General features: G+C 36.7%; 1 protein-coding gene across 2 annotated transcripts; it reads right to left on the bottom strand.

The window, feature by feature from the left end:
* Window positions 1-27,557: 27,557 nt before the first annotated feature.
* Window positions 27,558-105,549, bottom strand: LOC131152726 (photosystem II stability/assembly factor HCF136, chloroplastic). Of its 2 annotated transcripts, none has more exons than XM_058104560.1 (9): window positions 104,911-105,549; window positions 97,205-97,440; window positions 84,482-84,612; window positions 83,611-83,743; window positions 65,973-66,095; window positions 63,595-63,669; window positions 29,408-29,523; window positions 28,243-28,327; window positions 27,558-27,830 (listed from the first exon to the last, which is right to left on the bottom strand). In XM_058104560.1, the coding sequence occupies exons 1-8, from the start codon at window positions 105,281-105,283 to the stop codon at window positions 28,261-28,263; spliced, it is 1,254 nt and encodes a 417-aa protein (XP_057960543.1). In that variant the 5' UTR covers window positions 105,284-105,549; the 3' UTR covers window positions 27,558-27,830; window positions 28,243-28,260. The 2 variants fall into 2 exon arrangements, with proteins under 2 accessions (XP_057960543.1, XP_057960542.1); XM_058104559.1 differs by having other exon boundaries at window positions 65,973-66,083; window positions 104,911-105,370.
* Between the last annotated feature and the right edge of the window lie 38,630 nt (window positions 105,550-144,179).

The following is a 144,179-nucleotide window of genomic DNA, read 5'->3' as shown; positions in this document are numbered from 1 at the left end:
ATCATACTAGAGTCTATACAAATTAGGATATACATCCTCATAATACAAAACATACCCCAGGTGTCTACAAAAACCATCCTGACAACCTGGTTACAAAAACCCATACCTAGTAGGTAATAGCAGTAGCTACGATACCCTTGCTCCCAGATGCTAGGATGCTACTTACGGCTACTTGAGGGACCTGAAAAACATTGTACATACATTCGGGATGAGACACCTCTCAGTAAGGAAGAAAGCAGGTTATAACAGTGTGTGGCATACCAGTGTTATTTTACATACTTCATAACACTATAAAAGATATGATACAGTTGAAACATTTCCATACAGTTCAATACAGTTCCAGTATTTTCACAAAAACCATTCCAATACATATGATACTCAAAACATACGATTAGTGTCGTCACACTAGTTTGCAACTACACAAGGTCACCTCGTCTCACAGCGATTACATTGCTACATACGCAACTATACTATGACGATCGAGGCCCAATAGTGATTACTTTGCTCCATACGCACTACACAAGGTCACCTAGTCTCACATCGATTACATTGCTACATACGCAACTACAATGTGACGACTCAGGCCCAATAGTGATTACATTGCTACATATGCAACTACACAAGTCACCTAGTCTTACAGCGATTACATTACTACACACCCAACTACGAAGCGACGACCTAGGCCCACAGTGATTACATTGCCACATACGCAACTACACGAGGTCACCTAGTCTCACCACGATTACATTGCCACATGCACAACTACAACGATGACTCAGGCCCACAGTGATTACATTGCTACATATGGTGTAGAATACACCCTTCGGTGACTAGCTGGAACATACTGGTGATATTTCACACCTCGGATATAGAGCCGGCCATTCTCGCCCATGGTAGTTAACTGATACATGGCTGTTTTACAAATCCCTGGAATCATTTTGGAACTCACGCTCCTATACATTTCAGCGTACAATAATTAGCCGCCACATAGCTGTTTTACAAATACTTAGAACAAATACATACATCCATACATACCACACTTATTTGGTTTACAGCAAATCATATCATTTACAATTTCAAGTATACAGTTTATGCAAATATGGATTACGGTCACCTTAATAATACAATTTTAGCATAACCAACAGTTTTCCAAACAAAGTAGAGATGATACTCGAAATCCCCAATTTCTCCTGAAAACTGTAACCCGAAAATCCCACATTTTTACCCGATAGATTTCCCCAAATAAGTAGCCAAAACATACATATGATCGTAGCCTATAAGCTTACCGATCTTGATTTCAAAAATGGACTGATATAAACTGAATCCCCTTACCTTAACCCGAATTCCAACTACGAACTCTACGGTCCCCAAAACTATGAACCGAGACTCCAAAACCTACAAACCACAGTACAGTATAGGCTTACAATCCGTACTACTACACAAATACTGAATCAAAAATGAAAATGAACCTTACCTCGATTTTAACCCTAAACTAGAAATCGCTCAAAACGAGATTCCAATTCGCTAGAAGCGTAGAGAATCCTTCACTGATCCTTGCAGTAACTTTGGATTTGCGATTCCGATGACAAACGGTGAGGCAATCGAGGAGAGAGAGAGAGAGCTTCAAATCCTAGAGAGAGAGAGAGAGAGGAAAACCATAACTTAGCCAAGAAGAAACTACAAATATCCTTTTAAAGACCTTTGACTCGGGGGATTTCGTCGATGAATTGGTGTTTCTCGTCGACGAAGTCTTTACGGATTTCGTCGACAAGACGAAAATTTCATCGACGAATCCTGATATTTCCAACTTCCGCCTCTCGGCTTTTCCTCGTCGACGAACCTCTGAATTTCATCGACGAGAAGCCTTCTACCTTCGTCGATGAATTATGACCTCGTCGACGAATTTTGCAAAATTTCATTTTTTTTACCCCTCTTTTACATAATAAACCCACATCTCACAGTTTGGGTTCTTACAATCTCCCCTCCTTACAAAAATTTCGTCCTCGAAATTTGCAATCTCTCATTACAAACACATTCATATTACTACATACATATTCACTTTGAAGCGAAACCAAACTGTCACGATACATACATACCTACTCTAGAGAATACGACGGCCATTTATACACAACCCCGTTACGATACATACATATATACTCTAGAGAATATGGCGGCCATTTATACGCAGCCCCGTTACGATACATACATACATATTCTAGAGAATACGACGGCCATTTATACACAGCCCCATTATGATACATACATACATACTCTAGAGAATACGACGACCATTTATACACAGCCCCATTATGATACATACGTACATTCCCTCACTTATGGCAGAGGAATACCATGGTTACATACATACATGACCTCGGGAGCTTACAATACAAAAGGACTCTCCCAAAGACTAACCTCCAAATACAATACAATAACAGAGGATTAGATACATACATACATACTCATATTACCCTGCTATCCAAGTATTACTTAAAACAACTGTGGATACTTCCGGCGTATTTTCGTTTCCAGTTCCCAAGAAGCTTCCTCAACCTCGTGGTTTCGCCACAATACCTTTACTAACGGTATTTCTTTAGTACGAAGCTTCTGAACTTTACTGTCCAGAACCTGAACAGGTATCTCATCATACGCTAAAGTATCCTCAATTTCCAACTCATCATAATTGATGACATGAGATGGATCCAACACGTACCTTCTCAGCATGGATACGTGAAACACATCGTGGACCCTCGAGAGTACTGAAGGTAATGCAACTCTATAGGCTACCGGACCCACTCGCTCAAGTACCTTGAATGGTCCGATATACCTCGGGCTCAACTTGCCCTTCCTCCCAAATCTCATCACCCCTTTCATTGGAGCGATACGTAGAAATACCTTACCGCCCACCTCGAACTCTAACTCATGGCGGCGAACATATGTGTAACTTTTTTGCTGACTCTGAGCTGATCTAATCCTCTCCCGGATCAAACCCACATTCTCAGACGCTTGCTAGTTTAGGTCCTAAAACCTGACGTTCATCGACCTCATCCCAATACAAAGGAGATTGACACCTCCGACCATATAAAGCCTCGAACGGTGCCATCCCTATACTAGCCTGGAAGCTTTTATTATAGGCAAACTCCACTAGTGGCAGAAACTAAATCCAACTACCACCGAAGATCTGTATCGTCCTCTCCGACTGTCCATCAGTCTGGGGGTGGAACGCTGTACTGAAAGTAAGCTTCGTCCCTAATGCTTCCTGCAAACTCTTCCAAAATCGAGAAGTAAACCTCGGATCTCGATCTGAAACAATGGACACTGGAACTTCGTGCATTCTCATTATCTCATGCACATATAGGTCTGCCAGTCTACTCAAAGGGTAGCTAACCTTCATAGGTACAAAGTGAGCAGATTTCGTCAACTTGTCCACAATTACCCAGATAGCATTCTGCCCGTGAAGTGCTGATGGCAATCCAGTGACAAAGTCCATGGAAATATGCTCCCATTTCCATACCGGAATAGGCAATGGTTGCAACGACCCTACCGGCCTCTAATGTTCAGCTTTCACCTGCTGACACGTCAGACAATGCTCCAAAAATCAGGCAATATCTCTCTCTTCATACCACTCCACCAGAAAGACTCGCGCAAATCCCGATACATCTTTGTACTACCCGGATGTACCGTATACAGAGAATGATGCGCTTCCTCCAAAACTTTCCTTCTGATCTCATCGTCGCTTGGAACACACAACCTAGTCCCAAATCTCAACACACCTTTGTTAGAGATGTTAAAATCCGCAGCTAAACCCTGTTGCACTTTCTTTACAATCTCAGCTAACTCCGCATCACTAGCTTGCGCAGCTTTAATACGCTCAAACAAGGTCAGTTGGATTACCAAGCTAGAAATGAAAGCCTGATGATCACTAGAGACCAACTCCACGCCAAGGCTTTCCAGATCCCGTCTGATATGATGTTGAGTTACAACTGCAGTTATTGCTGCATGTTTTGACTTCCGACTTAACGCATCTGCTACCACATTAGCCTTTTCCGAGTGATAACTGATCATGCAATCATAGTCCTTAATCAACTCTAGCCACCGCCTCTGCCTCATATTCAGCTCCTTCTGCGTGAAAAAGTACCTGAGGCTTTTTTGGTCAGTGAAAATCTCACACTGAACACCGTACAGGTAGTGTTGTCAGATCTTTAGGGCATAAACTATAGCAGCCAATTCCAGATCATGCGTAGGGTAATTCTTCTCACACTCCTTAAGTTGGCGAGAAGCATAAGCTACCACCTTACCCTGTTGCATAAGCACACATCCAAAACCTTTCAAAGACGCGTCACTATAAATCACGAAACCCCCATTCCCCGAAGGAATGGTCAATACTGGAGTAGTAACCAGCCGATGCTTCAACTCAAGAAAGCACTGCTTGCAATCACTAGGCCAGTCAAACTTCACTCCCTTATTAGTCAATCGTGTCAGAGGTCCAGACAATTTAGAGAAACCCTTCACGAACTGACGATAGTAACTCGCCAGTCCCAAAAAACTCCGAACCTCATGCACACTCTTCGGTCTAACCCAGTCAACCACAACTTCAATCTTACTAGGATCAACCGAGATACCACCCTCAGACACCACATGGCCTAAGAACGCGACCTGATTCAACCAGAACTCACACTTTTTCAGCTTAGCATACAACTTCTTCTCTCGCAACCTCTGTAGCACCAACCTCAAATGGTTTCCATGCTCTTTCGGACACCTCGAGTATATGAGAATGTCATCGATGAACACCACTACAAACTGATCCAAGTACTCATGAAACACCTTGTTCATCAGATCCATAAATACTATCGGCGCATTGGTCAACCCAAACGACATAACTAAGAACTCATACTGGCCGTATCTGGTTCGGAAAGCAGTCTTCGCTACATCATCCGCTTTAATCCTCACCTGATGATATCCTGACCGTAAATCGATCTTTGAAAATACCTGAGTTCCCTCAAACTGGTAAAAAAGATCATCTATACAAGGTAAAGGATAGCGATTCTTCACCGTCACTTTGTTGATCTCATGGTAGTCAATACACATACGCATCGACCCGTCCTTCTTCTTCACAAATAATACTGGAGCTCCCCAAGGCGAAACACTAGGTCGAATGAATCCCCTATCCAGTAATTCCTGCAATTGCTCCTTCAACTCCTAAAGTTCTGTTAGAGCAATCCGGTACGGAGCTTTAGAGATCGGTACCTTACCAGGCAGCAACTCTATCACAAACTCCACCTCACGATCCAGAGGTAAACCGAGTAAATCCTCAAGAAACACATCCGGGAACTCGCTGACCACCTGAATGTCCTTGAGTCTCAACTTATCCCTCGATGGTTCCTTCATACAAGTTAGGTACCCCTGACATCTGTCCAAGAGTAGCCTCCTTGCCTGTAGTGCCGATAGAATCTGTGGCGTCAAATGCACACATGATCCCACAAACTCATACTCCTGCTCCCCAGGAGGTCTGAACACCACTACCTTCTTATGACAATCAATCACTGCATAGCTGGAAAACAACCAATCCATCCCTAGTATGATGTCGAAACCCAACATGTCGTATACTATAAGATTCGCCGGTAGCAGTCTCTCTTGAATCACAACTGGGCAGTTTCCTAACATCTTACTACAGATCGTTATACTCCTGGTCGACGTAGCCACAACCAAACATTCATCCAAAAGTTGGGTCTCAACCCCACACAACTTCACAAAACTAGCAGATATGAACGAATGAGTTACCCCCGAATCAAATAAAACAACAGCTCTATTCGAAAGCAATAACATGGTACCTGTCACCACGTTCCTAGTGTGTTCTGTATCTGCTGGAGTAAGTAAATATACTCTCACCGGAGCCATGGTTGCCTGGTGGTTCCCTCGAGGCATATGATTACTCCCACGATTCTGGCTCTGTGCAGGCATAATCCTCCTCGGTTCCTAACAGCTCTTAGTCATGTGGCCTGACTTGCCACAGTTGTAGCAAACACTCCAGAATGGCTGACATTCGTCATTATGCCATTTATGGCATTTGACGCATGGTACGGAGCTGTAATTCTTCTTTTTCTTCCACTGACTCTGCCGATGCCCACTCTGAGGACTAGAAAATACTGGCCTCTTCCCCTGAACCTGCACTACCTCATCTCCTCGAAGGTCGGTCTCAACTATGGTGGCTTTATCCACCAGGACAGAGAACTCACGGATCTGCAGCATCCCCACAAGACGGTGGATGTCTTTCCTCAAACCCCTCTCAAACCTCCGAGACTTCTCGTGCTCATTCGGAACCAAGTACGGTGCAAATCGAGATAGCTCGATAAATCTGGCAGCATACCTCTACACCGTCATAGTTCCTTGTGTCAGGGCCGAAAACTCATCAGACTTCACATCTCGAGTGGAGACCAAAAAGCATCTCTAGAAAAATACCTCTTTAAAACGGCCCCACGTCATACGAGATGGACCAGCTCTCTGCTTCTCAAGCAGACTCACTGCCATCCACCATCGCCCTGCCTCCCTAGTCAGTTGGAAGGTAGCGTACAAGACCTTCTACTTCTCAATGCAGTGGAGGACTTCCAAAATCCTCTCGGTCTTCTCGACCCAGTCCTCCGCCACTATCGGATTAGGTCCTCCCGTAAATGTTGGAGGGTGCATGCATGTGAACCTCTCGATGGTACACCCCGCATCAATAGGAGAGCTTTCACGTCTCCTAAAACTCTACCCAATCTCTCATATCACCTGTCTCGCCAAACCACGAGACACAGAATGAGACTCATCGCTTGCCATCTCCTCGGAGCCACTCTCCAAGTTATTATCCTTGGGCTCTATTCTGAAAACAGAATAGGAATCGGTTAGAATTCCTATATCGTACGCAGTTAACACAATCATAGGCCTAATCATGTCAACTATTACTCTCACGGGTCTAAGCCTGTCCCGTCACACCGACATGAATCCATCAATGGTCTGCCCTGCCTTTACTGAAATCATCATTCCAGAAAAAACACGGAATACCGCCGACACATTCTGATCTAGTAACAGCACAACCCTCGACCAACACTACCCATTTCCTACATCCTATACTCTGGTATGTACACATCAATACTCCTAACCAAGTCTACAAGACCTAACAACCTAGTAGGCTCTGATACCAAGCTGTCACGCCTCGAACCCGGAAATGGAACCCGAGGGTGAATTTGAGTAACCTAACCTGTCTCTGTATCAATTCAAACGTACATGATACAATACAAAAAGAGGGTTCGACCTCGTGGGGTAACGGATGCCCACTTACATACACATAACCATCTATACTCATCTAAAGTACGTATTGGAATATGGTTTTTTATACAATAACAGTATCATATAAGAGTCTATACAAGCTAGGATATACATCCCCATAATACAAAACATACTCCAGGTGTCTACAAAAACCATCCCGACAACCTGGTTACAAAAACCTGTACCTAGTAGGTACTAGCAGTAGCTACGACACCCTTGCTCTTAGATGCTAGGATGCTACTTACGGCTACTTGAGGGACCTGAAAAACATTGTACGTACATTTAGGATGAGACACCTCTCAGTAAGGAAGAAAGCAGGTTATATTAGTGTGTGGCATACCAGTGTTATTTTACATACTTCATAACACTATAAAAGATACGATACAGTTGAAACATTTCCATACAGTTTCTTACATATACATACAGTTTCAGTATTTTCACAAAAACCATTCCAGTACATATGATACCCAAAACATATGGTCAGTGTCGTCACACTAGTTCGCAACAACACAAGGTTACCTCATCTCACAGTGATTACATTGCTACATATGCAACTACGCTGCGACGACCGAGGCCCAGTAGTGATTACATTGCTCCATACGCAACGACACAAGGTTACCTAGTCTCACATCGATTATATTGCTACATACGCAACTACAATGCGACGACTCAGGCTCAATAGTGATTACATTGCTACATATACAACTACACAAGGTCACCTAGTCTCACAGCGATTACATTGCTATACACGCAACTACAAAGCGACGACCTAGGCCCACAGTGATTACATTGCCACATACGCAACTACACAAGGTCACCTAGTCTCACCATGATTACATTGCCACAAGCACAACTACGCTGCGACGACTCAGGCCCACAGTGATTACATTGCTACATATGGTGTAGAATACACCCTTCGGTGACCAGCCGGAACATACTGGTGATATTTCACACCCCGGATATTGAGCCGGCCACTCTCGCCCATGGTAGTTAACCGATACATGACTGTTTTACAAATCCCTGGAATCATTTTGGAACTCATGCCCCTATACATTTCAGTGTATGGTAATTAGCCACCACATAGCTGTTTTACAAATACCTGGAACAAATACATACATCCATACATACCACACTTATTTGGTTTACGGCAAATCATATCATTTACAATTTCAAGTATACAGTTTATGCAAATATGGATTACGGTCACCTCAATAATACAGTTTTAGCATAACCAACAGTTTTCCAAACAAAGTAGAGATGATACATGAAATCCCCAATTTCTCCCGAAAACTGTAACCTGAAAATCCTACATTTTTACCCGATAGATTTCCCCAAATAAGTAGCCAAAACATACATACGATCATAGCCTATAAGCTTACCAATCTTGATTTCGAAAATGGACTGATATAAACTGAATCCCCTTACCTTAACCCGAATTCCAACTACGAACTCTACGGTCCCCAAAACTACAAACCGAGACTCCAAAACCTACAAACCATAGTACAGTACAGGCTTACAATCCGTACAACTACACAAATACTGAATCAAAAATGAAAACCGAACCTTACCTCGATTTTAGCCCGAAACTCGAAATTGCTCAAAATGAGATCCCGATCCACTAGAAGCATAGAGAATCCTTCACTGATCCTTGCAGTAACTTTGGATTTGCGATTCCGGCGAGAAACGGTGAGGCAATCAAGGAGAGAGAGAGAGAGAGAGAGAGAGAGAGAGAGAGAGAGGAAAACCATAACTTAGCCAAGAAGAAACTACAAATATCCTTTTAAAGACCTTTGACCTGGGGGATTTCGTCGATGAATTGGTGTTTCTCGTCGACGAAGTCTTCAGGGATTTCGTCGACAAGACGGAAATTTTGTCGACGAATCCTGATATTTCCAACTTCTGCCTCTCGGCTTTTCCTCGTCGACGAACCTCTGAATTTCGTCAACGAGAAGCCTTCTACCTTCGTCGACGAATTATGACCTCGTTGACGAATTCTGAAGAATTCCATTTTTTTTACCCCTCTTTTACATAATAAACAACATCTCATGGTTTGGGTTCTTACAAAAAGTAAAACATAGTTCAATATTTTTTGTTGGTCCGAGTGTAGAGTCTAGAGGGGGGGTGAATGAACTTTTTCACGTATTTTCACTTTTCTCTACAAAATAAAATTCTTGACAAGATACAAGCAATTATATCACAATATATAAAATGTAAATCATGCACAAGACACAAATTTAAGAGTATAGAGAAGAGAAAGTTCAAAATCGGTATTTTAACGTGGTTCAGCACCAAGCCTACGTCCACGCCTTGAGACCAACTCAAAGATTCAACAATCCACTGTAAAACTCCTTCACCAGTGGAGAAGTCTTACACTAAGGGAACTATTAGACCGTCCCAGCCCCAAGAGTATATGCAATCGAGTCCAAAGGGGGGGGCGTGAATGGACTCTTTTGCTGATATAAAAAATTCTCTACAAAATAAAACTCTTAGCAAGATTCAAGCACTTAAATCACAATATATGAAATTTAAATCATACACAATACAAATAATAAAGAGTATAGGGAGAGAAGATCAAAATCGGTATTTTTACGTGGTTCGGCACCAAGCCTACATCCATGCCTTAGCACCAAGCCAAGGATTCCATAATCCACTATGAATACTCCTTCAGCGGCGGAGTAAGACTTACAACTCGAGAACAAATCCCTACCGCGCTCACCAAGAGCCTTCACCAAACGGCTCACCAAGAACTTTATAACTTGGTTTATAAAGAACCTTTGGAAGAAGATGATTAAATACAAATGATGCTCCTTTAATTTGAGCTAATAATAAATACAAAACAAACTTCACACTTAATCTCTCAAGGATTGAATCAAACACAATATAGAGAGTACGAGAGATTGAACACTTTGAAATGAATAACTAGAATGCAAGAGTGCCTAGGCTTTGGATTCAAAGAAATCTTTCACTAAATGTTTGTATAAATCATCAACACCATGCTAAACAAGTCTATGGACTTATATATATAGCCAAAAAGCCTTACTAGTCATTAACTAACTGTTGGGAGCAACTCCCAAATAAAACTAGTCGTTTTCTAGCCGTTGTGACGTTGGGCATGAGACCACTCATTGATGAGTCCCCCGCACTCGTGGACTAGTCACTTGGGTCGGAAACTCGCGTTGGCTATTGGTTTTACTCGTCGACTAGTGTCAACTAGTCACTCTTTGACGAATCCCCTATTCTCGTCGATGAGTGTCCTAAATTAGAAAAAGTCATCCAAAAAAGAGTTGTGAAATTTTTTCTTAGATTTCAAGGGACACTAAAATCGTCCTTTTTAGACTTTTCTAGCAAAGGTTATGCCCAAAATATCAAAAGGTGCTTAGGAAATTTGATAAGTGCATAACTGAGATTTTAAACCCAACCAAAAAGCCTTTTATTCACTTAAAACATTCTTGGACAAAAGTATATAAAATATATAAAGTCTAATGAATATTAAAACTTGTCCAAGTGAGTTTTCACTTAAATATAAGATATCTTGATTTATGAAAACATCTTTGAAAGATCATTTGATATCTTATATGCTTAGAATGTCCTTTATAAAAAGTATTTGACTTCTTTGAAGCTTTAGGACATTAACCATGCTTTGATAAGACCGAGACCAAGTATGAAGATGTTCAAAATACCAAGATATTGAAAACTTGTCCCTTTTGAAAACATATTTTCAGTTTCGAATTCTTTTGACAAACTCTTTAATTTTAACTTTGAAAACTATGAATTGAGTTTGTGACTTTTAGTACAATCCTATAAACTCAAGTGTCCTAGCATGCATGCATTAGCTCAACTCTTGCTCAAAAATCATGCAAAAAACACACCCACAATAGTTACAACATAGACTACCTCAAACACTCTCCAAGTACATATAAGACTACATTAAGCTTCCTTTGGTCATGCTTGGGTCCTTCTGAGTACGTGTCCATTTGATATTTCCTTCTTAACGTCTACTCGGTTCAATCTTTCCCTTCGATCCAGTACTTCATATACGAGTACCTATACTAAATATGATCTGCAAAAATAGGAAAACACTAGGAACAATATATAGGTTAATATCATCAAAACACTTTAAACAATGATGATGTAGCCACAAAGGCTAACATTCTCCCATTTTTTATGATGTCTAACCTATTACTAATTTACTTAATCTTTGCATTCGTATTTATACTTACTATGACTTGATATGCAAAGATAAGCTAACCTAGAACCACTAATGGGTTGTTATCATTAAAACAAGACAATTAAGCTTACGTAACCTCTAAGGCTAACATTATCCCCTTTTTTATGATGGCAAACCATTGGTACTCTCCTATAGGGTATATTTTAAAGCTCCCCCTCAATTTATGCATATTCTTAGATAAAACTAACATTTGCTCCCCCTTACTATATGCATATAAGGTAAAAATGTCTAACTATATTTTTCATATCTATCAGAGCTTTAAACATGCATACTATAAAATAGAAAGTTCATGTAAGATAAAACAAATAAGCGATTAGAACTTTCATATTATCTTTGAATTAGCACATGCATTCTACCCCACATGCATTTTCCATGCATTTCACTTCTCCCCCTCACATAACAACACACAACATTCTCTTAACAAAAAGGACACCAAACTATCATCTCCCCCTTTGAGCATCATCAAAGAGAGGCAAAAATTCATTTTACCAAAAAATGATTTCTCCAGCTTAATCTAAGATATCATGGTGGTGAGGTGAGTGTGTGCTAGATACATATGCCAAAAAAATTTTTTTTTTTGCTAAACCATAACACTTGAAAAACCAAGAATGCCTTTCTTGCAAGAACTTGAATGATGATTTTTATGAATCCATATGATGTAGATCAATTTTTCAATGCAAATTTTCCATAAGTTGTTTTGATTAGATTTCATTAAAGCTCAAGTTAATGTATGAGATATGTTTTGCAATGCTTTTAAGAAATCTACTATATATCCAAGTAAGAGCATATATCATCAAAACACATCATAGCATGCTTTTGAAAAGAGAAAAAAAATCAAAACCTTAGAAATTCACAAGAGAAAACAAGGTTTTTCCAATTACCAAGCATGGAGCACATGCTATTTCATCCCATAAAGAATTAGCAAATATTTCAAAAGGAGGTTAACCAATATTTAAGATAAAAACAATTAAAGCATTGTATTCGTTTTAATCAAATGAACTCATCAATGTTGGAATGATTAAAAAAAATTTCTAGCAAAATGACTTAAACAAATTAAGATGCAAAATCTGGAATTCTCACATTTTGAGCTCTTTCTACAAAAAAAAGAAAAAGAAAAAAAGAAGTGTTTTTAATTTAACACAACATAAATTCTCTGGGTCAACACTTATTCTATTTCACCTAGGTTTCTACCTAAATCCTATTTCCTAATCCTAGGTCCTAGGGAAGCAGTTCGAGGAATTCATGTGATTCCTTTTGGTACCCATTCCTCCTTGGGAACCAAGGGGTTGGTTTTCTTTACAACCCATTCCATTTTTCTTTCTTTGCTTCTAGCGCCTCTAAATGGGCAAAAATATCTAATATGACCATTTCTTTCACAATATAGACAAATCATGTTTTCATGTGAGGGTCTTGACTTAATTGCATTATTTTTGCTTGTTGAGGTATAATGATGTGATTTATAAGAGGTTTTGAAATTCTTTTTCTAAGAATCATTTTCTTAGTTCCCAAAGACTTTTTGGAGTTTTCTTTCCCTCTTATGGCTATACCATGATTTTCATTTTTCTTTTTCAATATAGCATTTTCCTTCAAAACATTTTCAACTTGATTTCTCAAATTTTTCACCTCATCTTGAAAATATCCATGGCCTTTTTGAGCCTTTTCTAAAAAATCCTCATTTTCCTTTTTAAGAGAAATATTTTCCTCTTTTAAGGTGGAATAAAGGCAAGTTTCTTTTCCTTTCCATTTTGACAATTTATCTTCCAAGCCTTTGATTTTGACTTCTAAAGTTCATTTTCTTCTTTCAATGAAGACTTCCTTAGTTTAACCATAACAAGTTCTTTCTCGACACTTTTGTTTCTTCTTTTTGCTAAAACTAATTCATCATACAATTTAACACAAGTTTATGCTATTTCATCACAAGAAGGAGTATCATCATCATCTTCCAAACTTGTTCCTTCTTCTTCATGTTCGTTGGCCATGAAGCATTGATGTGCTTATTTCTAATTTTTGCTTATTTATTTATTCTTAAAGTGTAGTTTATCTACAAGGAATTTCCTTAAGTCTCTTACGAGTGATTCATATCATCCTTACTATTTATGCTATTAAACTCACACTCTTTCTTTTTCATTTCCATTTCATCATCTAGTACATGAGTGTCCTCAGTAACCAATACATACGCGTTTGTAACTCATGGCTGCCCTGAGGATATTCTCCACGCCATGCTTCACCCCATGGTCGAGGTCATGCTGCTCTGAGGATACTCTCTACGCCATGTTTCCCCCCATGGTCGAGGTTGTGTAGCCCGAAGGCTGGATCTAACCGCAGTTGGCCTACCCGATTAGATCAAAATAAACAATCCATATACTCGTCCATAGTATGAATGACCTGCCTCTCCCTGGTCCGGACTCCAAGGGGAAAAACTACTATTCTCACTGACTCATTTGACTACCACGCCACATTCTCCACGAGATCATGTGGTTGCACTTATCATTCGCTAGCAACAGTACCGTGCTTTCTATCACAAATCCTCCATCAAGGTTCTCTTTTCCACATTTACATCATTCATATTTTAGTATTCATATTGCGGCATTCACATTTTCATATTCTTATTTCAGTATTCACATTGCAGTATTCTCATTGCAATATTCACATTCCCAGTATTCACATTTTAATATTCACATTGTAGAATTCTCATTACAATTTTCACATTTCCAATATTCACATTTCAACTCTCACATTACAGTAATCACATTTTCATATTCATATTCTAGTATTCACATTTCAACTTTCACATTCCCATAGTCACATTTTCATTATTCATATCTCATCTCATAATGTTATATATCAAATTTCATATATTTCAGCATTTCTCAATAAAACAGTTCTGTATTTCATTTTCAACTTTTCCATGTTTCCAATCTCATAACATCCCAGTTTAGTATATAAAAAATAACTAGTTCCCATTATCTTCATTTCTGCATAATGCCTTTCAATAAATATATATCATAGACTTATTATTCTCGGTGCAAAACACACCCAATTTCAAACGTATTCCAGAACAAATCATATGCCACACAAATTTTATCCGATATTCATATAATAATAATTTCAAATAAAATACCATACTCACATTGTCACATATTAATTCAACCAATAATTATCGAAATAATTGTTATAATTTATTCCCCTTACCTAACTTATTGAGAGGTCCACTAACACCCTTTATGCTCCTCCGTGTTTTCAGATCAAAAGCTTGAAATTGCATTAACCCCAAATCAAACAACTCGACCTCTAGAATATTATCATTTAATATTCCCTAGGCCCTAATTATTCCAATTTAACATTAAAACTCTAAAATATCCCCACTTACCTTGGTTTTGGAAGGGTTCCCTGGAACCCCAAATTGAAAATTTGCTCCACTTAAGTTGTAGACAATTCTCCCACGAACCTCGTGGTGGCTCCAGATCATCAAATCGAGCTACGGTCGGAGCGAAATGGTAGAGAGAAAAAGGGGGGGGGGGGGAGAGAGAGAGAGAGAGAGAGAGAGAGAGAGAGAGACATTTTTATGCTTTAATTAAAAAATGCTCGCGAGACTTCCTTAATACCCTCACTGCAGAGAAAACCGTCGACGGTTTTCTGTACCTCTCACAAAACCATCGACTGTTTGGGCTTTAACCCGCCCCTTTTTACTGTTTTACCAGTTACTGGTTCGTGATAAAAACCGTCGACGGTTTGGTCTTCACCAAACTGAATTTCCTCCTTTTTCAATTATGTTTATTATTATATTTTCTCGGGTCTATACAATGTTGGCATCAATCAAGTCTTGCACTCTGTGTTTAAGTGCTAAACAAGAATTCATGGCATAGCCAGGTGCATTCATGTGATATTCACATGATACATTTGGGTTGTGGAATCTTAAGTTTTGCCCCAGTTTCATTGGCATACTAATAGGTGATACAGATAAAATAGAGGTATTTGGAAATGTTGTGAATTTTTTTCTACGTCAAGGATTGGCATTATTTTGATTGGAGTTTAGGTGAGTTTGAGGTGTTTGCAAGTTGATTAGCAATTGGTTGGGTGGTATCGGTGCAGATGGCTTGGGTGTTTTGATTTTTTGCTTGTCCTTAAGATATTGCATTGACTTCACCTTCCTTTCTTCTCCTTCTTTATGAATATTTTCTTTGTAGTAACTTGTTCAATCGTCTTCGATATGGTGTGGTCAATTAACTTGCCTAATTTTAACCCACTTTTGATTCTTTCAACAATCACGACCACTATAGCAAAGTTAGATAAGCTTTGGGGAATATCATAGTACATGCCATTTAATGTTCCAATGAAGGTACTCACCATATCCATGTCAGATAATGGAGAGTTTATTTGTGTTGCGGTCTCTCTCCATTTCCATGCATTGTTTTGAAAGTCAAAACATTTCTTCTCCATATTTTGCACACTTATGCGACAATTGCCGCATTAGCATTAAAATGGTATTGCGTCAAGAATAAATTAGTCAAATCCCTCATATTTTTTGCTTTGCTTTTATCCAAAGAAGTGTACAACTTCAAAGCAGGTCCGTTAAAACTCTCACAAAAGATATGCAATACTAATTCCTAATTCTTTGCATAAGGTGTCATCTTTCTTGCATACATTTGTAGTTGTATCTTAGGACAACCCATGTCGTTGCATTTATTGAAGTTTGGAATTTTGAATTTTTCTAGAGGCACCACATCATTAAAGAGACATAAATATTCAAAAACACCAACTCCTCCATCCTGACTTCCTTGGATGGATCTCAGTTGTTCTTCAATGTAAGCCATACAATCCTTATATCCTTCTAACTTATTGTTCACCTCCTTCTTTTCCTTATTTGTCTTTACTGACTCAATATTGGTTCCTTGCCTAGTTATACTAATGAAAATTGGTTCATGTGGAATTGGTTGAGTAGGTAGGTTCAGTTTCATCAACAAGGGGTGTCTTTCCTGTGATGAGCTAGACTAGGTCTACTGCAGAATTTTCTAATGCCTTAATTCTTTTGCCCATTGGAGATTCTTCTTGTTGGCTTGCTTCTGGTGTTTATATGCTTTGCGATTGATCTCTTATGATGATAGGGTCATGGGTTGATTCATATATTTTTATTTCTTTATGGAATTTTGATAAACCTTGTGAATATATGACATAATTTAGGCAAACGCAAAGAGAAAGAAAATACTACTCAAGGCATATAACACACAAAATCAAACTTCATTTTGGGTGCAACATGTCAAGTGAATCCCTATTTTGGTGAGAGACAAATATCATTCTTTATTCCACTAAAAATTCAACTACAATCATTCAATTGAGGGGAGAAAGTTAGTCTTTTCCTCTTCATATACATCACTAGCCCTCTTGAAGAAAGCTAACACTCAAGTCAAAACATCATATGTAACATCCCGGAAAATAATATGAATTGGAGTAATTCTAAAAAAAAATTAATTATTAATTAATTAATTAAGTATTATTAAATTTGACTTATTAAATAAATAATATATAAAAAATATTTAATAATAATATAATAATATATATTATTTATATAGGAAGTGAATCTTCCTGAGGAAGATTTCTTCCTCAGGAAATCAACAAAAGCCAGAGACGCCACTCTCACTCCTCCACGGCCACCTCTCTCTCTCTCTCTCTCTCTAAAATTTCTCGGCGAATATTCGGCTAATCATAAAATGAAAGGTACCGTTCGATTCCTAACTTCGCCACTGACATTCTTATTGGAGCGAATTTGATGTAGAAGCAGCTCAGGTACCACTCCTGGGGTAAGGTAATCTTTTCCTATTTTCTCAATTTCTCCTTAAATCTGTCACTAAATCGATGATCGGACACTACCACGGGGTCCTAGTCTCGATCGTCATCATTTTGGCCTGAGTAAATTTTCAATTTGGGTTTCCTAGGCACCACTCCAAAGCGAGAGTGAGATTTGAGGAATTAAGTAAATTGGTTATATTTGAGAGTATAATTATTTATTTAGAATTTATGGGCCTAGGAAATGTTAAAATAGTATTTTATTTAGGATTGATTTAATGGAACTAGAATTTTTTATTCAGGGTTTAAGTGAGCCCCGCAGGTATCTTTTCGAAATCCCTGTTGACGTAGTTCAAGAAATTAGGTAAGGGGGAATATATATTAGACTAGCTTTTTATGAATTAATTAGAAAATGAAATATGTTTTGAATATACGTGTATATGCTTTTGTATGAGTTTAAAATGCCAACCGTTTAAATTATGTTTTTTGAGCCTAGGGCTATTTATTTATATACGTATATGTGAAAATGAACTGATGTAAGTGAATGATATTTTCAGGATAACAATGTAAAAAGGAAAGGTATATTTTTAGTATATAAATGTTAAATGTAGGTTGTCTTATTTTACATGATATATATATGAATTTTACTGCTAAATAGTGTGGCATGAGTAAAATATAATTATGTACGGAATTATGTTATATGTATGAGATGCAGGATACACAGGAAATGAACTGAGTATGAAAATGATATAATGATATATGAAATATGCTGCATGTAAGTGTTAATGCAACCATGGAAACAAAAACAATTGAAAGATGTTGGGACTAACACAAAAACAGCTAAAAGATGTTAGGTAGCAAATTAGAGCATTTCTATGTGAACTATCATAAAAACAGTTGAAAGATGCTAAGACTAACACAAAAACAACTAAAAGATGCTGGGACTAACACATAAACAACTTAAAGATGTTGAGACTAATACAAAAACAGCTGAAAGATGTTGGGATTAATACAAAAACAGCTGAAAGATGTTGGGTCTAACACAAAAATAGCTAAAATGTGCTGGGTAGCATATTAACGCATTTCTATGTGGACTAACATAAAAACAGTTGAAAGATACTGGGACTAACACAAAAATAGCTGAAAGATGCTGGGACTAATACAAAAACAACAGAAAGATGCTGGAATTAATACAAAAACAACTAAAAGATGATGGGACTAACACAAAAATAGCTGAAAGATGCTGGGTAGTAGATTAGTGCATTTCTATTTGGACTAACACAAAAATAACTAAAAGATACTAGGACTAACACAAAAATAGTTGAAAGATGTTGGGTATATTATGGAATGAAATAGAAATGAAATGTGAAATGTGAACGATGTGAAATGGGAAAGAGCCATGTAAAGTGAAATGTTATGAAATGTCAAAGCTGAGAACATGAACAGATGAGAATTACAGAATAATGACAGACAAAATAATGTATTATGTTAGTATCATTACTTATGCTTGTAGAATATGTTACGTTTAGGCTAGCAAACTCTTCGCCTGAGGGCTTGCTAAGAAAGGCGAGTGCCCTAGTTAGTATTAGGTGTACGTAGCAGTAGGCTGCATAATGTACTAGGGTAGAGAAAAACTACTTGTATGGGCGAGTAGATTTCCCTATTCTCGGGAGCCTTCGCTGGTAAACCTTTGGATGAACTGTGTGAGTACGAGATTACTTCTTCACTTAAGGGCTTACTGAGTAAGGTGAGTGCCCTGGTATGCTTCAATTGTGACCTTTAGGTTGCCTAAAGTATCAGAGTAGAGAGGTGCTACTTGTATGAGCGAGTAATCACCTCTATCCTTAGATTATTCTCGTGGGTAAAATACCTTGCATGTGATTTATTAGGTTCAGAAATGAGTTCAGAAAATATGTTAAAGATCTGCAAATGTTGAATATTATGTTGATTATAATCTCATGTTAGCCACACGCTGATTTAATATATTGTTTTTTCCCTTACTGAGATGTGTCCCACCCGAATACAAATTCATCTTTTTTAGGACCTCCACGTGATCGAGCTTAAAGAGCTCGGGGCTGTTGTAGTATTTCTGAGTTAGAAAGAGAGGGTATAAGCTTGATGATATTTCGGAGCTATATTAAGTTTTTATGTTTTATGTTTTAAGTTTTCTGAGTTATGAATGAATGTTGGAGATATGTATATATATATATATGTAGATGCAAGTTTATGGATGGATTATTTGGGATGTTATAGTTAGAAACTCTGGTATTTTATTGTTGGAGGATTTTATTTATGTTTTCTGCTGCATAAATGATAATAGAATGTCAAGTAAATGAATGGATGATGTGGCACTTAGGTCCCACTAGGCAGGTTCGAGGCACCACAGAGCACGGTATATTCAGGTATAACGCATTGGACCGGGTTTTCAGGTTCGGGGTGTTACATCATGAGTCTCCAAGGATTTAGTTGGAATCATCCTATCCAACGTTCTTTTGACCAAGGGGTAGAGCTTCTTAGCTAACTTTTTGACTTGCTGTATGATGGGGTTTAAGTCATGAATTCTTTCCTTCATAGCATGGTAGACTAGAATAACAATATGAAGTTTGTCGAATGACTCTTCCTCGTATGCCAAAAATTGGCATAGTTTATTTTCCTTGTACATGATAATCCATTATAACTCTTGCATATGGATATTTTGAGCTATTATCTCTTCACTTTGTCTATAAATCTTTATTGTTGTTTCCCATAGCTTGTTCCCTTAGTTGTGATTCATATCTAAAAGCCAAAAAATCAGTTTTTCTGAGTCTTCTATCTTGGATTCTTTCTTTATAAGCTTAGCTTTCTCTACTTCCCATTGGGTCTTATGCCTTTTCAACTCTTGGTTCTCTTCAATTAGTTCATCCACCTCAGCTTGAAGCTTCCTTTTGGTCATCTTGTACTTCATTTTCTTTGTTGTAGCTGTCTTCCAATCTCTTTCTAGTCCTTTAGCTAATCCATCTAGCTCGAAGACTTAAGCCTATAGAGCATCCCCTCTTTCACTTTGCCTATAAATGTCTGCCCTTCTTCAGCTTCCCTCCTTAGCATGTCAAACATCTTTCTCCTTGATTCTTTGAGTCGATTCATCTTTCCTTTCTATTCTTGATGGTAGTGTTATTGCCTTACCCAAAATTCCTCATAATAATCTTCAAGCTTATTAGGGTGAAGCATACGCTTATTCAGTTCCATGGCACATGGAACCTTATCACCTTTTTTCCTACATTTCTACCGTGTTGGGTAGCCAAAATAGGTATGAATGGTGGTTCCTTACTTTTGTAGAACTTTAAGACTTAACCAAGCCTTCTTTGATAGTTCAATAAAAAGGATGGCGATGCTCTCTGGTACCAACAATGAAATTGGTGAAGTACCACGAACTTGGGTATGTACTAGAAATGCTTGAACTAGTGTAGTGCTAAGGCCAAAGCTAATGCATCCCCTTGCTTCAAATAGTGATACCCAAGACATGTCTCCACATTAGAGTAGCATAGATTGAACGTGCATTCATTTTGCCAACCATCTAATGGTATTCCCTTCTAAGATTTCAAAAACTACAACTAGGTCCACCTTCTAATGACTGGCTACACAATCCAATAATGGGTTCCTTTCCCCTATGAAAGCACTTTGTAAGAGATAGGGAGCCACATAGCCAAAGAATCAAGTGTACAGTAGATGTGTGCAATAAAGTAAATCTCTTTTACCTTTCTCCTGGTAGAAGTTAAGTGATGTGAGTGTTTTGGCAATGATGACGGGAACCAGTGCTTGCCCCTTGTGCTCCATATCTACAAGGACCATGGTAGCTCCATGATCAATAATATGAGTAGCTAAAAGACATAAAACTAACCCATAGACCAACAAAGTTAACAACTACAGTATGAACTTCGCATCTGAGTCATCTAAATGATCTCTGAAAATCTTCTCAATATCATTCCAATGTCATCCTTTAATTTCACCCTTTTTTGTGTCTTTCCTTCTAAACCCTCAATGTTACCTCCCATAGCTCATATTAGAGTGTGAACTGGGTTGGTGTTTGGGCCAAACATGAAAACTTTGTCATGTGCAGTCTTAAAAACTTGAAACAATTCTTCATACTACTCAATAAGGGGGACCATGTTAGTCCATCCAAATTTTAAGCAATGATAAATAAAGACCCAATGTCCTCAATGTTGAATCATAAAGTCTAATACTTTCAAATCCACATCCACCTTGAGGACATCCATGATACAATCATAAGACAAATTGAAACTTCGTTGGTCTTCCATTGATAGACAATCCCAACAACCTAGGATTCCGGCCACATCTCATTTCTTCACCTACAAGTTCATTTTATATATTAATGTACTTTAAAAGTATCGTGGAATGACATTTTTTTCAACTATATGTTCCTTTTCAAAATGGCATGCCTCTTCTATTATATTGATTGGTCTCACCGACATGTTGTATACCTATGCAATTCAATTCTATGATAAAAAATAAAGCAAGAAAATGGTATAACATGTTAACATGCACTTAGGGACCACATGTAACGATCCCAAAAATAATATACATGCAAGTGTAAAAAAAATAATTAATTAATTAAACTAAATTAATTAATTATTAATTAAATAATATATTATAATATTATAATATTATAATATATATATATATATATATATATATGAGATTGGTTCCTAAAGCTTCAGGCCCCCCCCGGAAATCTCTCTCTCTCTCTCTCTCTCTCTCTCTCTCTCTCTCAATTTCACTTCCATTTCTTGGCCAAATTGAAGAACAAATATCATTCCCGGGTCCCAGATATGCTCTTCAAAGATTTAACTGGGGAGATTTTGTCTTTTGCACACCATAGGCACCACTCTAGGGTTAGGGTAAATTGACTAAATTATGTCAGATTCTTGTTTTAAAAATCTGACTAGATAAATTTGAGTATATGATTATGGGGATATTATGTCAGTTTTTATTTTAAAATTTAGCTGATTAAATTTGAGTATATGATTATAGGGATATTATGTCAATTTTTATTTTAAAATTTAACTGATTAAATTTGAGCATACGATTGTGGGGATATTATGTCAGCTTTGATTTAAATATATTTGAGTTAATTTATATTGCGGGGATTTGATCACATTTAGGGTTTTTCAAAATATATTGGGGGATTAAATTTAAATGTGGGGAGTTGATTATACCCGCATTTTTTTTATTTAAATCTACCAAATATATAAAATTTCACAGGCAAGCTATGGAATTTTAATTATTATATAAATTGTATGGCATGAGTTATTTTATTGCATAATTGAGAAAATTTGGAATTTTATGGTATTATATTTTTTACGTGATTTATGGCAAATAGTGAGACAATTTTATTGCAAACTGTTTGTTGAGAAAATGATGAATTTATGATACTGTTTTATTGCATAAATTACAATTATATGTTTTGAGAACCTTGATGGGCCAGATGGGGTGGATGCTTGGTACCGTAACTACGGAGGTATATTAGTGCAGTCACACTGCTGTGGAAGTGTTGGCGGTAGATAGTCAGTTTGGCATGACTAGGGTTGTACTCACCTGTTTCCGGACCAGGATGTTGTAGGCAAACTGATCTTACAAACATAAACTTTTGACTTAGCTTTGGTCGGCCAACCAATGCTAAGTCCAGTCTTTAGACCGCACAACCCTTTATGGGAGTTAAACATGACATGCATCGACCAAAAGTTTTTCTTTTATACATACTTGTGTATTTATATGATTGTGGCCACTTAATAGGCTGGAGTGATATTTTGGAAAAAAATTACTTATATTTACTTATATATGTGATTGACAGTTTACAAATCCAATTTTATTAAAGTAAAATTGTTATTAAGTTATTTTTACACTAAAGCTCATTTTAACCACATACTGATAATAATCTAGTCATCACTTACTGAGGTGTCTCACCCAATTATTTTCATACATTTTAGATACCTTGAGGAGCCTAACTAAAATCAGAGTAGCGTAGCGGAAGCGTGGGTGAGATAGAAGAGTTATTTAGAATAGATCTTAAATTAGTTGTATTTTTAATGTTTTAAAAATTTAAGGATGATAATATTTGATATTGATGATATTGTTGTATAAGGGTTTTTAGTACTCTGGTAAATAAATTTGAGGTCTTCCACTATATAAAATTCGGGTTACTACAGTTAGTATCAGAGCTATAGAAACACATCCAATAAAATTTCGGTGCATCACACCACATCTATGGCTTCATGCATCCTAATATACATGTTTAACACCATACATTGGGAAAAGTCTCTATCCCAAGGTAGGGATAAAAATTATTTAATGAAGGGTAAGGCTCTATATTACCCAACTTTAAAGGCTCCCAGATTATCTTTGATGAGAACAAATCGAGTGAAGGAATTTTCATAAGATCTATGCAAGAGACAAAGCCCCATGAAGGTCCTTAATACTTCTTCCTTCTCCTATATCCTACAAGGTAGGGAATCCGAGCATTGGACTTATGCAATTAGTGAGGGTGTTTGAGTAGAGCACTTATGAAGTGCAAATTCATGAACATGGAAAAGACATATTATACATGGCACGTAATAACAACATCACAAATATACAAGGCATAGAAAGAAACAAACACATGTAAGCATTCATACATAAAAAACCATACACAAACATACAAGAGGAGCGGCCCAACTCTCTAGTGTCTATCCCTAGAGGAGTTACCAAAGCTATTGACATTGGGTTTTGAGGACCCATTTGGGTTGCCAACATTTAGTGACCATTTTGAAATCAAACAAGTGCAAACTATCAAGCCTTTATTTCGTCTAACTTGTCTTTTATATTTTATAAAAATGGAGTCGTCATTTTATTTTAATTTTTGAAGAGGCAAAATAAAGGAAAACCTTTAAAAGAGATTAGGTTCGGGAGTACAATTGTGAATAGGGAAGATAACACATTGAATTCTATTTTGTTGGAATTCAATGTGCTAGCACCCTAAAAGACTCATTCTATTGAATGGTTTTTCATGCTTACTTTTGTGTGTGTATGTGTGTGTACATCCAATTTTGAAATAATTTATGCAATAAACCTTAAAACTTTGGAAAAACATGAAGTATATTTTTTTAAAACCAAGCAGTCATCCGCCCTTTGCATTTTTCCAATTCCTTTTGTTGTTCATTTCATAAGATTATCCTATCCTTACTCTTTTGAAAAGGGTTTCATAAGACTTATTCAGAAGACTTAACCCCATGAAAGTCTTATTACTTTAATGTCTTGTCAAATCAAATCATGCAAAGACGGACATACAAACAAATGAACAAATGGAGAAAGACTTTGGGCTTTTGGTTTGTTATGGTTGAATCTACCAAGTAGATTGCCTACATATCCTTAAAAAAAGGAATCAGGTCATTTGTAGTTCATAAAATCCTTCTTTGAAAACAATTTTGAAAAGAAACCTTTTAATTGATCTTTACAAAATGATCATTCAAGACACCTGAAAACACTTGGAAAATGTTGTAGATTTTTTGTAGGAGAATCACAAACCCAACTTGAAAATTGATTTAAAATTTGGAGAACACTCGAAAGTTGCATCATGGGTGTATAACTCCCATGTTTTGAAGGAAACTTGAAAAAACTCTTGAACGCTTTGAAAAACATGGATGAACATGTTTAATTTCCATGAAAAACTTAGCTATTTATGGAAAACTTGAATTTTTTTTTTTTTATAAAAAAAACCATGAAAATCCTTGCAACATCAATATATAACTTGACCAACTACATTCGCGAGTGTAGAAACTCAAAAAAAGGCCACAACCCGAAGAAAAGTACATAAAAGGTGCAAATTTGAACCTCCTGGGATTTGGCAGTCAGCCACTTTCTGAAAATTTAAAAGGCCGGTCGACCATCTAGTACATTTTCATAAACTCGAAAGGCTGGTTGACCACCTGCATGAGTCGATCAACTGCCTGCATTGAATTTCTCCATTTTCATATCAAATTTGACATTTTACACATGCATGCTTACATACATATTAAAAAAAGACATTCACACAACAAAATGACATAATTTTCATCATGCAAACATGGAAGAAACAAAGCAGATCAAATTCAAAACCTAGAACTTGCTTTTAAGGAACATTCATGTCATGCTTGCATAAATAAACAAAATTGAACAAGAGGAAGGGCTAGGCATTGACTTGGTAACATTTATCTACTCTGTATATCAAGTAAGGGCTACTTTTATCCAAATCACTCCCAAATACCCTTTACAAACTTGAAGGAATGAAAATTTCTTTCTTTCTTTTTTTCAAAGAAAAATGTCCTTTCTCCTAAACAAAATCCTTTCCTTTCCTTGGACATGCCCTAATCACTTCTTGAGAAGATCCTTTTACAGACCTCTTGTGAAGTGGAGGGAAACTCTTTTTGAATTTGAATTTTGAAAATTCAAATTCAATAGTTAACCACCAATAATTATCAACTGTCATTGTTGGCAGTTGACATGTGGCATCAAAGGGGCACATGGTGTGCCCAAAACCTCCACCCAATCAAAGTTTTACAACTCAAAAATTCAATTTTGGGAAGACTGATCGACCACCTATAAAGGCTAGTCGACAACTTGTTAAATGACGTCAATGGCTATTTTGAAAAGGAAGGTTGGTCGATCTCTAGGCCTAGAGGGACTGATCAACCGCCTTAATTTATTTTCATTTTTCCTTTTTATTTGCTTCAATCGTCCATATATTCAAAAAGAATCTTTGTTTTGGAAGGTGAAAAATGATTATAAAAAATTTCAAGTAAAATGAAATCAAATTTATCACTTGATTTCATCTAACTTTCCATTCAATTTTTCATTATATTACATTTTCATTTCATTCTATTCCTCAAACTAAAATGGTGTAAATTTTGAACTTTCTAATACAATTGCCTAATAAAGTAATGCCGACCAAATCAATCATAGAGGACACATGCTTTGGCCCAAATATTTCGTCCTCCCTCCCTAAAAAACTTGGGTTTGAAGCTCCCTTTTGACAAGAAATGAGTGTTGGGAAGTCTTAGGTTACATTTTGGTCACGAATTTTCTAATAATAATAATAATAATAATCTAATAAAACTTTTAGTTCATATAAAACAAATAATAATGTAATTTTTTTATTAAATTAAATAGACCACAAATAATTATTTTCAAATTATCATGAGAATATATATTATATTATTATCACATATTTGATGAAATAATATAATTGTTCGCACTGTCATTTACTTTACGATAATAATATTTTTTTTATAAATTATCAAATCTTTATAATATAACCATATTATTTTTGAGAGAACATTTTTTTTTATTACATATAAACTCCAGCCACCAATGAACCCTTCGGTCCCCCTAGTGCGACACCAAATCTATGGATCAGCGTCCTCCGCCTCCAGGTCTCTAGGAGGAACCATTTGAAACCATGGAGAAGTTGTCCCTACGAGGAACCATTTGGAACTATGGAGAAGTTGTCCCTATGAGAAACCATTTGGAACCTGCCATCCGAGCCCCAGCCCCAGCTCCAACCCCACTCTCTCCCCTGAAACCTACCAAAAAAATTTAAAAAAATAAAATAAAATAAAAAACAAACAAACAAAAAGCAAAACAAGGTGGATAAATTAATTATAATTAGTTTCTATTTTTGTTATATAATACGTACTAATTTGCATTCTTGTATTTATATTATTCAAGCCATTTTTTTTATTTGTTATTCAATTCAAGAGTGAAATGAACATGAGTCCTAGGATTTTAATTTTATTTTTGAAAGATTATCTATACTAGTATTTAATTTTCAGTTTCTACCTGTTAACTTTTAATTTTTATTTTTATAAATTTTAACAGTGATACCAACTAATCAAAAGCTTTCCAGGCATTAGTTTTGCTTATAGCTAATAATTGCCTCGTGAAGTAGAGAACGTAAATGAAACACACATTCAACCTTCCATCTGCCATAAACAACAAGAAGTGAAACTCCACTTCCTACTCATCTCAAAATTGAAGGAGTGTGAAGGAATAATATTATTAATATAACTTACTCTTCAAACTTACAAATTTGATTTCCTCGGCCCAATCGATGCTAAACTAGAGTAAATTTTATTTTAGGCAATTTTACACCATACGACATTACAGTATATATTAACTAACAAATGAATGAAAAATTAATAACTATTTGTGATATTGCCCAGAATCCAAAGGCTGGCAGCTAAGTATACACAATTTTATTCAAATTATAAAGAACAACAACATTCATGCTATCCATTCAAATACTTCAAATTACATGACACCAATAAATATCAAAATTTTCAGGTTGTTACATCACTCGGCATGCCACGGTGATTTTGATCATTCTCCTCCCAGAAATAGCATTAATTTCTAGCAAAGAACAATGAATTACAAATCGAATGATTTCATAGCAATTACATTACAGCATCCATGAAATTGATAAGCCCCGTGTGACAGCATTATAAGCCTGTGCACAACAAAATCGAAAGCATCACTTTCAAATCTGCAAATTGGTCGAAAAGTCAATAATTTGTTTTAACCATACCGAAGTATGGGAACATTTTCAATGCTGAGAAATCTGGAACTTAGGTTTCCATTTGTTGCAATGAAATTGAATGTGAGGAAGATAATTTTAGAAAGAAAAAAAATTTTTAATTCAACTCTTCAGTTTATGCCAAGATATTTTACCATGAACCTTGGGGAAATTTTTAGCTCATCTTTCAATTAGTTTCAAAAAAATGAAATTATTAAAATAACTCTCTTCACATTTTTTTGCCTGGAGTAAGCTTTTGTCAAAACAAGTGGAGCCTAAAACTTGAAGACAGCGTATCGCCTGTGGCATATATGGCATAGTCTAAAGGAAATTTCGGATGGATTACCATGAGCAGATTAGTATTTCATCCAAGATACCGAAGCAAGACCCCATCATTTCCAAGCACAAAACCTTTTGAATCGTTGATAAACCTGATACAGTAACAATATGAAACTTAGAAATTTGTGAACAAATACAAGAGTCTAATTGGCAAATGCACAAGATGGGTGAGTTTGGTGGACAATCAAAGAGTGTTGACAACGTCAAAAAATGTTGCGCTTAGGACACGAAGCATAATTTTATGTATGCGCCACTTGGTTGAAAGACAGAAGAAAAGAAAATAACATTACATCCAAAGTCTAATCATTATCAACAATTATAGAAGAGAACTTAAAAACAAAAACAAAAAGCTAAAAATTGGCAATTTGCTTGGTTATTTTCTCAAATTTAAACTACATTGACTGCATGTTCATTTTTCTATCTTGGATAAAAAATCAATAATAAATTACCATACCATCCTTCAATCCCCATAGAATTTTTCATCGAGAACAAAATAATTTAACAGTGAAACTATTTAACATCCACAAATCAAACATTATAAATAAATTTAAAGCCTGAATCAATTAAAAAATATGATTAGAATAAAGAAAAATGCACTAGTATACAAATTAAAAATATCATAATAAAAATAGAAAGTAGTTAATAATTATATTTCTGAACTCTCTCTAGTACTCAGAATAATTATATTGTATGTGAAGGTCGAAAATGGATGATTTTTCTCATTCTGGTCAGACTTATAAATTTTAGGGATATTTTTTTTAAAAAATTCACAAAACACTTATTTTGTTTTCTTTATCAAAAATTGTGTTTACAATGAATAATTTAAGTGAATTCTGGATATAAAAGCACTGCCACAACAAGTAAATCAAAAAATCAAAGCAAATGAATGCTTTGTCACCGCCTATTTTTAAAATTGAAAACAATAAGCCAAAATGATTTAAAACAGCCCCTAAACTACAGTCCCACAGCGAACAAGGTTTTTCTGCTTCCTGTTCATCTTTTATTTTTGGAAATCAGAACAGAAACAACCCACACATGGGCAGGATTTCTCTGAATATTCTCGTCAAGCTAAATGCTTCAGAATTAAAGGATTTTTTCAAGAATGGAAAGAAAACTAGCTTTCAATCAAAATTTTTAATTAACTGGTAAGCTTACAGAAGGTCTGAACTCACTTTACAGCATATAGATTTGCAGCAATATTATCAGCTGCTTTGTCACGGGTCCATGTCTTTCCACCATTGGTGGTTCTCAAAAGAATACCACTGCCCCCAGCTGCCCAAGCTTCATCCTGTATGGCCGGGAAAAAGATCAGAATATGAGCAGTATGGTTTTTAAAACATCAAACAAGGAGCCTTTAACAAATATTTTTCAGATTGTTGAGCAAATCAATGCGCAGCGGAAATAACCAATCATAGAATACAGCAACCAAGGATGAATAATATGGAAACACAATCATACAAATTATATGAAAGTAATAAAACAATGACACAAAGGATTAACGTGGTTTGGAAATGCCTACGTCCATGGGAGCAAACAGCTGTAATTTTTACCATCTTATCAAACAAAGGTTACAAAAATTATATATATGCTAACCCTTTTCAACCCCCAGCAGTTTTCCCCCCGAAATCCCAACCTATTCAACTTCCCAATTCAAAATTCAAAAATAGCGCTGAGTAACTGAACAAAACCGTCGATGGTCTCTGCCAAACCGTCGACGGTTTCTTCCTAAGCTTGACTTCGTCGATGTAACTCTGCAAACCGTCAATAGTTTCTTCTGCAAACTAGCTTCTTTGCTTTTCTAAACCCTGTTTTCTTTCTAACTTGGCGAATATACACCCTTTAAGAGAAAACGAAAACATAACTCACAGCTCCACCTCGGACAATAGGTTGGAACGTCTCCCATCTAGCATCTGGAGACGTTGATCAAGTCCAAGCAATGCTTAAACTTATCCGTGGTAACAGGCTTTGTCAACATGTCTGCTGCATTCTCAGAAATATGAACTTTCTTAAGCAAGAGTTCACCAGAAGAAACTAATTCTTGGATCCTGTAAAACCTCATATCTATGTGTTTGGTCCCGCATGATACACCTGGTTCTTTGCCAAATAAATGACACTCTTACTATCACAACGCAGCTGAACTCCACCTTACTGAATACCCAGCTCCTTGACCAATCCTATAAACCACAATGCTCCCTTAGCAGCTTCAGCCACTGCCATATACTCCAACTTGGTTGTGGATAATGCAACTAGAGACAGTATCATGGACCTCCAACAAATAGGCCCTCTCATAAGCGTGAACACATACCCTGTTGTAAACTTCCTGTCATACAAGTTCCCTGCATAGTCTGCATCCACATATCCCACAACTGAAGGATCACTCTGTTGCTTGCCGAACATGAAGTCATAGTGTGTAGCACCCCTCAAGTATTTGAAGACCCACTTGACTACATCCTAATGTTCTCGACCCGAATTTGAAAGAAACTTACCACACTAACAGCTTGTTCCAGATCCGGTCTTGTACATACCATAGCATACATCAAGCACCCCACTGCACTGGTATATGGGACCTTTAACATGTCACGAACATCATCATCTGTGTTTGGGCACTAGGTGGTAGACAATGTAACATGATTCGCCAACGGTGTACTCACCGATTTTGTATTATCCATACTAAACCTCTCCAACACCCTCTCAACATAGCTACCCTGAGATAACCACAATCTCCCTGTAGCTCCGTCCCTACGAATCTTTATCTCAAGAATCTTCTTGGCCGCACCCAAATCCTTCATGTCAAAACTCTTTGCTCAACAGAGTTTTCAACTGATTAACATTTATCATATTTTTCGCAGCAATCAACATGTCATCCACATAATGCAACAGAAAAATAAGTGAACCATCATCAAGACTCTTCACATAAACGCAGCAATCATACTCACACCTCCTGTAGCCAATCCGGATCATGTAGGAGTCAAAATATTTGTACCACTGCCTCGGAGACTGCTTCAACCCGTAAAGTGATTTCCTCATTTTACATACCAAATGCTCATGTCTAAGTTGACTAAACCATTCTAACTTTACCATGTAAATCAGTTCCTCCAAATCACCATGGAGAAACATTGTTTCTACGTCCATCTGCTCCAAATGCATATCGAAATGCGCCACCAATCCCAACATTACCCTGATGGAAGTGTGTCTGATCACAGGGGACAAGATCTCATCATAATCAACCCATTTCCTCTATGAGTAACCCTTTGCTACTAACTGAGCCTTGAACTTCTCTCCTTTTTCTGATACCGCTTCATTCTTCCTACACTCATTTGCATCCTATCGCCCTCTTCCCTTTTGGAAGCTCCACCAACTCTCATGTCTAGTTCTTATGCAGTGACTCCATTTCCTCCACCATAGCACCCATCCATCTACTTTCTATTGGCTGTGCACTGCCTTTTGAAAAATAGTAGAATCCTTACTTCTAGTAATGAGTGCATAAGAAACCAAATCATCAAATCCATACCTGGGGGGTGGCCTGGTAGTACGTATGAGGTTGTGTATAGCTATACTGTGATGTTGCTGGTCTCCCAAGCTAGAACTCCCTGCATTCTAAACATTTTCATTTCTGCCCTGAGTCTTTAACTCCACCTACACCACATGCTCATCGTTGCTGCAGTTTTCTAACACCTATTTCTCTTCTTCTTCTTCCTAAGTACACTACAATATGGCTTTCTCATCAAAAACCATGTCTCTACTGATCACCACTTTGTTTGCCTTTGGATCCCACAACTTAAACTCCTTCATACCTTTATGATATCTCAAAAAGATACACTGTCTAGACTTTACATCAAGCTTCGACCTCTCCTCACTAGAAACATGCACATAAGGTGGACATTCAAACACTCTCAAACCATAGTAGTCTACCGTAGCTGCCTGTCCACACCTCCTCAACTTTCTCATTTAGTGATGCCCTTGGTGATCGGTTAATCAAGAAACACGTCATATTTACTATCTCTGCCCAGAAGTTCTTTGCAAGCCCTGCATTCAACCTAGGACACCGAGTTCTTTCAGCTATAGTTCTGTTCATCCTTTCCGCCACACCATTCTGTTGTGGTGTCTTGCGTATTATGAAGTGTCTCCTTATTCCATGTTGCTCGCACAATTCCATGAACCTTGAATCAATGTACTCAGTTCCATTGTCTGACCCGAGGCATTTAATCTTCCTCCCAAACTGATTTTCCACCTCAACTTTCCACAATTTGAACCTGGCAAATGTCTCTGACTTGTGCCGCATGAAGTACACCCAAACCTTTCGTGAGTAATCATTGATAAAATTCATGAAGCACATATGTCCACTCCGTGATGCTACCCTTATTGGCCCCCAAACATCTGAATGAATATAATCAAATTCCCTCTGTCTTGTGTGTGGCTATTTTGAATTGTATCCTATTTTGTTTCCCAAGAACACAATACCTGTAGAAATTCAGCCTGCATGTTTTGACACCCTTCAAAAGATTTCTCTTATGAAGCTCCATCATCACACGCTTACCCATATGTCACGCTCACCCATATGCCCTAACCGCATATGCCACAAGACAATAATATTTGACTCAGACTCTGCAGCTACAGCTCCACCTACAACTGTGGTACCCAACAGTGCATAGATATTTCCTAATAACTTTTGTTCCTTCATCACCGTTAAGACACATTTACACACCTTCATTACCCCACTTTCAAACTTGTAACTAAACTCGTTACAATCTAATGAAATCAAATTCTTCCTTAGATTCGGTATATGCCTAACATCACATAATGTTCTCACAAGAACATCAAACATTTTAATTCTGATATTCCCTATTCCAACAATTTTGCACTAAGCATCATTTCCCACCAGATGCCAGAACCATAATTTACCGACCTGTGGGTATTGAACCAATCTTTATTTGGTGTCAAGTGGTAAGGGCATGCCGAATCTAGGATCCAAGAATCTATAAGGCGCTCTGAACCCAATGAAACAGAAAGCATATCACTACTACCGCTCTCTGAGTCTCCTTCCACTACATTCGCCAATTTTGATGAACCCTCTTGACTTTCTACATTCCTCTTCTTCCTTGCTGGACAATCTAGTCTTATCTACCTTTTTTTCCACACTTAAAACACCATATGTCCTTCTTCTTCCTGGATTGGAACCAAGATTTATTACTCAATCTGCTCCGAAACTTGCTTCTCCCACATTCCTAGTTACCTTTTACCACAAGCCCTTCACCTTGTGAAATCTCATCGCTGGCTTTCTTCCTCTAATGAAAACCTAACAGAGCACTTGTGACGTCCTCCAAATTCAAGGTTTCTTTTCTCCGCGTCAGAGTTGTAACCAAATTTTCATACGTATGAGACACGGGTAAGGAATTTAGTAGCATCAACTTCTTATCTTCTTCCTCGAACTTCACATCAACCCGTATCAAATCACTGATGATCTAATTGAATACGTTGATGTGTTGGTTCAAATCCGAACCCTCTATCATCTTAAGCCAATACATTTTCTACTCAAGATACAACTTATTCGTCAATGACTTGGACATATACCGACTTTCCAGTTTCTGCCAAACTGCCGTCGGAGATTCCTCGTCCATGAAGTGATACAACACATCATCAGCCAGACAAAGCCTAATAGTCACCACAGCCTTCGCTTCCAATCCCTTCCAACTTGTTTCATTCATGTCCTCTGATTGACTTCCTTACAACAGCTTCACCATACCCTGTTATACTAACAGATCCTTAACCCTCCTCTGCTATAGTTCGAAATTTCCCGATCTATCGAACTTGACAACATCGAACTTTGCAGAGGAAATCTCAATCATTGTAACCAATTGCTCTGATACCAATTTGTTATACAAATCAATGTGCAGCGGAAATAACCGATCATACAATACAGAAACCAACGATGAATAATATGGAAATACAATCACACAAATTATATGAAAGTAATAAAACAATGACACAAAGGATTAACGTGGTTCGACAATGCCTACGTCCACGGGAGCAAATGGTTGTAATTTTTACTATCTTGTCAAACAAGGGTTACAACAATTGTATATATGCTAACCCTCTTCAACCCCCAGAGGTTTTTCCCCCAAAATCTCAGCTTATTCAACTTCCCAATTCAAAAATCAAAAACAGCGCCGAGTAACCGAGCAAAACCGTCGAGGGTTTCAAACAAACCGTCAACAGTTTACTCCCAAAACCAACCCATCAATGCAACTCTCGATGGTCTCTGTCAAACCGTTGAAGGTTTCTTCTACAAACCAGCTTCTCTGTTTTTCTAAATTATGTTTTCTTTGTACATGTGTTCCACTCAATATATGAGCCACATATTACAACACAGGTAACATTTTTTCTATTAGTTAAAGTGGAGACTCATTGCATCACAATTCTATCTATTCATAGTTAATATATTTCACAAAAGAAAAAGTCTCCTAGTTCTAGAATTAATTTGAACATCCTCTCCAAATATACAAATTTATTTACATTTACTCCCAATTGGTTTGTGAAGTTAGAACCAGAATAGAATCAAATTTCAAAAATGAAATCTCATTCCTAAGTTTGATTTTCAGAATCAAGAGCAAAATCATATTCCAACCGAAATACAATTCCTGCGAATAGGGAATCATTATATCTAGACTAAAATAATCTTCGTTCCATAGAATCATACTCATTTTAAAATAAAAAATATTCAAAAAACGACAAATACTAATAATACTAACTATTAATATTATAATAAAAAGAATAACTAATAGTTGAAATAAAAATAATATTTATTATTATAAAAATAATAAAAACAACAAGAACAATATTAATAGTAAAAAAGGCCAAAATAATAATAATAATTAATCAAAGGATAATAATTATTATAAAAATCATAATTAATTATCATTACAATAATAATTATTTTAAGGATAATAATTATTACTAAAATAACAAAAAATAAATAACAACATAAAATAATAATTACACTAATAATAATCACTATCATGAAAATAATAATCAAACAAAAACAACAACAAATAATAATAATAATAATAATAATAATAATAATAATAATATTAAATGTTATTATTATTATTATTATAAAAACAATATCAATAATAACAAATAATAATAATATTTATTACTATAAAAATAATAATAACGGCAAAAAAATAATTATTATTTTAAGAACAATAATTATTATAAAGTTAATAAAAATAATAATAACTAATAATAATTACAATGAAAATAATATTTATTAGTATAAAAATAATAATAACAAAAAGAACAATAATAATAATAATAATAATAATAATAATAAGGAAAAAATATTATTATTATTAAGGAAAACAATTATTAACAAGAATAACTAATAATAATTACAATGACAAAAAAAATTTTATTACTATAAAAATAATAATAACAAAAGGACAATAATAAAAGGAAAAATTATTAATATTATTTTAAAGATAATAATTTGCATAAAATCAAAAAATAATAATAACAATAAAAAATAATATTAACACTAATAAAAAAACACTATTATAAAATAAAAATATGAAATAATAATGTATCAAGGGTTTTATAAAGAATGACCTATTTTTCGTTTTATTATAGAAGCCATTGAAAAATACCAAATGTCAAAAAGAAATTGAACTGGATTCTTATGGTCATTCCATGTTACTATCTAAACGTAGTAATTGCATTTCAAATGTAATTTCATTCCTACCTTAATTCCATTTCTCTCTCGATTCCTTTTCTACTTTAATTTTATTCCGCAAACCAAATGGGAGGTTATATATATAAGTCACTACTAACTTTCCACATTCTAGTGCAAGTACCATACCAAGATTCCCATTCCATGAATTGGAACATTCTATGCTCAAGGCAACATTGCCACCATGTTCACCGCTAGAAAAAAGATTTCCCAAAACATATATAATATGACTTGAAGGAGAGGAAGGAAAAAAGGAAAGAATGGGGGAAAAAAATCTCCTGCAAAGATTGGGAGAAGAACCATCAACAACTGCACAGGGGAAATATGGAAAGAGGTAAAGTCAATAATCATATACTTTCTTGCTTACCTCCAATGACATTTATAACATGAAGAGGCACCAATTAAAGAGCACGATACAAGAGACAGATGAGGATTAGTTGCTTTGCATGTACTCTACGTGCAAGCAATGCCAGAACACGGTTTCGGATTACCGTGATTTACGTTTTAAGGTTTGGTATTCTATGTGGCTCTTCTTTCGACATTTTTACTTGATGTTTGTTTCACCCTTAATAATAAGCCTATGATCTTCATTTTATCCATCCTCTTTCTTCTAATTCTCTTCCAATTGAAAAGGTACGCAAGCAGGGATTTAATGTTATTTTCATATTTTATTTATTTAAACTACTTTTTATTTGGACAATATCTTTTAGATTTTAGCTTATTATTCAGGACACTAGTACTTGAGATTATTTAGTTTTCTAAGAATATCACTCTCTCTCCCCCAACCCCCCCTCCCTCAATTGACAAGGTATGCAAGCAGGGAATATATTTTATTTTCATATTTTATTATTTAGGTTTTAATATCTTTTAAATTTTAGGTCATAACAAGAAGCCTTAAGTTCCACTATGTGGGGTCGGCTACATGAATCCTTTTCAGCCAATTCACCTAATCAAACGTGTTTTCCTATATTAGATTAAGAGCTATTAAATCCCTCCTTACTACTTCTGTTAAAATCTCAATCCCGAATATCTTTGTAAATAAAATACAAATTAGGAAAGTGGGTAATTATAGGGGATTTGATATTATTCAGTAGGAAATTGTTTCCTTGTTTAGAATAGGTAATTGTATTATATATTGGATTGTACATATTGACAAAATTATGAAGAAAATATTTTTCAATCGTTTCCTCTTTCATGGTATCAGAGCTAGGGTTTCTTAAACCCAGCTAAACGATGGCTAACAGCAGAGGTTCTACCTCCTCTACAAACATCACCAGTGACTCAGAGGTTACGTCCGGTGGGGGTACGAATGGACTGGATAACACAGTCTTTCCACTCTCATTGGAAAAACTAAACAGAAAAAATTTACGTGAATGGGCTCAGTCCATGAAACTGGTGATTGAGGAAAAAAGGAAGCTTGGTTATCTTACCGGTGAGCAGAGGAAACCAGACCCTTCCGACGCTATAGCCTTGCAAAGATGGAGGTCCGAAAACTCCATGGTCATGGCTTGGCTCATCAACTCGATGCAACCATCAATCGAAAAAATTTACTTGTTCTTGCCGATGGCGAAGGAAGTCTGGGAAGCCGTACATGAGACGTACTCCGATGTCGAAAGCTACTCACAAATCTTCGGCATCAAGACCCGATTGTGGCAGATGAGGCAAGGTGAGAGAGGTGTCACCGAGTATTTCACGGAGATGACTCATCTCTGGCAGGAGCTCGATCTAAGCATCGATGAGGAGTGGGAGTGCTCCGACGAAAGCACGCGATACCGAAGGAGGCTCGAAAACAAGAGGGTCTTCGAGTTTCTTGCCGGTTTGAATTGAGAGCTCGACGACGTGAGGGGACGGATCCTTGGCCGGCGACCTCTCCCTTCAACCCAAGAAGTCTTTGTAGAGGTCAAGAGGGAAGAGAGCAGGAGGTGGGTGATGCTGCGGCCGCAATATGAATCCGCTGGGCTGGACCCTCCTGTACCTGTATCCGCCCAAAAATTAGATGGGCTACACGCTGGGCCGGATGCCTCAGCTCTTGTATTAAAAGGCGCACGGGGACCAAGTCAACGACCGCAAAGAGGAAAAATATGGTGCGAACATTGCCCAAAAACAGGTCATTCAAAAAATACCTACTGGGAGATTCATGGAAAACCAACAGATTGGAAATCGAGACAATACCAAAAAAATCGTGGGTACCAAGCCAACATTGACGGATCAACTGAAAGATCACAAGGAGAGAACAACAATACCCCGCCCAGCAATGCATTCAGTCCTAAACAGTTGGATCAGTTATATAAGATGATTTCATCAATGCAAACATCGGGTCAGTCTTCCTCTGGTTCCCTGGCTCACCGAGGTAATCATCTGTCAGCTTTAAAAACCACATCTTGTTACAAATGTCCTTGGATAATTGATTCGGGTGCATCCGATCATATGACTAGGTCTTATCAATATTTTTCATCCTACTCACCATATACCGGGAATTTAAGGGTAAAAATTGCAGATGGCTCTCTCTCACCAGTTGTTGGAAAAGGAAGTATTCGCATATCTGATTCCTTAACTTTACAATCGGTCTTACATGTCCCCAAGTTATCGTGTAATCTGTTATCTATCAATCAGTTAACAAAAGACTCAAATTGTTCCGCTAAATTTCTTTCCTCTCATTGTGTTTTTCAAGACCTATCATCGGGGAAGACAATTGGCACTGCTAAAGCGTATGAAGGACTCTACTACTTTAAGGAGGCAAGTTTGAGTGAACTATGTAATACTGCAATTTGTGATTCTACATCTACTTCTAGAAATAGTGAACTTTTGTTATGGCATTCACAGATGGGTCATCCCAATTTTCAATATTTAAAACCTTTGTTTCCTTTTCTTTGTTCAAATAAAATGGCTTCTGAGTTTCAATGTGAAGTATGTGACCTTGCTAAACATCGTCGTACTTCTTTTCCATCATCCATATACAAACCATCTCGCCCATTTGCTATGTTTCACAGTGATGTATAGGGTCCCTCACGCTCCCTAAATCGCACCAATACAAAATGGTTTGTGACCTTTATCGATGAACATACTCGTCTTTGTTGGGTCTACTTACTGAAAGACAAAACTGATGTCCGCTCCATTTTCATCAATTTTCATACCATGATTCATACACAGTTCCAGACTCATATTCAGATCCTACATGCTGATAATGGTACGGAATATTTTAATACCATCTTGGGAACTTATCTTCAAGATAATGGAATTGTTCATCAAAGTTCTTGTGTGGATACCCCTCAACAAAATGGGGTTGCTGAACGAAAAAATAGACATATACTTGAAGTAGCCAGGGCATTAATGTTTACTACCCACATGAAACATTATTTTTGGGGCGATGCCATCTTAACAGCCACACATCTCATTAATCGAATGCCAAGTCGAGCACTCCCATTTGTTACCCCTCTTCAGAAATTTCAGGAACACTTTCTTGCCTCTCGACTCCCTTCCAGTCTCCCACTGAAAATTTTTGGTTGTACTGCTTTTGTTCATGTCCATGCACACCATCGCAATAAATTGGATCCTCGTGCCATTAAATGTTTCTTCCTTGGTTATTCACCTACCCAAAAAGGCTACAAATGCTATGATCCAGTCTCAAAACGACTTTCGTTAGTCTTGATGTCACTTTCTTTGAAACCACTCCTTATTTCCCACAGCCCTCTCTTCAAGGGGAGAAATGGAGTGAAGATCGGTTCTTTGATCCTTTTACTACTGAATCTGCGGTTACTCCAGTTATTCCATTCCCTGACCCATCTATTGAGTCTTCCATTGCATTACTTCCTGGCTTGCCAAACACAACTGAGCACTTACCCTCAGGGGAGATGCAGGAGAGCAAAACAACGCAGACATACTGGTTTACTCAAGAAAGCCGAAAACAAAGGAAAGGGAGAATCTCATACCTGAGGCACCAAGAGCGTTGGAACCGATGATGGCTCCGAATAATCATGAGCCCTTGCCTTATCCTGACCTGGTAATTGAGTCTTCCTCTGATAATTCTGCACCTAATGATATCAATTTACCTATTGCAATCAGAAAACAAACCAGGTCATGTACTCAATACCCTTGGTCGAAATACATGTCTTATAAAAGCTTGTCTACAGGATATCGTGCGTTTGTCTCTAATCTTGACAGGATGAAAATGCCAAGAAACATTTAGGAAGCTCTAGAAATACCATAATGGAGAGAGGTAGTCATGGAAGAAATGCGAGCCCTAGAAAAAAATGGAACTTGGAAGTTGACAGATCTACCGAAAGGGAAGAAGCCAGTGGGTTGTAAATGGGTCTTCACAGTGAAATGTAAATCTGATGGAACAGTTGAAAGATATAAAGCCAGACTTGTTGCAAAAGGCTTTACACAGACCTACGGCATTGACTATACTAAGACATTTGCACCAGTGGCAAACATAAATACAGTTCGGGTTCTCTTGTCCCTGGCAGCCAATTTAGATTGGCCACTACAACAACTTGATATTAAAAATGCTTTCTTAAATGGAGAAATAGAAGAGGAAGTTTACATGACTATACCACCAGGATTCAGTAGAACAGGTGAAGAAAACAGAGTGTGTAAACTAAAGAAATCGTTATATGGCCTCAAACAATCTCCTAGAGCGTGGTTTGACAGATTCGCAAAGGTACTAAAGAATCAAGGGTATCGACAAGGGCAATCAAACCATACACTATTCTTCCAACAGTCTGAAGGAGGTAAGAAAACAATTTTAATAGTGTATGTTGATGATGTAATCCTTACTGGTGATGATACTATATAAATGGAGAGATTGAAGAAGGTTGTGGCTACTGAATTTGAAATTAAAGACTTGGGACAGATGCGATATTTTTTGGGCATGGAAGTGGCAAGAACGAAAAAGGGAATTAGTGTTTCTTAGCAAAAGTATGTTACCGACCTCCTAGTTGAAACTGGCATGCTAGGGTGCAAACCCAACGAAACCCTGATAGAAACAGTAAAGAGGGTTGAAGATTGTGGAAAACCAGTAGAAAAGGAGAGGTATCAGAGATTGGTTGGCAAGCTGATCTACCTATCACATACTAGACCAGATATTGCATTTGTAGTCAGTGTAGTAAGTCAACACATGTATTCACCAAAAGAAGTGCACTTAGATGTTGGATACAAGATCCTTAGATATCTCATGGGATCCTCGGGAAGAGGACTCTTCTTTAAGAAATGTGAAAGCAAGGAAGTAGAGATCTTTACAGATGCAGATTGGCCAGAATCAGTGAAAGATAGAAGGTCCATCACAGGATATTGTACATTCTTCTGGGGAAATCTCGTAACTTGGAGAAGCAAAAAACAGAATGTGGTGGCTCGTTATAGTGCTGAAGCTGAATTCAGGGCAGTCGCTCAAGGGATTTGTGAAGGATTGTGGTTACGAAAAACTATTGGAGGAATTACAGGTACCGGTGAACCTTCCTATCAAACTCTACAGTGACAATAAGGCAGCTATTAGCATCACTCTTAATCCAGTTCAACATGACAGGACTAAACATGTGGAGGTAGACAGGCACTTCATCAAAGAAAAAATTGAAGGAATTATATGTATGACTTATGTATCAACCAAGGAACAAACTGCAGATATTCTCACTAAAGGGTTGGGATGACAGAGCTTTGATGATCTTATTAGCAAGTTGGAGATGATTAACATTTATGATCCAACTTGAGGGGGAGTGTTAAAATCTCAATCCCGAATATCTTTGTAAATAAAATACAAATTAGGAAAGTGGGTAATTATGGGGGATTTGATATTATTCAGTAGGAAATTGTTTCCTTGTTTAGAATAGGTAATTGTATTATATATTGGATTGTACATATGAACAAAATTATGAAGAAAATATTTTTCAATCGTTTCTTCTTTCAACTTCATTCCAAGTTATTTTAGGTCTATCCCTACTTTTTTCATGTCAAACACAATAACTAACTCACTCTTCCTTACAGGTACACTACTAGGCCAAGGTTTCAAACGCCCAAACCATCTTAGTTGCCCCTCCTTTATCTTGTTTTCAACCGGTACTATGCCTAAGTTATTACGTATATGTTCATTTCTTACTTTATCTTTTAATGTTAAACCACCAATTCACCTTAACATTCACATCTCAGCAACTTTTATTTTTTGTACACGTTGTTTCTTAATTGTCCAACATTCTAAACCATAAAGCATAGTTGGCCTTATAGTCATCTTATAAACTTTCCTTTTAGATTTAGGGGTATTCTATGATCACACAACACACCTGACGCACTCCTCCATTTTTTCCTACCTATTTTAATTTTATGTACTACATCTTCTTCAATTTCCCCTTCAATTTGCATAATAGATCCAAGATATCTAAATCTATCAGTGCTATTAATCTCTTGATTATCAAGTTTAATCATCTCTCTATTGCTACTTATCCCGAATCCTTTAGACTCTAATGTGGCTCTCCAAAGTTTTAGCTTAGATTCCACTCCACTTCTACTATCATCAATCAACACAATATCATCTACAAACAACATAAAACCAAGGGATCTCATTTTAGATATTTTTAGTTAGTTCATCAATTACTAGAGTTAAAAGATAAAAACTCAAAGTAGAACCTTGACATATACCTGTTGTGATTGGAAAATCTCTAGATTCACCTTTTACAATCCTAATGCTAGTCACAACTCTATCATACATATCCTTAATGGTCTCTATATATCTACTAGAAACTCCCTTCTTCTCTAAGATTCACCAAAAAACTTCCCCAAATACTCTATCATAAGCTTTATTTAGGTCAATAAAAACCATATGCAAGTCCCTCTTCTTTTCCCTAAACTTTTCCATTTAACTTCTTAAAAGATAAATAGCTTCTGTAGTTGATCTTCCATGTATAAATCCAAATTGATTTTCTGAAATCTTCGTTTCTAATCTTATTCTATGTTCAATTACCCTTTCCCATAATTTCATCATATCACTCATAGTCTTAATTCCACAATACTAATTATAGTTTTAAATATCGCCTTTTTTTTTTGTACACAAGTACTAATGTACTTTTCCTCCATTCTTTTGGAATTTTCTTGGTTTTTATAATAGTGTTGAAAAGATTAGTTAATCAAACAATTCCTTTATCTCCTAAACATTTTCAAACTTCAATTGGTATTATATCTGGTCTTATAGATTTCCCACTTTTCATCTTTTTTAATGTCATCTCAACTTCAAGGACTCTAATTTTGTGAATAATTCTTCTATTTTTAGTCTTCTCTTCATTTGTCACTTCCAAGTTCAATCTTTTATTTTGGTTTTTATTAAACAACTTATCAAAGTATCTTCGTTACCTCTCTTTTATGTCTTCTTCTCTAACCAAGACATTATCATTCTCATCCTTTATACATTTTACATCACCTAAGTCTTTGCATTTTCTTTCTTCAACTCTACCAAGTTTATAGATGTTTTTTTCTCCTTTTGTATCTAGTTTAGTATATAAAGTATCATAAGCTCTATATTTAGCTACACTGTGGGTCTCACAAGGTTTAGAATCTTGTTTTGATGATAACAAATCAAAGGAACTTAACATATTTGGTTAAGTGAAGATTCAGGACTCAAGTGTCTTAGATCAAAATCAAGTGATTTAGATCAACAATTAAGTGCTTGACAAGTCTTTTGAAAGCTCGAACTTAAAGATAGAAGACATGGTGAAGCTAAAGACTATTGAAGCTTGAAGTCAAGATAAACATGAAGAATGAAAGCAATGCATGAAGACTTAGTGATTAAAAAAGTCATAGTCATTAAGAAATCTTATGTAAGTATTTCGCAAATTTCAATATAAATGTTTGAAGCTCTTAGGAATCATTATTGACTTAGAGACCTGTTTTTGAAAACCCCGGAAAATATTTTAAAGTCACATTTAAGTTTTCCAAGATTAAAGATTAAAGTGACAAAAATCAAAGCTTTTGGAAAATTGCAAGATCAAGCGAATGACCTGACACCATCAGGCAACTAACATATTTATGCTTAATAAAGTGAACACATTGAACGAGATCAGGCAACTGATGAAACACTATCAAGTGACTGACATTTGTATGCTGTTAAAATCTAAACAGACAGAATATAGATAGGCAACTGACCTTATAGGCTCAGGCGACTGACCCTATTGTGTGTTTGAAAATTTGCTGAATTATAAAGAATCACACGATTGACCCTGTTAATCTCAGTCAATTGACCTTCGTATTTTTTAATTTAAAATAGCGAGAGAAAGTTTCCATATTTGATTACTTGACTCCCAAACTTTGAGAAAACTTGGGAAACACTACAAGTAACTTGGGAAATATGAAAATTTACTTTTTCTATCTATAAATACATGTTACCTAAGGATTAAACATACCAACAAGCAACAATCAATCAAATTTTCATACATTCAAAGCTATCTTGCTGAATACTTTTGCTAAAAGTTCTTGCTGAATTCTTGCTGATTAAAAGCTCACTGTTCTTGCTCTTTCACTGAGAATTTCAAATCTAAAATAGAAGCCCGCTGATATCTTCTTGAGTTTCATTCATTATATTGTTATTTTGCTGAAGTATTTTGATCTTTAACTTGTACAAATCTACTCTAACTGAGAGTGTCTATTGTACGCACAAAGTTTGCTTCTTTGTATTGTTCTTTTTGACGATTCAGGGTTGTTGGATCGTTGCCTAGCAAGAAGAGGTATTCTTGTTAGAGAGGGAACCCCACCTGAGAAGGAGAGAGGTTGTAACTTTATCTAAGTAAAAAAGTTGGAATCCTCACAGCGGTTACTTAGGGCAAGGACGTAGGCTGCAGGCCGAACCTTGTAAAAAATCTGGTTCTTAGCTCTTCTCCTTAGAGTTTTGGGGATTTTTGGAATCTTGTTTTGATCAATATTTAAAATCAGCATACTATAAACTATTGGTTGGTTTGATATTTTAAATAAAAGACTGATTTTTGAAAATAAACAACTGAAAGACAATTTGAACTAAAAGTTTTACAAAATCAAATCTCTAAAAATTGTATTTCATTGATTGAAGTAAAAGAATAAATTCTGAGTTTAAGTTTAAAAGCTTAAGTTTGTTTCTAAACTATCTTAACTTGATTCTTGAAGTTTACCAACTGGATTTCAATATTAAAAATTGAATTTGAGTTGAATATAAATTTATTATCAATAGAATAAGAATTGTAAAGGCTGATAAATTGCTAAAAGCAAATATTGCTTAAATTAAAAAGGAATTTGCAACACAAAGCAAGCAAAGAAATTTTAAAATCCCAATTCACCCCCCACCCCCTCTTGGGAGTATACCTAGATTCTCATTCACTAATAGTCTTTTTTTGCATTTCTTCTTGTTTCTTTATATTTTTCAAGATTTTCTATATTTTCACAATTTTACCATATTTTATACTAATTTCTTTTTGTCTTAACTGCTTTTTAGACTTCTTGATCCCACCATCAACTTCTTTTACTACTCGAGTATCTTCCATTGGGCTCACCTAAAACCTCTTTTGCTATCCTTACAATAGAATTTGTCATTCTATTCCGAATAGTATTTACATTAACCTTATCCCTTACTGTCCAATCACACTCTTTGTTCATTTTATCTTTAAATTTTACTACATTATTTTCCCTCAAGTTCCACCATCTAGTTCTCTTGCGTTGATTTATGCTACTCCTTCTTATCCATTTTTTTATATGTATATATAATACTAAGACTATCTTTTGTAGCCAAACTTTCATCTAGAATAACTTTACAAACCATACAAGATAGACGATCCCAGTTCTTAGTTAAGAAAAATTCTATTTGACTTTTATAATACCCACTCTTAAAGGTATTAAGTGCTCTTCCCTTTTTATAAAGCGAGTATTCAATATAACCAAATCTAAGACATGAAAAAAATCTAAGATTGTATCACCAGTCTCATTTTTATCTCCATATCTTTGGCTTCCATGTATCCTCTTATATCCTATATTATCCTTTCTAATGTGACCATTCAAATCAACTCCTATGCATGTCTTTCCAAACATAGGTATCCCTTGTAAAATGGAATCCATATCTTTCCAAACTTATCTTAAAGATTTTTTGCTAATCTTATTTGGGGAGCATACGTACTAATGACATTCACCATCTCCAAGTCTAAAGCTATCCTGATTTTAATGATCCTATCCCCTATTCTTTTAACATCTACTACGCTATCTTTTAGGTCTTTGTCTACAATAATACCCATCCCGCTTTTATGTTTCTCCATACCAGTGTCCCAAAGTTTAAATCCTGATTTTTCAATTTTTATAACTTTCGCTCCTACCCATTTCATCTCTTGAAGGCAGATTAAGTTAATTTTCCTCCTAAACATTATTTCCACTATTTCCGTACTTTTTCTCATAAGAGTTCCAATATTCTAAATTGCTAATCTAATTTTAGTTTCTTGTGCTAACTTATTTATCCTCTCCCTTTTATATTGACCCGCTCTATTCCCTTTACCTTAGTAAATTTGGTAAGAATTCATGATAATAAGATCTAACAAAGTTCTACGCTAGCTGTCAACTACCTAACACAACCCTGCTCCTTTATCTAGGCCTGGGATCAGCTATGTGTACAAAGAATTTGTATCACACACGCGAAGTACATGTTTGGGTTTTTTTGCTTTTTTTTGGATATCAGATTTTAGGTTATTATTCATAATACTAGTATTTAAGTTTATTAGGTTTTTACATTTTAAGAATTTTTTTTTTTTCATTATCCAAGTATTGTAAGCTTGTAAAAGGTCCAACGTATTGGGTATATCTAGAGTTGAACCTGAGTTGAAGTTTTGGTGGACTTTTGCTAGCGTCAAGTATTATTAAAGCAGGCAATTCAAGACGTCTATCAATGTCGAATTGCCACATATGTCAGCATTTGAGAGACTTCCCATGAGCTTCAACTAAAACTCTCACAATGTCTACCCTTTCAACTCAACTGCTGCATCACCAACTTGTGCCACCACCATATCATTTATCAACCACTGCCAGCCCTCCCCCCTCAGACCATATTTTAGCCACATCCGTAAGAAGCAATTTTAAAGAGGGAGGAAAGGGCCCAGAACCCCCAATGCAATTTTCCTTTTGTGGTTTGCCATTTTCATCAAGCCATTGTGCAACAATCACCAGAACTGAAATCAGGGTCCTCCAATCAGCCTAAGCATCAAGCCCCATAGTCATCCAACCACCCATGCTCTCCTGTATGCATTGCTCAGAAAATCATCCAGTTGGGGCAACTTCCAAAGCATTATCTCTTTGAAGTCTTCCAGTTGTAATGTCATCAACATTAACTTCTCTGTCCCCTACTTGCCACAACCAAAAGCACCATTTCCAGCTGCTGCAGCTTCTAGAGCACCATCTTTTCAAAGTCTTTGAGTTGTAGCACCATCAACATTAAGTTCTCCATCCCCTATGTCCCTATCTACCACAACCCAAAGCACCTTCTCAAGAAACGTACTGTACCTGTGATATTTTGTTTCTGACCATGAGCAATTGGTCCCTGCCGGCAAGATTTTTCTTCATATAGAAATAATTAGCATCTGCAAGTGAGAAGTTGAATTTGATACACAATAAATGGAGGTAGATTGTGGAATTTCACTAATAGATGTGAAATACAAAGACATGCTACCAGGAATCCAGATTTTCCAGCAAGAGACAAGGAGAAACAACAGTGACAAAGGGTCACTTTGATCCTGTTACTCAAAAGTGCCTCAGACGTACGAGTAGAGAGAGAAGAAAAGATCCATAAATTGACCTCCCAGCTAGTTTCTCTCAATTCTCAGGTAGTTGCTTTACAAAATCAACTTGACTCTATACTTGATTAAAAAAAAAATTAAAGCTCCAAGTCCAAGAATTCTTGAATATTATTCATCTAGATAGAAAACGAAAGGGAATTGTAGATGGTGATGTTCCTTCTAGTACCTGTGTATCTATAATACACTCACTACTATGTATGCCTCTTGCAAGTTCATCCACATATGTCAGATTCTTCAACAATAGACAAACCACAGGCCTATCATTTTACCTAGTAGTGAAATTCAATTATAGGAGTAGCGGTGCCTACAGTGAAATTTTGAACCCTTTAGGTAATATAGGCTCTAATACCATATTGAAGAATCACTCAATCTAAAAGCTTAAACACCCAAGAATAGGTTTTATTACCAAACAGGTAATAAAAGTTCTTCAATAGGTTTCATAGAGGCTCCAAGTGATTGAAGAATCACTTAAGCTTTAAATGTTTAGGTACTTATTTTCGTCTTATTTTCCTTTCGTCCAACCATATCAAATTGCTGTATCAGCCCTGACTTGGTCTTCTCCTGAGTCCTGAGAACTATATTATGATCTTATAAGCTGCAACTTGCAAGACCTAACAATGGATTAATCTGTCCATATTTAAGATAAATGAAGAAACAAAAATAGAGATTTATAAAGAAGAGGACCCTGAAATATAAAAAAAAAGCATTACTTGTTAATTTTTTTTGCCATAAGAAATACTACATATATACAACAACAACAACAACAATAACCAGCCTTAAGTTCCACTATGTGGGGTCAGCTATATGAATACATTTCCACCAAATTACACAATCAAGGGATTTTTCCTCAACTAAGGAGCTGTTAAATCCTTCCTCACTACCCGATTTTAAGTTAATTAAGGTCTACCCCTGCCTTTTCTAGTTCCATTAACAATAACCAGCTTGATCCCCCTAAATAGCGCCCTACTTGGCTTGCGTTTCAAATGCCCAAACCATCTAAGCCGCCCCTCTCTAAATGTTATACCTCTCAACCACCTTAGAATTCGCATTTCAACAACTTCTAACTTTTTGAATATTTTTTTTGATAGAAAAATAAATTCATTAGATAAAGATAGAATTTACAAGCAGGAGAGAGGATCTCCTTAACAAAGTCTGATAATCCTCAGGAAAACCAAAAAAAAAAAAAAATTCAAAAATAAAAAATGAAAAAAGAAACTCAAGACGCCCTAAGAAGAGACTTCCAATCGTGCTGAACTTCTGAAACACACATTCCCTTGAAATTTCCATAGCCCATACACCATAAAGAAGCCATAAAAAGAAACTTTTCCCACACCAACCAAAACGGTAACTTCTTCCCTGCAAATATATGCGCATTACGTTCCTTCGACAAGCCCCAACGCATTGCAAATATAGCACAATTCCATAATTAAAATCCTTCCTTCTTCCTCCTAAACCCCACAAAAGAAATTGCCAAGAACTCCTCCACTGTTCTAGGACAAACGCAGCTTTCTTCAAAGTAATTGAATAACTTGTTCCAAACCTTCCATGCAAAATCGCAGTGCAGGAAAAGGTGTGAAACACTGAACAATTAAAGCAAAGCATACAAATATTAGGAAGAAGAGCCTATAAAGATCTCCTCATCTGCAACAAGTCATCAGAATTTATCCTATTAAGCACAACCAACCAAAGAAATGCTTTGATTTTAGGGGGAATTTTGACCTTCCATACAACCTTGTAAAGAGGAAAAGATTTACTAAAATAAACTCCAAAAGAATCCAACAACCAATATCGGCTATCATTTTTGGAAGATACCCTACAGTTATTCAACATAATCAATAAAGAAGATAACTCAATAGTTGCCCTATCAGTCAAGGCTCCTCTGAAAAGGAAACCCCAAGAGGGTAAAAGACCGCCTGAGTCTACTCTAAACAAAGAAATGGTATCATTTTTCCCCGACCTTAATCAAAAAAGGCAAGGAAAAGAGGTGGACAAAACAACATTCCCCATCCATAGGTCTTTCCAAAAACAGATGTTATAATCCTTACCCAAAACAAATTCAGTATGGGGAATAAAGAGAGGGTAAATCTGAGATATAGCTTTCCACAGACTTTCCAAAGAACATCTAAAACCCAAATTAGTATCCCATCCATTCCCATCAAGTCCAAATTTACTTTTGATACCTCTATGCCACAATGAAGAAAGCTCTAGTGGGAACCACCAAAGCCACTTAGCTAGAAGAGTCATGTTCCTAGACACCAAATTTCCAAGACCCAAAGCCACCCTCCATCTTAGTCCTACAAACCACCTCCCAACTCACCAAATGATCCCTAGAACCAGCCACTCCCGACCAAAGAAAATATCTCATAATTCTCTCAATCCTACTAGCAACTCCCTTTGGAATTTTAAAAATAGAAAGAAAACCCAATGGAATACTAGAAAGACAAGCCTGAATTAGAGTAATACTCCCTCCCAAAGAGAAAAGGGCAACCTTCCACCCATCTAAACGCTTGGACACTCTCTCCACCACAGCATCCCAAAAACTAGATGATCTAGGATCACCTCCCAAAGGAACCCCTAGATAGGACAAGTGCCAACCCAGCTTAATGCACCCAACTTCCATGGCTAAATCCCTAACACACTCTGCAGGCACGTTAATAGCAGCAATACAAGTTAATCTTAAGCCCCGAAGCACTTTCAATGATTTTAAGGAGCCTCAAAATATTAATGAAATAAGGCTTAAGATCCTTCAAACAAAAGAGAATATCATCCGCAAATTGAAGGTGTGACACCATGATCTCCTCCCACCCACTTTAAGGCCTTTCACTAAACCTCTATCCACCGCCCTTTCAACCATCCTCACATCAACCACTAGCACAAACAAGAATGGAGAAAGAGGATCTCCTTGTCTAATCCCCCTCGTGGCCTTGAACTAGGATTTGGGACCATTCACTATCACCGCAAAATTCAAATTAGACATACAACCTTTCATCCATCTACGCCATCTCTCTCCAAACCCCTTCCTCACAAAAGTCTTATCCATAAAGTTCCAACTCACTCCATCATAAGCTTTTTCGAAGTCCAACTTAAAAAGAAGCCCCTTCTACTTCCTCCTCCTTATATCCTCAATGGTTTCATTTGCAATCAGGATGCATCCACAACCTATCTATAACCCCCCCCCCCCCCACACCCACACACACACAAACACAAAAGCACCCTGGGCCTTAGAAAGTCGTATCAAGCACCACACTAAACCTCTTAGCTAGCACTTTGGTGATTATTTTATACACTCAAAACTAGACTAATCAATCTATATTCAGAGATTTTGATAGACCTACTTTTCATAGGCACTAAAGTTATAAACGTAGAATTAACAATCTTTCTTAAAACCCATTACAATACAATTCATTGAAAACCTTTATCAAATCATTCTTCACCACCCCCAAACAATCTTGATAAAAAGTTAAATTAAAACCGTCCGGCCCAGGAGCTTTATCCCTCTTCATCCCATTAACTGTAGCCCTAATATTGGAAAGTTTCAAATCTGTTTAGTCAACTTTCCTATTTTTCTAAGAGAATCTCAGCTGTAAATGTGTGAATATCCTAGAATATTTAATTTCCTTAGAAGTTAGCATCTTTGGTTCTTTCCTTCTTGGTTCTTTCCTTATATTCTTCGGCTGTACATCTATTTATACAGACCTGTACCTATGATACAATTAATGAGAATTATTTCCTCAAGATGCTATCTCATTCAAGATGGTATCAGACCTAGGTCCAGCTCTTGGCTTTGTGTAAACCCTAGTTTCCCTTGGCGGCTCCAATTTGACCCTAATCTCTATAGGGTTTTCTTCCTTGTTCAACTCTACCCTAATCTCTTCTGTTGCTGTAGCCATGGCTGAAACTTCAAACAAAGCTAAACCCGAAACCAAACCTGAAACCAGACCTACCCATTCTGAACCTTACTCTGTCCAAATTACCAATTTACGATTGAATGAGGCCAACTTCTTGCGGTGGTCACAATATGTCAGGATGTATATTCCTGGAAGAGGGAAGATACTTGATTGGTGACGCTAAGGAGCCCGAGAAGACAGACCCATCTTATGTTATATGGGATGCTGAAAATTCCATGGTGATGGCATGGCTCGTGAATGCTATGGATGAAGAGATTACTGCTAATTACATGTGCTATCCTCTACTGCAAAGGAACTCTGGAACAATGTGAGTCAAATGCACTCTAACCTTAGGAATTACTCTCAGATTTATAAATTGCAGCAGAAGATCAGCAATACTTATCAAGAAGACAACAGTGTAACAAGGTATTTCAATGTTCTTAAGGGCCTATGGCAAGATCTAGATTTATTCAATGATTATGAATGGAAAAATCCTGCTGATTGCAATCACAATAAGAAGATGGTGGAGAATGCAAGAATTTTAAATTCTTGGCTGGACTTAATGATGAATTTGATGAAGTAAGGGGAAGAATCCTAGGAAGACGGCCTCTACCCCCACTCAAGGAAGTATTTTCTGAAGTACGATGAGAAGATTGTCGAAGGAGTGTGATGATGAAGAAAAAGCAGGATGAGACTGGAAAATTCTGCTCTACTTGTTGCCAATAATCCTACTCCTCATGCTGCTGGTAACACAGATTTGACTACTACCAATATTTCTGCACAACGGCCTTACTCTAATCAAAGGAGGTTGGAAGATAAGCCTCGAGTATGGTGTGACCATGGTCTTAAATTTCCACAAAATTGTCGAAATTTCCACTTTCCATCCCCCTCGAAATCGAAATGGCAGTCGATTTTTGTCTTGCATAATTTCCGTCGAAATCTCAACGAATCATCCAAAATTTATCAAAACCTCGAAATTTTAGGGAAATTTGTCAAAATTTTAACTACACAATGAAATTTCGTCGAAATTCAAACGAGAGATTCAAGAGTGAAGTGAAATTTCTCTTTTAATTTATTTTATTGAAACAAAAGGTTACCACAAGTGCTTTTGAAATTATATGAAAAAATAAATTTATAGTAATATATTTTATTTAACCATTCATGTCTAAATTATCAATATTTGTATAATAAATAATATTTAAATGAATTATGAATTTCATTTGCATTAACTGAATATGTTTAACGTACATTATCTTACAAACATGTTTGATACAAATACTATTTTAAAACTTTTCCACCCTATACAAAATATAGATGTATTTAATTTGTAATATATTAACCATTTCTAAAGTTTCACAAAGAATTCCATGTTTTACTACTAGTTTCCGTTATTTTTTCAAATCGAAATCGAAATTTCCGTCAAAATTTCTGTACTTTTGGAGCTTCGAAATTTGAGTCAAAATCGAAATTTAAGACCTTGGGTGTGACTATTGCAATAAGTCACGCCACACTCGAGAAAATTGCTAGAAACTCCACGGAAAGCCAGCAAACGAGAAGAGCAACAAATCTGGACCCTCTGACAGCAATCATGCAGTCCCTAAAGCCAATGAAGCTAATTTCCTAAGTGCTGAGCAAGTGGATCATCTTCTTGAACTATTGAAATCTACTTCTGCCTCTAGTCTTCCTATTGGTTCATTGGCCCAAACAGGTGATAACTCTAGTGCCTACCCTTGTTGCTTAAATCTTGCACCATGGATTATTGATTCTGGTGCATTTGATCACATGACTAGTACCTCTCAATCGTTTCGATCTTATGCTCCTTGTTCTCATAATAAAAATATTAGAATTGCAGATGGAAGTTTTTCATCCATTGCTGGAACAGATTCTGTCCAAATTTTTGAAAAAAATAGAACTCAAATCTGTCTTTCACGTCCCTAAACTTGCTTGTAACCTTCTGTCTGTTAGTAAACTCTCACGGAATTCTAATTGTTGTGTCATTTTCTTTGATTCCCATTGTGAATTTCAGGACCAACTCTCAGGGAGGATGATTGGCAGTGCTAGGATGATTGATGGACTCTACTACTTCGATGAGACTTTATTCAACAATAAACAAGCTCAAGGTTTGGGTAGTAGTACTAGTTATGTTTCTGTATATGAACAAATAATGCTTTGGCATCTTAGACTAGGACATCCTAGTTTTCTCTATTTAAGACATTTGTTTCCTAGCTTATTTAAAAAACTAGATTGCAATTCTCTTCATTGTGATGTTTGCCACATATCCAAAAGTCACTGAAGCACCTATCAATCAAAAGCTTATCATTCTTCCAAACCTTTTTATTTAATTCATAGTGATGTTTGAGGTCCCTCAAAAATCACTACTACTTATGGTAAGAAATGGTTTGTTACCTTTATTGATGATCATACACGTTTGTGTTGGGTGTACTTATTGTGTGACAAATCTGAGGTTGAAAATTTTTTTCAGGATTTTTATAATATGGTTGAAACCCAATTCCAAGCGAAAATCAGTATCCTTAGAACTGATAATGGTACTGAATATTTTAACAAATGTTTAGGACGTTTCTTTCAACAAAGGGTATTCAACTTCAATCTACTTGTCGTGACACGCCACAACAAAATGGCATTGTTTTCAATGCAAGTTCCTAAATATCTATGGGGTGATGCTATTTTAACTGCATGTTATCTCAGATAAGATCAGACCTACAACAAAAAGTGTTTGGATGCACTGTTTTTGTTCATATGCCTACCAATCTTCGATCCAAGCTTGATCCTAGGGCAGAAAAAAGTGTTTTCCTTGGATATGCTCCTAATAAAAAAGCGTACAAATGTTTTAACCCTCAGACCAAAAAAATTCATATCAGTATGGATGTTGTTTTTATTGAAAACCAGCCCTTTTTTGGCCATAACTATCTTCAAGGGGAGAAAAAGGAGACTGAAGATGAGTTCTGGCAAACCTATAAGCCTCTTCCAAATGTTTTCCTTGACGTTGACATCCACTCTTTAAAGGGTCAAGAAACCGATACTTTAACTAGCGAAAATAATGGAAATCCTAGTCTACCTATACAAGACATACCTGATTCACAAACAAGGGGAGAAGTACTATTAAATATTCCCTCATCTGAGCTTCGTGTTTATACCAGAAGAAGAAATCATCAGAATAATAGAGCTCCTTCTTCAAGTCTATAGCAAGGCCAAACATCATCACCTACACAAGTTGGTCCTCCTTCACATACTCCAGGTACTTTTTCTTCTCCAGATCCTTATTTTGATAATTCTTCTTATCTTGACCTGCCCATTGCCCTTAGGAAAGGAGTTAGAACCTGTACCACACATCCTATTTCTAACCATCTATCCTATCATAGACTCTCCGATTCTCATAAGGCCTTTACTTCAAATGTTTCTCATCTTTTTATTCCAAGGAATAATCAGGAAGCACTAGATCACCCGGAATGGAGATTGGTTGTTCAAGAAGAGATGGATGCACTAATTGCTAACGGCACTTGGGAAATTGGTGACCTACCGGAGGGGAAGAAGACCGTTGGCTGTAAATGGTTATTTACAGTAAAATTCAAGGCTGATGGGAGTATAGAAAGGTACAGAGAAGAACTTGTGGCAAAGGTGTTCACTCAAACATATGGAATTGACTACCAAGAAACATTTGCTCCTGTAGCCAAGATGAACTCAATCCGTGTGTCGCTCTCTTTAGCAGCTCACTCTAACTGGCCCTTATATCAACTAGATGTGAAGAATGCCTTCTTAAATGGAGACTTAGAGGAGGAAGTCTTTATGGATCTACCGCCAGGATTTGAAGGGAAAGGTGACCAAGGCAAGGTGTGCACATTGAGGAAATCATTCAAACAATCTCCTAAAGCTTGGTTTGAAAGCTTTGGGAAGGTAGTAAAGAGTCATGGCTAAGCCAAGGTCAAGCCGATCATACTATGTTCTATAAACACACGAGTGAAGGTAAAATGGCTATCCTTATTATCTATGTAGACGATATAATTCTGACAGGTGATGATAGCAATGAGTTAAAGAGGTTAAAGAAGATCCTTGCTCAGGAATTTAAGATCAAAGACTTAGGCAACTTGAAGTATTTCCTTGGTATGGAATTTGCAAGGTCAAAGAAAGGAATTTTTGTTTCCCAACGCAAGAATGTGCTTGATTTACTTGGAGAAATAGATCTGCTAGGGTGCAATGCAGCAGAAACACCTATAGAGCCGAACATAAAACTCCAACCATCTAAAGCTGAAGAAGTGATCAACAGAGAGCAATACCAAAGATTGGTAGGGAAACTCCTTTATCTCTCTCATACACGTCCTAACATAACCTTTGCAACAAGCATGGTAAGTCAATTTATGCACTCATCAAGACCCGAGCATTTTGATGCTGCGTACAGGATTCTAAGGTACCTAAAAGGGACTCTAGGTAAAGGTTTATTATTTGGAGGACATGGGAATTTACAGGTTGAAGTATACAACTGATGCAGATTGGGCTGGAAGTATCACTGATAGAAGATCAACTTCTGACTATTGCACCTTTGTTGGAGGAAACCTAGTAACATGGCGCAGCAAGAAACAAAATGTGGTGGCAAGGAGTAGTACAGAGGCAGAATTTAGGGTTGTTGCTCATGAAATTTGTGAAGCACTATGAATCAAAAGGTTGCTGGAAGAATTAAAGATTACTAATTGACTACATATGAAACTGTATTGTGACAATAGAGCTGCAATAGCTATTGCTAACAATCCAGTTCTTCATGATAGAACTAAACATGTGGAGGTAGACAAGCATTTTATCAAGGAGAAAATAGATGAGGGAGGAATCTGTCTGCCATATATCTCGACAACTGAGCAAGTAGCAGACATATTGACAAAGGGACTGTCGAAGAAACAGTTTGAAAACTTCATTAGCAAGCTGGCCATGGAAGATATCTTCAAGCCAGCTTGAGGGGGAGTGTTGGAAAGTTTCAAATCTGTTTAGTCAACTTTCCATTTTTTTCTAAGAGAATCTCAGTTGTAAATGTGTGAATATCCTAGAATATTTAGTTTCCTTAGAAGTTAGCATCTTTGGTTCTTTCCTTCTTGGTTCTGTCCTTCTATTCTTCTGCTATACATCTATTTATACAGACCTGTACCTATGTTACGATTAATGAGAATTATTTCCACAAGAAGCTATCTCATTCTAGACCTAACTTCCTCTTCTTCAAAAGGTCTCTCTAACCAAGCTATCTTAGCAACAGGCAAAGGATCCCACTCTAATCCTTCCACCATCAATCTACTCTCATCCTTCTCAATATACAAATTATAATAAAAATCAGTGATCTCATAGGCAATTACATTAGGATATGACATAATAATCCCCCTTTTCCACCTCCAACTCCCTAGTAAAAATCTTATTTTTTTCCGTTGGCTATCCTAAGAAAAAATTTAAAATTACATTCACCATCTCTAACCCATTTAAACGTTGTCTTCTGCCTCCAACTTTTCATATCCTTTAAAATTAGCTCTTCCAATTTGTTCTTCAGAGAACCTTTTTAAGCTCTTCCTCCCAAGAAAGGATCACTCTTTCCTTTCTATCTAACTCTTCCAAATCTCCTAGCATAATAGACTTTTTAATCCTAATATCTCCAAACACCTCTCTATTCCACACTTTCAAATTTTCTTCAATTTCTGCATAAATCTAAACCCCTCCCAACCCCTTTCCACACCCACAATCCACGAGTCCCTAACCAAGGTCTACAAGGAACCATGCTTTAACCACATATTCTTGAACCTAAAGAGGGTGGGACCCCAAGGCACTTTCCTAGATTCCAACAGAATAGGAAAATGATCAGAGTGGGTCTAGGTAACACTAACTTGAGAAAGATTAGGAAACTCATCCTCCCAGTCAATGGAAAACAAGAACCTATTGATTCTACTAGTAAGCTCCCTAGCCCCACCCACTGACCATGTAAAATTGGCATTGCCCAAAGGAAAATCTCTCAACCAACACTCCCTGATAACCAAATCAAACTTTTTCATAGAGATACTAACCCTACCACCACCACCACCACCCCCCCCCCCCCCCCCTTTTTTTCCCTAAGGGAACCTGATTGCGTTAAAATTACCGCCCCACTAACCACCTCTGCAAGCATAAGCCATAAACAAAATATAGCTCATCCCAAAAATTTCCCCTAAGAGCACGCCTAGAAGGACACACAAAGGAAATCCACCACTGACCCCGAACCGAATAGAACTGATTACACCCCTAATCTTAATGAGTCTCTTCCTCTGCCTAATCTTCCAAATTCTAGTTTGTTATCCTTAACCAACCAACCATATGTGTCTCCATGTAGTTTGAGTCCTTCTCATCATCTCAATCGTCCTATTTTGTAAGTGTATTCACGACGGTGTCTCCAAGGAAGAGAGTCCCTTCTAGCTTCTACTACCGCACCTTTGGTTTCCTCATCTGATGGTCATATTTCCCACATATACACAACACCCCATCTCCAACTATGCTTTCTATGACTTCTTATCACCCTCCTCTTATTGTTTTGTTACTACTTTATCATCTGCTACCCTTCCTAAATTGGTTTTGGAAGCCTTAGCCCACTCTAGGTAAAGGAATGCCATGGTTAAAGAGATGAATGCTTTACAAGACAATGATACTTGGGACTTGGGTATCTCTTCCTCCTAACAAGTTTGTGGTTGGTTGTTGCTGGATATACATTATGAAAGTCAACCCTAATGGTTATGTGGCTCGTCTTGTTGTAAGGAGTATACTCAAGTGTATGGTATGAAATACTCGAACACCTTTTCCCTGATTTCCAAACTTATATCATTATGTCTAATCATCTCCTAGGCTACCACTTGTCACTGGCCTATGCATCACTTAGATGTGAAGAAGGTCTTCTTGTATGGTGATCTTGAGAAAGAAGTAAATATGGAGCAACAACCTAGGCTTGTTGCTCAAGGGAGAGTCAAGCTTAGTGTGTTGGCTCAAGAAGACATTGTATGGTTTAAAAAAAATTTCATGGTTTAAAATAGTCTCTCAGGGCGTGTTTTGGTTGATTCAATGTTGTAGTACTTGAGTTTGGCCTTCAACGGTGTGTATTGGATCACTATGTCATATTGTCATACTTCATCAAATAGGATCCTTCTTATTATGTATGTGCATGATATTGTAGCTACAAGTGATGATGATCAAGGTATTCAAAGCCTTAAACATTTTATACAGACTAAGTTTCAAACCAAATATTTGGGATTATTGAAACACTTATTGGGTATAGAAGCATCCAAATCTCATATGGGAATTATTTTGTCACAAAGAAAGTATGTTCTTGATCTGTTGGATGAGACTAGGCTATTGGGATCTAAACCACTTGATAAACCCATGGATCCTAACCGCAAGCTAGTGTCGAATATGGGTGATTTGATGCCTAATTCTGGACAATACTGGAGGGTTGTTGGAAAGTGAAATTATCTCATAGCCACTCCACTAGACATATCTTTTGCAGCAAGTGTTGTGAGTCAATTTCTAATTTCTCTAAGGACAAGTTATTGGGACGTAGTAATTAGCATCTTGAAATATCTCAAAGGTGTACTTAGGAGAGGTCTTTTATATCAAGATTAAGGTCACACTTATATTTAGGGATATATAGACGCAAATTGGGTCGGGTCACCTTCTGACTGAAGATCCACAACCAGGTACTACATTTTGGCTAGTGGTAATATGGTTTCTTGGAAGAGTAAGAAACAAATTATAGTGGCCAGGTCAAGTGTTGAGTCAAAGTATAGAGCTGTGGCTCACACTACGCGTGAACTTGTTTGGTTGAAGAACATGTTGGAAGAATTTATTTTTCTATTCTCAATCAATGGAGTTGATGTGTGATGATCAAGTTGCTCTTCATATTGCCTCCAACCCAGTCTTCCATGAGCAAACGAAACACATTGAAGTTGATTGCCATTTTTTTCAGAAGAAACTTGTGCAGATTTCATTACTACCAGTTATATGAAGTTTGATATGCAACTTGCTGATCTGTTTACCAAAGCTTAGGGGGGTGCTCATGTTAAATTTTTTAATAACAAACTTGAAGCATATGATATTTATGCTCTAGCTTGAGGGGGAGTGTTAATGGTTATTTTAGTCTTTTAGTATAATTTATTAAGTGTGCTAGTGTTATGTTAATTAGTGAGAGTTAGTATGGGTATTATGGTCATTAAGAATGTATTTGATTTGTATTATAAATAGAGGGAGAGACCTATCTTTGAGTTAGGTCATTCATTTAATCAAAAATCTCAACAGCTTTCGCTGAACAGTTGAGATCAAAGGTGGCTAGGGTTTTTCGTCACAAGGAGAACAAGATGAAGATTGAGTGTGTTGGGCTTGGCTTACTGTCGAACACTATAGATTTAGCCTAGCTGTTTGAAAAAAATAAAACTCTTTGTGGCTAAGGAGGCCCAAGAGCAATCTTATGAATTAATATTGGGCTTTAGTGAGAGATTCTCTACAAGCTATGAGCAAACGAGCCAATTATTTGGGCAAGCCCAAAAGTCTTTATAGGTTCCAAACCATAAGGAAGCCCTTCCACCCAAGACTTGTCAGGTTACAAGAGTTCAACATTCTTCAAATAAAAAGCAAGATGAACGACACTAATCTTCAAATGAGGTACAATGTGCTCCGATTGGCCCTAAGTTATGCTCGTCCTTCAATAACATCCTTGACGGCCATAAGGAGGGATGCTCCAATAATAGTAAAGAGCAGGCGATGGAAGTAGGAAGGCATGTTGCTTCTCCATGGAAAGACAAGCATGATATTAAGGGGAGTTCTAAGCATGGAAGGGGGGGGTTCTATTTCTAAGAATCTTAATTCTTGTAAGTTTATAAACCAAGACTTCATTTATGGGTTAGTTGGAAATCTAGTTGGTAAGGGAATCAACTAGGATAACTCAAGGAATGGAAAGGCTTACGTTCGCCATAAGGAAGTGCAGATAGGTTTTGAAGGGAGGAAATTTAATAAAGATAAGTGAGATTCCTCTAGTGAGAAAATACATAAAATTATTAAGAGAGTTTCCAATGGTGTTCTAAGTATAGTAGAGGAGCCAATCAGCGAGAAGGCCAAATTGAGTAAGGATAGTGAGAGATGGGGAGATGTTTCGGACGAGGATAGCATTGGGAGTAGTGACTTTGAATGTGAGAAAAGTTTACTTTTGGATCATATTCAAGATTAGTGTGGATTTTCCTCCAATTCTTCTATTGATCGCATCGAGGATATACCATATGTGCTACCTACACCTTGAGAAGGCTTAAAGGGAATTAATATGGTTGAAGATGAGGCCCCTAAAGATGAACAAAAGGTTAAGGATGGAATTTTGCCTACTCTAGTTCAAGAAATTTCTAGGAAGGACATTGAAACTCAAAGTTTGTAAGATGACTTGGGCCTTACGTTGTCTGATCAAGGAGGAAATGAAGTTAGGCTTGATGGTGGAAAATCAAAGTTGAAGAAGGGTCAAAGGGAATTAGCTAATTTGAAGTGTTTGGTGAACTATGGTAGGAAAGGATTAAAGAGGGGATTTCTAGGCTGAGCAAATCTTTTTTTGTTTGCTTTTATTTTTTTTCTTTTTGAGTTTTTACTTTTGTTTTTTATTCCCTTTTAAGGATTTAGTATCCCCGCTAAGTTTGTACATACTCTTTCTTAACCTTGACCATATAATAATACAACGGCAACAAACCAAGCCTTAACTTGGCTACATGAATTCTTTCCCGTCAATTTACACAATCATAGGCAATTTCCTCCAACAATTTAAAGGCTATAAAATCCTTACTCGTCATTTCATTCCAAGTTAATTTATGTCTACCCCTATGCCTTCTAACTAGCTCACTCCTCCTCATTGGTGCACTAGCTGACTTTCGTTGTAGATGTCCAACCATCTGAGCTACCTGTCCCTTATCTTATCATCTACAAGTGCTAGACCTAACTTACCACAAATATAATCATTCCTTAATTCTTTCAATGTTATACCACCCAATCCACCTTAGCATTCTTATTTCAGCAATTTTTACTTTTTGGATATGTTGTTTCTCAGTTGCCTAACATTTTAATCCATATTGCATAACCAATCTTATAGTCATCCTATAAATCTTTCCTTTCAATTTTAAAGGCATACCACGATCACACAACACGCTCCAAGAACTTCTCCATTTTACCCACCCTGTTTACACTCCATGTATAACCTCTTCATCGATTTCTCCTTCAACTTACATAAAAGATCCAAGGTGCTGAAATTAGTAGTGCTATTAATTTCTTGACTATCAAGTTTGATGTTTTCTCCAATATTCCTTCCACCGTGACTGAAATTACATTTCATATATTCCGCCTCATTTCTACTTATCCTGAACGTCAAGATTCTAAAGATTCTCCCCATAATTCTAGATTCTAAAGATTCTCCACATAATTCTAACTTAAATTCTATTCCATCCCTAGTTTCATTAATCAAGACAATATCATTCGCAAACAACATTAGCATGGAAATTCATTTTGTATACTCCTAGTAAGTTTATCGATCATTAGTGCAAAAAGAGGAGAATTCAAAGCTGATCCTTGATGTACACCAATTTTGATTGGAAATAGACTTGCCACTTGTGGTCCTAATGCTAGTCATTACTCCATTGCGCATATCCTTATGGCATTAATACCAACTGCATACTCCCTTTTTTCTAAAACCCCCCATAGAACTTCCCTAGTACCCTGTAATAGGCTTTCTCTATTTCAATTAAAACCATATGCAAGTTCCTCTTACTACCCTAAACTTTTCCATTCATCTTCTTAAAAGATACTATAGTCAAACCACCCAAGCATAAACCAACTTGATTTTTTGAGACCCTCGTTTCTAACTTAAATGTTAATTAAAAATAACAATTAACATAATTATTATATAATTTTTTAATTTAAAATATTATATTTTTATTTCAAATATATTAGAAAATAATGATATATTATTTTATTATATATTATAACATATTAATTATTAACGAAATATAATTCAATTTTGGAATGGATGAAAAGAACCATCTACAATTTTAAATTAAAATTAATTAAATTAATTTTTTTATTTCAATTATTAACTATTTTAAACATAAATTAAAGTGATAATAATATGCTATAAGTATACATTAATAACAAGATTATTGTTAATTAAAAAATAATATTATATTATTTTAACTAATAGAAAATATTTAAATTTTAATTAGAAAAATTAATATAATTATCAACTAAAATTTTAATTATAAAGTATTAATATTTTTATAAAAAATATATTTAAAAAATAATCATATATTATTTTACTATGTATGATGACATATTAGTTATTAATGAAATATTATTCAATTCAAGAACAAAGAAGAATCATCTATTAATTTAAATTAACATTAAAATAAATAAATTTTTAAAATTTAATTAATAATATTATTTTTATCATAAATTAATATGATCGTCATATGTAATAAATATATATTAATAACAAAATTATTGTTAATTAAAAATAACAATCTACATTATTTTATTTAATAGAAAATATTTAAATGTTAAACAAAAATAATTAAAAAATTATTAAGAAATTGTTAATTATAAAATATTAGTGTTTTTAATTTTAAATATAAACAAACACCACCAGTAACTTTTAGCATTTTCCAGTTCAACACTTATTATCAGCACTTCAGAACCAGTAACTTTTAGCATTTTCCAGTTCAACACTTATTATCAGCACTTTTTCTGAAAAACACTTCTGCATAAGTGGTTCCAAAGAATCCCTTACCATACAATAGGAACAAAAGCATGTTCTACGAGGATGCATGTTGAATTATTTTTTGTTTTTGCAATTGTTAAACCATCACTAGAACTAAAAGCTTAAGCTATTAGGTGGTTGGACAACAGAGTATGTCAAGCTATTCAACAACCAACACCAAATGACACAATCTTACCTTTGAGCGGTACCCAACATCAAGAATGCCAAAACCTCGACTTTGTACAGGAACTTCTTCAAACTCTTCTGAAATCTGAAATTTTGAAAAGCAGTTGTACTTGGAAAATTAAACAATATAAGGGAAGGTGAAAAGAGCACCTAATCATAGTTCAATCCAATAATATGCTAAAAACAAAACTATCATAGCTTAATTCAACAACAAAACTAATTATTGAGCCTTGACCAAATGCACAGCTGAGAACTAGATAAACTTACCTGTTGCTCTTGGATCTCTAATTAACTTGTCATAATATTGAACATAGATAGTATCAAAACTACTCATGCATGGCTACAAAGAACATATCACAATAGACTAACATTTCAAAGGAAGTTTTCATGCCAATGTCAATTTCAATTTTGATCTTAAAAATGATGGAAATTAGCAAAGCAGGGAATTTTTTTTTTTTTAATGGAACATTAGAAACCATTAATAAACATAAACAATTCCAGATTTAGCACTAGAATATTGTAAAAAAAATATATCAGTGACAAGTATTTGATGTATAAGGTGCAAGAACTATAATAAAATATTCATATTTAACATATCCAATTAATATAAATGAAATTCATAAATCAATTTAAAAAGCTAGGTTCAGTTTTGGTATCATTTTTGTTTCTTTTTTTTTTTTTTTTTCTATACACAGATTATGACAACATGTTTGTTTACGTTGCAAGGTTTTTGTTTATATTGTCGGTTTTCAACTACTTCTGCAAAAACTGAATCAGATTTTGTGGTTTTAAGTTGTTTTGGCAATTTTCCCAAATACTTTAATATCTAGATTTAACTTTTGTGAATTAAACCATTCATTTTACGTATAATTTTTTATTAAATTTAAAGTCAAATGACAGTGTGAATTTAAAATATAATTGAAATAAAAATATCACTAGTTTTCTAAAATTGTGAAAAAAAAAATCATTTAAAAAAATATTTTTACAATTTTTCAAGTGTCATGTACAATGCGATTGTTCTTGTAGCACTAAACAATGAGTTTAGAAATATAATAATTAAGTAAATTATAATACTTTTAAATTTATATTTTTATTATTTTAAGTATATTTTTAAATTGTTATATGGTTCAAACAAAAAAATGAGCACATGCTCAATCAAGTTTTAAATTTGTTAGTTTTAGAAATATTCACCAAATAGGTTTTAAGTTTCTAGTTTTTGCTTCTAGTTTGTAGCCTTCACTTATTGTTTTTGTTTTCATAATTTTTGACAATGATACCATATGGCCCCTAAAACATTATGCAAAAATACAACTAATTTAGACATAAAATATCAAATAAATAATAATAACTAGTATTGAAGTTTAATTTTGCATAAAATTTCAGTAGTTTAGAAGTCATCATTCATATCTTCCTCATAATAATTCTTATTTTTAAGTTTTTTTTAAAAAAGAAAAGCTTCATTAAAAGAGAGATTTCAATTTGGGTTTTGAATCTCAAACTTCAATTTCAATGAAATTCTGCTCGGTCAAATTCTCAAAATTTCGAAATTTTTTGCTAAAATTTCAAGATTTCAATAAATTTTGGATGATGTGTGGAAATTTTTATGGAAATATTGTAAGACAAAAATTGATGCCATTTCGATTTCGTATGCAGTGGAAGAGAACATTTCGAAAAAAAAAAAATCTTGATAATTTCGTGAAGATTTAAGACCACATACATAAATATTCAAACATGGAGGATGTGAACAAAGGAGGTTTAGCCGTTAGGGACCTCCTCATTTTCTAGAACTCATTGAGCAAGCATTAAAAAGCGGAAACATCTTTTGCCATCTAGATGGATTCTATGACCATACAGCTTCTATGCTCCGTCAATCAGTCCTTAATATCTATAAATTTCCTATATGTGCTTTTTATTTTGAATTTCAAATAAAAAATTTCCAAGTTAAAAATAGTGGCATACTACAATAATATAATCAGTTCATGCGTTTTTATTATCAAACCTTGTGCTTATGGGTTATCCCATATATTTTACATATGATCGCATAAATACATATATATTATAGCTTCTAAAAAAACATAAATAAATAAATAAATAAACAAAAACAAAGGAAACACCAAGTTTTTAAGCATTTTTCTCGTTTTTAAAAAGATAAAATGATTTTTTTTTTCTTTTGCATTATTTTGTTTGGCTGAAAATCAACTGCTTTTCCGAAACCAGCAACTATTTTTTACTACTAAAATCTAAACATGCCCCCACAATGCATCTAAAAATATCCATGAAGAACCTGTAAGGTCTAGAAAAAAGGAACGAAATCGTGTGTAAGTGCATGCAAATTTAGAAGATCCCTTTATTACATTTTATGACCAGAATATACAACACTTCTCTTACCCCTAAGCCTTTGCTGAGATAGAGTCCCCCACCACGTACAAGAAGCCAAAGACCACCATCAGTTCTCCATCCCATGTTTTGTATTCTCCTTGCAACTGCCCTGTTATGTGGCTGCCAGTATGGCTGAAAATTAGAAATAATTATGAGTACTGGAAGAAATAATAAAGTATACTACTAGAATACAAAATCTGACAGCAAATAACCTACAATAAAAGCCAGAGATGGAAAAAAAAATAGAAGGAAAAAGAAGATAGATAAATGGAATAATGGTAGCTAGACAATAAGTTAAAAAGTTCATGAAGCAGCATCATATGGAGAACTGTAATTAGCTAATTACTAAAGAGAATGCAAATGAATGGTCATACACACAAAACCATTTTGTCAAGGCTTGATACATTGTAGGCCAACAACATAACCACTTGAGATTTTAAGTGAAATGATTACATATTCTATCATAGCCATAACCAGGAGGCCCAAGGTTATATTCTTGTTTCCTGTGTTTATTGTGTGATTGTTAAAAATTATCTCATTTCTCTTAATGGTTTTGTTCATCATTTGGTTGCCCCTCATGTGCAATCAGGCTAATGTGTGGAGGATTGTTACGGCTTGATATGCATTGTTGGATCACAACCTAGCAACTTAAACCTTTAGGTGAAGTGATGACAAACACATTTATCATTGTCTAGGCTGACTCCAGTAAGTGTTCCTTTTAAAGTTTGGTATACATTGTTGGCCAACAATCTAACACAGCTTAAGTTTTTAGGTGAAGTGATAATTTAACTAGGTATTTGAGCTGGTTACCAGGACACCTTGGGTTCTAGTTTTGTTGCCCGTGTTTATGTGTCGTGTTTTAAAAAAATTATTATATTCCCTATCATGGGTGTTATTTATTGTGTATTTATTTCTGCATGTGCTGTCAGGCTGCACATGTGTGGGAGTGCTGAAGCTTGATATACATTGTTGGCTCACAGCCTAATAGCTTAAGCTTTTAGATAAAGTGGTAATCTAACAAACTAACACTTCCTCTTCGGCTGTCTCATCAGCCATTGGCATCAAGTCAAGACCAAGAGATGATGCACCTTTGTAGTTTTGCTGCAGCAATGAAGTTATTATTCACATCAGACCCATCTCGATCATCTTTCAAGTGAGTCCATCTCTCTCTATCTCTATCATTGGACAATCTCTCTATCTTCTATGTGATTGAATAAGGAAGCAATTCAGATTGAAAATCATGGGAGCTGTCAGCATATACTAGGGTTGCGCAATCCCTTTATCTCCCTTATCGGTTCTCTTCCTGAATGTTCCTTTGATTCACTTCCTCCCCATAAATTTGGGTGTGCATCCTACGTCCATCAAATAACTCTAGGAGTGAATAAGTTGGATCCTTGTGCCATCAAATATATTTTCTAGGCTACTTTTGTATTCAAAAGGGATGTCGTTGTTATAATCCTACTTTGCACCTATCATTATCTTTGCAAATGTTACCTTCTTTGAGTACACACCATATTGTTCCAATTCCTAGAGTCCTGCTGATTTTCGTTAGTCCTTTCCTCTACCTAGTTTTTCAAATTCTGGTATATTCCCCCCCCCCCCCCCCCACCCCACCCACGTTGTCATATTAGTTTAATCCTTCTTCATCACTTGGATCGTCCTTATTTGTGGCTACATAGGCAACAAAGACTCAAAGGAGAAGAGCCCTCTCCAGAACCTAATGCCATGTTCAGAAAGGTAAGCACACATGTACACAACATCTAATCTCTAATTTATTCTGATATGATTTCTTGTCATCCTTCTACTAATACTACTGTACTCAACTTTATTGATTGTTTCCCTTCTCAAGTCTATGCTGAAGCCCTATCCCACTATGGTTGGAGGCCTGCCATGGTTGAAGAGATATGTCTTACAATGATGTCTGCCTTACAATAGTTGGGAAATGGTGCCTCTTCTGGGCTAATAAGTCTCTGGTTGGATGTTGCTGGGTATACACAGTGGAAGTCAACCTTTTTTGTCAAAGGATATACTAAAGCGCATGGGCTGGACTATTATGACACATTTTCCCACCCGAGTTGCTAGTCTGCCTTTTTATCTCCTAATCACCATTTGTCATTGGCTTTTGCTTCAGTTAGATGTGAAGAATGCCTTCCTATATGTTGATCTTCAGGAAGAGGTCTATATAGAGCAACAATGCGCAAAGGTAGTCATCACTGGCGTATCAACTGAAGAAATCCTATTATGTAATCTCCCAAAGTATCATTTCACAGGTACTTGAGTTTTTCCTTGAGCAATATGCGGTAAATCACTTTGTGTTCTATCACCATATTGCTGCAACTAGAATTTTGTTGGCTATGTATATAGATGATATTTAGATTTCTTGATCTGGTATTTAGAGCCTAAAGCATTCTCCACGCACAAAATGTCATACCAATGATTTGGGATCATTAAAATACTACTTCGGTATAGAAGTATCCAGATTCATGTAGAGACCATTTTGTCACATAGAAATTATGTTCTAGATTTTTTAATGAGACTAGGTTGTTGAGATCCAAACCTGTTGATGTATCCATGGATCATAACGAAAAATTACTGACAGGTGATTTGTTGGATGATATGGGATGATACCAGATAAATATTTTGTAACAACTGTGACTACATTTTTCAATTTACACAACACAATGACCTATTGCTATGACTAGTTATTTAGTATTATTACCTATGTTAGTAACCATGAGTTAGTGAGGGTATTATGGTCATTGTGAGTACTTGTATCATAAAATGTGAGGGAGACCTCTTGCTGTGACTAGGTTTTTCAATTTACACAACAATGTTCACAGGAATATCCAAAAGAATTCCATTTTTTTTCTTTTGTTTTTTTTATTGTTTGAAGGGGAGCCTAGGAGCAATGGTAGAGTTATTGTCGTGTGACCTGGAGGTCACAGGTCAACGCATGGAAACAGCCTCTTGAAAAAATGCAAGGTAAGGCTGTGTACTATAGACCCATCGTGGTCTACCCTCTTCATCGTAACCCACATATGCAGGACGTTTGTGCGACGGGCTGCCCCTGTTTTTTCTGTTGTTTGCATTTTTTAGGTAACAGAAAAGATATGCAGACAGAAAAGATAATCAGGGGATAAGGGATGTGGAGATTAGAGTAGGATCTGTATCAAGGCCTAACAATAGTTCCAGTTTTTAACTTTTTAACATTAGATGCTTTTTTTCTTTCTACTTATTGAATAGATGCAGGTATGCAGCCCACCACTTGGTGATTTCAATTTTCAAGCACCAAAGCAAATTGGCAAAGAAAAGAACAGCAGGCTGCCAAAACAATTGTTAGAACAAGAAGAGACTTGGATCATAACCAATCAAAAACCCAAAGGACTATTATTGATTAAAGCTTGGATAGAGGTAACATGTGATAAACAATAAACCTACCATTTAGCTCATGTCAAGTCTTAATTAAATTGCATATCTTGCATAGCTGTTGCAGTTTGTATTATGTTGAATAAATTCATGCTGAGTATATATATGATGTCAGATTTGGGAAATAGTAGCTTGGAATTTTTATTTGGTGTTCATAAGGGAAATAGTTATTTTAAATAATGTCCGATTTGGAACTAATTGAACAGCATATAATGAATTTTAAAGACATACTATTAGCTGAAACCTGGCCGACTAACAATAAACCAAGACTGGGGGTGCACGCAGCTATTGATTGTTGTTGTGTGAAAAATCTGGAAATATGAAAGCTGTGCTGTGATGCCATGCATGGGTTGTGTTTGAAACACTGCAAAGTTTAAAAATGAGGGTTGTGGCTTCCTTGGGTGAAAGGACCTTGTTTCTAGTAGCCAGTCTTTGAGTGTTACTAATGTGTGTCATTGCTATATTAGTAAGTGTGAGTTAATAATGGTAATGTGGTCATTGTTATGTACTCAACATATATTATAAATAGAGGGAGAGACCTATCATTGTGATTGTCTTCCAATTTACCCAATTCCTCAACATGGTATCTGTTAAGATTTGATTAAAATGAATGACCAAACTTGAACATAGGTCTGTCCCTCTATTTATAATACAAATTAAATACATTCTAAAGACAATGATACTCTTACTAACTCTCATTAATTAACATACTAACGCACTCAATAATAATAATACAAAAATACATAAATAACCTCTAACAATCCCCCTTAAGCTGGAGCATAAATGTCATATGCTCCTAGCTTGTTATAAATGAATTTAACATGAGCACCCCACATCACTTTGGTAAACAAATCAGCAAGCTACATGTCCGACTACACATAAGCGGTTGTAATGAGCTTCTACACAAGTTTCTCCTAAACAAAGTGGCAATCAACTTCAATGTGCTTTGTCCACTCATGAAAGACCAGGTTGGATGCAATATGAAGAGCAGCTTGATTGTCACACATCAACTTCATAGGCTGAGAATGCGAAAAACCCCTTTCTTCCAACATGTTCTTCAACCAGACAAGTTCACAAGCAGTGTGAGCCATAGATCTATATTATGATTCAGCACTTGACCTTGCCACCACAATTTGTTTCTTACTCTTCCAAGAAACCAAATTACCACCAATCAAGATACAAAACCCAGTGGCGAATCTCCAATCAGAAGGCGATCTAGCCCAATTTGCATCCATATATCCATGGATATAAGTGTGACCCTGATCACGATATAAAAGACCTCTCCCAGGTGCACCTTTGAGATATCTCAAGATGCAAATTACTATGTCCCAATGACTTGTCCTCAGAGAATCTAGAAATTGACTCACAACACTTGTTGCAAAAGATATATCCGGCCGAGTGATTGTGAAATAATTCAACTTTCCAACGAGCCTCCAGTACTATCCAAGATTAGGTAGCAAATTACTCATATTTGACATTAACTTCTTATTGGGATCCATGGGTGTATCAACCGGTTTAGATCCCAATAAGCCATTTCATCTAGCTGATCAAGAACATACTTCCTCCATGATGAAACAATTCCAATATGAGATCTAGATGCTTCTATACCGAAAAAGTATTTCAATGGTCCCAAATCTTTCTGAATACCTTTATCATCATCACCTTTAATAACAATATCATCCACATAAACAATAAGGATCCTACCCAATGAAGTATGACGATAAAACATGGAATGATCCACGGCAGATTGTTGAAGACCAAACTCAAGTACGATAGCAGTGAAACGACCAAACCATGCTTTGGGAGACTATTTTAAACCATATGAAGCCTTCTTGAGCAAACACACTAAGTCTGATTCCCCTTGAGCAACAAACCCAGTTGGTTGCTCCATATAAACCTCCTCCTCAAGGTCACCATGTAAGAAGGCATTTTTCACATCTAACTGATACAGAGGGCAGTGATAATTAGTAGCCAAGGAGATGAACAAACGTACTGATGAAAGTTTGGCAACCAGAGAAAAAGTATCAGAATAATACAGACCATACACCTGAGTGTATCCCTTAGCAACAAGACCGGCCTTTAGACGAGCTACAGAACCAACAAGGTTAACTTTCACAGTGTAAACCCAATGACAACCACCACAGACTTGTCAAGAGGAAGAGGTACCAAGTCCCAAGTACCATTGTCATGTAAAGCATTCATCTCTTCAACCATAGCATCCCTCCACCCAAAGTGGACTAAGGCTTACGAAACAGATTTAGGAAGGGTAGTAGATGATAGAGCAGTAACAAAACAAGAATAGGAGGGCGATAAGGAGTCATAAGAAACATAGTTGGAAATGGGATGTTGAGTACATGAGCATTTACCTTTATAAACAACAATAGGAGGATCAACATCATGGGAAGTACGATAATCAGACAAGGAAACCAAAGGCGTGGTAGTAGAAGCTAGAGGGGACTCTCTTCCTTGAAGCTGCCATTGTCAATATACTTGCAAATTAGGATGATCTAGACGATAAGGACTTGAACTAAATGAAGACTTAAATGGTTGGTTGGGCAAGGACAGCAACGTAGAATCTAGAGGATTAGGCAAAGGAAGAGACTCATTAAGCTCAAAAGTGCTCAGTGACTGGGTGTAGTAAGGTGTAGACTCAAAGAAGGTAACATCTAACAACGATATCCCTTTTGCGTATATGAGTAGCCCAAAAAGGCATATTTTATAGCACGAGGATCCAACTTATCCATCCTAGGAGTTAGTTGATAAACAAAGGACACACATCCAAATATACAAGGAGAAAACGAAAACATGCTAAAGATTCTGATTTTGCTAATGTGTATGAGGCATGTGATAAAGTTGCTTTTCATAAATTCTATAGGAATAATGGATATTTGTTTAGGGAGAATAGACTTTGTGTGCCTAACTGCTCCCTAAGAGAATTGCTTGTGCAAGAGTCACATAGTGGGGGTTTGATGGGACATTTTGGGGTACAAAAGACTTTAGATATTTTGCATGAACACTTCTTTTGGCCACATATGCGTAGAGATGTAAAGAGAGTGTGTTCTAGATGCATTTCATGTAAACAAGCTAAGTCTAAGGTCTTACCTCATGGCCTTTATACTCCTTTGCCTGTACCTAGTGAACCTTGGGTAGACATTTCAATGGATTTCATATTAGGTTTGCCTAGGTCCAAAGGGGGTAGGGACTCTATATTTGTGGTGGTTGATAGATTTTCTAAAATGGCACATTTTATTCCTTGCCATAAAACTGATGATGCCACAAATATAGCCAATTTATTTTTTAGGGACATTGTGCGATTGCATGGCATTCCTAGGACAATTGTGAGTGATAGGGATGTTAAATTCCTTAGCTACTTTTGGAAGGTTTTATGGGGAAAATTAGGAACTAAGCTATTGTTTTCTACTACTTGTCATCCCCAAACCGACGGTCAAACCGAAGTAGTTAATCGGACTTTAGCAACCTTATTCCGTGCGGTCATTCAAGAGAATTTAAAATCATGGGAAGAATGCATACCACTTGTTGAGTTTGCTTATAATAGAACTGTGCATGCTTCTACTAATTTTTCTCCATTTGAAATTGTTTATGGTTTTAATCCTTTGACTCCATTGGATTTGATGCCGCTACCTGTGAATGAGATAGCTAGCTTAGACAGACGACACAAGGCTGACTTGGTGAAGAGGATCCATGAACAAGCACGGCAGCACATTGAAAAGAAGAACCGACAATATTCATCTCAAGCTAATAAGGGCCGCAAGTTCGTTACTTTTGATCCGGGAGATTGGGTATGGGTGCATATGAGAAAAGAGAGGTTTCCTACTAAAAGGAAAACAAAGCTACACCCGAGGGGTGATGGACCTTTTCAAGTGGTAGAAAAGATCAACGATAATGCATACAAGTTGGATCTACCCGGTGAGTATAAGGTCAATGCAACTTTCAATGTTTTTGATTTATCCTTTTTTGATGTAGGTGATGATTCGAGGACGAATCTTTTTGAAGAGAGGGGGAATGATATGAACCCACAAGCTCCGATTGCACACGATGATCTGCATGTGCCAAGCGGACCCATCACAAGAGCTAGAGCCAAGAAGATCAAGGAGGCAATGCAAGGACTAATCGAGAAGTTGTTTGAGCAAGAGTCAATGAGGGCCATGGACACTAAAGAAAAAGACTTTCTTGAAGAGCCTAAGATGCTAAATTGTCTAAAGGCGTGTGAAGCTAGAACGTTAAGTCAATAAGGGCTGTTTGGGGAATTTTTATGGATTAAGCATGACATGTGACTCGCACATGTTTCATTAAATGACATGACACATGGCATGTGACTTGCACATGTTTCATTAAATGACACATGTCATGTGACTTGCACATGTTTCATTAAATGACATGGCATGCTTAAGGTTATGTGGGATTATTTTATTGGCCAGATTGATGTCATAGCTATTTTTATTGGCCAAACTGATGTCATGGGTTTCTTTTATTTTCTATAAGTAGTCAGCTCTCTATTGTATTAAAGGATGATTATTTTTGCTGAATAGAATTACAAGTGAGGTTTATTTCTCTTCAAGTTCTTCATTGAACTTTCACCGAACTTATCAAAGGTGCTACCTTTGTGGCGTTCATCCATTAATTTGATATTCTTGGTTTGTGCTTCACGTCAAGCAATAGGTCAAGGATCCTATACCATGTCGAATCTTATTTTGGGTTTGGGGTTTTGATAAATCTGATTTGGGGTCTCCGGACGTTTATTCTTGGGGTTCCGTATCACTTGAACTGAAATTAATGGAATGTCACGAGTGCATTGTCAAAAAAAGTTGAATTTTTTAGCAAAAAACTGGCCTAACAGCTTGATGATATAGTCTAGAGAAGGAACCAGAGCATGGCAGAGGAAGAAAAAAAAGTGGACGGAACTACACTCATGCACCAGCACATGGGGAACCCTGCAAGCATTTGGCCAGCACGTGGGGGGTCCTCCGGCAATGGGGTTTTGTGGGGTGAGTCATCAAGGGGGGGGTTCTGTTTATGGGTGTACAGTTGGCTTTGTGAAATAATATGGGATGGAGGTGGATCTAAGAAGGACAGCAGCGGGAGGGTGTTTTCAGGCAATGGTTGAGGGGAATAGAGTTTAGGTTGGATCATGCTCTAATACCATGTTAAGATTTGATTAAAATGAATGACTTAACTTGAAGATAGGTGTCTCCCTCTATTTATAATACAAATTAAAAACATTCTAATGACAATAATACCCTTTCCAACCCTCATTAATTAACATACTAACACACTCAATAATAATAATACTAAAATACATCAATAACCTCTAACAGTATCAAAGCACGGTTTGGAGACTTAAACCCTAACTGCCACAGCCACTGTCAAACCAAATCCTGAAACCCTAATCCCGCTGCACATCTACCATCATAGGAGAATTGCCAGCCCCAGCATAGGCCTGAAAACCAGCCAGCAACTTCCGGAAGCCACAGCAGTCACCGGAAATTCCCTGGACAAGACTGCCAGTTCAGGAACACAAAACCCTTTAGATATTGCAAAAACAACACCATAGTCTCTCAAAGACATTGCCAATTTGCCCACTACTGAAATCCCATCACCAGAGCTGCTCCTATGTGCCCTCATGCATCAGTCAAAGGCAGGCAAGGCCAATCCCATGTGCCAGCACGTGAAGGTTCTTACAGGCATGTTTCTGACCTGAGTTTCTATTGCACTGTTTGAATATCTCTATAAGCATATTACTGAGTCTTTGATGATGCTGTTTTGTCCGAAGATCTCACCTTTCAAGTTGCTCATATACGGCACTCCGGGAATGATTGTTTGGTAGTGCCGAAGCTGTTTGTCAATGTTTATTGAATTCATTGGGACCTGAAACAGTGGTATTTTCTGTGTTTGTAATTTGTTCAATTGTTTGTCATGTTCGCGGTGTGTTTGTGGTTTGCTCCAATTGTAAAAGGTTGTGCGTGTTAGGATGGAGTCCATGAATCCCAAAAGTATGCTGTTTGCTGTGTATCTCTGATTTGCTGCTGTGCAACAAGGTTGTGTGTGTGTGTGTGTGTGTGTTGAGATGGTATCCCCAAATCCCAAAAGTACATTTCCCTCATCAGTCACTTGCTCCACCATTGGTGAACAATGCACTATAACTGTCTAAAAAGGGGAGTATTCAAGGTTCATACGGTATTAGGCATCCAAACAAGCATCTCATCACATTGCACCTTGTTAGATTACCACTTTACCTAAAAGCTTAAGCTATTGGGTTGTAAGCCTACAATGTATATCAACCTTTAACACTCCCCCACACATGCAGCCCGACAGCATGTGGAGAGAGAATCACACTATAGATAACACCCATTACAGGAAATACAATAATTTTTTTAAAACGTCACATAATAAACGTGGGCAATGAGACTAGAACCCAGGGCCTCCTGGTAACCAGCTGTAATACCATGTTAGATTACCACTTTACCTAAAATCTTAAGTTGTTAGGTTGTGGGCCAACGATGTATATCAATATTTAACACGCCTTTTGCTCAAAAAGGTAATCCCACAGCCTGAATGTCATCTGTTATAAATCCCACTAGTCCATGGGTTATGTATTATTCTGTTGTCATTGACATACGACAGGTATAACTAACTTCTTTTCTACTCTCTAGTATTCTAAAAATCTATCTCGACTTACCCTTGCTGATGGGCCCATTAGCACAGTTAAGGGGATAGGAACAAGAAATTCTATTCCCTCCATCTCTTATTCTTTCTTTCTTCTTTTTATTTTTTTTTTTATAACAAAAGAATATTTGATTAATAGATAAAGAATTTACAAGAGGGAGAATGAGATATCTCCCAAGAAAAAATAGGACAATCAAGAAAAAGACAAATAAAAATAACAATAACCAAGAGAGAAGAGATTATCAAGTTAGCATGATCCTCTAATCTCTTTGAAACTCCTAGAAGCTTGCCTCTGAAAAAATCCCTAACCAACACACGGTAGTGAGGCCAAGTACTTAATTTTTCCCAAACCAACATCTGACTTGATTTTTTACCAAAAAATATCCGAGTATTACATTCCATTCATATGCCCCATAATTAGACCTGGCAAAGCTGATCGGGTCGGTTTATCCGTGACGGATAAGGCGGATTATCGGGTGAAAAAATCATAATCCATATTCGACTCGTTTAAGTGGCGGATTAGGCGGTTTCGAGTCGGATAATTCATGGCGGATGAGCAGATAATCCGCCATTCTCAAATATAATTTTATTAATAATTTATTTTTTATCATAATAATTTAAATTGGGACTTTAGATGGGTGTAGGATCTACAAATATAGATTAGAATGTGGAAATAAATTGAAAAGAGAACCCAGTGAGACAAAATTGTGGTGCTCGAAGCTCAATAGCCCAAAATAATAATTTACACCATACATATTGTAGTGCTCAAACCCGCCGTCGCAGCAGCAAGCGGAACATGCAGAAGAGCAAACAGAAAAAAAAAAAAATCACGCACACACACGAAAATGTAGCTTGGCATCTTATCAGAAATATCGTGATAAATTCAACTAAAAATATACCTAAATAACCGATAAAAACAATAAAACAAACAACCAAACGAATAATGACTCAATACTGCAGATCCATATCAAGATCAATAAGCTAGGAACTAAAAGTTGTTGCAGCTAGATCTAGTAATACTACGCAGGAAGGATATGGAACATCCAGAGGCAATCATCAAATTTAAATTTCAAACAATGAAAAAAATGAAAAATTGTACATATGCAATATTAAGAAAATTAAGAACACTTAGCAAAACCTCCGAGTCTCTGACCTTTCGCGACTCGCGAGTCTCTTCGATCCTTCGAACCAGCAGGAGCTTCGATCCTTTGAACCAGCAAGACCTTTATTCAGAATCAGAACCGGCGGCTGGCGGGTGTTCCATTGTTCTTCATCTCCTCTATCCGAGGGGGATTCAGAACTCAGAAGGTAGTCTGGAAGTCCCTCCGAGCTCCACTCTTTACGCCTTCCACCACTGTTCCACTCTCACTCTCTTGTCTCTCGTGCGGCCGCTGATTGGTTCCCCACTTCTCCAGTTCTCCTTCTCTGAGTCTCTGTGACTAGGGCTCAAATGGCCAAATGGGGCTAACCTGGGGGCTGGGAGCCTAGGGGCTGGGACTCTAGGAGTGGCTATGGGAGGGGCCGAGACTCAAGAAGGGCACGCGTGTGGGCCATGTGGGCACTTGGGCCTTTGAGCTTTGGGCAATGCCGCAGTGGGCTGGAGCCGCTGGACCAGCTGGCTTAGGGGGCAGTGGGCTTTTATGGGTTTAGGTTAATATTTAATCATGTAAGCGGGTTGGCAGATATCCGTCGGATAAACCCGACCCGACCCGCTAAGGGGGCGGATATGAAAATGAAAACTCATATTCGACTCATTTAACAAACGGATGATTACGAGTCGGTTAAAACGGGTTAGATACGGTTCGGATTAACGGATTTTTATCCATTTTGCCAGGTCTACCTATAATACCGCGAAAAAACCACACTTCCATAAAACTGCTCTATCCTTCCTTCTATCAAAGCCTACAAAGGATATATCTAAAAAGTCTTCCACCAAAGGACGTACCCAGCTCTCTCCCATAACGCTAAAATGCATATTCCATACCCAGCTCTCTCTTTTATTTTGTACATTCCTAAATCCCCCTTCAATCTCATGTCAATTAGTAAGAACATGAACCTACTAAACCTTCTGTCCAGATTTTGTTGTTATCAAGATCTAAAGACGAGGAAGATGATTGGCACAGCATGCGAGGCTAGTGGACTTAACTACTCTCAGTCACTCTCTCCTTGTAATTCCTACAACGCTACTGCACACCCCTTTAAATCCATAGTCATCTTGATCATCCCTCATTGGAAAAGTTAAAACAGTGAGTTCCTACTTTGATTTATGTGCCTAATCTTGAGTGTAAGTATTGTTCCCTTTGCTTCCCAAGTCAACAAACAAGCGGTCAGCCCTTTATGTTAGTCCATTCCAATGTTTGGGGTCTTAATCATGTAACACCAAAGTTGGGCTTTCCATACTTTTTTCACATTTGTCAAGATGACTTGATTGTATTTCATGAAAGATAGCTCTGAGTGTTCAATATATTTTGCGCCTTCTGTTCTCAAAGAGGGACTCAGTTTGATGCACTTCATAGTGATAATACTATGGAGTACTTCAATACCCTATTCACTATCTATATGACTAACTTTGGTATGATCCATGAGTTATCTTGTGCCCACACTCCACAACAAAAATGGTATGCAGAGCAGGCAACAGACATATTCTCAAAGACACTCATACCTTATTTGTAACAAATGAACCCCAAAGTTTTTTTTTGAAGTGATGTGGTGCTCATGCTTGCTTGCTCTCTCATCAATAAAATGCCATCCTCTAGGTGGGAAAATCCCATATTCAGTTATCTTCCCAAAGGCTTCTTTGTTCTCAATTCCTCCTCATATATCTAGTTGTGTGTCCTTTGCCCATTAATTAAGCCCAGGAATGGATAAGTTGGATCCTCATGCTATCAAATGTATTTTTCTGAGCTACTATTGGACTCAAAACGGATATAGTTGTTTTTGCAGAACTTTACATCAATTCTTGTCTCTATTGATATCACCTTCTTTGAGTCCACACTATATTATTCTTATTCCTTGAGTTCTATTGACCTTGATGAGTCCCTTCCTCAGCCTTCCAGATCCTAAACTATTATCTCTACCCATTCCTCCTGCATCTTTATCCAATTTGAGTCCTTCATCCCAACTTGCAAGTGTACACACAACGACTCATGGAAGGATAGCCTCCTCTAGCTTCTCATTTTACACTTTATTTCTCTTACTTAAGGATCCCATTTCCCAAGATGTTGATCTTCCTATTGCTCTTTGCAAAGGTAAATGCACTTGTACCCAGCATCCAATCTCTAATTTTTTTCTGTATAATTTCTTGTCAGCCTCGTATTACTATTTTGTTAGTACTTTATCTTATGTTGCTCTTCCAAGATCTGTTTCTCAAGCCCTATCTGATTCTAGGTGTAGGAGTAGGGCAGCAATGGTTAAAGAGATGCATGTTTTGTAGGATAACAACACTTGAGAGCTAGTACCACCTAATAAGTCTGTGGTTTTGGTTGCCACTAGATGTATACCAAAATCAATCTTGATGGTTTCATGGTTCGTTTTGTCTTGTCGCTAAGGGATACAATCAAGTGTACAGTTTGGACTATTCTAACACATTCTCCCTGATTGCCAAACTTGCTTACCTTGTTTGTTCATCTCCTCAACCAAACATGTCATTGGCCTCTGCTTTAGTTTGATGTGAAGAATGTCTTCCTGCATTGTGATCTTTCAAAGGAGGTTTGTATGAAGCAACCACCTGCATTGGTTGCATAGGGGTAGTCATGATTAGTCTGCCTACTCAAGAAACCTTTGTATGGTCTAAAGCAATCTCCCAAAGCATAGTTTGGTCAATTAGTGCGTACTTGAGTTTGGTCTTGGGCAAAAGATACTTGCCTCCCCTAAGGTTTGACAAAAAAACAGAGACCTCCCCTAAGGTTTCAAAAATGACACAAACCACCCCTGAGGTTTCAAAAATGTCACAAATCTCCCCTAAGGTTTGCCAAAAAGACATAGACTTCCCCTCAAAAACTTGCCTTTTTGCAAAATAAGAGGGGAGATTTGTGTCTTTTTGACAAACCTCAAGAAAGGTCCCTGAGATTTTTGAAACCTCAGAAAAGGTCCTTGGAATTTTTGAAACCTCAAAGGAGGTCATTGTCTTTTTGCCAAACCTCAGGGGAGGTGAGTGTCTTTTGCCCTTTGGTTTTTAGCCGTGAGCAATAAATCACTTGGAATTTTATCGTCATATTGCTTATGCTAAGATTCTACTAATTGTGCATAAGGATGATATTGTGATTACAGGTGATGATTATTGAGGTATCCAACACTTGAATCATTTTCTACAAACTATAATTCAAACCGAAGAAATAGGACCATTGAAATACTTCTTGAAAAGTATCTAGAACTCATATAGGGGCCACCGTCTTGTTACAGATGAAGTATGTTTTAGACATTTTAGGTGAGACCAGGTTGTCTGGATCCAAATATGTCGATACACGCATGGATCCTAATAGAAAATTAGTGATAAACATGGTCATAAACATGGGTGGTGATTAATTGTCTAAACTCTGAAGATGCTAGAGACATTTTAGAAAGTTGAACTATCTAACAACCACTAGACCCTATACATATTTCGCAACAAGTGTTATGTTAGTTTCTTTCTTGATTCTCCAAGAACAAGTCATTGGGATGCAATCATTCGCATCTTGAGATACCTCAAAGGTGCACCTAGTAAAGGTCTCTTGTGTCAAGATTGGGGTCACACTTACACACAAGTGCAGATTGAGTTGAGTCAAGATCCACGAATATTGGGTTTTTGCTAGGGGTAACTTGGTATCCTGGAAATGTAAGAACAAACCATGGTGGCCTACTCAAGTTCTGATTCTAAGTATTAAGCCATGGCCCACACTACATGTTAGCTTATTTGGCTAAAGAACATGTTAAAAAAAACTTGGTTTTCCACATTCTTAGCCTATGGAGTTGATATGTGATAATTAACTAAGAAACAGCATATTCAAATAGTAAAAGTTGCCGAAATAATAATGCTACGGTGGATGTGTGGTATAACATTAAAAGATAAATTCATGAATGAACATCATGGTAAGTTAGGGTAGCTCCTACAGAAGATAAGATAAGGGAGGGGCAGCTCAGATGGTTTAGGCATCAACAACATAGGCAAATAGTGCACCAATTAGAAGGAGTGAGCTAGTTACTATGAGAGGTAGTAGGAGGGATAAGTGTAGACCTAAAACAACTTGGAATGAGATAGTGAATAAGGATTTTTTAATGACCCTAAATTTGTCTCAGGAAATTCCCCCCTATCATGTAAATTGGCAAAAAAGGATTCATGTAGTCGATCCCACCAAGTGGGACTTAAGCCTTGGTTTGTTGTCGTCGTTATTGTCATTTTTCTGTGTGTTATTGCTATTATGTTAGTAAGTGTGAGTTAACGTGTGAGTTGGTAAGGGTAATATGGTCATTGTTAAGAACGTATATTATAAATAGAGGGAGAGTCCTATCATTGAGATTAGGCCTTCCTATTTACCCAATTTTTCAACAACCCTAAACCTCCAGAGAGTATTTCCACTTTGGAATGTTTGGCTAAACTGGAAATTGGCCCTTAAATGTTTTGTGCTATGTTGAAATGATTGTGCTTCTTGAATAGCTCTAGTGATGGTAACTCTAGCTAAGGAGATTCCTTAGAGTGATGATTATGTTTCAAATTATATTCTGTATACATACATATACAATTAATTCTTAAATAAGTGAAATCTTAAATAAGGGCAAGGTTGAATGATGATGTCTCTTGAGCTTGTAGTTGCTTGCCCTATTTCTTTAATGTTCAAGTTCATATGGATTAAAGGAAATCCACACTTGCTGAACTTTCTAAAAGACCTAATATCCTAATAAACATATACCATAGGTTGACCTGAAGATACAATGCAAACATTTTGTGATGTTGTAAACTTGTAACATGTCTAGTCCAAGAAATATGTAATAGGACTTATGTGAGCACATGCAAAAACTGAGAAAAGTAAATTGTACATGGATGTTGTGTACATAAATTGAGAAAATCCCAATTTAAAGAAGCTTGAGGAATGCAGTTTTGGTTCTACACACACACACACAGAGATATAGTGTTCTTCACTTAAAAATTAAAACAAAAAAACAAAATTAAAAAAAAAAAAAACAAACAAACAAACAAAAAAACAAAAAAAACAAGTGGCTTGTGGCAATGGGCCACATCATCATTTGTAATAGCAAGTTGCCAATCTCATTGTCCAAAATTGTTTTCCCATTTTGGTACAATAGAAGTACAGATAGAAGAGAGAGTGGAATCATTTTGGCTCTAATACCAACTAGATGCACCACAAGCATGATCGAAATTTCGGCTTTCCATCACCCTCAATATCGAAATGCCAGTCAATTTCTGTCTTACATAATTTCCATCAAAATTTCAATAAATCATCCAAAATTTATCAAAATGTCGGAATTTTAGTGAAACTTGCTGAAATTTTAACCATAAAATAAAATTTCCTTGGAATAGAAAATGTGAGATCTAGATGGAAAGTGAACTAATTTATCTTATTTGTTTTATTGAAACAAAAACTAGGGCTTATAAAAATCTATGAAAAATTGAACTTACAACGAGCCTAGATTATCTTTATTTGTATAATAAATAATATTTAATTGTTTGTGAATTCCATTTATATTAACCGAATATGTTTAATAAACATATTATTTTTACAACTATTGCACCTCATACACAAGATAGATGCATTTAATTAATAATATATTAGTCTTTAAAAACTTACATTATTATGCCTATTAACCATTTCTAAAGTTTCATAAAAAAAATTCCTTGCTTTACTACTAATTTCCATCATTTTTTCAAATCAAAATCAAAATTGACATCAAAACCAAAATTTCCATGCTTTTGGAGCTTTGAAATTTTAGTCAAAATTAAAATTTAAGACCTTGAGCCACAAAAGAGGCAGCATGCAACTATGGCAGGATCGGGAGTTGCAATAAAGAAAACATGAAGGATGGGGATGGAAACATGAGTTGAGGGAGGAGGTAGAAGGGGACACAACGAAAGGACAATGCTCCTAGGGCAACTCAAGCACTCATATTCAGTTCATAAATTCAACTCCTAAAAACAGTACATTCTAGGGCTTTTAGTAAACCAAATATGCTAGGTAGAGAAAAAAACAATTGCACACTAAGGTAGCCTAAAAATAACTAATCTAAACATTATCCTAGAGATATAGGCCTGAAATTCCTACGAAATTAGAAACATCTCAAAATAAATAAAAATACAAATATTTTCCATAACATCAAATAAGCATCATAATCTCTTAGCTTGAACTTCTGGCCTTTGTTCATGATCTCCATCACAAAGTTCCTTAAATCAATTATTTGGCCCTCAGCGAACTTCTTTTTTTAAAAACACAACACCATTCTGCCCCCTCCCCCCCCATGCCCCCAATCCGGCTCCAAAAAATACCTCTAGGCAAAAATTTATTGTTTTAACCCTGCAGACAGCATGCAAGAAAGAAACAAGTTTTACCTGCCCAGGCTCCCAAGTCAAGTAGAAGTTACCACGGCTTGAAACAGCAACATAGCTTCCATCAGGGGAGCGATTTACGGTGCTGAATGTGCCTGTGTAGTAGCTTGCACCACTTATGCCACTAGAAACTGTTCTGGAAAAGCAAGAAACTGAATCAGTTTCATTCTAACCTATTTGAATAGTAGCACCAGTCATTTAATTTCATGCATTATATGGATTTCTTGTAATATTACCAGAAATAATTCCAGAAAACACACCCGAGTATTCATTGTACCTATTTATTTTCCTAGGAGTAAATCTCTTGCCACTCTAGTGCTAGATGTGCTCACTTTGATTATGCTAACCATTTTCTGTGCTGGATTCAGACTGTTAACATCTAACAAGCCCGAGAACAACCTACTGCAACTGACTGTATCCATTGACTGTTGTTTGCCTTTTTCTATACTAAAACCTAGTTGGGACAGTAGGTCTCCAAGTCTCTAGCTAGTCCAGCAACCTTAAAAAGAAACAATGTGATTATGAGACATCGAAGCAGTGGTGAAATAAAGTAGTGATGTATTTCAAACATGTGAACAATGAAATGAGGGATTAAATTCAAGTGAGTAGCCGAAATGCAAAAACTAGAAAGATCAAATATTGAATGAACATATTATAAAACTAACATGTAGACTTAAATGAACAACTATTGAACCTAACAGCTGATCCATTTGTTTGGTCCCAGAAATAAAACTAGGTGCCCTCATGCTAGAAATAGTACAACATAAAATTAAGATTTGAAAACAAATTCAAGCCCACAAAAAAATTAAGCCATGTGTGAGAGAAATTATTTCCTCAAACAGAAATTCAAGCAGAACTTCCAATCAAAACTCACCTGTTAAGAGTAGCTGAAACAGTCTCTTGAACAGCAGCCCTCCAATTGAAGCCTCTGTTTGCCGTAACATAAATAGCACCTTGATCAGTTACCATCTCTGCACTCTTTTCACCAGTTGCTTTAATATATACCTATGAATGAGACAAAATGATCTAATTTAGCATTTTTAAACCAACAATGACAAAGGAAAAAAATGTTGAGTTCCCAAGGAAAGACAGCAGGAAGAATCAATGCTACCAAAATAGTTAGTGTGCTAGTATGAACATTTATAATACTACAACAACAACAAAGCCTCAAGTAATCAAGTTCCACAAGGTGGGATTGTCCATGCGCATTTTCCACCATTTATGCTCTACAGCAACATCTTTCAAAAGTTGCCATCAAATCCTTTGTTAACAACTTCATTCCTGTTATGCTAGATCTGTCCCTCCTCGTCCTAGAGCCTCTAAAAAAACCTAAATCACTCTTTCTCACTATTACACTATTTGGTCTAGTTTACCAATGCCCAAAGCACCTCAATTGCATTTTCCTTATTCTACTTGCCACAGGTGCCACTCCTAGCTTACTTATGGCGCTTTGGAAGGACGTATATAGCACATTTAAAATAATTCATCAAATTGCTTCCTCAAATCTTCTACATTATGAGGAGCCATCCATTATGGCGCTTTAGCAGGAGGTTTCATCCCTGGTAACAACTTGATTTAATGCTCCACACCTCGTCGAGGAGGTAAGTTGTGCGGTAACTTATCTGATATCACAACTTTGTACTCATCCAACACATCTTGGATAGCAGTAGGCACCCGCTCTTGGCCTACTTCTTCCACGACAAAGGTGGCAAGATATGTTTGTTCACTCTTCTCAATCCCTTTCTCAATTGCATGGCTTAGAGGAACTTCTCATCGTCCCTCTTCTTCACAACAGCTTACACCATGCGAGGGAGATCTTACAGCCACGATATTTTGGGTTTCTTATAGGAAATTTTGACCTGCAATGAGATATTTTGATTGTGGACACGATATTTTGCAGGCAAGCGTGATAATTTGCTACAAAAAGTCAGAAATTGTCACTGCCAGCATTGGAAATCAGGTTTTATTGCCACATTTTTGTGAATTTTCAAAGTGAATTTGTTTCATTTTAGCACGACACTCGAGATCAAAGGTGAATTGAAGACAAAAATTCTTGAAAATAAGGAGTCAAATTTGTCGTTTTACATTAATAGATTGAGAATTGTGGTCAAATTGTGTTAAGGAATTTTGGTGATATATAGTGGTAGCAGTTGATATGTATAAATCCAGCAATATGGTAAGAAATTATTGGAAAAAGGAATGCCAATTACCATACCTTTGGCACAATTTCAAGCATTTTCTCACCTTTCTCAAGTGTGGAGGAAAATGTTTGTAAAATCATTATTAATGGCAGATGTCCTATGAATTTGGTTTCTAGAAATGGAACACTCGTATTTAACTTCATTTGGAACCACATCCAAAGCCTTATGACATGTTTTGGACTGAAAACACTACTTCACATGTTTGCAAAAGATGTTTGGCTCCTATCCAAATGAGTGATTATTTTGATAATGCTTAGTGTGATATCATACCCATCAATATTGGTTCCTATCCAGATGTTTGGTTCTCCTTGGTTGGATGATTTGGGTGTGACTCAGGGACATGAGAACACATACATCTTCCACTATAATGGTAAGAGGATCATTTTGAAGCCCCTCTACCAACCAACAAAGACAAGAATCTGAAAGAGTTACCCTACTCGAAGACGCTACAAGCAAGGAAATGCATGTGTTAAAGATATTCAAGGCCTTTCATGCATTCCTATTGTTGAGTTCGTCATTCCCAATGCGTTTATTGATGCCAATTCTCAATTCGAGTCTATGGTGGTGCCAAAGCATTGTGGTTTCTTGCATCACTCAAGCTCAGGCTCTCAAAGAGTCCAAGTTTGCTTCTCACTTTTGATCCTCCAACATTTCAAAATTCAAGGCCGAATTTTTTCTAACTGGGGGAGATTTGGTACAGGACAAGAAGCAAGAGCTAGGGAAGATCCTTGTCAGAGAATAATTCAAAACAAATTGGATCAAATGGTTGTTGGGTTTAATTAATAATTAATTGTGTGTTTAGAAGAAATAGGCTACTTTTGTAATTATGCGGTGTAAGTTGTATTTGAAGTGTTTTATTAGTTAAAGCTTAATATACATTACTGGCCCACAACCTAGTAGCTTAAACTTTTAGGTAAAGTGGTAATCTAACATGGTATCAGAGCTCCAGTTACCAGGAGGTCCTGGTTTCTAGTCTTGTCGCCCGCGTTTATTCTGTGGTGTTATTTATCATTTGTTTATCTCTCCACATGCTATCGGGCTGCACACGCAAGGGAGTGTTAAAGCTTAATATACATTGTTGGCCCAAAACCTAGTAGCTTAAGCTTTTAGGTAAAGTGATAATCTAACGCTATTAATAATATAAAAGGGCAAACCTGGAGCTGAACTTAATGCTCCAGGAAACTGCCACCTCCTTCTTTCTCTCGCTTTCTTCTCCTTTTATTTTCTTTTCTTCTTCTGACCTCTATCTCTAACTTTACAACATGGTATTAGAACATTAATCTCCTCTAAATTTGATTTATTTGAGTTTTTTCTCTTCACACTCTGTTTTTCATTTTGTTTTTTATCTTTCCCTAACCATCTCTCAAATCTGAATTTCTGGTTGGCTTGAGAGTCATTTAGGGACGTTTTTCATCTCAGTTTCGTTGTGCAGCATCCTTGGTAGGATGCTGTGTGCGTTAATGGCAATTTGCTGATGTGACTGACACTTTGTTTCTGGTATTCTGCTATTGCTGTGTCTTGGTGTTCACTGGTTGGCTGCGGCATGATGATGCTGTGTGTTCGTGATTGATTGCTGCAAACATGTATCAGTTGATGGTTGTTTTGACTGATGTTCAACGACTTCATTCCTGATCTTACTGGCACTCACTTCTTGTTGTTGCCCGCCATCACACCTGAAGCTGATGTGCTGCCAGGTTGTCTATCTGGTGCCTGCAGTGCTTGTTCTGGCCTGCCTACTTCCATATGGTCAAGTAATTCCTCATAGGATATTGTAACTTATGTTCCATGGTCAGAGCAGCCCTCTTCAAGGTTGTGAAGTTCTGTTCTGTTCTGTGTTTGTGTGCTGCCTGATTTCGCACTGTTGCTGCATTGTTCATTCCGATACTGGTGTGCACTCGCCTTTTTCTCTTCTTTTTTTTTTTTGGGGGGGGGGGGGGGGGGGGGTGTTGATGACCTACACAGAGAGAGCTTCAACTGATTATGTTAATGTACAGACCACAGCCATCAAATTGGTTGGATCCTCCAACTACCTTTTGTGGTCACAAGTAGTGCGTGTGTATATTAACACGGAAGGGAAGTTCTTGTTGCTTTCTCCTCCGTCTCCAGACTACAAGGATTATGAAGATTGGATGAAGAGACTGACATGTTGCTTGTGTGATTGTGGAATAGCTTGGAGCCATGAATTGCTGCGACCGTGATGTTTCATAGAACAGCCAAGGCTGTATGGGGTGATCTTCATGAAAGCTTCTCACAAGATTAAAATCAAACTAGATTTTTTGACCTATTTAAGAAATTTTTCAAATATGACCAAGAAGTTAAGTCCATTAGTTAGTATTACAGCAAAAGTAGTACATTAGAACAAGGAGTACATCATGGCAATTCTCACACTTGCAAACATTGTGGCAAGGGCAATCATACTATTTATCAATGTTGGGATCTCCATAAGAAACCTACTTAGGCCAATAAGTCTCTTGTCAAGAATGATTCTAGCATTTGACACTTCAAATGTGCACCTAGCCACTCCACTAGGGAGTTGAGCACATCATCTATCATGTCTTGAGAGGAGTATAACCATATTGTCCGCATGGTTCAACAACTTCAAACCCAATCTTCTGCATCTAGTGCTACTATGTCCCATTCAGATGCAACGAGGCTTCTTGCCTTTTCATCCTCTTCACCATGGGTTATTAACTCTGGTGCCTCCTCCCATATGACTGGTAGTCCTCATTTATTTCAGTACATAAAACCCACTACTTTACACTCCAAGGTTACTCTTGTTGACGATTCAATGACACCGGTCGCTAGTTGAGCCAATATTCTTTTATTTCCTTCTAATCCTCTTAATTCTATGTTATATGTGCCCAAATTTCCCATGAACCTTTTATCAGTTAGGCAATTAACTAAATCTCATAATATTTGTCTTGTGACCTTCTTTCCTTCTCATTTTGCTATTCAAGATCTCCAAACAAAGAAGAGGATTGGTGGAGGGCTTGAGAAAGATGGTATGTATTGTTTCAATAGTGGTGGTGGTGGTGGCAGTGGTGGTGGTGGTATATCCAATTCTTACCATGCATCTTCAATTTCTACCCATGGTTTTCCTCTGGATCAATGGCATGCTCATTTGGGTCATCCTTGGCTTCAAAAACTACAGCAAGGTTTTCCTATTTTTAATTCTATTTCTCGTTTTGAGTGTTTTGCATGTCAATTAGGAAAGCATACTAAGACAGCTTTTCCATCTATAGCTGAGTCTCACAATAAATCATTGTTTTCTCTTATTCATTCAGATATTAGGGTTCCATATAGAATCAAGAATTTGGCTGGCCATTAATATTTTGTGTCTTTTGTGGATGATTTTTTTGCGTATAACCTACATCTATCCATTAAAAGAGAGGTCTGAATTTCTTCATGTATTTACTCAGTTCTACAAGAAAATAAAAACCTAGTTTGGCATTAGTAATCAAATCTTTTGATCTGATAATGCACTTGAACTTGTTCAAAATGAGCATCAATCTTTTTGCTTGGCCAAAGGAATTATTCACCAAACATCATGTGTACATAACCCTCAGCAGAATGGAGTGACTGAACGAAAAAATGGACATTTACTTGACATAGCATGGTCTCTACTTTTTCATATACATGTTCCTAAGATCCTTTGGATGATGCTCTTTTTACAGCCTATTTACTACTTAATAGGATGCCCTCTAGTGTTCTAGGGAACAAATTCCCTTCTCTATCGTGTACCCAAAAACATCCATGTTTTCTGTTGTGCCTTGTGTCTTTGGATGCACATGTTTTGTTCATGTTCCAAAAACAGGCCAAGACAAATTCTCTCCCTGTGATGTTAAATGTGTCTTTGTTGGCTACTCAATAACTCAGAAAGGATATAGATATTACAATCCCCGCACTCACAAGAAATATGTTAGTGCACAGCTACAGATGTTACCTTTTTTTCTAGGGGACACCTTATATCTCCTGCTTGGGTCTTCATTGGATGAATATATTTTGAGTCCATCAAGGATCTCTAGCTTCCCCTCGTGCATTAATTTTCCTATCCCTACCCTTATCCCTCTTGAGAAAACTCTAACCCCCTCCAAATCCATCAGTTATTGACCCAAAGAAGCAATTGAGGGTTTATGAACAACGAAAAGCAGGCACAAACATTGCTATCGCAGCACCGCTTCTGCCCTTCACTATTTCGACTTCTAGTTCTGAAGATCCATCCCAGTGTGACTTGGATATGCCAATTGCACACAGGAAAAGTACCTAAACATGCCATCAACAATCATTAATTGCATATCCTATTGCTCATTTTGTTTGAGTTCAACACCTTCCTACTCCTATGCATTCTTTTGCCTTGTCAATGTCCTCTGTCTCAATCCCTTCCTCACATATTGAAGCACTTGCTCACACTAGGTAGTACCCAGCAATAGATATAGAAATGGATGCCTTGACCAGACAGGGGACATGGGATTTGGTGGATCTTCCTCCTGGTAAGGATTTGGTTAGGCGTCATTGGGTCTACACCATTAAAAATATCTTCCATACGGGTCTATTGAATGGCTTAAGGCTTAGCTGGACCTTCTTTCATGTTGCTAGATTAAATTTTGTTCATGTATTAAACTCGTTGGCAGTTAATTTTGATTGTTGTTATACCAATTGGATGTGAGGAATGCCTTCTTGTACATAGATTTGCATGAAGGGGTATACATGGAGCAACATCCTAGGTATGTTGCTCAGGGGAAGAACGGTACATGTAAAGTATGTAGATTTCACACGGCCATTTATGGGCTTAAGCAGTCTCCTCAAGCTTGGTTTGACAAATTCAATAAGGTGGTCTCAACATTTGGTTTCATTCAGTGCTACTTTTAGCATTCATTCTTTGCTATCTAAGCAAAAATATACCTTGGACTTGCTAAGTGAGACTGGTATTTTGGGAACTAAACTGGTTGATACTCCTATGTATCCAAATCTGAAGCCGCCTAGGGATGTTGGACCAGACTTTGAAGACAAACGTATATAGGTATTGGCTGGCAAGTTGATCTACATGATTGTCACTAGACCTAACATATTCTTTGTTGTGGGGCTGGTGAGTCAATTTATAGAAAATCCCAAACAACCACATTGGGATGATGTTTGTAGGATTCTAAGGTATCTCAAAGGTTCTCTTAGTAGAGGTTTGATATATAGATGTAATGGAAACTTTGAGATCATGAGATACTCCAATGCGTATTAAGCTAGCTTGGTTGATGATCGAAGGTCTACTATTGAATATTATACGTTTGTGAGAAGCAATCTTGTTACTTGGCATAGCAAGAAACAAACTATGGTAGCTAGATCTAGTGTTGAAGCAGAATATTAAGCTATGGCTCATTCTATGAGTGAGCTTATGTGGTTGAAGTCTCTTATGCCAAAGATGGGATTCTTGTTTAAGAAGCCCATAGATATGTTCTGTGATAATCAGGCTACCATTCATATTGCTGGAAAACCAATGTTTCATGACAGGACAAAGCACATTGAAGTTGACTATCATTTTGCAAGGGATGTTGTGTTGAAGAAAGTTCTAAGGACTCCCTTTGTGAAATCAATGGATTAGTTACGCGATGTTTTCACAAAGGCTTTATTCAAGCTTGCCTTGTGTAGTGGTTGTAACAAGCTAAGGTTAGGTGATATTATATACCTCCAGCTTGAGAGGGAGTGTTAGAAGAGATAGGCTATTTTAGTAATTATGAGGTGTAAGTAGGGATATTTTGTCTTTCCAGTGTTGTATTATTAATAATATATGAGGGAAGACCTAGAGGTGAACATAATGCTCTAGGAAACTGCTGCCTCCTTTCTCTTGCTTTCTTCTCCTCTTTTTCTATTCTTCTCTTCTTTTCTCATTCTCTCCTCTATCTCTAAATTTACAACGAGGCAATTAGCATAGTATTATGTGTATTCGAGAGATTGTTTGTAATATTTGTGTAATTTAGGCGTATGTTTGTAATTTCATCTAGTTTTTAGGGTATATGTGTAATTTCATCTGTCAAAAGGTTTCTTATAAAAAGTGTGTGAAAGTCATGCAGGAAGTAGTTGTTGATGAATTTGAATTGAAGTGAACGTGTGATTCCCCACTTATATCTCCTCTCTTCTATCTTCCCCTTCCTCCCTTCAATTTCTTCTACATTCCCTCATGGCTGCAGATAATTGATGCTGTCATATCACACTGCAGTATAATTTCAACTGACTAGTTAAGCAAGAATGCTATAACTAGAGCTGCACAGCCCTTCACAAGTTGTGAAGTGTTTGGTCTGTGACACACTAGGATGCAATTATTTGTATCTTGAGATACCTCAAAGGTGCACCAGGTAGAGGTTATATCAACCTCAGGATCAAGGTCACACTTGTGTTTACTCAACACACTAAACATATGGTTTGCACTTGCCATGCTGTCTGCAGTCAGTCAAAGTGCTGGAGCTACCGCCTGTGGTCTGTTCTGGTTTTGCATTTATTGATCGGTGCCTGTCCTACTGAGCATGGTCAATGCAAGTGCTGGAGTTTCTGTTTGCAATTGTAACTGGGGCTCATCCCAGCTCTTTATGTTGTTCCAATGTTTGTTGTGGCCATGACTTCTTGTGAAGGCCCATCATACAATCTTTCCCTCTTACAGTTTATTCCAACATACTACAGCTGCTTGTTCATGATATTTCTGATTCCTGAAGCCCCAAAGTGGTTTCTTTTATTGTCTGCAATACTTCCTAGATTTCAATCTTGTACATTGTGTTGTGTCTCATCTTGTGCTGGGACTGCCACTTTGACTGCTGTTTGTAGATTTTGGTGTGCAAATTCTCAATTTTAATTTTATTTTTTGATTGTGCTTTACCCATTACCGGCTTGGTCTTCCCTGCAGTGTGGGGTTTACAGATGATTTCATGCCATATTTCAGGCCCCCTGATCATCTTAAGTGCTATTCTTGTGGGTTGTACAAGTCTTCGCTGCTAATGTGAATGTGCAAAATACAACATTTAGTTTGTCCTGAAAAGGTTGTGAAAGAGGCTGCAATTTTGGTGGGGTGTTAGTCCTTGTGGTGTTCACATTCGCACTCATTAAGGGAGAAAAACCAGAGTCTTGATCATCATTGGGCTCTCCATGGGATACCAGATTGGGGTAAAAAAAATGTTTTTCTGTTGATTCTTTCAATTTGCCTCATCTTTCTATGGGAAGGATGAGCACACCATTCACGGTGTCCCAAGAGAAGAACTAACCATTTGGTCTATATAGTCCAGCAGCTCCAAACTAAGCCTTCTGCTATGTCTAGCGCTTACTACAGCCCATATAAGTACAGCATGGATTTTCACTTCTTCATCTTCTAATCCTTGGATGATTGATTTTGGTGCCTCATCCTACAGAACAGGTAGATCTGATTTATTTCAATCCTTGAAACCTTGTAATCATTAGTCAAAGGGTTCCTTCGCTGTTCAGTAACCTATGCCTCTTCTTGTTGACATGTACTCTCCTTTCCTCCTGTTCCACCTCTTCTGTACCATTCATGCCAAAGTTTCCTTTGAATTTGTTACATGTGGGTCACTTAACCAAGTCCTTCAATTCCTCAATTGCAGTCTGTCCTTCTTACAGTGCTATCCATATATCCATACGAAGAAATGAAGGGGGGAGGACTTGAGAAGGATGGTCTATATGATTTAAAAGGAGATGGTGGTAGCTCTAGTTATTCTTGCAAATTGTATTCATTTCCTTGACGTGGTATTTCTTGGGACCAGTGGTATGCTCGCCTCGGTCATCCATCTCACATAAAAACATAGCAACTTTTGCTTTTTTTTTAATCTCTCAACCTGAAGTCAAGCCTGTTAGTTGGGAAAGGTTTCATCCTAGCCTCCTAGAGTTGGGCCTAGTAGTAGATACTTTCTTTTCTTGTTAATTCAGGTGTCTGAAATCTCTTAATCAAGATGGTATTAGAACAAGAGATAATAAATATCATTAGTGTTTATGCTCCTCAAGTTGACTTAGCAGAAAATCTTAAGAGACAATTTTGGGAAGATATGGATAATATTATACAAGGCATACCAGGGACTGAGAAAATATTTAGAGGAGGAGATCTGAATGGACACGTTGGAAGAGATAATAAAAATTATGAGAGGATACATAGAGGATATGGATATGGAGATAAAAATGAGTCTGGGGAGATGATCTTAGACTTTGCTATGTCATATGATTTTAGTATAATGAATACTTGCTTTAAGAAGGGAGAAGAATACTTAATAACCTTTAAAAGTGGACAAAATAGAAGTCAAATAGATTTTTTTTTAACTAGGAGAGTAGATCGTTTATCATGCAAGGATTGTAAAGTTATTCCAGGTGAAAACCTAACCACACAACATAGAGTCTTAGTGTTAGATATATGTATTAAAAAATGGAAGAAAAATGATAAAATAAACCAATGTAGGAGAACTAGATAGTAGAACCTAAAAGGAGAAAACATAATAAAATTTAAAGATAAAATGATCAAAGATGGGGATTGGACCTTAGAGGATGGGATAAATACAAATACTCTTTGGAATAGATTAGCTAACTCTATTAAAAAGATAGTAAAAGAGATTTTAGGTGAATCAAGGGGAACATTCTCGAATAGCAAAGAAAGTTGGTGGTGGGATAAAGATGTACAAAAAATCATAAAGACAAAAAAATTTGGTATAAAACGTGATAAAACTATAGAAATAGAAATAACTTTGAAAAATATAAGGAGGCAAGAAAAGATGCAAAAAAGGTTGTTAGTGAAACTAAATATAGATCATTTAATAGTTTGTATGATAAATTAGGTACAAAAGAAGGGGAAAGAGATATATTTAAACTTGCTAAAGCTAGAGAAAGGAAGAGTAAGGACTTAGGAAATGTAAAATATATAAAAAGTAAGGATGATATTGTCTTGGTTAAGGACGAAGATATTAAAGAAATATGGCGAAGTTACTTTAGTAACTTGTTTAACGAGAATCAAATAGAAGGCTTAAACTCAGAATTGTCAAATGAGGAAAAGACTAAAAATATAAGATTTTTTCGCAAAATTAGAGTTAACGAAGTTAAGTTTGCACTAAAAAAGATTAAAAATGGGAAAGCTATGCGACCAGATAACATCCCAATTAAAGTTTGGAAATGCTTGGGTGATAACGGAATTATGTGGTTAACTAATTTATTTAATATAATTGTAAAAACTAAGAAATGTCAGATGAATGGAGGAAAAGCACTTTAATACCTATATACAAAAATAAATGAGATATTCAAAATTGTAATAACTATCGTGGAATTAAACTTATGAGTCATACGATGAAACTATAGGAAATGGTAGTTGAACAAAGATTAAGATTAGAAACAAAGATCTCAAAAAAATCAATTTGGTTTTATGCCTGGGAGATCTACCACAAAAGCTATTTATCTTTTAAGAAGATTAATGGAAAAGTTTAGGGAAAAGAAGAGGGACTTGCATATGATATTTATTGACCTTGAGAAAGCATATGATAGGATACCTAGGGAAGTTCTATCGTGGGTTTTAGAAAAAAAATGTGTATGTTGTAGGTATACCGATGTCATTAAGGATATGTACGATGAAGTAATGACTAGTGTAAGGACTATAGATGGAGAAACTAGAGAATTTCCAATTACCATAGGTGTACATCAAGGATCTGCTTTGAGTCCTTAACTTTTTGCTTTAGTGATGGACCAATTGACTAAGAGTATTCAAAAGGAGGTTCCATGGTGTATGTTGTTTGCAGATGATATTGTATTAATTGACGAAACTAGGAACGGAGTAGAGGCTGAGTTAGAATTATGGAGAGAAGTTTTGGAATCTAGAGGCTTTAGGATAAGTAGAAATAAAACAGAATATATGAAATGTAATTTTAGTAATGATAGGACGAATATTGGAGACAAAGTTAAACTTGATGATGAAGAAATAAATAGCACTTGTAGATTTCGATACCTTGGATCTATTATGCAAGCTAAAGGAGAAATTGAAGATGATGTAATGCATAGAGTTAAAGCAGGTTGGGTAAAATAGAGAAATGCTTCAAGTGTGCCATGTGATCGTAGAATACCCTTAAAATTGAAATGAAGTTTTATAGGACAGTTATAAGACCAGCTATGCTATATGGATCGGAATGTTGGGTGACAAAGAAACATAATATCCAAAAAGTAAAAGTTTCCAAGATGAGAATGCTTAGATGGATAAGTAGTATAACATTGAAAGATAAATTAAGGAATGAACATATTCGTGGTAAGTTAGGTGTAGCTCCTATAAAAGATAAGATAAGGGAGTGACGACTCAAATGGTATGGACACTTGCAACGCAGGCCTTATAGTGCACCTGTGAGGAAGAGTGACTTAGTTACTGTGGGGGGCAGTAGAAGGGGTAGGGTTAGGGGTAGACCTAAAATAACTTGAGAGGAGATAGTGAGTAAGGATTTAATATCCTTGAATCTATCAAAAAAAATGGTCCATGATCGCATAAATTGGCGGAAAAGAATTCATATAGCCAACCCCACTTAGTGGGACTAAGGCTTGGTTTTGTTGTTGTTATTGTAGAAAATGTGAACCGTGGGATACTCCGTCTCTTATGTAGATTGAGCTGGATCTGTTGATGATCAAAGGTCTACTACCATATATTGCACATTTGTGGGAGGTTAGCAAGAAACAAACTACTGCAACAAGATCTAGTACTGAAGCAGAATATCAAGCTATGGCTCATACTGTGAGTGAGCTTATGTGGTTGAAGTCTCTTATGTCAAAGATGGGATTCTAGGTAACAAAGCCAATATATATGTTTTGTGATAACCAAGCTGGCCATTTATATTGCTAGCAATCCAGTGTTTCATGAGAAGACAAAGCATATAGAAGTTGACTGTCATTTTGTAAGGGTTGCTATGATGAAAAAGGTCATGAAAACTCCATTTGTGAAATCTATGGATCAGTTAGTTTCAATGTTTTCATGAAGCCTTTACTTAAGCCCTTGTCTAATTGTTGTTACAAGCTGGGATTAAGTGAAATTTATACACCTCCAGCTTGAGGGGGAGTGCTACAAGAGAATATGTTATTTTAGTAATTAGGTTGGGTTAATTCGGGGTACTTATGTCCTTTAGACATTATCGTTAATAATATATAAGAGGGTAGATCTGGAGCTATATGTAGATCCTAGGAAACTGCAGCCCAGTTTTTTTCCTCTTTTTTCTCTTCTCCTCCTCTTCTTTTCTTCTCTTCTTCTCTCCTCCATCTCTAACTTTCCAACAGGATCCATGCATTTCAAGAGGAAATCCAAGGACCTAGGCTACCAGTTCCCAATGGCAGAAAGAATATAGATGTGAAAATATTTTCATTGAATTTTACTCAAAAAAAAAATTACTAAAATATAAACTAACCATATCTCCAGGAAGTTGACCACTTAATGGTATTCTTTCCCAGCTTTCCCCAGCATCTGACGTGTACAACAGAATAGCAGGTTTTCCCACAATCCATCCCTCCTTACCTCTGAAACTAATGGAATTAAATCTATAGTTGAAATCTTCTTCCTCAGCTGAGGATATTGAACGTGGCACCCAAGTGTTTCCCCCATCTTTAGTCTCCAAAATTGTTTGCCTTGTACCCAAGAGGAAACCTGCCAAGCAATCAAGTTGCAAACTTTAAGAATCATGGAATGCTAGAGCTGAAGGATATGAACTTCAAACTACTGCAACTTATATATATAAAAAAATTGAAAAATTAAAATTAAAATCAACATTTTAATTTTAAAAAATTCAAGTAAACAATAAATGACATGAGTAATTCTATGCCCATCCTGTATGAGCAAATGAGCAGCAAAACAAAAAAAGGAAAAAAAAAAAAATCTTCAAGTTGTTTCAATCAAAAAATGGTTGTTTCTGTTAGAGGTTATATATATCTTTTAGTATTATTATATTATTGAGTGTGTTAGTAAGTTAATTAGTGAGAGTTAGTAAGGGTATTATTGTCATTAGAATGCATTTAAATTTGTATTATAAACAGAGGGAGAGACCTATCTTCAAGTTTTGCATTCATTTCTAATCAAATCTTAACATGGTATCAAAGTTGGTTACCAGGAGGTCCTAGATTCTAGTCTTGTTGCCCGCGTTTATTGTTTCATGTTTAAAAAAATTATTGTATTCCCTTTGATTGGGTGTTATCAATCATGCGTTTATCTCTTCACGTGCTGTGGGGCTGCACGTGTGGGGGAGTGTTAAAGCTTGATATACATTGTTGGCGCACAACCTAACAGCTTAAGTTTTTAAGTAAAGTGGTAATCTAACATGGTATCAAAGCATGATCCGATCTAAACCCTATTTCCTTCAATCATCGCCAAAAAACACCATTTCATGGCTGTTCTTCCCTAATCCACCTCCATCCCATACTAACTCACAAAACCAATCATATACCCATAATCAGACCCCCCCCCCCCCCCCAAATGACCCACCCCACAAAACCTCATCGCCGAAGGGCACTCCACGCGCCGGCCAAATGCTGGCAGAGCCGACTCAACGTGCCGGCACTTGACAGCAGTTCTAGCCACTCTTTTTTTTTTTTTTCTTCTGCCATGCTCCGATTCCTTCTTAGACTATATTATCAAGCTGTTAGGCCAGTTTTTTGCCCAAAAATTCAACCTTTTTTGACCATGCACTCGTGGTATTCCGTTAATTTCTGTTCACGGTTTGTGAAGGCTTCCTTTGCATTCGTATGTTCAGTTGTGAGGTTGTGGCAGTGATATATCCGTCGGTGAGTTGTTCACCTTGTCCGTGGTTGTGTAAGTGCTTCACATGGTTTGTGATTGTTCCGATTATTGATTTTTCTTCTTGTTTTTGGTGTGGTTGCTGATTTGTGAGTGCTGTGGCAGTGCTATATCCATTGTGAATTGTTCACCTCATCCATCGTTGTGTCGGTGCTTCACATATTTTGTGATTGTCCAAATTAGTTTTGATTGTTCTTCTTGTTTTTGGTGTAATTGCTGATTTGTGAGTGTTGGGATGGAATCTATGAGTCACAAAAATTTGTTTCCTACATCACTGCCACAAATAACGACTCAAAAGTTCGGATTTATTTAGCAAGATTAGGGAAATCTGACCACTTGCTCCAATATGATTCTTCTAATGAGAAGAGAAAAGATCCGTGGGTTCAGGAAGATGCCTTGATTGTTTCCCTTTTATGGAATTCGATGGAGCCACAGATTGCACAGATGTGTATGCATCTAGATACGTGCAAGGAGATTTGGGATTATGCCAAATTTCTTTACTCCAGCAACATTACACGTATCTATGATTTATCCCAAGAGTACTTTCAGTTACAAAAAGGAGATAGGAACATTGCATATTATTTTGGAGAGATGAAACATATTCATGAGGAGCTTAACATCGTGCAACCTATAATTGCCGACGTTCATGAGATGCAAAAGCAGAGGGAGCAGATGATAGTTCTTTGTGTTCTAGCAGGCTTGAGACCTGAGTTTGAGGCAGTTTGGTCCCAGATACTTAGTAGTGCCGAGCTGCCATCATTTGCTAATGTTTATTCTCGTGTCCTTAATTCTTCCTTTAGCACGCATTCTCCAGCTCTTACATTTTGCTCTGAGAGGACAGCTTTTGCTACACAGAGTGATTCTAGTTCTCTACCAAACAACTGCAAAAGTTATCGCGGTGATTCAAGTAGTCGTAGTGATAGAGATGGGCAAGGCAGAGGTACTTCTCGCAAGTGTACAAATTGTGGACAAAATAATCATAGTATTGAGCAGTGTTGGGATCTTCATGGCAAACCTTCACGTGTTGCCAATGCAGCCACCACTGACTTCACACCTTTGGGGGCAGCCAATACAACCACCATCGCCTCCTCACCTTTGGGGTTGAGTGAGGGCAATGTACTATCTCTAGGTCAAAGAAAGAGTATTCCAAGTTCCAGCAGTATCAAGCATCACCACATGCTTCTCTTCCCATTGCATCTCTTGCCCAAACAAGTAAGCACACAGTATGTCTGTCATCCACTACTTCTCGTCCTAGTCCTTGTGTTACTCTTGCTAATGGATCCACTACTGCAATCAAGGGAACTAGGACTGTAAATCCCACATCTTCTATTTCTCTTCCTTTGGTTTTATATATTCCCAAATTTCCTTTCAATCTTATGTCTGTTAGCAAAATTACTAAATCCATGAACGTGCAGTGACACTCTTCCCTAATTTTGTGCTTATCCTGAATTTGAAGACAAGGATGACGATTGGCAGAGGGCATGAAGCTTGTGGGCTCTATCATCTTGAGCCGCTATCTCCTTCTACCGTCTACACTACTGTTGCCACACCTTTCCTAATTCATTGTTGCATGGGTTATCCTTCATTGGAAAAATTAAAATGTCTTGTTCCTAGTTTGAGTTCTGTGCCTGGTCTTGATTGTGAGTCTTGTCCGTTGGGAAAGCACCATCGTGTTTCTTTTGCTTCCTAGGTCAATAAACGGGCTGCAAGCCCTTTTATGCTAGTTCATTCATATGCATTGGGTCCTAGTAGGGTCGTGTCCAAGTTGAGTTTATGATACTTTGTAACCTTTGTGGATGATTATTCAAGAATGACTTGGTTATATTTAATAAAAGATCGTTCTGAGTTATTTCATGTATTTTGTGCCTTTTGTTCTAAAATAAAGACTCAATTTAGTTTGCCAGTTTGAATACTTCGAAGTAATAATGCTAAAGAGTTTTTTAGTACACAATTCACTACTTATATGACTCTGTTTGGTATTGTTCATCAATCATCATGTGTCCACACTCCTCAACAAAATGGGGTAGCAGAGCAAAAAAATAGACATCTTCTTGAAATCACTCGCACTTTACTTCATCAAATGCATGTACTTAAAGTGTTTTGGAGTGGTGTTGTACTTACTACTTGTAATCTAATCAACAGAATGTCATCCTCTGTTCTTAGTGTTTTTCGTACTACATTTTCTTTCCTAATTCACCTTTATTTTCTCTTCCTCCTCGTATATTTGGGTGTGTGTCCGTTGTTCATCAACTAACTCCTACGGTAGATAAGTTGGATCCTCATGCTATAAAATGTATCTTTATGGGCTACTCGTATACTCAAAAGGGATATTGTTGTTACAGTCCTGTGCTGCATCGCTTCTTTGTTCCTGCCAATGTTACCTTCTTTGAGTTGCTACACCTTACTACACCCAGTCACTGAGCGCTTCTAAGCTCAATGAGTCTCTTCCTTTGCCTAATCATCCAGATTCTACGTTGTTGTTCTTGCCCAACCAATCATCTGAGTCTCCATGTAGTTTGAGTACTTCTCATCACCTTGATCATCCTAATTTGCAAGTGCATTCCCGATGGTGGCTCCAAGGAAGAGAGTCCTCTCTAGCTTCTACTACCACACCTTTGGTCTCCTCGTCTGATGATCATACTTCCCATGATGTTGATCCTCCTATTGTTATTCAAAAAGGTAAATGCACATGTACTCAACACCCCATTTCCAACTATGTTTCTTATGACTCCTCATCACCCTCCTATTATTGTTTTGTCACTACTTTGTCATCTACTACCCTTCCTAAATTTGTTTCGGAAGCCTTAACCCATTCAAGGTGGAGGGGTGCTATGGTTGAAGAGATGAATGCTTTACATGACAATGGTTCTTGGGACTTGGTACCTCTTCCTCCCGACAAGTCTGTGGTTGGTTGTTGCTGGGTTTACATCGTGCAAATCAACCCTGATGATTCTGTGGCTCGTGTTGTTAAAGGATACACTCAGGTGTATGGTCTAGATTATTCTGATACTTTTTCACCGATTGCCAAACTTACATCAGTATGTCTATTCATCTCATTAGCTACTACTTGTCACTGGCCTTTGCATCAGTTAGATGTAAAAAATGTCTTCTTGCATGGTGATGTTGAGGAGGAAGTTTATATGAAGCAACCACCTAGGTTTGTTGCTCAAGGGGAGTTAGGCTAAGTGTGTCGGTTGAAGAAGGCTTTATATGGTTTAAAACAGTCTCCGAGAGCATGGTTTGGCTATTTCAATGTTGTCGTACTTGAGTTTAGTCTTCGATGGTGTGTTGTGAATCATTTTGTGTCTTATTGCCATACTTCATCAGGTAGGGTCCTTCTTGTGACTTATGTGGATGATATTGCTATTACAAGTGATGATGATAAAGGTATTTAGAGTCTCAAACTTTTTCCACAAACTAAGTTTCAAACCAAAGATTTGGGATTGTTGAAATACTTCTTGGGTATAAAAGTATCGAGATCTCGTATCAGAACTGTTGTGTCATAAAGAAGTATGTTCTTGATCTGTTAGATGAAACTGGCTTGTTGGGATCTCAACTGGTTGATACACCCATGGATTCTACAGCAAGTTAATACCGGATATGGGTGATTTGCTACCTAATCCTAAACAATACCAGAGACTTGTTGGAAAGTTGAATTATCTCACAATTACTCGACCGGATATATTTTTTGCAACAAGTGTTGTGAGTTAATTTCTAGATTCTCTGAGGACAAGTTATTGGGATTCGCATCTTGAGATATCTCAAAGGCCACTTGGGAGAAGTCTTTTATATAGTGATCAAGGTCACACTTATATCCATGGATATACAAATGCAAATTCGGCTTGACCTTGTGATCAGAGATCCACCACCGGCTACTGTATCTTCGTTGGTGGTAATTTGGTTTCTTGGAAAAGTAAGAAACATATTATGGTGGCAAGGTCAAGTGCTGATTCAGAATATAGAGCTATGGCTTGCACCACCTGTGAACTTGTCTGGTTGAAGAACATGTTGGAAGAATTGGGTTTTCCGCATTCTCAGCCTATGAAGTTAATGTGTGATAATCAAGTTGCTTTTCATATTGCCTCTAACTCAATCTTTCATAAGCGGACAAAGCACATTGAAGTTGATTGCAACTTTGTTCGGGAGAAACTTGAGCAAAAGGTCATTACAACCGTTTATTTGAAGTCGGACGTGCAGCTTGCTGATTTGTTTACCAAAGCATTGGGGAGTGGTCGTGTTAGATTCATTTGTAACAAGCTAGGAGCTTATGACATTTATGCTCCAACTTGAGGGGGAGTGTAAGAGGTTATATATGTCTTTTAGTATTTGTTATCATTATTGAGTGTGTTAGTGTTAATTAGTGAGATTTAGTAAGGGTATTATTGTCATTAGAATGTATTTAAATTTGTATTATAATTTATAAATAGAGTGAGATACCTATCTTCAAGTTATAGGTCATTCATTTCTAATCAAATCTTAACAGTTTCAAAACTTTTTTCCCGGTAGCTAAGCCAGTTGGCAGCTGATTCTCTGAGGGAGGTAAGGAGATCGAGGCAGTTTAGACAGGAATGGAGCATTAAGAAGGTGCTTAAAGAAAAATTCTCCAAGAGAGTTAAGCTCTAAACATTCTTTAATTATTCTTACTTTTGGGGATGCAATATATATATGAGTTAAGAGGCAAACATATTACCTCAATTTTAAAATAGTTAACCATTTTCACGAGCAAGCTGTAATTAATGTATGCATCTTATGAACAAAGTAGAAGGACCCTATTTTTCTTTATTGACCATTTTTTTACTTAATACAAAATCATCTCTTTCTTCAAGTAACACTGTTCCTGTGGAGCTTTAGGAAACTTCACCATGTCTCTTCAGTTTGCTTCAAGAAAATTCAACACATTCAAACTCTTTTTTATCCTTCTTTTTATGAAAATCAGTTCATTGAGAACTTTCTATAATAAAGTTCTCATTTAATACCTCATTAATCTTAGCCAGTCCTCCAACATGAGTCCAAGGAAAATGTGTTATTTCCTACAACTAGCAATGTTTTTTTTTTTTGGAGGGGGGCGCATGGGGGGAGTCCACATGTGCAAAATTTTCCTCTTCGACAAGCAAAGCCCTGAATTATTTTTTTCTTAAAAAAAAATTAAGTGCATATATCCAAAAGGAAAAATCATCCTTGTAATGAAAGCAACTAAATCAAATCATAATGATTTTAACTAGTTCTTCATTTTTTCACATAAATTGAAGCAAAATTGAACAATTATAGAATGCCTTGATTATAATTACACAATTTACAAAATAGAAGCTCTAACACCAAATAATGATGAAATAGTAACATCAACATAGAACTTAAACAAGTAATACAAACCTATGTCTGCTTTTGGTTGTGGGGACCTAGACTTGATCTGGAAAAGGTGACTTAAAGTACTGCTGTAACTATGAAACTGATTTGGCACACTTAGGGTTCTTCCTAATTTCAAGTCAATACCGGAATGGCTGGTACATAAAGCAACCAAAGAGACTGGACTCTGGAGGACTTCACTTAAATAATGGTTTCTCTATTTTGTTTCACCTTTTTATTCTTTTATAATACTCGTTTGATTAGTCTGATGTCTTGTCCTCCCTTTTGTACTCCTCATTTTCTTAATAAATTTCTTTGTTTAGTGAAAGAAAAATAAATAAATAAACTCTGTATTTGGACTTGAGGCGAACAAATCCCAATTCCAGGCCCCAGTCAAACAGATCCTGAATAAATTATAACCATAATTATCCCTTGTATAAAAGTAGATAAAGGGCCTCCAAAACCCCAATATTAAATTCTGGGAATCTTCAAGTAAAAATATATAAAATATTTCAACAACCAATCAAAATTTATTTGCACAATTAAACAAATAAACAGAAAAAAATATATTTATTATAATGCCCAATTTGCACAATTAAATAAATAAACAATAATAATATATTTGTTGTAATGCCCCGTGCAATTTAATAGGCATTTATGTTTGTTTAAAAAAATAATGTATTTATTTACAAAATGAGATTAATTAGTAATTAAACTGAACAAACGATCCCTAAAAAGTTCACAGTAACGAATATTTTAGTCAGCATTGTAGGAGCACTTTTTCCCTCGCATTTGCGTCTTTTTTAATCAATTCTTGGATGCTTCTTCCTTGCTTCATAAATCGACACTAGGATCGACCGAGCTCTTAAGTGCAGTCACAACTACATCAAAAAATAATAACGAACTCGCACCGGAGTAGCTAAAGCGAAAACAACCGAAACTTCAAAAGCAAGGAAATTGATGAATTTTGGGGAAAAGGACTACCGTGGTTGAGGTCGTCGGGAGCGAAGGCGATGTCGAGGAGGACGACGCCGGGGTCGATGGGGAGGGAGACGCGTTCCCATTCGGCGAGGAGAGGTTCTTCGAAACTCGCGCTCCGCGGGGAGAGGATGAGAGGGTAAAGCGAGAGGGAGAGTGCCGTTGTTTGAGCTATCAAGTTTCTGCGGTGAACTGACGCAATGATGCTGGCGGTGCGGTGGCGGCAGCGGTAGCGGTGGTCCCGGTGGCAGCGTTGGTGGTGGTGGTGGTGGTGGTAGTGCGGTTTGACGAAGAGAGAGGTTAATGAAAATTTGAGAGGGAACACCGGGTGATTACTGCAGTCCATCAGTCCTAGTGTCGCCATTTTTGTTGCTGACATCTCTCTCTGCTCTCAACTTCTATTTCTGAATCCCCCTTATCCGAATGCCTCGCTTCAACGGCTACGCCACAATTCCCATTAGGATTGAATTATTTGTATGCCTCGGCTACTTAATCTATGTGGTGTGGGTGTTTAATTATTTTGTTGTTCTAATTATTAGTTTGAAATTGACAAAATAAGTAATATTTCATGTGATGAAATATTTTAGAGGTGTAAAAATTCATAAGTTTAATGAGAAGTCCCATAAGAAGCTTCATGAGAAGCACAAACTTCATACAAAGTTAGCCTAAGAAGACTTATAAGAAGTAACAAAAAAAGTTTCCCAATAAGCTAATAAGAACTATTACTAATAATATTGGCAAGTGATCGTGAAAATTGATTTGTATTGATCTCTTCGTTTTTGATTATTATTATACTTATATTAAATCTTTTATATGATTTAAGCATTATTAATCAATATGATATATTTGAATTTGAGTTTTATACAACTCAACTAAAGTATTTGACTATTGATTTAGTTTTGGGTATTCTTAGAAATTTAGTATTCTCAAAGTCATAATTAAAAGTAGATAGACATCTAATTGAGATTAATTTTAATCAAAAATTCCAGGATATGACTACATGAAGACAATATTAGAATACAAACAATTATGCGAATCAAATTATATACAACAAGAACTTCATTTTTTATTATATTTATGATGACTAGAGCTCATTACTGACAACTCAATAGGTTGAGACTAGTTAATTTCCAAGGAATCTAAAATTGGTGTAAAAAACTTCAAAATTTCTTATTTATCCCAAAGCCCAAATTGAATGTCATGCCTTTCCATCTTTGCCCATAAAACTACTCCTAAAAATCAAAATCATATTCATGGTAGTCAACTTTCAACGAGTCTCATAACAACAATAATATTCTTACAAATATATTTATTTTTAATTTAATTTGGAATAAAAACCATGATGACAAATTTACCCTTCATTACACATGCACCCCAAAACCCAAATTGAATGTCAAGCCCTTCCATTTTCACCCACTTGTGACAAATGTCTTAATGATAATAATATTCTTACAAATATATTTATTTTAAATTTAATTATAAAGTGTTTCTAATTAAGGAGATTAAATTGTCACATAGATTTATAACTCTTCTCTTTATGTTACATGCTTCAACTTTTTTCCTCTCAAATTAATTTTTCAATCTTTTAAACTTCATAACTATTACATTTCCAACCGTCTGTTAAGAATTCCACTAGTGAGCTTTTCCCACATTAGAAAATTTGGGTGGATAACGGAGGCTTATATACATGGTCAAGCCCAAAACCCAATAGGCTTAAGCTTTTGGGTCAAGTTGGTGCTCACGCATATGTATTAAATCCACCTATTGGCCGGTCCTAACAAGTGGTATTAGAGCCGACGGTTAGTAACTCTAGGTGAGCGACATCGTAAAAAGTTGAGACATGAAACTAATTCTCCTGACATGCTAACAGTTGGAGGATCAAGTGTGTGGCCGAAACCAATAAGGATCATATATGCTGGGGATGAATCCGAATAGGGCTAAGATGTGAGAGGTAGGATTGATTCAGAGACACGTGGAATGCAATTCGAGGCACGTAAGGCCTTAGTGGTAAGGCTCACTTGAGCAACTATTGGGAAATTGGGTTTACTCCCATAAGGGAGACGGTTTCTGTTCAAAAGAGAGTAGTTGGAACTCACAAGTGAGGGGGAGATTGTTGAGAATTCCACTTGTGAGCTTGTCCCACATTGGAAAATTTGAGTGGATGATGGAGGCTTATATACATGGGTGGGCCCAAGACCCAATAAGCTTAAGCTTTTAGATCAAGTTGGTATTTACCCATGTGTATCAAGTCCACCCATGGGCTCCTCCGATCCTAGCATTGTCAATCTCTTAGTTTCTATTAACCTTATAGGTCACGCCCCGTTTTGATAATGACAAATACCTATTGTATTTGATGCATGTTTGAGGTTATGTGCACGTATTCTAATTGGCAGATCATAATGATAGCACAAAGAGGAATTAAAGTTGAAGACCTAATTTATACTATATTTAATTTCATTATTCTTTAAGAGTCTGAGTCTGTAATAGTAAATAGGGTTTTGATTGTAATAATCATATGCATCATCTGCATGATTTGTTAAGTAAGCTCAAACTAAAAAGAACCTAGAAATGACCCTAGGATACTCACTCATGCATATATGTATGGTCATTTGAATAGGGTGATTGCATGCTTAAACATGACTGAAATGCACAAAATATGCATGTTTGATCGACCGTAATTGTTAGTACAAAATCTTCCCGATCGACCGAACTGGGACCGGGTCAACAGTTTGACCACAGCCCGATCGACCAAACTTGTCCAATTCATTTATACCCAGTTAACCGAACTCCCTAGGAATCAACATATTGACCTTCTGGTCGACCGTGCCAAAATTTCATGCCAACTACCTGGTCAACCAAGTTCCCACGTGTGGAACTCAACGATCTGGTCAACCGAACTATCTAGTTCAAATGGTTCTCGGTCGACCGAACCGTGCTAAAAAGCTTCCATGTCTAGTCAACCGAACTTGTAGTTCATTTCTTACCCGGTCGACCAAACCTTAAGCAACTCGGTTAATCGAACTTCCTTCAGTCCACCAGTGCTCTCGGGTTGCCCCAAATATTTTACCGCAATTAATATTTTTAAATGGGGTTAATTTAATTAAATAATATTAAAATTTTTATAATAATTCCATGTGTCCTTAACTGCCATAATCAGGGGGAAGTCTATATATATATCCCTTCATTTGGATTGATTAGCAAGAAGATTAGCAAACTTGATTAATGAATTTTCTCTTAATTCCAAAATTTCTATTACTCACTTTTAGGATCCCTACACTCATTCTTACCTTGCCATATTGCCAAAAATCCTTTGTAAGTTTGATTTGAGTGTTGTTGTTCTATAAGGTTTGCTCTCTCAAGATCGTGCTTGTTTTGAAATTGTTTTATTTGAGAGCAAAACCTCAAGTGTTCTTAGGGGACTTTATTAATGAGTCTTTCCTAAGAAGACTTCATTTGAACTTCTGAGTATTGCACAATCATTGCAATATCTTAAGAAGTTCGTATATGATTTTGGTTGCTTAAATACTTTCAAATCATTTTCAAATATCTAGTGTATTTCATTTTGAGAAATCTTTGAAGAGATATTTGATTATGTGTCAAAAATCTTTGTTGCAATATTCCTTGAGTGATATTATTTTTTAACACAAATATCAAACTCGTTTTTGCAAACAAAATCTATACACCTCTTGAGGCTTATGTATTGAGAAATATCGTTTGTTGAGATATATGAAGTTTGACTAATATCTTTGTTTGAGCATTGTGATTGAATATATTGTGTGATGCAAAGATCATATTATTTGCACTCTCACGAACTGATTACAAAGCTTGTATACATATTTGAGAGTAGACATCTAAGACTACATTGAGCTTACTTCTTTATATCATATGGTGATGTATGTGATTGCATAGATTGGGTACACATCTGCTTTACATGAAAGCATAATCACTGTACCAATTTCATTATTGAGAACATATTGTTGTATTCCATACACGGGCTTGAAGAGGGAGACTAGCCCTGATAAATAGCCCCGGACTAGCTTAGACTCGGTTAGGAAAGTTAGGTGCATCATCCTAGTAAGACGTGTTGGTTAAGGTCAGCCCCTTGAATTGACCTAAGTGTAATCAGTGCCGCTCCACCCGTTAAGTGAGCTTTTAGTGGAATCCTTGGGCTTGCGAGTTAGAGGCGGGGATGTAGATACAGTTAGTCGAACCCCAATAACATTTCGTGCGTGTTCTTTACATTTCCGCAATTTACATTTCTACACGTGTATGCTATAGTTTGAATGAAGCGCATAATTTAATTTACGTTTCTTATATTTATATGCGCATTTGGGATTATATAGAAAGACCCTAGGTTACCAAATCATATTGACTTCTGACTTAACCTAGGAGAAAAGTTTAAAATTCCAATTCACCCCCCCCCCCTCTTGGGAATACACAAATTCTAACAGTTTCTTTATTAATATTGTCCATCTTGACCCTTCCTTTTCATCCACATGTATATCGACCCACGCCAAAAGAATCTTAACATATCTAAATGCATATTTATCTCATTAAGTTAGCAATTCTTTTTATTTAAAAATATAAATAGACTAGATGAACTTCAATTGCTACCCAAAATGCTTTATTAGATCATATTTTTCTATTTTATTTGAAATATTTACCATAGATCTATCGAGGAGATTGGTTGTCGAAGTTATGTCATTATGGTGTAATTACATCAACTTGTCAAAGTCAAACTGTTCAAGATTTTCTAGTCAAATAATCTAGAGTCATTGCTGCATTTGAATGGATAACTCATTTAGAAGATTTTGCCCAAAATGGAGCTTCTCTCTTTAAATTTTTATGTACAAGTTGTTTTTATACATATGCACTTAATTAAAGATTGATGGTGATTACTTGATCAAAATCTATGCAAAATACTTCTTTGCTAGCTTTTTTAGTTGAAGCTTGTCTTTTTTTGTTTGTACCTAATGAATCTTATTGGCTGTAAAATCTTTTATTTTTATTTTAATAATTATAAAGAAATACTATCGTTTATTTGTTATGGCATGGATTCTTTTTCTTATATCGTATAATTCTTTTAAGAGAAAAATAAATAAAAAATTTTAAAAATAAGTATATGTATGATTGGGTGTGTAGCAAGGGAAAAACTTTGACACAAGCTAAAAGTGAATCCTATGCATTTTATTTTGCAAATGCCTCTGAAAAATGGATTTGGAAACTTTCCTTTGTTTGTAGTACGTTTAAACTGCAAAACATCTTTTGCTTTGTTCTCTTTCTCACCCCCCCCCCCCCCCTCAATTTATCATAAACACTATATGATATTACCAATTTAAACATATAATAATGTGCTTATAAGTAGTTAAGAAGATTGGGTTTCATTTTCAAATACTAGGATTTGCTTAGTTTCTATGTTAGGCTTTGTATAAGGTGTCAATATATTTCATTTTGTTAAAATGTGGAACTTTTATATTAGAGATTGAGTTCAAATCATGGGGAAGAGGCAAGAAAGAGTATACAAAAAAGATTGGCTATTGACCTCAAATATGTTTAGATTAGCTTTAATAATGAATATTCTAAATTAAATAAATAATTCCTAAACTAATTCATTCATGTGTGTCACGGCCCCACATCGAATGTATACTAGGGATATATTGGGTTTATAAGGAGGGTTTGAGTTCCAATTAAGTGAGGCACCTTTTATAAAACAAATCCATGAGGTCGGTGGACCAAAGCGGGCAATACCTCACTAGAATTGGGCTCAGGACCACTACATTTGGTATCAGAGCCACCTTGGGGGTACCATCATGTGATTGGATTAGCCCTAAGGGTACTATCATATAAGTAAATCCTACATAGAGGTGTAAGCTACTTTGAAGAGGACGTTAGAGATCGAATGAGAGAGCCTATCACGATCTCACATTGGATGGGAACTAAGGAGATCACGCTGACGATGAAATCGGACGGGAGAGTTAGTCACTATCTCACATTAGATGTGTACTAGGAAAATCTAGCTGATGAGGATGTTAGAGATTGGATGGGAGAGTTTGTCACGGTTCTACATCGAATGTGTTTTAGGGAGATCTTGGATTTATAAGGAGGGTTTGGGTTCCAACTAAGTGAGACACCTTTTATAGGAGAAACTCATGAAGCCAACGGGCCACATAGTTTCACAAAACTAGTAGATATAAAAGAATGGGTTACTCCCAAATCGAATAAAACAATAGCTCTATTCGAAAGAAATAACATGGTACCTGTCACCACGTTTCCTGCATGCTCCGCATCTGTTGGAGTAAGAGAGTACACCCTCGCCGGAGTTGTGTTTGCCTGATAGTTTCCCCGAGGCATCTGATTACTCCCACGGTTTTGGCTCTACGCAGGCATATCACTCCCCTTTGTTTGATAGTTTCGAGATATGTGGCCTACTTTTCCACAATTATAGCAGCTACCCTAGAATGGCTGGCATTCTCCATCATGCCATTTACAGCACTTGGTGTATGGTGCAGAGGATAGATCCCCCTGAGAACTCTGCCGCTCAGTATTCTGGTGATAACCCGAACTATAGTTCTCCTTCTTCTTCCACTGTCTCTGTCGAGTACCAGTCTGAGAACCAGAAGATACTGGCCTCTTCTTCTGCTCCTATACCCCCTCATCCCCCTGGAGGTCAACCTTGACTATTGTGGCTTTATCCTCCAAAACAAAAAACTCTCGAATCCGTAACATAGCCACAAGCCTGCGGATGTCCTTCCTCACACCCTTCTCGAACCTCCAAGTCTTCTCACACTCGTTCGAGATCAAATACGACACGAAACGAGAGAGCTCAATATATCTGGCAGCATATCTCTGCACCGTCAGGGTTCCCCGAGTCAAACTCGAGAACTAGTCAGCCTTCGCATCACGAGTGTAAGCCGAGAAGTATCTCTCAAAGAATACCTCCTTGAAACGGCTCAAAGTCATACAAAATGGATCAGCTCTCTACTTCTCAAGCAGATTCACAGTCATCCACTATCTTTCTGCTTCTTCTACTAGTTGAAAGGTAGAATAGAGAACCTTCTACTTATCAGTGCAATGCAAAACTTCCAATATCTTCTCGGTCTTCTGCACCCAATTTTTCGCCACTATCGGATCGGGTCCTCCCGTAAACGTCGGAAGATGCATGTAGGTGAACCTCTCTATGGTACAACTCATGCCAGTAGGAGAACGCTCATGTCTCCTAACACTATGCTTGATCTCCCACATGACCTGCCTCGTCAAACCCCGAGGCACAGAAGGAGACTCGTCACTCGCAGTCCCTTTGGAACCACTATCCAAGTTGTTATCCATAGGCTCCATTCTAAAAATAGGATAGGAATTGATTAGAATTCCTATATCGCACACAGCTAACACAATCATCAAAAACTGACCATGTTAACTACAACTCTCACGGGTCCAGGTCTGTCCCACCACACCGACACGAAACCATCAATGGTTTGCCGTGGTTTTACTGAAATCATCATTCCAGGAAAAACACAGAACACCGCCAATGAGTCCCTGTCTAGCAAAAAAACAACTCTCAACCTACTCTACCCATTTCCTATATCCTATACTCTAGTATGTACACATAACTACGCCTAACCAAGTTTACAAGACCTAACAACCTAGTTTTGCTCTAATTCCAAGCTGTCACGCCCGAACCTGTGGATGGGTTCCAAGTGTGATTTTAGTAACCTAACATGTCCTTGTATCATTTAAAACATACATGATACTACATTGAATGAGGGTCCGACCCCGTGGGGTACACATACACCCTATACATATTCACATACATATCCATACTCATTAAATATACAGTGAAAATGTTCTTTCTATACATACATCGTACCATACCAGAGTCTATACATAACTAGGATATACGTTCCCAAAATACAATACATACACCGGGTGTCTATGAAACCCAACAATGACAACTCGCTTACAAAACCCACACTTACACAAGTACTTAACGTAGCTAACCAATACCTACGCTTCCGGATACTAGGATGCTAGTTTCGGCTACTCAAAGGACCTGAAAAACATTTGTATATTCGAGGTGAGACACCTCTCAGTAAGGAAGAAAGCAAGTTATATTAGTGTGTGGCATACAAGTGTTATTTCAAGATAAAATATAACACAATACAGTTCCAGTATTTTCACAATTCAGTTCCAATACATACGATACCAAACATATGGTCAGTGTCGTCATACTCAAGCAACTGATACCCTGTGATAACTAAAGCCTCACAGCGATATCATGCTAATACGGTGTCCACCCACACCCATCGGTGACTAGCCAGAACAAACAGGTGGTATTTCACACCCTCGGATATAGACCCGGACACTCTAGCTACGGTAATTAGCCGAGACATGGCGACAACATACGGTAATTAGCCGCCCCTAACTGATTTACAAAACCTGGAACAATTTTGGAACCATGTCCCTATACTCATCAGCGTACGGCAATTAGCTGCCCCTAGCTGTTTTACAAAACCATGGAACATTTTACATACAACATTTCATTCCACACTTATTTAAGTATACAACAAATCATATCGTTTTAAATTTGAGAAATACAGTTTAATACAAATACAGGTATTGTCATCTCAATACTACAGTTTTATACAACATACGATTTTCTAACAGAAATAGAGATGATACCCGAAACCCCCAATTTTCCCAAATAAGTAACCAAAACATACATATGATCGTAAACTACAGGTTTACCGATCCCGATTTAAAAAAAAAACTGATATAAACAGAATCCCCTTACCTTTTCCCGAATACTAAAATACGAACTCTACGGCTCCAAAACTATGAACCAAGTTCCCAAGACCTAAACATCCAAGAACTATACTTCACTATAATTCTTACTACTACACCTATACTGAAACGAAACTGAAATCGGACCCTTACCTCGGTTGTGGGTCAAAATCTAAAAATCCTTGAAACAACTTTCTGATCCACTAAAAACGTAGAGCTTCTCCTCCTGATCCATGTGGTAACGTCGGATCGTTGATTCCGGCAACTGATGGCCTGAAATCCTAAAGAGAGAGAGAAGGTTCGAGTTCTAGAGAGAGAGAGAGAGAGGATTTTGATTTCTTCCTCATTAAGTAGAGGTAAAAAGATATTTATAACCCTTTGGCTCAGTCAGCCTCGTCGACGAACCGTAGAAGGAAGTTCATCGACGCCAAGGCAGCCTTGTTGACGAGCCTGAGATTTCAAAATTTCCTAAAATCTCTTGGCATCTCCTCATCGAAGAGCACTGAATCTCCTCACCAATCTAAACAAGAGGCTTCGTCGACGAGCAAGGAAGCCTCGTCGACAAGCCCTGCAGATTTCTCCCTTTTAAATTTTCCTTCTCTTTTCCTCATTTATCTAATACACTTATCTCAGGGTTGGGTTCTTACAACCTCCCCTCCTCACAAAAATTTCATCCTCCAAATTTGTAATCTCCCTTTTACCAACTCAACTACATACCCAAATGCATACCCAACTCTAGAAAGAGCCGGCGACCACCCACATAGCAGCCCCGTCTCAAATGCATACATACCCTCACTTATGGTAGAGGAATACTGTGGTTACATACATACACTGTCTCAAGAGCTTACAATATCACATAACTCTCCCAGAGACTAACCACACAACGTTACTACGATAATAGAATATTACATATATATATATATATATATATATATATATACATACCCATACCGATCTTGCTATCGTAACTAGGGGTGAGCATAATTCGGTGAAAACTAAATTAATCGGTCAAAATTGGCTAGTTCAGTTCGGGTAAAAAATTCGGTTCGGTCGGTTCGGTTAAAATTCTATAAACTCTCGGTTAATCGGGTTTGGTTCGGTTAACGATTAAAAAAATATCGGTTAATAGATTAACCGAATTTTTAATATACTTTATAATATATTAATAATAGGGCGGGGCTGACGGGTGACTCAAGCTTGGCCCGCTTGGCCGCTTGGGGCTTGGGGCTTGGGCCTGGGGGGAAAAAAAGGCTCCTTGCCTTCGCTCAGTTCACTCCACACTCACAGACACAGACTCACACTCTCACAGTGGGGAATCGGGGATTGCCGGATTGGGTCATTAGGGATTAGAGTTAGGGTTTATTCTCGCTTCCTCTGTTCCTCAGTTTCTCTGTGCTCTGCCGAGTGCCGAGTGCCGATCTGCCTCGCACGGCGCACGCCCGCAGGCCGCAGCTCTCCTGCCTCTCCATCGGAGTCATCGGACCACCTCTGGAGCCTCTCGTCTCGGTCCTCAGCGTCTCAGACTCTCAATCTCAGCCACCACCTCGCCGTGCAAAGCCGGACCCCAGTGGCAGTAACTCTTCCTCTTCTCCTCCTCCTCCTCCTCCTCCTCCGTCTTCTTCTTCTTCTTCTTCTTCTTCTTCTTCTTCTTCTTCCACTTTTGTTATTATATTTATGTGCGTTTTTTGGGTTTGCATTTATCAACATTTTTGCTGCTTCATTTTTAATTTCTGGTAGAAATTATTAGAAGGTTTAGAATGGAAAATATGATTTGTCTTTGAAGTTGATTTTGCATTTAGGATGAGTATTTCAGTTTCAGTGTAAATAGTTAGGACCTTCAGATTATTCAACAAATTTGGTTTTGTGTTTATTAACGAATTCAGCTTCAAAATATTTAATGGATGCTCCCAAGCACCACCTTAAGAGCCGTGAAAATTAGGTGAAATCTGGAGAAAATTTATCCTAGTTCTTGGTTAGTTTTATTGGAATGCATTATTAAGTGCTTGAAAATTTTAAATCTTGAAAGTTCAATGAGAACATATTCCATTGAAACATTATCAAGTGTCTGCTTCCATTTTATTTTGTGGAAAAACGTTGCATTGTAATTTTATTTTCTTTTAGCCAGAAATAAGTGATGCAAATTTATTCATTAAAATGTTATTCACAACAAATGCATCGATTAAATTTCAGTGGGATGATCAACGCGTGCTCATTGCATGCATTTTTAATAATTGAAACCCAGAACCACATTTTTTGAGCTTTCTGCATATGATTGCCACTTGCTAAGTTATGAATATGAATGCAATAGGTAATTGTTTTATGTAAAAGTTTTTAAGGTAAGAAAGCTTTATGTTGTGATCAAAGTATTTTTTTTAAAAAATTTGGATTAGTACTCTTCTATGATGGACTTTACCCTTCTTTTTTATTTTTTTTCAAATATTAAAGGGAAAATGAGCAATGACTTGCCTATAGAGGTGGAGGTGCCAAACTTGGAAGATGCAATAATTACGCAAGCTAATTCCCAACATCAGCCTTCAAATCCCAGTATGACAAGTGAGAGTGCTACTAATCCTCCTACTCAATCTAATGAAAAAGTTAGGAAGAGAATGAGACCAAGATCTGAAGTGTGGGATCACTTCACTAAATTTGTGACGGAGTCTGGTGAAATTAAGGGTAAGTGTCATTATTGTCATATTGATTACTGTGCTGATCCTAAAAAGAATGGTACGGGCACACTTAGAAATCATATGGTTAGATGTGCACAAAATCCACATGTCGAAGAAACAAAACAGACACAATTAAATTATCAACCAGCCTTAAAAAATGCAAAGGGCTCAAAGGCAACTCTTACAAATTGGAAATTTGACCAAGAGGCAATTCGAAAGGCATTATCTTACATGCTTACTGTTGATGAATTGCCTTTTAAATTTGTAGAGAATATGGGATTCAAACATCTTATGAAAGTTGCATGCCCTCGTTTTCGAATTCCATCAAGATGGACAATTTCTAGGGATTGTTATGACCTTTACATGGAAGAGAGGTTAAAGTTGAAAAAGTTTTTGAAAACCTCCTCTCAAATTGTTAGTTTCACAACTGATACATGGACTTCTTTGCAAAAGGTCAATTATATGTGTTTGACTGCACACTTTATAGATAATGATTGGAAATTGAACAAAAAGATCCTTAACTTTTGTCCAATTTATAGTCATAAAGGTGAAGAGATAGGTATGGCCATTGAGAGGTGTTTGCTTGACTGGGGAGTTGATAATATGTTTACAATGACTGTAGATAATGCAAGTTCAAATGACGTTGCAATTGCCTACATAAAAAGAAAAGTTTAAAATTGGAGAAAAGACATTTGTGGAGGCAAATTCTTGCATATGAGGTGCATTACACATATAATTAACCTAGTTGTGCAAGATGGTTTGAAAGAAATGGGGGATTCAGTTGCTCGTGTTAGAGACACAGTCAGATATGTTAGGCATTCACCTGCTAGGTTAAAAAATTTCAAGCGTTGCGCAAAAGTAGAAAAAGTAGAATGCAAAAAGATGTTATGCCTAGATGTTAGCACTCGATGGAATTCTACTTATTTGATGCTAGACATAGCTCAAAGATATGAAATGGCTTTTGAAAAGTTTAGGGATGAAGATCCTTCATTTAGAATTGAGCTTGAGACTAGGGATGGCATACCAAGTAGTTTTGATTGGGAACAAGTTAGAAAATTTGTGATGTTTTTGGAACACTTCTATGAACTCACTATACGAGTTTCAGATTCTTTGTATGTTACAAGTAATACCTTTTTTGATGAAATTAGCGGGATTGATTGTCTTCTAAAAGAGTGGGAAAATAGTGATGACCTGGAGTTGAGTTTAATGAGCATGAAAATGAAGGATAAATACAACAAGTACTGGGGAAACATTGACAAAATGAATATGTTGATTTTTGTTGCATCTGTTCTTGACCCTAGACGTAAGTTGGGATTTGTGCAATATGCTCTTTCTACTATGTATGAAGGTGACAAAGGTTTATTGGTGGGGAAAAAGGTTCAGGATACAACAATGGAATTGTTTGCTGAGTATAAAAAGTTGTCACAATCTAAAAATGAAGAATCAAATAGAAGTGAAACTTCAAGCTCGACTTGCTCCACTGGTCAAGGTGAAGCAGCAGAACGAAAGTTCAAAGTTTTGTATCAAAAGTACAAGACTCAAATTGGAGGTGGAGATAATAAATCAGAGTTGGATAGGTATTTGGGGGAGGATTGTGAAAAGGACGTGGAGGGTTTTGATATTTTGGAGTGGTGGAGGTTAAATAGTCAAAGGTTTCCCTTCCTTTCACATATGGTTCGTGATGTTTTAGCAGTACCTATCTCTACAGTTGCTTCAGAGTCTGCTTTTAGCACAGGGGGGCATGTTCTCAATGCCTTTAGGAGTTCTTTGACTCCTAAAATTGTTCAAGCTCTTATCTATACACAAGATTGGATGCGGGGTTCACATACTCCAATTAAGGTTGAAGAAGACATAGATGACCTTGAAAATCTAGAAAAAGGTAATATTATATTTATATACTATCAAAAATTTTCATTTGATCATTGAATGATTAATTATTACAACTTACGAGTGCTTTTATACAATTTTTTAAAGTTGTCAAAGGTTGCATTGGAGTCCACAATTGGTGAATAAGACAAACAAAGAAAGACAAAGGGTTGGTTTCATACTTTCATATTGAGATTATGCTTTAGTGTTTTGTCATATAAATTACATGCTATCAATTATCATTATTTTGGTTTGTTGCAGAGTTACAGGTGAAATAAGCAGAGAAATTGTGCTTTGTATTTTGCAATGTAAGAAGCTGAAAAGTGGGAGTTTCTAATACAAGAAACCATGAAATTGTAGCTATCACTTGTCAGCTAATGTATGAAGCATTGAAGTCCTAGTTTTTTATTTTAATTTTTTAGAAACAATTTATATTTTTTGTTTGTTTTTTATTTTTATTTTGCACAAACTATTTACATTGGTCTGTAATATAATATTATGAACTTTGTACTCTTGAACTCAAATCCAAGCAGACACTGCAGACCTTTAAATTTCATGTTTAGTCTGTGATTATATTTTTTTAGGAAGATTTTCTAGATTGTTTTGGTATGTAGATGATTTTATTTTTACATTTATTAGATTTTATGTAAACAGGGTTCTATACTTCTATTTTTACATTGATTATATTTTATTTAAACAGGGATAAGACACCTAGCTGACTAGTTGTGAGCCTCTGATGGTGTCATTATAGATTTTTTTTTTCTTCGAAATTAAGAGTTTCTTAATTCAGTTGACGATGGGTAACCCTACCCCCAATTCACTCCACCCCACTTTTTTTTTTTTTTTTTTCTATTGAATTCTGGGATTGTCTTGCTTAATTTGCCTTTAGTAGAAACTAAACTTGTGCAAAATACAGATTATTTGTTTCCATTATTCATATCACTATTTCACCAGTTCCGTGAAGAGCGTATTTTTACTTTCCCAGGTCCTTTAAAGCTTCATCTGGCCATACCTGGTTATCACCTTTGGTCATTTAAAAGAGGTAGAAATGCAGGAGCTGCAAAAGAAGAGATTTTACTAGTAAGCCAAACAACCATTATGGTACAAAGAGGAATTTGCACAAATGGTGAAAAATCCAAGTTTCAATACATGGGCAGAGGATAAAAGCTAGTATCAATAATAATAGTAGCAGTAGAAGTAGTAGTAGTAGTAAGTGCTAGAGATGTCTTGAAGGAGTGAAGAGGTTATGTGCCAGGGCTTCCACTGGGAGTGTGAAATTTGGCATCATACCCCCACTAGTCAAACAGTTAATAATTTTTATTAAAAGAAAAGTGCATAAGATTGTCTTGATCTGGTCAAATGGACAATCCTAGGAGCAGTCCACAATAAAGCTCTGCTAACATGCAAGTTTTACAGACCAGGAATTAGATCATCTTCCAAAAAGTGACATTATATTCTATACCCTTTTCTCTCTTCAATCAATTGGTGGATATAGTTTTTAGAGTATCTTTTGAACTCTATATAATCTAGCCAAAAAATTGCCAACCTCTTGAAATATATATATTTAAATCATTTTCCGCAAATTTTTGCGATCATGGACCATTTCTTTTGATAGATTCAAGGATATTAAATCCTTAATCACTATCTCCTCCCAAATTATACTCGTCATTATTATTATTATTATTATTATTATATTTTGTCGTCGTTTTCCTTGTTTTGGGTTCTTTGTTCTATGGTAAAATATCATTTTTATTAATAAAATTAATAAATAAGGTATTTAATTAAGCTGGATTTGGTTTTTTAATTTTTTTTGTATAATAATCAATTTTAAATAAAATCGGTTAAAATCGATTAACCGAATCACCCGTTCGGGTAATTTGGTCGGGTCCGGTTCGGTTTCCGTGACCAATTCGGTCGGTTCGGTTAATGCTTTTATTTAACCGAATTTTTCGGTTAATTCGGTTAATTACCCGAATTTGGCCTAACCGACCATTTGCTCACCCCTAATCGTAACTACCACTCAGAACAACTGTGGATATTTTCGGGGTATTTTCATCTCCAATTCCCAAGAAGCTTCCTCAACTGCATGATTCCGCCATAATACCTTCATTAACGGTATCTCCTTGGTATGCAACTTCTGAACTTTACGGTCCAGAATCTGAACGGGTATCTCCTCATACGCCAAAGCATCCCCAATCTTTAAAGATTCATAACTAATCACATGCGATGGATCCGACATGTACCTCCTCAACATGGATACGTGAAACACATCATGGATCCTCGAGAGTGCTGGGGGTAGTGCAATCCTGTAGGCCACAAAATCCACTCATTCCAGTACCTTGAAAGGTCCGATATACCTCGGGCTTAGCTTGTTCTTCTTCCTAAATCTTATCACCCCTTTCATCGGATTGATTCTCAGAAATACCTTACCCCCCCCACCTCGAATTCCAACTCATAGCGGCAAACATCCGCGTAACTCTTCTACCGACTCTGAGCTGATTTAATCCTATCCCTAATCAAACCAACCTTCTCAGAAGCCTAATGTATGAGTTTGAAACCCAATATCTGCCGTTCATAGACCTCATCCCAATATAGAGGAGACCGACACCTCCTACCATACAATGCCTCGAACGGTGTCATCTTGATACTAGCCTGGAAGCTATTGTTATAAGCAAACTTTACTAATGGTAGAAACTGAATCCAACTACCACCAAATTCTAATACACAAGCCTGTAACATATCCTCCAAGATCTGTATTGTCCTCTCTGACTATCCATCAGTCTAGGGGTGGAATGATGTACTGAAAGTAAGCTTCGTCCCTAATGCTTCCTGTAAACTCTTCCACAATCAAGAAGTAAATCTCAGGTCTCAATCTGAAACAATAGACACTGGTACCCTGTGCATTCTGACTATCTCCTGCATATATTACCCAGATGACATTCTACCCGTGTAGTGCTGGTGGCAATCCGGTGACAAAGTCTATGGAGATGTGCTCCCATTTCCACTTCGGAATACTCAATGGCTGCAATGGCCCTACCGACCTCTAGTGTTCAAATTTCACCTACTGACATGTTAGACATTGGTCCACAAATCGAGCAATCTCCCGTTTCATCCCACTCCACCAGAAGGACTCGCGCAAATCCCAATACATCTTTGTATTATCCGGATGTACTGTGTATAAAGAACAATGCACCTCCTCCAGGATCGTCCTCTTTATCCCCTCGTCTTTTGGAACACATAGCTTGGTCCCAAACTTCAACACACCTTCCTCGGATATGTTAAAATCTGCAGCCAACCCTTGTTACACTTTCTCTACAACCTCGACTAACTCTGCATCATTAGTCTACGCGGCTTTAATCATCTCAGATATTGTCGGCTAGATCACCAAGCTAGCAATGAAAGCCTGATGACTACCATCCACCAACTCCATGCCAAGACTTTCCAAATCCCGTTTGATATGATGTTGGTCTACTATTGTAGATACCAACGCATGGTTTGACTTCCTTCTCAACATATCAGCTACTATGTTAGCTTTTCTCGGGTGATAGCTAATTATGCAATTGTAGTCCTTGATCAGTTCCAACCACTTCCTCTGCCTCATGTTCAACTCCTTCTGTGTTTAAAAGTATCTGAGACTCTTGTGGTCCGTGAAGATCTCACATTGTACACTATACAAGTAGTGTCTCCAAATCTTCAACGCATATACTACTGCCACCAATTCCAAATCGTGCATGAAGTAATTTTTCTCGTACTCCTTGAGTTGTCAAGAAGCATAAGCAATTACTTTCCCCTGTTGTATCAACACATATCCCAAACCCCTCGGCGATGCATCGCCATAAATCACAAAATCACTGTCCCTAGATGGGATGGTTAAAACTGAAGTAGTGACCAGTCCGTATTTTAACTCCTAGAAACTCTGCTCGCACTCATCGGTCCAATCAAATCTCACACCCTTCCTCGTCAACCATGTCAGAGGGTCAGATAACTTAAAGAATCCCTCCAAACCACCGGTAATACCCAGCCAGTCCTAAGAAACTCCGAACATCCTGTACACTTTTCGGTTTCACCTAGTCAACCACTACTTCTATTTTACCAGGATCAACTGAGATACCACTCTTCGACACGACATGGCCTAGAAATGCGACCTGTTTTAGTTAGAACTCGCATTTCTTCAACTTAGCAAACAACTTCTTCTCCCGTAGAACCTAAAGTACAAACCTCAAATGACTTTCATGCTCTTCCGAACTCCTAGAGTATACCAGAATATCGTCGATGAATACCACTACAAACTGATCCAGATATTCATGGAAAACTCTATTCATGAGGTCTATAAATATTGCCTAAGCATTAGTCAACTCGAAAGGCATGACCAAAAACTCGTAGTAACCATATCTGGTTTGGAAAGCAGTCTTCTCAACATCCTTAGTCCTAACTCTCACCTGATGATACCCTAACCGTAGATCGATATTCGAAAAGACCTGCATTCCCTACAGCTGGTCAAACAGATCATCTATACGAGGCAACGAGTGTTGGTTCTTCACTGTTACCTTATTGATCTCATGGTAATCAATGCACATTCGCATCAACCCGTCCTTATTCTTTACGAACAATATTGGAGCTCCCTAGATCGAAACACTAGGTTAGCTAAAGCCCCTATCTAGTAGTTCCTACAACTGCCCCTTTAACTCCTTAAGTTTCACTGGAGCCATCCAGTATGGAGTTTTAGAGATCGGTGCCTTACTTGGCAGCAACTCAATAGCGAACTCCACCTCTCGATCAGGAGGTAAACCGGGTAAGTCATCTGAGAATACATCCGAAAATTCATTAACCACTCCGATATCTTCAAGTTTCAGTTCCTCCCAAGGTGGTTCCTTCACACAAGTTAGGAACCCCTGACAGCCCTCCAAAAGTAACCTTCTCGCCTGTATAGCCGATAGAATATGTGGCGTGAAACGCGCACACGATCCCATGAACTCATACTCCTGCTCCCCAGGAGGTCTGAACACTACTATCTTCCAACAACAATCAATCACCATATAACTAGAGAATAACCAATTCATCCCCAGTATGACGTCAAATCCATACATTTCATACACTACTAGGTCCCCTGGTAGCAACCTTCCTTGAATAACCACTGGGCAATTTCCCAATATCTTATTATAAATCGTTATACTCCCAGTTGGCGTAGCCACGGACAACCACTCATCCATTACTTGGGTTTCAATTCCACATAGTTTCACAAAACTAGCAGATATAAAAGAATAGGTTGCTCCTGAATCAAATAAAACAATAACTCTATTCAAAAGCAATAACATGGTATCCGTCACCATGTTTCCTGCATGCTCTGCATCTACTAGAGTAAGAGAGCACACCCTCGTCAGAGCCGTGTTTGCCTAATAGTTTCCTCGAGGCATCTGATTACTCCCATGGTTTCGACTTTGCGCAGGCATATCACTCCTTTATGCCTGACCATTTTGGGATATGTGGCCCGGTTTGCCACAATTGTAGCAGTTACCCCAAAATGGCTAGCATTCTCCATCGTGCCATTTACAGCTCTTGGCACATGGTGCGGAGGACGGATCCCCCTGAGAACTCTGCCGCTTGGTATTCTGGAGATAACCCAAAGTATAGTTTTTCTTCTTCTTTCATTGTCCCTGTCGAGGACTAGTCTGAGAACCAGAAGATACTGGTCTTTTCTTTTGCTTCTGTACCCCCTCATCCCCCTGGAGGTCAGCCTCGACTATGGTGGCTTTATCCACCAGAACAGAAAACTCTTGAATCTGCAGCATACCCACAAGCTTGCGGATGTCCTTCCTCAAACTCTTCTCGAACCTCCAAGTCTTCTTATACTCGTTCGAGATCAAATATAGTGCAAAACGAGATAGCTCAATATATCTGGCAACATATCTCTGCACCGTCAGGGTTCCCTAAGTCAGACTTGAGAACTCATCATCCTTCACTTCACGAGTGGAAGCCGGGAAGTATCTCTCGAAGAATACCTCCTTAAAAAGGCTCCAAGTCATACCAAATACACCAGCTCTCTACTTCTCAAGAACACTCACAACCGTCCACCATCTTTCCGCTTCTCCTACTAGCTGAAGGGTAGAATAGAGAACCTTCTGCTTATCAGTGCAGTGTAGAACTTCCAATATCTTCTTAGTCTTTTGTACCCAGTTCTATGCCACTATCGGATCGGGTCCTCCCGTAAACGTCAGAGGTTGCATGTGGGTGAACCTCTTTACGGTACAACCTGTGACAGTAGGGGAACGCTCACGTCTCCTAACACTACGCCCGATCTCCCGCATGACCAGCCTCGTCAAACCCCGAGGCACAGAAGGAGACTCGTCACTCGCAATCACCTCAGAACCACTATCCAATTTGTTACCCTTAGGCTCCATTCTAAAAATAGGATAGGAATTGATTAGAATTCCTATATATCGTACATAGTTAATACAATCATTGAAAACTGACCATGTTAACTACAACTCTCACGGGTCTAAGTCTGTCCCACCACACCGACACGAAACCATTAATGGTTTGCCATGGTTTTACTAAAATCGTCATTCCAGGAAAAACACAGAACACTGCCAATAAGTCCCTGTTTAGCGACAAAACAATCCTCGACCTACTCTACCCATTTCCTACAACCTATACTCTGGTATGTACACATAACTACACCTAACAAAGTCTATAAGACCTAACAATCTGGTTTTGCTCTAATACCATGGTATCATGCCCTGAACCTGTGGATGGGTCCTAGGTGTGATTTCAGTAACCTAACCTATCCCTGTATCATTTAAAACATACATGATACTACACTGAATGAGGGTCCGACCCGATGGGGTACACATACACCCTATACACCTTCACATACATATCCATACTCATCGAATACACAACGGAAATGTTCTTTCTATACTTACATCGTACCATACTAAAGTCTATATATAACTAGGATATACGTTCCTAAAATACAATACTTACACCGGGTGTCTACAAAACCCAACAATGACAACCCGATTATAAAACCTGCACTTACACAAGTACTCAACGTAGCTAACCGACACCCATGCTTCCGAACGCTAGGATGCTATTTTCGGCTACCCAAAGGACTTGAAAAACATTTGTATATTCGGGGCGAGACACCTCTCAGTAAGGAAGAAAGCAGGTTATATTAGTGTGTGGCATACAAGTGTTATTTCAAGATAAAACATAACACAATACAGTTCCAGTATTTTCATAATTTATTTCCAGTACATACGATACCAAACATACGGTCAGTGTCGTCACACTCAAGTAACCGATACCCTGCGATAACTGAAGCCTCACAGCAATATCATGCTAATACGGTGTCCACTCACACCCATCGATGACAAGCCGAAACAAGCAGGTGATATTTTACACCCTCGGATATAGAGTCGGACACTCTCGCCCATGGTAATTAGCCTAGACATGGCATTAGCATATGGTAATTAGCCGCCCGTAGCTGACTTACAAAACCTGGAACAATTTTGGAACTCATGTCCCTATATTCATTAGCATACAGTAATTAGCCGCCCCTAGTTATTTTACAAAACTCTAGAACATTTTACATGCAATATTTCATTCCACACTTCTTTTAGTATACAACAAATCATATCGTTTTCAATTTGAGAAATACAGTTTAATACAAATACAACTACAGTAATCTCAATACTATATAGTTTTATACAACATACAGTTTTCCAATAGAAATATAGATGATACTCAAAACCCCTAATTTTCCCAAAAACTGTAACCCAAAAATCCCGCATTTTCACCTGATAGATTTTCCCAAATAAGTAACCAAAACATACATACAATCGTAAACTACAAGTTTACCGATCCCAATTTAAAAAATAACTGATATAAACAGAATCCCCTTACCTTTTCCCGAATACCAAAATACGAACTCTGTGGCTCCAAAACTATGAACTGAGTTCCCAAAACCTAAAAATCCAAGAACTATACTTCACTATAATTCTTACCACTACACATATACTGAAATGAAACTGAAATCAGACCCTTACCTCGATTTTGGGTCAAAACCCAAAAATCCTCGAAACGACTTTTCGATCCTATAAAAACATAAAGCTTCTCTTCCTGATCCACGTGGTAACGTTGGATCATTGATTTCGGCAACTGATGGCCTGAAATCCTAGAGAGAGAGAGAGAGAGAGAGGGTTCGAATCTAGAGAGAGAGAGGATTTTGATTTCTTCCTCATTAAGCAAAGCTAAAAATATATTTATAACCCTTTGACCCAGCCAGTCTCGTCGATGAGACAGCTTCCTCATCGATGAGCCGCAGAAGGAAGTTCGTTGACACTAAGGCAGCCTCGTTGACGAGCTTGAGATTTCAGAATTTTCCAATATCTCTCGGCATCTCCTCGTCGTCGAGCTACTAAATCTCATCGCCGATCTAAACAAGAGGCTTCATCGATGAGCAAGGAAGCCTCATCGACGAGCCCTGTAGATTTCTCCTTTTTAAATTTTCCTTCTATTTTTCTCATTTATCTAATACACTTATCTCGGGTCGGGTTCTTACATTTTTAGTTGCAGTTTGTGTCAATAGAGTTTGGAGCTAAAGAGACCAAGGTGCACATATGCAACTTAGCTATGAATTTCTGTAACAAACTCTAGACATCATTTGATCTGCAGTTTGCATCAATGGAGTATGGAGCTTATAAAAAAAGTAGGGAAGCATATATAGTAACACCATACTATTATGTGGTTTTGTCAATTGTATTCAAAGAGAGGGGTGCATGCATTATGGAACCAATGCCCACCAATGTTCCAAGTGACATTGAATTAGAGGAAGAGGATGATGAAGAGGGGCACTTCAAAGAGAAAGGTTTTAACGAGGTTGGTGATGCACACGATTATGCACGTGGTTTGCAAATCAACTTTGTTGACCTAAGTGGCAACCCAAGAGGGAGGGTGAATTAGGTTTAGTGAAATATAAATGTTTGATTTTTGAATTAGAACATTTTTTAAATAAAATCAAACAAAAACACACATAAAAAAAAAAGACAATTTCAATTAAGGAGAGTAGGGATAGAGAAATGCAAACTATTTTTATAATGGGTCTGTAATAGACCTACATCGACTCTTTCAAGGAAATCCACTTTGAGGTTTCAATATTCTCCTTGTTTTTTGGATACCAAGAAAACTAATTACATATTTTCTACGAAGACAAGCCAACTATTTTAAAAGAATTAAAACAAAAACTACAAATAAAAAACTCCAAAAGGATATACAAGATATAGAACTAGAGTTTTCTATGTGATCTCTCAAAATAAGTAAGTTAATTGAGGCACAAAAGAGATTTAGAGAGAAGAAAGAAGGTCACATGGTCACACCATATTGTATAAGAAAGTATGGCATGGAAATCAATAGGTGACAAAAGTTTTTTCGATTGGAAACTATCATATCAAATGTTGTTAAGTAAATATATGGGATGTGCTAGTCAAATTATAGTGCAAAGGTCATGTGGGAAGATATTTCTAATATTCATTACTCAATTGTATTGACTTAGGTTTTCTGGTCATTCATAACATCCTCTAGAGTGATTTCATTAGTATCCGCCTGTGATATATATACAGATAGGATGCACCTGTACAAGAAGTATAGAGGAAACTATTAATCATGACAGTCTATGATACAAATTAATAGATATTTTTGTTGGCCTTTTGCAATAGTTGAGGAGGAGATTGTTTCCACATGGACATGGTTTCTCTGATGCATTAAGGAAGTGATAAATTGTGATGACATATGCCTTATATCAAACAAACATTCTGGTATAATTGGTGCTTAATTGTAGTGTCGACTAGCGAGCACCTCATGCTCACCATAGATTTCACTTGCAGTTTATCGTTAGTAACTTCAACATAATGGTGTAGAATGCCCCTTTGAAAGGCTGAGAGAGCCCATACATCAAGTTAGTAAACTTACAAGTGGATGGAGAGGGTAATTAGGGAAGGTAGGGCACTAGAAATTTTTATTTATTTATGAGATTTCGATTCATATGTGGAAACAGTCTTATGGCAATGATCATAGGTACAACAACTAAAATCATATAAATGGCATTTTACCGCATTAATTCGTAATGCAACCATATAATAGTTGAGTACAACATAGTAGAGCTCCTTTCCGTTTATCCCAACTAAAGTTGAGTAAGGACAATGTCTTAGAAATGATAGTTGAAACCGATGTTCGCCCCTTATGCTTTATCTCTGAAAATACTTAACAATTCCATGGTCTATAACATATGTAGATAAGGAAGTAGAATTTAGTCCATACACTGCTAGTGGCAACAACTAGAGTCTAAACTTAGAGTCCAAGTCATCAAGGCACTTTTAGAAGAGTTTATCTTGTTCCAATGCCATCCTTCAGTCTCACCATTCTTTTGAATCTTCTCATCTAGCTCCTCTGCTTTGCCATTCATGGCTTGAATCAAGGCTTGAACTAGATTAGTGTTAGGATAAAAAATGAAGAAAATATTATAAGCAAATTTTGGCATTTGTAGCAATTCTTTATACTCAAAGAGTGGAACCATTTTGGTCAATCCAAAGGTGAAGCATTGGTAGATTGGATTTAGATGTTAGATCATAAATTCAAGGGCCTTCCAATCAACCTCCACTCTAAGCACATCCATAAATGACCATAAGTTGATGTGACCTTCTTTTAGTCATCCTCCGATAGGCAATTCCAATATGCCAATATTATAGTTTTGTCTTGCTTCTTTATCCATAAACTCATCCTATCCTACAATGTGCCTTGAAAATGTGATGGAATGGAATCTCTTTCTATTGCCTGTTGTTTCTTTGAAAGATATACCTCTTCTATTACATTAATTGGCCTTATCGACATGTTGTATACCTAAGTAATTCAATTCTACCATAAATAAAATAAGATGCAATGGTATCACATGATAGTATATGCCCTTAAGGATCATGTCTATGACACTTTGTGTCTTAGCATGTTGTTCATCTCCTAACACCGAGTAAAAGCTTTATCTTAGGGTATAAGAAAAAGTTCTCTAGTATATCGTCAGACTCTACATTTTACAAACTCCCAAGGCTTCCGAGATTGTCTCAAAAGAGAATAAATCGAGTAAAGAATTTTCATGAGATCTATACGGAGGAGAAAGCCTCATGAAGGAACTCACTACTTCTTTCTTCTCCTATAAAAGAGAAAAATTTTTAGTATAGGACTTGTGTGATATAGTAAAAGTATGTGAATTAGAGCACTTATGAATTTGCAAAGGTCGTTTGAACATGACAAGGCATTCAGATCATGTTATATCATTTCACAACAACATAACATGCATAACATACAAGAAGACACATGCAAGCACACTAACAACAAAAAAATAACACATACAAACACACAAGAGGTGACTTGACTCTCACAAGTCCCCAGTAGAGTCGCCAAAACTATTGACACTGAGTTTAGATAACCCGTTTTGGTAACTTAAGAAAATCAAAATAAGTGAAATGGACCAAACCATTGGTTCCCCCACATATTTTTTTTGTTTATAAATGAAATCTTCACTTCATTTTAGTTTTTTAAAAAAGGCAAAATAAAGAAAAAAAAAAAGCTTTGTAAAGATATTTAGTTTTGAAGTATCGGTGTGAATAGGGAAGTAGACTTTTAAATCTTCTTAAAATAAGTTTTAAAAGATCTAGCACCCTAAAACACTTGTTCCTAGAATGGTGACCACGTTTACCTATGTAAAAGTGTGTGCCTTTCATTATAAAATTCTAATTTTGAGAAAAAAAAAGGTGAAAATTAATTAAAAATAACCTTGTAAGTTCTGCTAGTCGACTGCCTGTAAAAGGCGATTGATGCCTCCTACAATTTTCTTTTTTATTTATTTTTTGAAAAATTGAATGTCAAACTCTTATTCCCTTTTCAAAAGACTTTCATAAAGTTTATATAGAGTCATTTGCCTATGAAAACTCTACTACTTTGGATTCCTTTTCAAAAACCCAAAACATTGCACACCAAAACAAAGAAGGAAACAAAGAAGAAAGGAGGAAAACTTAGTTTTAAGAGTTGTGGCTAAATCTACCAAAACAAATTGCCTACATATCCTCCATAAGAGAAATCAAGCCACTTATAGTTCACAAAAATATTTTCAAAAAGAATTTTTAAAAAACATTTTGATGATTTTAGAAAACACTTGAGTCCTTTCAAAACAATTGTAATCCTATATTGAAAAAAAAAATCATGTTCTTATTAGAAAACTGATGTTTCAATGAAAAATCTATAGAAAAGAGATTAAAATCAAGTTAAACTTTAAGAAAAAACTCATTTTACCACTTTCAAGACACTTCGCGGATGATTCCTTTGAAAAATATTATTTTACTTGTTGAACTTGAAAAAGGGTCAATTTTTTGTGGAAGACCCACAAACCCACCTTGAATTCTGGTTTGAAAAAAAAGTTTGGAGAACATTCAACAGTCACATCATAGATGTATAACCCCAAAATTTTGTTTGAAACTTTGCAAAACTTGAAAGCCTTTTGAAACCTCATACGAATTCATTTTTGAAATGAAAACTTGGTTTTTAATGGAAAAACCACGACAACCCTCAGTAAAACAACATCAAAACTTGACCAAATACACTCTTATTAGTGTCTATACTCAAAGGTACTTGAAATCTCAAAGAAAAACATGAAACGAGTCTAAAAATATGCACTCTTAGGATATAGCGGTCAACCATTTGTAGAAGGCAGTTGACCTTCTAGAAGCGCAATTGCTATTTTTCAAACTATCGAGGGGGAAATGGCAGTCGACCATCTGCGTATAAAATTTGGGGAAACATGCATTTTTTGACTTCAATCATGTTTTTTTTTTCCTATGAAATCAAAGTACAAATATGTTCTAGCATCTCTAGTATACATGATTAACGCAAGTAAATGGAGAATTAATGAAGAATCAAAATTGTATATTCTAAATCATACCAACATGTTTTTCCATTCAAAACTTGCATGAACAATTGAAAATTAATGAAATAAAGGGTTAGGCACCAAATTTATTGAAGAATACACTTTGTAGATCAAGTGGAGGACACTCTCACTTATCACACAACCCAAAACATCCAAACAATGATGAATAAGAGATATGAATTTCCCACTTCAAACCTTTCAATAAAACCCCTATTTATCCCCAAGAAAGTGCGAGAAAAACACATAGATTTTCTCTCTATGCCTTCCCTTGGACGTGTCCTCATCTCTCGCCCAAGAGGTCTATAAATAGACCTCTACTGGGTTTTAGGGAAACAAATTTTTGAATTTGAATTTTGAAAATTCAAATTTAAACTACCGACCACCAACCACCCACTGTTAATGTCATTGTTTAACATATGGAAACTATATGACCCATGATATTCCCAAGTCTCTTAGCCAAATCACAAGCAAACAATACAAAAATTCAAATTTTCCCTAGGTTGGTTGATTCCTTGCATGAATCGATCGACTGCTTTTTGGGGGCTCCAAACGATAGAAGAAGGGAAAGAGGTCAATCGACTAGCCGAATGTTGTCGATTGACAGCCCTACGCTACCTCTTATTTCCTTGTGTTTCTAAATCTTCTCAACTTAATCTCTATTTTATTGGGTCAAAAAGGACTATTGACACAAGTTACTATAGGGCAAGACCCTCGCATTCAAAAGCGTCAAAGTTGCATATTTAGGCGTTTAAAATTGTACATTCGAGATTATATTTTTAATAAAATGGCTAAGTATGTTCAATATTTTAGCATTGCGCCCAATTTGTAATATTTAATCTTATTTCAAATAATTTATGGATTTTTGTATTTTATTATTGCAGGAAAAATTTTGGAAATTAAATCCGAGATTAGAATGTGCGCGGGTCGTGAGCATGAAAAGGTGTCGTGTACGTGAGCATCGAATCAGATTACGGGCTAGAGGCCCTCTTGGACATTTAAAGAAAAATCAAAAAGAAAAAAAATACACGTGTGTGTGTGTGTGTATGTGTGTATATATGTATTGAAGCTGTGATGTAACGCCCCGACCCCCTAAGTGGGCCCGATCGTAGATTTAGCGGCAGATTTAAGGAAAATTGAGGAAATAGGGAAATGTTACCTTACCCCAAGAGTGGTGCCTGAGCTGCTCCTACGACAAATCCGTTCTGTTAGGAATGTCAGTGGCAGAGTTAGGAATCCAATGGTACCCGAAAAAATAAGGAGAGAGAGAGACGGAGACGGAGGAAACATTCAGAAATTTCAGGGGGGTGCATTGCTCTCTGAAATTCAATCTGATTGAATTCAGATTTAGGAAGCTGAGAAGCTTCCTATGCTTTTCATTTCCCTTTTTTTTTTTACTTATGTATTATAATAATATTATATTATATACTTATATATATCACCAATCCTTATACATTTAGGCATATATATTTAACCTTCACATAACTTAATTTAATTAATTCAATTAAATAATAATTAATTGATTAATTAATTAATAATTAATATTTTTTTCCTGAGTTACTACATTCTTCCCCCCTTAAAAGAATTTCGTCATTGAAATTTGCTATGCGATCATTTTCACATTTCCAAAATTTATCAACTAACTATCTCACACAATTCAGTACATCTCATTATATAAATTTCTACATTATCCATAATTAAATAACATCATCATATAAATTTCTCAATCATCCATAACCAAATTAAATCATTATTATCTTAATCATAAACCTATACCTGTGCCCCTAGCATTATCTAGCTCAGGCTGAATCAACGAGTAAACTCGTGTTGGACCACCTTTTCCTAATGATACTTGTTGTTTCCCCCGGTCTTGGTTTGGTATAGGTATAACAGGCAACGATTCCTGGCAATTTTTCTTGATATGCCCCAGTTTACCGCACCTGAAACAATTAGGAGTCCCAAACCAACATTCACCCCTATGTCTCTCGTTACATTTCTGGCATACTGAGTAAAATTGATTAACCTGATAACTAGGATAACCCCGATCTCCATTCTCTTGTCTCGGGCCCATAGTATCCTTCCCTTTCTTCTCCGAACCCTGACTGGCCTTAGCTTGAAAATTGGATGGTACATGCCTCTTCTTATGCTCTGTAGGCTCTGTGTTGCTCTGGATGCTCTTTTCTAGCACCGAAGCCTTATCAACCAAGTCTGAGAAATTCTAGACCTGAAATCCCACCACCAGTTCATAAATTCTACGTCTTAGGCCTTTTTCAAATTTCTTGGCCTTCCTTACCTCGTTCGGGATCAAGAACGGTGCGAAACGAGATAGCTCCACAAATTTCGCTGCATACTCCCCAAGGGTTATATTCCCCTGGGTCAAGTTAGTAAACTCTTTAATCTTTTCCTCGCTGATAGATAAGGGGAAATACCTATCAAAGAACAGCTCTTTGAATCGCTCCCAAGTCAGTGCTATCTTTACCAGTCTTTACTCCTCTAGTAGCTTCACAGAAAGCCACCAGCATTTTGCATCTTCGGTTATCTTAAATGCGGCATAATGGACCTTTTGCTCGTTTGTGCAGTCGAGTACAACCATAATCTCCTCTATCTCCTATACCCAATTCTCTGCAGCCACTCGATCAGGTCCTCCCTCAAAACTAGGAGGGTTCAACCTCACAAACTCCTTGATGCTACTGCCGTTATCTGCAATGGGCATATCTGTTCTCTAATATCCTTCCTCATTTCTGCCATGACCTGTCGGGCTATACCCCTCAACATCACAGAGGTATCAATATCATCTTCACTTAAAGTCTCTAAATCATCCCTTCCTTCTACGTCTACGTCCTCATTATCACGACGTCTCGGACCCGCCAAGCCACTGGCACAAGTGCAACTGTGAACTGGGAAAAATGGGGTGAATTTTGAAAAAGTATTTTCGTGGAAAAATAAGATGTGATGGAGTCACCACTAACCTTTTGGAGTGTGGTTGAAACACTTGAATACTACCCAATTAAGGGTAGAATCGGTCAGCATCATCAGAGTCGGGCTCGGGAGTACGGTTACGCGAAGGGAAGGTATTAGCACCCCTTACGCGCCCATTCTTACGAATGGTACCTAATTAATAAAAAATTATCCAAAAATAAATTTAATAAGCCTTTGAAAATTACTCCCTTTCAAAAATATAAGAAAATGTATAAAATAAAATACTATATAAGTATTCCCTCGGAACTGGGGCATACCATACTCCAAAGAGCTCAATATCTCCCTTTGCAATCATTGGGATGAAAAATCGAGAAAATAGTTTACAAAAATACACTCTTAGGGTTTTGAAATCTTTATAGAAATTTTTTAAGTGAAAAGTAATATTCCGGGAGGTTTTTGGAATTTGTTTGGGATGGAAACAATTTTCTAGACCTAAAAAATATTTTTGTGATTTTTTTCTAAGTGTGAAAACATTTTTTGTGGTTTTTGTGATTTTTCAATATTTTTATCGAACCTTAAAATAGTACAAATAAAATTAAGACAAAAACCATGGAAGTCAAAGTCTGAAAATACTTTTTTGGAGTTTTCTAAAAAAATTTTGATTTTTCTGACATTTTTGTGGATTTTTTTTGAACTTTTCAAACATTGAAATGATACTAAATAAATAAAAAGAAGAAAATTGGTGCCAATCGGTTTTGGGGGAGTAACCAGTCAAACATTAACCGGTCCAGGGTAAAGCCAGTTTAAGGTCTTGTTTGAGACCATTCAACACGCGTTGCCTTCCACGTGGGTTGTGTGTGTTCAGGTGTATGTTAAAATGTGTGCAAGAGAATGTGTGTGGTGCTGTGTGTGGTGTCATGATGCATGTATGAATGCATGACTATGTATGCATGTGGATATGAATGAACATGCACGTATGATGGCATGTGCATGTGCGTGTACGTGCATGTGCATCGGAGCTTCGATGTGGGTTGCGGGCATGAATGAGCATGTATATATGACCTATGAATGAGCATGCATGAAGTAATGTAATGATGTAATGCATGAATATATGTATGCAAGGATAAGAATGAACATGCATGCATGGTGTGTGAATGGGCATGCATATGCATGCATGCACGAAGTAATGTCATGATGTAATGCATGAATATATGTACGCAAGGATAAGAATGAACATACACACATGCATGATGTGTGATGGGTAGGCACATGCATGCATGCATGAATGAATGATGACATGATGTAATGCATGAATAGTGGTATGCATGTAGGGCACAAATGGGCACGCATGTGCATGGTGTGTGAATGGGCATGCATGAATAATGACATGATGTAATGCATGACTATAAGTACGCATGCACGACACGAATGGGCATACATGTGCATGGTATGTGAATGGGCATGCGTATGCATGCATGCATGAATAATGACATGATGTAATACATAAATAGTGGTATGCATGGATGAACATGCATGTATGGTATGTGTACGGGCATGCATACGCATGCATGAATAATGACATGATGTAATGCATGAATAGTGGTGTGCATGGATGAACATGCATGCATGATATGTGTATGCATGTATGAATGAACCGTGACGAATAATGATGCAATGCATGAATGGATGAAGTCATGGGTGATGTTGTAATGCATGAGTGTACGTATGCATGGACAAGAATGAGCATGCATGCATGCATATGGTTGTGCAATTAGTGTGTGCATAAGCGCGTGTGTGAGTGTATGCATGAATGTGTGTATACAACATGTGTAAAATGTGTGTGCATAAATGTGAGTAAACAACATGTGTAAGATGTGTGTGCATAAATGTGTGTAAAGGAGATAATATACAAGTAAGTAAATGTTAGTATGCAAGTTAGCATGAGTTAGTATACAAGTTAGTGTACAAGTAAATAAATGCTAGTATACAAGTAATTAAAGGGTTAGTATGCAAGTAAATAGAAGTTAGAGTGCAGGAAAATAAATGTTTGTATGCAAGTTAGCATGAGTTAGAGTTCAGGAAAGTAAATGTTAGTATGCAAGTTAGCATGAGTTAGAGTGCGAGAAAGTAAATGTTAGTATACAAGTTAGCATGAGTTAGAGAACAAATAAATAAAAGATAGTATACAAGTAATTAAAAGGTTGGTATACAAGTAAATAAAAGTTAGAGTGCAGGAAAGTAAATGTTAGTATGCAAGTTAGCATGAGTAAGTAGAAATAAATAAATGTTAGCAAGAGTCAATATAAATTAATATGCAAATAAATAGATGTTAGTAAGAGTTAGTATAGGTTAATATATAAGTAATTAAGTTAGCATGTGAACCGTGTGTGAAAATGGTGAATGAATAGTGTGTGTAATGGTGTGTGAACAATGTGTGTAATGATGTGGGTAAGTGTGTTTAGTGAGTTGCAAAAGTCACAGGGGACTCATATCAAACACCTGGTGTGCATGTGTTAGTAAATTGTGTAGTGTTGTGTTCAAACAGTGTGTGGGGTATGTGTGAATGGTGTGTGTAATGGTGTGTTAAAGTATGTGTAAGGTGTGTGTAAATGCGCGTTAGCAGTGTATGTAAAGGTGTTCAAATAGTGTATGTAGAGTGTGTGATCTTATGTGCAAACAGTGTATGTAGGGTGTATGAATGTGTGTGTTGTGTGTAGCAGCAGCAGGTACAAATGACACAAAAGTGGACGAGGAAGATGGTTTGGGCCTTTGAGGCAATAGGTTGAACAGGTGGAAGGCCTCATCACTTTGTAGTCTCTTAACGAAAAAAAAAGGAACTATGAACAAATGGAAGCTTGAAGAAAAGGTTGGACGTTACAGAAAGAAAAAGTGATAAGTCTAATGCTCCTATTCGAATAGCCCCAAGAAACTAAGTGGTTCGAATACGCACTGACCAAATAAGGCCAAAAATTGAGTCTCTCTAAGCAAAAAAAACCATGGGATAAGACTCTGAATCAAAGAGAGAGAGAGAGAGAGAGAGAGAGAGAGATGCAGGTGGTTTGATTTAGGTGGCGATGGCGTGCCGCAACGCCGACCGTTCGATTCGGAGTCGTGTAGTTCAATCTACAACTTGTCGGATCTGGGTTCCCCAACCGTAGAGGACTCGGATTCGTGCAGCTTTTCTTCTTCAATCAAAAGGAACAGTGGAGGAACAACAACATGTTCGTGCAGCGGCTACATTGGTGACAGCGGCTCGTGCTGGTGGTGGGAGCTGCTGTGTGGTGTTGCTGCTTCAGGTCTGCTGGAGGATTGCTGCGATGATAATAGTAGTGGAGTGAGATGACGTTTGCTACAGTTAGGGGAGTGACTGGTTGGTGAGAATGAGAGTGGGGATTTTTCGAGGGTGGCTGTCAATGTTTAGAGGTTTTGGCTATGGGTGGGGTGGTTCCGGGTTAGTGAGATGGAATGTGGAGGGAGTTGCTGTTGGTGATGGTCGTGAGTGAGTCCGAGGGTGCTCTGGTGGTGGTGTGGTAAGAGGATGTGCGAAGGAGAGGGAATCAGAGGAGTCGCAGGCTCTCCCTGCAGATGGTGAATGTAACGCCCCGAATCCTTAAACCCTGGTTCAGCGCGTTATACCTAATAAAATCCTAATAATCCATAATTTATAATATACGCGGCGGAAAACATAAACATAATCTCCATATAACATAATACAAGAGTTTACTAATTCCTATCTAAAATCCATAGTAATCATCCATCACCTGCATTTCCATAAGTTTACATAATTCCCAAAACATTTCAGTATTTTTATAATCATCCCTTATTCAACAGCCTTAAAACATAAAGAAATATACATAAATTTTATACACCCCAAGGTTAACGTAGAAATATACCCTTTTCTTTTAATACTTCTCAAAAATTCTAAAAACCCTCGAGCTCTTTGAGCTCGATCTCGAGGAAATCTTGAAAAAGATAAATTCATATTCGGATGAGACACATCTCAGTAAGGGAAGAAACAATATATTAAAATAGTGTGTGGCCAACATGAGTCTATATAATAACATATTATTTAACATTTAAAAATCATTAACATAATTTCTGAAATCATTCTCTGATCCTAACCAAACACATGCAAAAGATTTAACCCACGAGATTAACCGAGGATAGGGGTGATTACACGCCCATACAAGTAGCACCCCTCTGCTCTGATACCTAAGCAACCCGAAGGTCACAATTGAAGCATACCAGGGCACTCACCTTACTCAGTAAGCCCTCAAGTATTAAATTGATCTCGAACTCACACAATTCAAGCAAAGGTTTACCGATGAAGGTCCCAAGGATAGGGAAATATACCCGCCCATACAAGTAGGTTCCCTCTACCCTAGTACACCATGTTGCTACTTCCACACCTGAAGTTACTAGCGCACTCGCCTTTCTCAGCAAGTCCTCAGGCGAAGAGTACGCCCCACCCAATCGTAACGTGTTATACGAGCATAGATACTTCTAGTATCATAATACATTGTTCTTTCTGTCATTATTCAATCATTCACATATGTTAATGTTCATAACTTTAACATTTCATTTCATTTCACTTTAAGTGATTATTTCCCATTTTACATTGTTCACATTTCACACTTCATTTTTGTTTCATTCATTTCCATTATCATTTTGTTTCATTACATACCTAGCATCTTTCAGCTATTTTACCCAACATTTTTCAGCTGTCATACATTTACCCAACACCTTTCAGTTGTTTTATTCAACATCTTTCAGTTATTTTACCCAGCATCTTTCAGCTGTTTTACCCAGCATTTTTCAACTGTCATACATTACCCAGCATCTTTCAGCTGTTTTATCCAACATATTTCAGTTGTTTACATGATTGCATTAACACACACAAGCAGCATAGTTCATATCATATTTTTTTCTCAATATTTTACTTGCTTAGCCTGCATTTCATACATTTAATATATATTTGCACAGAATCTCATGTCACACAATTTAACAAGAAAATTCATACATATTCCTGTAAAATAGCCAACCCACATTTAGCATTTAATTACTGAAAATACAATGTCCATTTCTTATATAATTATCTAGAAAATTCCTTTCACATTCTTTAGTTCATTTCCACAAAATACATAACTAAATAAATGGTCCTAGGCTCAGAAAACATGATTTTACATGGTCGGCATTTTAATAATTTACACCAAAACATACATATGATACAACGTAAATTATTAATTTTAATTTCATAAAATCTTATTTAATATATAATTTCCCCTTACTTGATTTCTTGAACTACGTCGACAGGGACTCCGAAAAATACCTGTGGCGCTTACCCGGACCCTGAATAAAAAAATTCTAGTTTCATGTAATTAATCCTAAATAAAATATTATTTTAATATTTCCTAAACCCATAAATTCTAAATAAATAAATATACCTTTAAATATAGCCAAATTATCAAAATTTTCAAATCTCACTCTCGCTTTGGAGTGGGGCCTAGAAAACTCCAATCGGAACTTTACTTATGTCAAAATGACGATGATCACGACTAGGACACCATGGTGGTGCCTGATCGTTGATTTAACAGCAGATTTAACAAGAAATTGAGAAATTAGGGAAAAACTGCCTTACTCTAGGAATGGTGCCTACGCCGCTCCCACTACAAATATGCTCCAGTAGAAATATCGGTGGCGAAACTAGAAATCCAATGACACCTTCTGTTTCCTAATCGGTCGAATATCCATTGAGAAATAAGGGAAGAGAGAGAGGCGGAGACGGAGAGGAGACGGAGAGGCGACGAAGAGCTTGAGAGAGGCTGACTAAGACACAGGAAGCCTCTGGCTTCCTTTTTTTTTTTTTTTTTATCCTTTACATACTTTATATATATTATAACATATCATATCAGATTATATACTTACATATATATATATATATATATATATATATACACACACACATACATATCCACCATTTTACCTAACTAAATTAATTCAATTTAATAATAATTAATTAATTAATTAATTAGTAATTACTCTTAACTCTTTTTTTATACTATTTATTTTTACTTGTTTATTTAATACATTAATTTAATAGTGTTTAACCAATTAATTGATTGTAATTAATTTTTTTTAAATATTTTTTTTTGGGTTATTACATTCTTCCCTTCTTTAAAGAATTTCGTCCTCGAAATTTCTTTACTAATCAATCATCCATAGTCCAATTAAATCATTGTTATCTTAATCATAAACCTATACCTGCCCCTTGACAATATCTACCTTAGTTGGGATCAACAAGTACACTCGTCTTGGTCCACCTCTACCTAGAGGTACTTGCTGGTTTCTCCCAATATTATAACCTCTGAAATCAATTAGCCAACCTTATACCACACATTTTCATATACTCCAATTTAAATATCAAATACCTAATTGACCACCAATCATTTAAACCACAACACCTAAATTATTTTCCTTCAAAGATTTTTCTCCCTAAATCAACCAACCTAACCTTTGAGTTTAAATTTAAAGTTCTAATTTCTCTACTCGAAAACATCACCATCGATGGATTTGCCATGATTTTTTGAAGCTACCTACTTCTTCAGAAAAACATAGAAGACCATTAATGGATTTTTGCCCCCAAGCTTATGAAACACGACTCAGAATTCTTAACGGTATCTTAATCTACGCATTCTTATCTTTATCGCAACTCAATCCTATACTTTGGTATAAATCATCCCTAACCTAATACTCTAATATTTCCATAACTAGGCGATGTGAATCAAATCTCACTTCCGGCTGGACATTGCTCTGATACCATAATGTAATGCCCCGAACCCTTAAACCCGGGTTCAGCGCGTTATAATTGATAAAATCCTGATAATCCATAATTCATAATATATGAAGCTGAAAACATAAACATAATCTCCATATAACATACTACCAGAGTTTACTAATTCCTATCTATAATCCATATTAATCATCCATCACCTGAATTTCCATAAGTCTACATAATTCCCAAAACATTTCAGTATTTTTACAATCATTCCTTACTCAACAGCCTTAAAACATAAAGACATAGAACATAAATTTTATACACCCCAAGGCTAACGTAGAAATATACCCCTTTTCTTTTAATACTTCTCAAAAAGTCTAAAAACCCTCGAGCTCTCTAAGCTCGATCTCGAGGAAATCCTGAAAAAAATAAATTCATATTCGGGTGAGACATATCTCAGTAAGGGAAGAAACAATATATTAAAACAGTGTGTGGCCAACATGAGTCTATATAATAACATATTATTTAACATTTGAAAATCATTAACATAATTTCTGAAATCATTCTCTGATCTTAACCAAACACATGCAAAAGATTTAACCCACGAGATTAACCGAGGATAGGGGTGATTACCCGCCCATACAAGTAGCACCCCTCTGCTCTGATACCTAAGCAACCCGAAGGTCACAATTGAAGCATACCAGGGCACTCACCTTACTCAATAAGCCCTCAAGTATTAAATTGATCTCGAACTCACACAATTCAAACAAAGGTTTACCGGCGAAGGCCCCAAGGATAGGGAAATCTACCCGCCCATACAAGTAGGTTCCCTCTGCCCTAGTACGCCATGCTGCTACTTCCACACCTGAAGTTACTAGCGCACTCGCCTTTTTCAGTAAGCCCTCAGGCGAAGAGTACTCCCCACCCAATCGTAACGTGTTCTACGAGCATAGATACTTCTAGTATCATAATACATTGTTCTTTCTGTCATTATTCAATTATTCACATATGTTCATGTTCATAACTTTAACATTTCACTTCATTTCACTTTAAGTGACTATTTCCCATTTTACATTGTTCACATTTCACACTTCATTTTCGTTTCATTCATTTCTATTATCATTTCATTTCATTACATACCCAGCATCTTTCAGCTGTTTTACCTAACATTTTTCAGCTGTCATACATTTATCCAACATCTTTCAGTTGTTTTATCCAGCATCTTTCAGTTGTTTTACCCAACATCTTTCAACTGTTTTACCCAACATTTTTCAGCTGTCATACGATTACCCAACATCTTTTAACTGTTTTACCCAACATATTTCAGTTGTTTACATGATTGCATTAACACACACAAGCAGCATAGTTCATATCATATTTTATTCTCAATACTTTACTTGCTTAACCTACATCTTATACATTTAACATATATTTGCACAGAATCTCATGCCACTCAATTAAACAAGAAAATTCATACATATTCCTGTAAAATAGCCAACCCACATTTAGCATTTAGTTACTAAAAATACAATTTCCATTTTTTATATAATTATCCAGAAAATTCCTTTCACGTTTTTCAGTTCATTTCCACAAATACATAACTAAATAAATGGTCCTAGGCTCAGAAAACATGATTTTACATGGTGGATATTTTAATAATTTACACCAAAACATACATATAATACAACATAAATTATTAGCTTTAATTTCATAAAATCTGATTTAATATATAATTTCCCCTTACATGATTTCTTGAATTACGTTGACAGGGACTTCGAAAAATATCTGCGGCGCTCACCCGGACGCTGAATAAAAAAAATTCTAATTCCATGTAATTATTCCTGAATAAATATTATTTTAATATTTCCTAAATCCATAGATTCTAAATAAATAAATATACCCTTAAATATAGTCAAATTACTAAATTTCCCAAATCTCACTCTTGCTTTGGAGTGGGGCCTAGAAAACTCAAATCGGAACTTTACTTATGTCAAAATGACGACGATCACGATTAGGACACCATGGTGGTGCATGATCGTTGATTTAACAATAGATTTAATAAGAAATTGAGAAATTTGGGAAAAACTGCCTTACCCCAGGAATGGTGCCTACGCCGCTTCCACAACAAATCCGCTCTGGTAGAAATGTCGGTGACGGAATTAGAAATCCAACGACACCTTCTGTTTCCCGATCAGTCAAATATCCTTCGAGAAATGAGGGAAGAGAGAGAGGTGGAGCCAGAGAGACGACGGAGAGCCTGAGAGTGGCTTACTGAGACGCAGAAAGCCACTCGCTTCCTTTTTTTTTTTTTTTTTTCTACTTTACATACTTTATATATATTATAACATATCATATTATATTATATACTTATATATATATATATATATATATATATATATATATATAACCACCATTTTACCTAACTAAATTAATCCAATTTAATAATAATTAATTATGTAATTAATTAATTACTAATTACTCTTGACTCTTTTTTATACTATTTATTTTTACTTGTTTATTGAATACATTAATTTAATAGTGTGTAACCAATTAATTGGTTAATAATTTTAATTAATTTAATATTTTTTTTTTTTTTTGGGTTATTATAGTGAAGGTTGGGAAAGAATGTGGAAGGTGAGGTGAGATGAGCTGGGAGATGGATCTGGGGGTGGTGATTCTGGAGGGAAAGAGAATGGGAGGCGAAGATGAAAAATGAATAGGGCCACCTTGTGTGAACAGTGAACAAAAATGAATCCCCCTCCCCTGCTTGCGTGAACAGTGCTGACCTCTTATGGGCTTATTTTTTTTGTTTTTTTGTTTTTGTGTTTTTTTTTTGTAGTGATAATAATAATAAGAAGAATAATAATAATAATAGTATCTAAAATAATAATAGTAATAAGAATAATTTTAATAATAATAAACTAATAATTAGGCTTCTTTTTTTGTATTTTGATGCATTTTTTTCTTTTTTTTCTTTTCTTTTTTTTTTCCCTCCTTTTTCTGTTGTCCACTTTTATCCCCGCGAAAAGAGAGACCCAGCTTTGAAAAAGGTAAAACTTAATTCCCAAAAATAGGACCCCGATAACATTTTTTTTAAATGCCCGGAACTCGATTAAAATGATCGAAACTCAATTAAAGTATACCAAGACTCGGTTAAAACACTGAGACTCAATTGAAAATAAACCAGGACTCGGTAAAAGATACCAGGACTCAAATAAAAATACCCAGACTCGATTAAAAATACTGGGACTCGATTTAAAAATACTCTAACTCAATTTACAATACTGGGACTCAAATTTAAAAC

Source organism: Malania oleifera, chromosome 4, assembly GCF_029873635.1.
Source record: "Malania oleifera isolate guangnan ecotype guangnan chromosome 4, ASM2987363v1, whole genome shotgun sequence".
Classification (NCBI taxonomy): domain Eukaryota; kingdom Viridiplantae; phylum Streptophyta; class Magnoliopsida; order Santalales; family Ximeniaceae; genus Malania; species Malania oleifera.
The sequence above is the reverse complement of the archived record's forward strand: the minus strand, read 5'-3'. Positions and strand labels throughout refer to the sequence as shown.

Excerpts from the sequence above, each read along its gene's own strand:
- LOC131152726 (XM_058104560.1), bottom strand. The coding sequence starts at position 105,283 with ATGTCAGCAACAAAAATGGCGACACTAGGACTGATGGACTGCAGTAAT. Across the intron at positions 84,613-97,204 it reads GTCAACTTCCTGGAGATATG|GTATATATTAAAGCAACTGG; the intron begins GTTAGTTTATAT and ends TCTCATTCATAG. Across the intron at positions 29,524-63,594 it reads ATGTTGGGTACCGCTCAAAG|GATGAAGCTTGGGCAGCTGG; the intron begins GTAAGATTGTGT and ends CCGGCCATACAG.